This window comes from Pongo abelii, chromosome 5 (genome assembly GCF_028885655.2).
Source record: "Pongo abelii isolate AG06213 chromosome 5, NHGRI_mPonAbe1-v2.0_pri, whole genome shotgun sequence".
NCBI classification, from domain to species: domain Eukaryota; kingdom Metazoa; phylum Chordata; class Mammalia; order Primates; family Hominidae; genus Pongo; species Pongo abelii.
In genome coordinates, this window is record NC_071990.2 from 156,109,468 (window position 1) to 156,217,946 (window position 108,479).

General features: G+C 43.0%; 1 protein-coding gene across 5 annotated transcripts; it reads right to left on the minus strand.

The window, feature by feature from the left end:
• Nucleotides 1–1,103: 1,103 nt before the first annotated feature.
• CNKSR3 (CNKSR family member 3) lies at nt 1,104–106,425 on the minus strand. Of its 5 annotated transcripts, none has more exons than XM_009242392.4 (13): nt 105,657–106,425; nt 46,030–46,193; nt 38,002–38,204; nt 37,211–37,298; nt 29,128–29,169; nt 26,163–26,282; nt 23,818–23,877; nt 18,361–18,429; nt 17,953–18,099; nt 9,987–10,111; nt 6,636–6,844; nt 6,055–6,144; nt 1,104–2,464 (listed from the first exon to the last, which is right to left on the minus strand). In XM_009242392.4, exons 1-13 carry the CDS (start codon nt 105,706–105,708, stop codon nt 2,166–2,168), a joined length of 1,668 nt encoding a protein of 555 aa, XP_009240667.1. In that variant the 5' UTR covers nt 105,709–106,425; the 3' UTR covers nt 1,104–2,165. The 5 variants fall into 5 exon arrangements, with proteins under 5 accessions (XP_009240667.1, XP_054414321.2, XP_054414322.1 ...); XM_054558346.2 differs by lacking the exon at nt 105,657–106,425 and adding an exon at nt 105,463–105,612; XM_054558347.2 differs by having other exon boundaries at nt 2,174–2,376; nt 105,657–106,280.
• Between the last annotated feature and the right edge of the window lie 2,054 nt (nt 106,426–108,479).

Below are 108,479 nucleotides of genomic sequence, written 5' to 3' on the forward strand. Positions count from 1 at the left end.
TCTTTTTCTTTTTTTTTTGAGATAGAGTCTCCTTCTCTCACCCAGGCTGGAGTGCAGTGGCCTGATCTTGGCTCACTACAACCTCCACCTCCAGGGTTCAAGTGATTCTCCTGCCTCAGCCTCCCGAGTAGCTGGGACTGCAGGTCCCCACCACCATGCCAAGCTGATTTTTAGTAGAGACAGGGTTTCACCATGTTGGCCAGGCTGGTCTTGAACTCCTGACCCCCGATGATCCACCCACCTTGGCCTCCCAAAGTGCTGGAATTACAGGCATGGGCCACTGCACCAGGCCAAAATATCAGATCTTCATGGCAGTTGTCTTAGAGGTGGAGAGGAAAACAGCCAGACTGAGCCGGGTGTGGTGGCTCATGCCTGTAATCCCAGCACTTTGGGAGGCTGAGGCCGGTAGATCAGTTGAGGTCGGGAGTTTGAGACCAGCCTGGCCAACATGGTGAAACCCCGTCTCCACTAAAAATACAAAAATTAGCCAGGCATGGTGGCGGGCACCTATAATCCCAGCTACATGGGAGGCTGAGGCAGGAGAATCGCTTGAACCTGGAAGGTGGAGGTTGCAGTGAGCTGAGATTGCGCCACTGCACTCCAGCCTGGGTGACAGATTGAGACTCCATCTCAAAAACAAACAAAAACAAACAAACAAAAAACAGCCTGACTGAATTTAGTCACAGTAATAATACATGAGTGGTTGCTAGTTCCTTTAACCACACCAGAGGCATTTTAAAGGGAAGATGTTTCCTAACTCCAGTGATTTTCATGGGCTGAATTCCAGACAGTTCAGCAAACTCAACGATTCCAGTGATATGAGAAAGGGCATTTTGGAGTAGGGGATTTCAGCTCTGCCTAGGAAGATACCTCAGAAAATTCCCCTCGTGCAATTTCACTTTGCATATGCTTCTCCTGTTCTTCCATTTCTAATCCATAAAATCCCAAAATGCTTGGGAGAGTTTATTTTGATTTTTTTTTAACAATATTGCCCTGCTGGCAATAGCCAGGACAGTCACTTGCTAATCTGAAAATGCCTTGCACTTTCTTTTTCACTAGCTTCGTGTATGACGCAAAACAGAAACATTTCAATTACAGGTGACTAAGAGTAAGAAAAATATACAACTATATTTAAAATACTTAAATTAAAAAGATAGTACTTTTCCATTCTAACAAAATATCATACATTCAGTTTAAACAAGAGTTAATATCCAGACACACGTTTTCAAAATACCTGATGCTAGTTGAAAATTAGTGACCATGAGGCTTTCCACGATATTTCTAATTAGCAAACTGAGTACTATTTTGAAGAACTGTACACACCGTGCTGGAAGACAGACACTGAACAGGTCAAAATGCAAACTGATGTATCTTTCATTAACCTAAATCTTGTTGCTTCACTTTTCTAAATGATACTTTGGCTGTCAGCAAATCTTACAGCTTCTTTTCCCTTAAAGACAATAATATATAACAACAACCACCCACACAAATAAACATAAACTTCTTTGTGTGAAATAAGCCCTATCAAAATGTGTTCATGTGTTTCTGTACCAACTGATTTATACTGAGACTGTCATGAAAAGGTATCAAACAAGTGTAACAGGCCTACACTTAAACCTCTGCCTCAAAGGAGAAATCAGATACTTGCCATGTTATTGCAAAGTCAAAGCTGCTACACTTAAAATATGGTATATAGTTTAGAAAAATCAAATCAAAAATGTTTTCTCACTGGCTTTTTCAGATAAAGAAGTTGGACCACAAACCAACACATCTGTGTGAAAATAGCCACCAACTTTAGCTCCCCCAGCCCCTCAAAAAGGAATAATGCCACCAGTCCCTCACAGTGACCATAACGTCTCTGGCCAGGACTGTGATTTCTAGTGCGTGTCTTTACATTCTGTCTCTGGAAAAGCAAGACAAACAGGCTCTACCCATTTCCCTCCTTTTGTCTCCACAAGCCAGCACCTAAGATCCTCTGAATTTGTTCCCATCCAATCCTGCAAACTTCCAAGAAGGGCAGTAGATAACTTTTCAAAAAAAAAAAAAAAAAAAAAATTGCGTAAGGTCCCTACATAATACTGAGGCTGAAACGAGAAGAGGCTGTCCACTGCAAAAGCAAGGCACTTGGGGCAGGAGCCAGGCAGGTGGCCTGAGCAGGGTCCCTCTCAGTGAGTCAACAGTTTGAGGCGCGTAAACCAGCTGACCAGGAGGGACGGTTCTGTGGATGAGGACTTCGCAGCTGAGGAGCCAGATTTCTTTTTGGTCCCTTCTTCCTGGAATGGAATCGTGGCGCTGCTGTGGAGATCTGAGTTGATGTAGCACCTGCTTCCTCGGATGTAGTCCGCACCCCGGACCAGATGCCGCTCGGTCGTGGGTCTGGAGAACCGGTATGGGGGAGAGGAGCTCTCTTCGATGATCGGAGGAATCCGCTCGTTACTGAAATACCGGCAAAGGGCATCCTCCCCTGTTTCCAGACAAAGTCCATTAAGTCACAATCCCAGCCGGGCGTGGTGGCTCACACCTGTAATCTCTGCACTTTGGGAGGTCGAGGTGGGTGGATCACGAGGTCAAGAGATCTGGACCATCCTGGCCAATGTGGTGAAACCCTGTCTCTACTGAAAATACAAAAATTAGCTGGCGTGGTGGCGGGCGCCTGCAGTCCCAGCTACTCAGAGAATCATTTGAACCTGAGAGGCGGAGGTTACAGTGAGCCAAGATCGCGCCACTGCCCTCCAGCCTGGCGACAGAGCGAGACTCTGTCCCCTCCAAAAAAAAAAAAAAAAAACACAATCCCCTCTGCACAGTGCTCTTTGGAGGGCCCTCGGCCTGCCCAGACTTCTGCCACCACCCTGAATGTGGGCACCATACCTTTACTGCTCTCCTCCCTGGATTGGCCACAAGGTCCCACCTGTGGCTGGGCCCACCAATGGGTGCTCTGGAAGCAGAAATGGGAAAGGTCCCTCATATTTTAGGCTGCTTTGGGGCCTGAGAGGTAACACATGGGTCTCCTTTAGTGGGTGGGGATCAGAGACTGTAGTGCCCTGCGATGGCTCAACAAGAACTGTTTATGCATTGCTTAATGCAGGGCATTAAAGTCAGGCATTCAGGGACATTCCTGAACAAGGAGAAGAGTGATCCTGCCCTAACTGCCAGCAGACCCCCTGGGATGGGGGTGGAATGTTAAGAAACTGAATAGAAACTTAAAATACAGGACACTTTGGTAACATGTAGCATCCTTGTGAAGCAGAAATTCTACACCCCAAAATGTGCAAAGATCTATGGACATGGATGCTTACTGAAACATTTATTTTTATGCTTATTTTTATTTTTTGAGACAGGGTCTCACTGTCATTCAGGCTGGAGTGCAGTGGTGCCATCTCAGCTAGTTGCAGCCTCCATCTCCCAGGCTCAAGCGATCCTCCCACCTCAGCCTCCCAAGTAGCTGGGACTATAGGTGCGCACAACCACACCCAGCCAGTCTCGAAATCCTGAGATCAAGCAATCCACCTGCCTCAGCATCCCAAAGTGTTGGGATTATAGGCATGAGCCACCACACCTAATCTACTGAAACATTTAGAATTTGAAAAAAAAAAAAAACAACCTAAATTTCCAAGAGTGGCATGTTGAATAAACAGGCACTAGAGCCATAAGATGGCATACTAATACGGCTACATTCTTTTCAAATATGGTGTAGATAATATTCACTTTTACATAGTATTACTGAATATTTACTTCTCCCTTTTTTTTGAGAGGGAGTCTCGCTCTGTTGCCCAGGCTGGAGTACAATGGTGCAGTCTGGGCTCACTGAAACCTCTGCCTCCCAGGTTCAAGCGATTCTCCTGTCTCAGCCTCCCAAATAGCTGAGATTACAGGCGCCCACCACCACACCTGGCCAATTTTTGTATTTTTAGTAGAGATGGGGTTTCACCACGTTGGTTGGCCAGGCTGGTCTTGAACTGCTGACCTCGTGATCCGCCTGCCTTGGCCTCCCAAAGTGCTGGGATTACAGGTGTGAGCCACCGCACCTGGCCAACTTCTCCCATTTTGCACATTTTTCTAAGTATATAAATATAAATACAGGAACAACTGGAAATCACACAAAACATTCACAGTGATTATTTCTTAGGTCGGAAAAACAGATTCCAGCTGAGTTTTATTTTCTCATGCCTTCCACGTTTTTCAATGTACTTGCTTTGCTTTTGTAATGAAAGGGGAACAGTCACATCGAAAAAGTGCCCATTGTCAAAAAGCCACATGTTGTATAAGTCTATTTATATGAAATGTCCGGAACAGGCAAATCCACAAAGTAGATGAGTGCCTGTCAGGGGCTGAGGAAGGACGGACTTGGGAGTGACTGCTAAAAGGCACAAGCTTTCTTTTTGGAGTGACAAAAATGTTCTGGAATAGTAGCAACTGGTGTACAACTCTGTGAATATACTAAAACCCACCTGATTGTATATTTTAAAAAGCTGAATTTCATGCAATGAGTTATATCTCAATAAAACTGTTATTTTTTTTAAGTGGCTGTGTGTAGATGGATAACTTTATTCCAAAACAATCATGCAAGAAAAATACGGAAGGAGGAGTGGAGGGAACAAGTATTTTTCCATTTCCCAATTTCACATCCCATAACCCTGACACTTCATCTCTCCGTGTATAAAATAAATAAAAGGCTCAACCCAGGCTCAGAAGAACGGCAAGGAAGATGTTAACGTGTCTAAATCTAAACAAAGGACAGCCCTGCCACCTGCTGACTGCTCCATGGATACTCACGCATTAACTAAGGGGATCCTGAATGGTAGGTACCTAGGCATCTTTCCCTTTTTCACTTTAGCATAATACAGGTGATATGGGTACTTAGGTGACAAACTTTACCAAGTCCCTAGAAAGGGTCAGGGGTCAATCAATCCCTTTGGAAGGTTAGGCCTCCAGAATTTTTTCTTCTTCCTTTTACTATCTAAAGCCTATTGTACTTTAACTTTTCAACTGCCCTTTGTTTCAACAACTGCAAAAACAATGTTATAATGTTCTGCCAATGATGACAATCAAATGCAATCTGGCAATAAAATGAGAATGTTTTAAAACATTTCACTCAAGACCAGTATAATAACCAGTGACTTTGATTACAGGGTGAATTAAACACAAATTTCTTTTCAAATAGTAATTGCCTTCTAACATAAGAAGGACTTGGAAGAAAAAAAATCCATGTTTGTTCATCAGAAATCAAACAGACTCCAAAAATAAAAGTAACAAAATTTAGAATAAGATTGTTTAATGAAAGCTGGGCATGGTGGCACATGTCTGTAACACCAGCTATTCAGGAAGCTGAAGTGGGAGGATCACTTGAACCCAGGAGTTCAAGGCCAGCCTGGGCAACATAGTAAGACCCCATCTCAATTTTTAAAAATAAATTTTGAAAAAGATTGTTTAATGAATAATTTATTTATATTTATTTAAAAATTAGACTATTGGCTGGGTATGGTGGCACATCCCTGTAATTCCAGCACTTTGGGAGGCTGAGGCAGGAAGACCACTTACAGCTAGGAGTTTGAGACCAGCCTGGACAACATATTGAGACCCCGTCTCTACCAAAAAAAAAAAAAAATTAGCCAGCTGTGGTGGCGTGCACCTGTAGTCCCTGCTACTCATGAGGCTGAGGCGGGAGGATCACTTGAGTCCAGGAGCTCAAGGCTGTAGTGAGGTATGATCATGCCACTGCACTCCAGCCTGTGTAACAGAGCAAGACCCTGTCTCTAAAAAATAAATGAATACATAAAAATTAGATCATTGAAGTCTACAGCCTTTTTACAGCACTCAATGCTAATTAGGATATTTACAATCACTAACTAGGATTATGTAATTTTGCCATTCTAGAAATAAGTAGGATCTTAAAGATCTTCAGCAGTCCTAATTTTATAGATGAGAAAACAGGACTCAGAAAGGCCAAGTACTCAGTCTACTTACTATAACACATTTAGAAATAGAGGTGAAACCAGGGCCTGGGTCTGTTCACTCCCCATTTGCTGTTCCTTGGTTTGCTTGGATTAAACGTACCTTTCCTGCCATGACCTCGAGGTCTGGCAAAAGGGTCCACAATCCCCATCCAGTTCCCATCAGCAGGCATGGACAAAGGCCGCGGCTTGCCTTCAGAGGGACGAGAAAGAAGGTGACAAGTTTGATGAGTTCTGGAACTTTAGTGAATCCTTCCCTTTATTTATAACTTAGACCTCACAATATTGCACCCACTTCGACAGCAGCTATAACAAATTTTAAATTAAAAGTATTTTAAAGCACTGTATTTCCATAGCAGGCAACCAAGATAGAGGCACATTAAATTTGAGCCTATGAGTCTACAGAGCAAAGAAACTCCAAAGCTAAAACCCAGGCACTGAAAGTTAAAACTGTAACATGATCTCACCCAGTTGGGCTTTGATGCCAGGCAGAGTAATGACTCAACAAGGATCCGCTTGAGAGAGATGAATAAAGGTCTCATACTTAGAATTTCATTGAGGTTTATGTTTGCCTCAGATTACTCTTAAAGTCTGCCAAATTCATCCAACAGTTCCAACTAAGGCAGGGGGCGGGGAGGAGAAGTCAAGGCTGACAGCAGAACAAAACAAACACTCGAAACTTACCATAAGATGGTGTTTTCTCTCTCATTTTTGTGGGCAGAATGTTGGTTTCCACCGAGTACCCAGGCAACTGATCCGAGTCGGCAATGGTAAATCTTCGTCTCCGGCTTTCCTGGTCCAAGAAGGAATTCGGGGACTCTGAACCCTTAGGACCAGGCAATGGTTGTTTGCACTTACTGGACCCTCCATAAACAAAACTGCCGTTCTCATCCCTGGAAGATAATATGGACAATAATTAAGTTGTTTACAAAGATGTTCTCATACTGAAGAATTCCAGCAGTGCTGCTACCTCCGGCACACAGAAGATAATTTAAATTCTCCTTTTCCACTGGAGGAAAAGCGTTCCTTTTGTCAACCCCAGTTGCCGCTCAAATACATACAGATCCTATTAAATAAGCAAAATACCATGATGTGATGAAATAAGAATAAATGCAGGCCAGACACAGCGGCTCCCGCCTGTAATCCCAGCACTTTGAGAGGCCAAGGCAGGTGGATCACCTGAGGTCAGGAGTTCAAGACCAGCCTGACAAACAAGGTGAAACCCCATCTCTACTAAAAATACAAAAATTAGCCAGGTGTGGTGGCAGGAGCTACTTGGGAGGCCGAGACAGGAGAATTGCTTGAACCCAGGAGGCGGAGGTTACAGTGAGCTGAGATCATGCCACTGCACTCTAGCCTGGGCAATGGAGTGAGACTCCATCTCAAAAAAAAAAAAAGAAGAGTAAATGCAGGGTTTCTTTTTTTTATATCCAAACAAATATACCTTTGAAAAGACAGCTCTAGTTTTCCTGTGCTTCTGTGTGTAGCTGAATATCCTATTTACTACAGCAATCACACGTTAAGGTATGCTCTAGTGAACCATGTTGCTCATGCCAAGAGTCGGATCTTTGCCAAAATCCAGCAAAAAAGACTTGATGTATAATGAAGTTGTTAGATTTGAAAATCATGTCAAAAGATACAAAGGAACCTTTATAGTAACCAATGGAGGGTGATTCTTTTCTGAACCAAATACTACAAAAACCAGCAAAAGTTGGATCACCGATTCCATTCTAATTAAAGTGTAGGATTAATTTGAGTCCAAGTTACCAGCTGCTTAGTTTTTTTGCACTTGGTAAATTCCATTAGGCAAATCAGGACAAAAACTGCTAGACAATATACAGAATCAACTGAGTCCCAAAGCAATCTACTAATCAGCCATGTCTGTGTGTGGTATTCCCAAGTGGGATGGCACCTACCTACCCCTCCCACCCACAAATGTATCTCCTTCCATACCTTTAAACCGGGCATATAACTCCCCATTCACAAAGCTTTCATGACTCATGACTTGCTTCTCGGTAATCCATTTGCATTTTTCATTCCTCAGAAAATCCTTCATGAGTGGTGTGTGTGCACTCTCAAAAGCATCTTCCCAAGCAGTTTAATCCAGTTCTCCTTCTAGCCCCAGGTTCCTTTATCTCTCACTATGTACACAGCACCCCTTTTCTTGCCACTACGCCAGGAACCCAGACAAGAATATTCTGGATCAAGGGAGGGCGCCTTCCTCCAGTTTCTGATAGAACAATCCACACATTAGTAGTGGAATGTCATGCTCTCTATATGCAGAGGCAAAGACTACCTGTAACTTTAAACACACTTAAGATCCCACGAGCCAGAATGCCCCGATCACCTGAGGTACATTCTCTACACGCTATAATAAGTTCTGAGTAAGCCAAGACTCAAGGAAATGGAAAACAATGTTGAATCGCTGCACCCAATACAGAATAAATACAATGAAGCAAATACCTCAGCTTCAAATGAAAACCAACAAACAAAAAATTCTGATATAAAGTAAAATGTCACTGTAATAAAATCCAGCCTGAACTTTATGAAATATTGTAGCCTAATCATATATTTCTCAATATATGCTTGAAGTGTTGAATAAGACCCTGGCAGTTCTGTAGGGTCAAGGACCAAGTCTGTTTTGTGTCAGATGGTAACCCAGACCCAATACTCGGGAAAGATATGTGAATAAATGAGCCAGATTGTCTAGTTTTATCAACATATATAAATATGTGAGTTGATAAAAATAAGCCTAGATCACACCTAAATCATCCTGTACACTCTATATACCACCCTCATCATACCACACAGTATTTAAATTAGCCATGAAGAAAGCAACTATCTTTTTAAGAATTTATGGTACACACCACACACACACACACACACACACACACAAATATGAAATGTTCATACCTACACTCACATGGGTTTGGGTTTTTTTGTTTTTTGTTTTTTTGTTTTTGAGACTAGGTCTCACTCTGTTGTCCAGGCTGGAGTGCAGCGGTATAATCACGGTGTATTGTACTGCAGCCTCGACCTCCTGGGCTCCAGTGAGCCTACCACCTCAGCCTCCTGAGTAGCTAGGACCACACCTGAGTAGCTAGGGTGCACACAACCACACCCAGCTAATTTTTTAAATTTTTTGTAGAGATGGGGCCTCACTATATTCCCCAGGCTGGTCTTGAACTTCTGGGCTCAAGCAATCCTCCGAACTGGCCTTCCAAAGTGCTGGAAATATTGGCGTGAGACACCATACCTGGCCACATAGGTTTTTTTTCAAGTTCTATGAAGAACACATCTTTCTCAGCAAAATCAAGCTGCAACTCTCATTAATCTCACAGAAATACTTATTATCTACCCCCTCAAGATGAGTTTACCATGGAGTTAATGAAACTTAACCTGCAGGGCCCCCAACAGACCCTTCCAAGGCCCCAGGAGAGCACGTTTTCATTCATTTTTCAAAAGTAAGGTATTGCTATATCCTTTTCTTTGTTTCTTTTTTGAGACAGGGTCTCACTCTGTCACCCAGGCTGGATTGCAATGGCACAAACTCTGCTCACTGCAACCTCCACTTCCTAGACTCAAGCGATTTTCCTGCCTCAACCTCCTTAGTAGCTGGGACTACAGGTATCTGCCACCACACTCGGCTAATTTTTGTATTTTTTTGTAGAGATGAGGTTTTACCATGTTGCCCAGGCTGGTCTTGAACTCCTGAGCTCAAGTGATCTGCCCGCCTCAGCCACCCAAAGTGCTGGAATTACAGGTGTGAGCCACCACATCCGGCCAATACTGCCACATTCTTTTCTCAGAAGGGCCCTCCCCACTAAACTGTATAGCTTCAAGTCCCACAGAACCTAGATCTGTCCCTACACTCCTATAAAATAAGGCTGATCGTACTTTTAACGGCAGTTCAAGATTCAGCCCTGTCACACTGTGGTTCAGCAACTTCCTCTCTCAAGATCCTCTTTTCACACCACCATTTACAAATGACACCAACAGGAGACAAGCATACCATGACAATGGACAGCAACATACCGGGGAGAGTAGGGAACAGCTGGCGGAGGAGGAATATAAAGATCCAGGATGGCTGACTTCTCCTTCTTCAGTGAGGTATCCATAGTGCTTTCAGGGGACTGGGTTGTCGTGGGTGGAGGTGAGGTCTGAAACAGGAGTAACACAGCAATGCAAAGAGTGCAGATCAATTCACGGATGATTCTTGGTGTTCATTTCCCCTCCCCCAAACCAACACCAACCCCGTGTCTGAACAGGGGCTGAGGTCATTCATGTGTTTACAGATATTCGCAATATTTAACTTACATTCTTCTTTGAAACCTTAGAATGAGCTGAGGGATTTGAAAGACGATGTATAGTGGCAAGAAGCAGAGGCTTAGGAGCCAGGTGCCAGGGTTATGACTCTAGCTCTGAGCAAATCACTTAAACATCTGTGGCTTCCCTTTCCTCCTCTGTAAAGGAGTGATACAGATAATATCGCTTGCATAGAGCTGCAGTGAGAATTAGATGAGTTAGTTCATGAAAATTACTAGCAAGGCTGGGCACAGTGGTTCATGCCTGTTATCCCAGCACTTTGGGAGGCCAAGGTGGACAATGGATTGCTTGAGCTCGGGACTTCGAGACCAGCCTGGGCAACATGGCAAAAGCCAGTCCCTACAAAAAAATATAAAAATTAGCCAGGCGTGGTGGCACATGCCTGTAGTTCCAGCTACTTGGGATGATGAGATGGGAGGATTGCTTGAGCCCAGGAGGCAGAAGTTGCAGTGAACGAAGAGTGTACCACTGCACTCCAGCCTGGGTAATAGAGCGAGACTCTGTCTCAAAAAAAAAAAAAAAAAAAAACCAAGAAAGAAAAGAAAAGAAAAAGCAATCAGTAGCAGTGCTACTATTGACTAGGAGTATTGCTTGGAACTCTGGATGTGATCCTGGCTAAACTTACTAGCTGCTTTTTTTTTTTTTTTTTAAGATGGAGTCTCACTGTGTCTCCCAGGCTGGAGCACAGTGGCGCCATCTCGGCTCACTGCAACCTGTGCCTCCTGGGTTCAAGTGATTCTCCTACCTCAGCCTCCCAAGTAGCTGGGATTACAGGTGCTTGCCACCACACCCAGCTAATTTTTGTATTTTTAGTAGAGATGGCGTTTTGCCATGTTGGCCAGGCTGGTCTCAAACTCCTGACCACAGGTGATCCGCCCACCTCAGCCTCCCAAAGTGCTGGGATTACAGGTGTGAGCCACCACACTCACGCTCAGCCCTTATTAGCTGTTTATTGTTGAGCAAGTCACACAATGTCTCTGTGCCCCATCTATAAAATGAGAATAAATAGGGACAAGAATAGTACCAACATAGGGTGGCTGTGAGAATTAAGTAAGATAACACATGTGAACAACTTAGGACACTGCTTTCCCATAGAAAATACACAACCTTATACCGTTTATTTTAGTAGTATTTATACATATATGCATTCATATATACGAGTTAATCTTAATTTCAAATCCACATGGCTGAATTTGAACTATGATACTGGTCTCAAAGGACATGGTTTTTAATATCTCATGTGAGAAATTCAATCTTACCTTTCTACAATCTAACAATGACAACAATGATTTTTCTGGTTGGTAAAGAATGGCAAGGAAACCTTGGAGTCAAGGCAGGGAAATATTTGGTGAAGGCCAGTGAGACTGTGCCAAGCCCTGGACAGACATAAAAAGGTACCCTTAGGCCCAGCATGTGGGCACACACCTGTAATAATCCCAGCACTTTGGAAGGCTGAGGCAGGTAGATCACTTGAGCTCGAGAGTTCAAGATCAGCCTAGAGAAAATAATGAAGCCCCGTCTCTACCAAAAAAAAAAAAAACAAAAACAAAAAGCTACCCTTCAACCCTACCCAGCCTGGTTGTAATGGAAGAGATCTCTGAAGTGAAACTGTGACCTGATTCTAAGGATTGAAAGGACTGACTAGCCAGTGTGATGAAGCTAGACACGGCCGCCAGGAGATTCACAGAGGACAGCTCATTTTCAGGAGAGATACCAAGTCACAGGGGCAGGGACTGAGCTTTCAGTCTTCCAGAGTAGAACCCCCATATTTTAAACCGTGGCCATTAATACATAATCTATCAATTCTACTCAATTTGTAATTGATTGACATCTCAACATGTCAATTTTGGACCGTATCTGAAAACATGAGGCCAGGATACAGATTCTCCAAATCTTAGAAGCAAAAGTAAACTAGAACATTTCCACAAAATTGATGCTCCCTGAAAACACACACATTGATAATTACTTCTGTATCAGTAACTCTCATTTACCAGGAGTGTGGCATCAAAACAGAGTGGTGAATGCCTTTTCTATGACAGGACAACAGTAATGATGTTGAACAACTTAGAGCTCTCTTCTGGGAAGGGTGGGTGCCCAGGCACAAAGAATAATGAAGAATGGAACACAGAGAAACCCCCAGGGCTGGGGGCTGAGTCTACAGAGTACTTGTCTACCAGAGTTTATATTCTGAAAATATCCTGGGCACATCACAAGAACACTTGGTAGCTAAGCTATAAAATGGTGTCTGCATTTTGATGGTAATTATGTCCCTGCATCACAAGCAAAATTAGGAGTCTCTGTCTCTCACCAGCACCTCTTCCCCAAACTGCAGTTAGTGGGACTTGGCAGGAAAGTAGGCAAAACCAGAGAACATCGCAGTGCCCCTTCTTAAGTGAATTTCCAGAAGTCAAGGGACCAACGCTAGCCTGAACTTAAAAATTATTTTCACTCATGTTCTGAACATAACCATGTGAGTTTTCCTCTATTGCCTCAAACTCAATTATGCTCAAAATACCTAACATCTCTTCCTTCCAAATGGCCTCTTTTCTGACTTTCCGATTTTTGTCACCACGCAGGTTCCCTGTCACATTGGACACTTGCTTCTCCCTAGCCTTGCTGGCCTTTCTCACCCTTACCCCAAAACATTTTCGAATAGTCAACGCTATTAAAGAGAAGAGCATGGCTTGGAAAGATTGCATACCTTGACTAAGGGTCCCACAACAGCTAGTAAGTGGCGGAGCTGGGATCTGAACTCAAGTGGTTCAACTCAGAGGTCACATCCATAACCACTAGGCTGTGCTGCTTCCTGAGCCCTTCTGATGTGCTTCCCAGTGGCCTCCAGCATTCTTAGTCTTTCTTTCACTGAATCACCCGTCAACAGCCTTGCTCAGGACCACATCGCCCTGTATCTACCCTCATACAGCAGCCTCCCTTCTGGTGGTTCTTATGTTTAGATGTTATTATGGGCTGAACTGTGTCCCCTAAAATTCCTATGTTCAAATTCTCACCCCTAGTACCCAGAATGTGACTGTATTTGGAGACAGGGTCTTTAAAGAGGCGGTTAAGTTAAAATGGAGGTCATTAAAGTGGGCTCAATCTGACATGACTGGTGTCCCATAAGATTAAGACACAGACACATACGGAGGGAAGACCACACGAGGACAGAGGAAAAACACTACCATCTGCACACCAAGGAGAGGGTCCTCAGAATGAAGCCAACTCCACTGACACCTTGACTTTGAACTTCTACCACCCCATACGGCAGCCCCAGCAGAGTAACAGAAGTATTAATGTGAAAGCAGCTGTCAACCTGTCACCTGTGGGAGAAAGCCCACACTCCCCAGCCTGGCACTCCATAGCTGCCACTATAGTCTCATGCAACCAGTCCAACTTTATCTCCCACCCTCAGCTCCACAGAGTCTGAGCTACTCATTTCTTCTGGTAGAAGCTCTGAAGCCCACCTAGAGTCTCACTACCGCCACTACCACCCCCGGCTGCTGGGAAAGTCAGCTGCTAAAGCGCATAGCTGCCCCTTCTCGGAAGAATGGCCCTCAGCTGACAGAGCTGCCTCACCCGAGCAGGGCCATCAGAACCCAGAGCTGTGTGGCTCCACCAGGATGCTTCGTCCTGCATAGTAGGTCAAGGCTACGCTGCACCTGAGAGGCATCCTTGCTGCTTCCCCGTCATCATTCTGCCTTTCTCTCTCCCTTACCAGTTTTACTTGGAGCACATACCCGCAAAATTGCTCTCACAAGGATGTGCACCTAAGACGCTGCTCTAGGAAACCTTATCTAAGACACCGCCCTTCCCTGATGGTGGTCTATCTATGTTTTGCGGGCGAGTGTGTTTGAAGAATAGCATTAATCTCCTCTATGATACACGCTCCCATCCGCCAATGCAAATCCCACCTACCCTCCCAGGCTCCCACCTCACAGTCCACACCTCTCTCTCCTTCAGAATCCAACATTTATCTTATGCAAAAATTAGCGGGCAGATCAAGCATTTGACAGGCACTCCATCAATCACCTACGAGGAATTAGCACCTCTGTAATGTTAAGTATCATATTCTGAGAAATCTAAAAAAATCTAAGCAAGTTTAAATTTTACACTAACCAATGCAAACAGAAACAGCTGGAGTATAATCAATAGGCTCAGTTATGGACAATGATTTTTTGGCTCTGACTGAAAAGGCACAGGCAACAAAAGCAAAAACAGACAAGTGGGATTACATCAAATTAAAAAGCTTCTGCATAGCAAAGGAAATAATCCACAAGGCAAAGAGTCAACCTAGAAAGTATCTGCAAACCATACATCAGATAAGGGGTTAATATCCAAAGTATATAAGGAACTCAAAGAACTCAACAGCAAAAAATAACACAAAGAACCTGATTTAAAAATGGGTAAAGGACCTGAATTGACATTACTCTCTTGCTTTTTTTTTTTTTGTGGAGACAGGGTCTCATTCTGTCACTCAGGGTGGATGCGGTGGTACAATCAAGACTCACGGCAGCCTCCCAGTCTCAAGCAATCCCCCCACCTCAGCCTCTCAAGTAGCTGGGACTACAGGTATGTGCCACCACACCCAGCTAGTTGGTGTTAAAAAATAAAAATTGTTGTAGAGACAGGATCTTGCTTTGTTGCCCTGGCTGGTCTTGAACTCCTGGGCTCAAACGATCCTCCTGCCTTGGACTCTCAAAGCGCTACGATTACAGGCATGAGCCCCTGCAGCCAGCCCCGAATAGACATTTCTCAAAAGGAGATATACAAATGGCCAACAGAGATATGAAAAAATGTTCAGTGTCACTGATCATCAGGGAAATGCAAATCAAAGCCACAGTGAGATGACAGCTGGTACCTGTTGGAATGGCTACTATCGAAACACAAAAGGTAAGTGGTGATAAGGATGTGGAGATGTAGAAATCCTAGCACACAGCTGGTGGGAATGTAAATTAGCGGAGCCATTATGGAAAACACTATGGAGGTTTCCTGAAAAATTAAAAAGCAGCCTCACTACTGGATACACGTCTAAAGGAAATGAAATCAGTATGCTGAGGAGATATCTGCACCCTCCTGTTCACTGCAGCATTTTTCAAAACAGCCCAGCCACCAATAGATGAATGGAGAAGGAAAATGTGGTGTATATACACAAGGGAATGCTACTCACCCTTAAAAAAGAAGGAAATCCTGGCTGGGCGTGGTGGCTCACACCTGTAATCCTAGCACTTTGGGAGGCTAAGGCGGGTGGAACACCTGAGGTCAGGAGTTTGAGACCAGCCTGGCCAACACGGTGAAACTCTATCTCTACTAAAAATACAAAAATTAGCCGGGTGTAGTGGCAGGCACTTGTAATTTCAGCTACTCAGAGGAGACTGAAACAGGAGAATCGCTTGAACCCGGGAGGTGGAGGTTACAGTGAGCCGAGATCGCGGCACTGCACTCCAGCCTGGGCAACAAGAGTGAAACTCTGTCTCAAAACAAAACAAAACAAAAAAGAAGAAGAAAAGAAGGAAATCCTATCATGTGTGACAAGAGGGATGAACCTGGAGGACACTGTGTTAAGTGAAATAAGCCAGGCACAAATAGACAAATACCACATGATCTCACTTTTATGTGGAATCTAAAAAAAAGAAAAAAAAATCGAACTCTTAGAAGCAGAAGCAGAGAGTAGAATGGTGGCTGCCAGAGGTTAGAAGGAGGGAGAATGGGGAATCCTGGTCAAAGGGTACAAAATTTCAGTTAGCCAGGAAGAATAAGCTCAAGAGATCTATCGTATAGCATGGTAACTATAGTTAATAAAAATGCATTGCATGCTAGAAAACTGCTAAGTTGCTATAACACTTGTAGATTTTCAGTGTTCTTGCCACAAATAAATAAGTGTGTGAGGTAATAAACGTATTAATGAGCTTGATTTAGCCATTCCAAAATGTAAACATATTTTGAAACATTGTGTTGTACAATACAAATATATACAATTTGTATCTGTCAATTAAAAAGTGAATTTTAAAATATGTTCTGTTATTATTGATAAACTGATTGTAATTATGTTTCCCTCTTGCCCTACCTTTGTTACTGTGAGTTTTTGTTTGTTGGTTGGTTTTTGTTTTTGTTTAGAGACAGGATCTCACTCTGTCACCCAGGCTGAAGTGCAGTGGCGCGATCTCGGCTCCCTGAAACCTCTGCCTCCTGGGTTCAAGCAACTCTTCTGCCTCAGCCTCCAGAGTAGCTGGGATTACAGGCGCAGGCCACCACGCTCAACTACTTTTTGTATTTTTAGTAGGGTTTTTGCCATGTTGGCCAGGCTGGTCTCGAACTGCTAACCTCAAGTGATCCGCCCACCTCAGCTTTCCAAGATGCTGGGATTACAGGCGTGAGCCACCACACTCGGCCTCTGAGTTATTTATTTTTAACCTCTCCTCTGTGACACCTATAATGTTTCCAGTACCTTGTCTCACAAAGTTTCAAAATTGATGGTTTAAGACTACTGTTCTTCCATGGGAAGACATACAATAACATCAAAAATAGTTACAAATAAACCATAATCTCAATCTTATAAAAGGGCATTATAAGGTTATTGCTTTTCATTCTTGGTTTATGAAATAAACACTAAGGACCAATGGCATTACAAGGAGTGTGACCAGTGAGTGTGATCCACCCAGGTGTCAGCAATAAGAGGGTATATCGTTTGAAAAGAATTTAAATAAAACTCACTTAGTTTCTCTTCTATTACCAGCACAGATTGGCAATACTACATAATGTCTAAATAATGGTGTGATACTGTCCCCATGGGGTGGGCTGCACTCACCACCCCCAACCCTGCCTTGGTAAAGCACTGCTGAAGACTAAACCCCATGTGGTCCCTCCAGGATTAGTGTTCAAACTATATACAGTTATGTAGGTATGTGTTTGAAATGAGAGAGGAGAAGGACTAGAAGGAACTTTCTGCAATGATGGAAATATCCATAACCAACCGTCCGATATGGGAGTCACTAGCCATATGTGAATATTCTACAGCTGAAATGTAGCCAGCGATCCTGCAGAGATTAACTTTTAACGTCATTTCATTCTTTTTTTTTTTTTTTTTGGAGAACGGAGTCTCACTCTGTCGCCCAGGCTGGAGTGCAATGGTGCGATCTTGGCTCACTGCAAGCTCCGCTTCCCGGGTTCACTGCAAGCTCCACTTCCCGGGTTCACTGCAAGCTCCGCTTCCCGGGTTCACTGCAAGCTCCGCTTCCCGGGTTCACTGCAAGCTCCGCTTCGCGGGTTCACGCCATTCTCCCGCCTCAGCCTCCCCAGCAGCTGGGACTACAGGCGCACGCCACCACGCCCGGCTAATTTTTTGTACTTTTAGTAGAGACAGGGTTTCACCGTGTTAGCCAGGATGGTCTCGATCTCCTGACCTCGTGATCTGCCTGCCTCGGCTTCCCAAAGTGCTGGCATTACAGGCGTGAGCCACCACGCCTAGCCTCATTCTTTAAATAGTCATATATGGTTACTGGCTACTATACTGTTCCATGTAGATCTAGAATTTATATTTTCACATAGGCAGGATTATAGGATAATTACATACAAACTCCTGAAACCAATCAATCACCTTCAAATTTTAATCTCTTTTTGTTTGGAGACTAATGAGATACTCGACATTGTTGGATGGAGGTTTACAGTTAATCCCAGATACCTGTACAAGAGGTGGCTTCCACCGTAGGTTTTTCAGGGGAGCAGGAGTAAAGTTGAAAGACCCGGTGGGGCGCTTCTTAAGCAGTAACACAACTCCTGTGGGATTCTCTCTCAATTTCTTCACCAGATTTTTCAGCTGCCATCCCACCTTCAAAGAAAGCAAATGGGGAGGGAGGACTTGCTCATGAATAACGAAAAAACCGAACCTATGAATTTATCTCAAGGCAGTCAGGGTTGTGAGCAGATACACAGAAACAAAATAGGCAGGCATAAGTATGCTCATGTTAGCACAACCTAAAATAATGAAAAATAGGATATAAGTGGCAAATTTTAAAAATTTAAACAAAATGGTTTTAGACTTAATTAAAAGTTCTAAGGAGGAAAACTGAGTCCCAATAAACAAACTCACCACAGTTTGCTGATTAACTTGAATGACTTCGTCACCAGCATGAATCTTCTGAGATCTGTCTGCAGGAGACTGTACAGAAACAAAATAACCTGCCTTAATTCTTTTAAACCTTCTATTTCTTTCTGCTTTTATTTCTTCTTTCTTCTGTAGACAATTAGCAACTGAAATAACATTTTCTCAGGAAAAATAAAACAATGCACTTTATTCCCCTGAGACTACACAGTCTATAGGACCTTACACATGAATCCTGTGTTAATCCATTTTATTAGTGTCTGTTATAACTGATAATTTGTCTGTTAGAACAGCCAGGTTCATCTAATCTATTGGGAAGAGACTAGACATACTGTCTTTTGTTTTGTTTTGCTTTTAAGATGGAGTCTCACTCTGTCACCCATGCTGGAGGGCAATGGTGGATCTCAGCTCACTGCAACCTCCACTTCCTGGGTTCAAGCGGATCTCCCCCCTCAGCCTCCCGAGTAGCTGGGATTACAGGTGGCTGCCACCACGCCCAGCTAATTTTTTTAGTAGAGATGAGGTTTTACCATGTTGGCCAGGCTGGTCTCGAACTCCCCAATCTCAGGTGATCTGTCCACCTCGGCCTCCCAAAGTGCTGGGATTACAGGCACGAACCACTGCGCCCACCCTGGACATATTGTCAAAATGATTGGCTGATAAAAGCTATTCGTCCATCTAAAAAATTCTTACACATATCCTTATCAAAATTAATCTCATAAAAGCTGACCAACTGTTCAACATGGAAAATCATCTTTGTAACTCTGTCATCTCATTTCCTTATTAAAACTAAATGTTGTACTCATTCCATCTTCTTTTACATATTATTGCAATGCTGTTAAAATAGAAAGTTGGTGGCAACAGAAATTGCTTTAAAAAGAATGAATTTAGTTTTCTCTTCATTTTCAGATTACATTCAAAAACGAGTCTTCAGTGTCAAAACAAAATCCAGACTTTTTTCCTTCAAATAATGCCTGGTTATTAATTTACCATCACGGCAACAAAAATATATATAAAGGAACAGGCCGGGCGCAGTGCCTCATGCCTGTAATCCCAGCACTTTGGCAGGCCAAGGTGGGCGGATCATGAGGTCAGGAGATCGAGACCATCCTGGCTAACATGGTGAAACCCCGTCTCTACTAAAAATACAAAAAATTATCCAGGCATGGTGGCGGGCGCCTGTAGTCCCAGCTACTCAGGAGGCTGAGGCAGGAGAATGGTGTGAACCCGGGAGGCAGAGCTTGCAGTGAGCCAAGATCGCGCCACTGCACTCCAGCCTGGGCAACAGAGCAAGACTCCGTCTCAAAAAAAAAAAAAGGAAAAAAGAAAAAATATATATAAAGGGATATAATCCATTTGTCAAATATTTTGTGGTGTTCTTGTTCATATAAGCCACCTAGAACTCATGTTGAAGGTATCTCATATATGACTAAGAGAAGAAGAAAAGATAAACCTTGGATTTCAAATTCTAATCAAACATTATCTAGAATAGAGGATTTAATTTTCTAACTTACATTACTGACTGAATCTTCAAACAATTTCCAAATATCCAAAAAATAGCACCTTTGAACATGGGGAGAGGGACAGCAATGAGACCCAAGACACACTGGCTGAAGTTTCTCTAAATTGTTGTGACAGGCTCAATGGGAAATTAACAAGCAGCCCTAAACTGTAGAAATACTCCCTTTGATTTTATCTAGGTCTCATACAAGGCCCTGGTAACTTGACAGTTATTTGTGAAAACATTTAACCTGCTACCATACCCGGCAGTGCTCACCTGAGAGACCAGCCCATGTTCATCTCAAGTTTCTTTTTTTTGAGACAGTCTCACTCACGCTCAGTCGCCCAGGCTGGAGTACAGTGGTGTGATCTCAGCCCACTGTAACCTCTGCCTCCCAGGCTCAAGCCATTCTCCTGCCTCAACCTCCCGGGTAGTTGGGATTACAGGCACCCACCACCACGCCCGGCTAATTTTTGTATTTTTAGTAGAGACGTGGTTTCACCATGTTGGCCAGGCTGATCTTGAACTCTTGACCTCAGGTGAGCCACCCACCTTGGCCTCCCAAAGTGCTGAGATTACAAGTGTGAGCCACCGCACCCGGCCCATCTCAAGTTTCTTACATCACTTAAAAAATGAATTTATCTATGTTCCTTTTTGTCCTTGTGTGCCAGATGCTTAACCCACAGTTAAAGGCCTACTTTAGTAATTCTGATCCTAATCGGTCCAGTCCAGTTAATCTTCCTGGGCAAGGGATTCATTTAAGATAAGCTTCACTTTACAGAAGATAGCTCCAAGGCCAAGAAGTCCCTGTCTCTAGATGTGTAATCTTAAAAAACACACTCTGATGTCCTGAATTGACTTCCCTTCCTAAGGATCCTTTTGCATTCATTTCTCAAATGTCCAATCAAGTGATTAAGAGCTGTGTTTTCAGGAAGGGGAACATCACACACCGGGGACTGTTGTGGGGTGGGGGGAGGGGGAGGGATAGCATTAAGAGATATACCTAATGCTAAATGACAAGTTAATGGGTGCAGCACGCCAACATGGCACATGTATACATATGTAACAAACCTGCACGTTGTGCACACGTACCGTAAAACTTAAAGTATAATAATAACAAAATTTAAGAAAAAAATTAAAAAAAAAAAAAAAAAAAAGAGTTGTGTTTGGCAGAACACCGGTAAAGAGAGAGCTTGGTACCAAAATTCTGCCCAGGGCAGTAGCTCTTGCCTATCTTCACCATGAGGAGGACTACTGAAAAATGATGCTTGTGTTGGTTTGCTGCAGAAGGGTCATGACCTAGAGAAAAATGCACCCATTCTTCAGAGGCTAATCTAACTCCCACTGGATCTCAGGGGCGGAGGACAGAAGTATGGATGAGGTTGTGTCAAGACTCTTGTCAAGGTCTAAAATAACATCAAAAAAAGAAATAAGATAGAGAAACATCAGACACTGTTGGTCTGACTTTGAAATGATCCCAGCCTCTCAGGTAACCTTCAAAGAAATGGACTGAAGGCTTTGCTTCCTTCAGCCTCAAGCAAGCATTGCTTCAGCCTCAAGTCCAAGATTGAAGAATATGGACATAATTCACTTGTGAAAATGATGGGTGATTTTCATCCACTGCTACCCACCATACTAGGCTTCCATTTAAACATTCTGACAGTGAAGTCATAGCAACCTTAAGTGATAGCCAAAAACTGACCTGGAGCTGGCACTTTCTACTGCCATTCAAGTATATTAATACCCAACATTAAGAATAAAATATCCAGATTGAGCCTGGGAGAAGTGGGCTCTCACCTAACTTCCCATGCTTGTCTAGAAGACTTAGACTTACTTAGCCTAGTGTCTAGCACATTCCAGGTCCTCAATAAATGCAAATTGAATGACTAAAGGAATGAGTGACATTTTCAAGTGGATTACCAGATGGAAGAAGACAAGTTTTCTTTTTTGATCTCTAACAAGATGGTAGCCACCACTCCCTGAGATGACTTCCATACAGTCCTACATGGGAATACCAGGACAGACCCTGAGTCTGTCAGCCAGTGTTACAATTCTCGTAGGAATTCAGGGAATATATCATTAATGGCATATGACATTTCATTTAATTCAAAAGCAGCTTTGTTTAGTCTGTCATTGAACTCTTTTATTTATGTATTTATTTATTTATTTTTATTTTTATTATTTTTTTTTTTGAGATGGAGTCTTGCTCTGTCACCCAGGCTGGACTGTGCAGTGGTTCAATCTCGGCTCACTGCAGCCTCCCAGGTTCAAGCAATTCTCCTGCCTCAGCCTCCCGAGTAGCTGGGATTACAGATGCGCGCCACTACGCCCAGCTAATATTTTGTATTTTTAGTAGAGACGGGGTTTCACCGTGTTAGCCAGGATGGTCTCGATCTCCTGACCTCGTGATCCGCCCACCTCAGCCTCCCAAAGTGCTGGGATTACAGGCATGAGCCACCACGCCCGGCCCGAATTCTTTTCTTTAAAAAGGGGGCTGGTGCAAGAGGAAGGAAGTACTATGCCTTCCGGTAGTAATTCTGTAGTGCTCCAGATCCAAGATGGAAATTGCTTCAAGAAGACCCAATAAAGTTGGAAAACACACTGGTCTGGTTAAGACAGACAATGTAATCATCAAATTGCTAGACTGCAAAACTTCAACTCTAAAAACTGAAATGACATTCACCATGTTTCTCATCTATACAAACAGATATGACTGTGTTCTTATCACGGCTGAGCTGCAACGTACTGAGTCTCGATCAAGGATGAAGGAAGAATCGTGTGTTGCATCTTGTGTCTTTCCTTCCGCACCATCCCCAGCCTAAAAGCAGAGCTTCCTGTGCTGTTATTGTCTAGGAGGTGACATGGTATAAAAACTCCTAGTGACTCTCAGGGCTTCCTCGCTGCAGCTCAACAGAGAATCCTGAAAGACACTACCATTTCCTACCCATTCATCTGCTAGAACCATGCAATGTATTTATAATTCATTGACTGCCTTAAGCAGTATCATTTTCTCACTACAAACATCAAGTGCTTATCACAGACACTCAAAGATCATGCCGTTTTCCTTTATCAAAAGATCTAGCAGCTGAAGTTGAAAATTAGACACATATTTCTACCAAACAGATTAGAAAAGCAGCTACTAAAATTTCCCCTAATTTTAGGAATTATCTCCTCCTGTCTTAGCTGATTAAATAGGTTAATTCCCCCAAATACATGCTTCTTTTACACAGACCCAGGGAAGCTATTCAAACATTTTTAGTTTCATATCAATGTCTTTCAAAAGCAAGCCATATTGTAGGCTGCAAGAAGAAAGCATTCAACTAGCTCTACTTCTCACAAATTCAAAATGTTTGAGGGGCTGAAGACAACCCTACACACAGCAGAATTTCCAGAAGGAAGTACACAGTGTACAGAAGTACCTCACAGTAGAAACAGACCTGCTTTTCCTATTCAAGGGGTGGGGAGAGAGGACTAAATTTCAATATCATGCCAAATATTATGAAACACAACTATAAAAATATGTTGTAAAAAATCCTGAAATAGCTGCTTTGGAGACATAAAAATTCCATTAAATCAAAAAAATTATATTTTATACACATGGCCACCAATCCCAGTTCTTATAAGAGTGACTCTCAAAAACAAAAAGATCATTGCTTTTGTATTTATGGCTTTACACTTGCAGGGTGCAAAAGGAATAATTAACACAAAAGTAGGGGTAAAAACTGGGCAAAGTATATGAACAAGAGCAATAAAGGACAATTTAAATAATAAATTGACAACAGCTGGTGACAAACAGTACTCTATCAACAGAAATAAACAAAGCAGGTACCCATGCTCTCACAATAATCAAACAGCATGCACACGTTTAAATTCAAAGTATAGAGACTGTGGCTCAAATTTGTTTAAACACACAACAGCTTTACACTTAATGAATACACACTTACATTTTCTGTGGTTCCAGTAATCACGTGTAACCCATCATAGGTTGATTTGATGTACATGCCCTGGAGTGAATCACAAATAGATTAACTCATTACTCCAACGTTTAGAGACATAGCCCCAAGTGAGACTGAAACTTATAAAACATTAACAACAGTCCCTTCAGAACAATACTCATTTTTCAGCCTCCTGAAACATCGAGAAACAAGATCCAAAGGGTGGTGAAGGGGAGCTAAGCAAACTGAAATACTGGTGAAAGAAATAAAACATGTGATCTCTTTGATAATATAATCTGTGTACCAGGCACACAGAATTATGCCACAACTCCGAGGATGTGGGAGTTTTCTTAGACCTACAGAATGGGTGAATGAGTGAGGCACTTCGAACAACAACTGTTCTATTATGTTGATGATGAGACAGGGTCTTGCTATGTTGCCTAGACTGGAGTGTAGTGATGCAAACACAGCTCACTGTAACCTTGAACTCTTGGGCTCAAGTGATCCTCTCACCTCAACCTCCCCAAGTAGCCAGGACTACAGGTGTGTGCTACCACACCCAGTTAATTATTTTATATTTTTAATAGAGAAAGGATCTCACTATGTTACCCGGGCTGGTTTCAAACTCCTGGGCTCAAGTGATCCTCCCACCTCGGCCTCCCAAAGTGCTGGGATTATAGGTGTAAGCCACCACACCCAGCCAAAGAACAGTTCTTTCTTGACCATTTCTTTGTCTAGGGACACAATATATTCATTTAAATTTGGTAACAGAAATAACCTCGAGGGACTATTAAAGCTACTAATAATCCAGACAAAGATATATGAACAAAGATTGTTAAATAACAAAGCATAGGTAGCAAATGAGTAACAGACATCCCTCCTTTTAAGGGAAATGTAAAGATGAATGAATATTCTCTCTCCTAAGAGGCCTGAGAGGCAAACTCAGATGCCAGTGCCTCACTGAGTGATACACCGAATGTATAATTGAGGAATTATTTCTGCAGTTAGATTTACCAGGTGTACATTTTTTTTAATTAAACTGTTACAAGATGGGCAAAGAGAGCAAAAAGTAGACCGGGCAAAAAGTAGTTGCTCACGCTGGTATCTATGCTGTAATAATGTGTACCCTCCTCAGAAATTATGTTGCACCCAGCCTGCTCATCAACCTACGCTAATCTATGATGACAGTCCCATCAAACACCAGCGCCTTCAGGTTCTCCTGATTCCTCTCCTATCCTGTTACTTTCACTCGCAGATTATATCAGCTTCTCCTCTACACATGGTACTCCCCCTCCCAGGGCACTGCTTGTATAACTTTACCATCTGAAATGACAACTCCATTTCTGCCTACTCAGGGCATTTATCTGCTTAAATATTTGACTATAAACCTACCTCCACAGGAAGTCCTCCCTGTTTAAATTTAATCTGATATAATCCATCATTTGCTTTGAAGCCAAGCAGTACCAATATGCAAATTTCTGCTAAGAATGTGGGCCTGTTAACAACTGGTTGATTTTTGTTTTTTCTATCTAAGAGCAGAGACTGCCTTAATAGCTCCCGACAGCTACCTATACATTAGATACTTCTCCCCCTCCACCTTCTCCTCCTCCTCCTCCTCCTCAACATCATCAATACCAGCAACAGTAGCTGCAGCCACATTAATGCACATGAACTATGTGCTTGGTGCCTGGCACTTGGCATTCATAATCTAATACAATACTTTCAACAACCCTATGAGGAAACTGACATGTAAAGAGGTTAAGTCCCTCAAGAGCCGTGATTTAAACCCAGCTCTCGCTGACTCAAAGCCTCTAAGCTAATTAATGGGCTTCACAGCTTCTTCACGAAAATTTCAGCAAATTAATCTCATAAGATGCATGCTAGGTACTAGGAGATCACTTGTATGTAGTCCCACAGCCTGTTATGATATAGCTCATATATTACTTATGAAATATTTCTAAACCCTTCTTAAGAATCACCGCCTTCAGCCAGTCTCTTCTCACAGTCATCCTAAATGCTAATACTTTCAGAGCAGATGTTGTTTTTGTACCCAGAGACCATCTTTCCTTTGTGTAAATGTTTTATATTTCCTTGCATTGCTAAGTCCCAAAAATAAAGTGTTATCTTCAAAATATGAGTATACAGTTTTTAAATTGTATTTATTTTTATACTTTGAAGATAGAAAACACATCAACAGGATTCAAGATAGCACATTCCTAACTACATAATGGAAGGCGGTCTAAATTAATTCTACTTTTCAGAATTATAGTGAAAGCAATAAGGAATTTTTTTAAAAATTCAGTAAATGATGATGTACGTTATCTGAAAATAAAACAAGTGTTATTAGAACTTACCAGGCCTTCCCCAGGTTTAATGTTTGGTAAGTGAACTTCCTCCAGACATGCACACTGGCTCATCACAGGATCTGTGGTAGATCGGATTGTTTTGTCACAGATGCCATTTAAAACCTTGACCTAGAATTGGAGAAGCAAATAGGAAAGTTCAATCATTAACCAATTTTATCTCAAGCTGATTTTTAGAGAAATGCATTTCACCTATAATCGTTAGTTCTGGTTGGCAATCATTTTGATAATTCTGCTCAATGAATGCATGGCATTTAGACTCCATGTTTACCATCTGTGGGAATAGTGCCACTATTTCAGCTTTGTTTAGAAAAGGCAGCTTTTATATTAGCTCCTTTATGACCACTGAAGAGCACAGGCCAGGCAGAAATCCCCTTTCAGCAATGAAGTCGAATCATCTCTCCCCAGCCACCTACCTGACTTTTCAATGATTGCTCACAGTCTCTGAACACCAAATATTGACAAGATAAAAAAAAAAATTGTTTTGAGCCTAAACCATTTTTTTAATGGACTTTACTTTTTTAAGCTGTTTCAGGTTTATATAAAAAAAATTGAGCAAAAAGTCCATTGAGTTCCCATAAGTCCCCTCCACCACCACCCTCCATTCCCAGCTTCCTCTATTATTAACATCTTGTACTAGTGTGGTGCATTTGTTACAAATGATGAACTAGGCCGGGCACAGTGGCTCATGCCTGTAATCCCAGCACTTTGGGAGGCTGAGGTGGGTGGATCACCTGAAGTCAGGAGTTCAAGACCAGCCTGGCCAATATGGCAAAATCCCATCTCTACTAAAAATACAAAAATTAGATGGGTATGATGGCGGATGCCTGTAACCCCAGCTACTCAGGAGGCTGAGGCTGCAGAATTGCTTGAACCTCGGAGGCAGAGGTTGCAGTGAGCCGAGTTGCACCACTGCACTCTAGCCTGGGTAACAGAGCGAGACTCTGTCAAAAAAAAAAAAAAAAAAACCCCACCAAAAACAAATTATGAACTAATATTGAGACATTATCAACTAACATCTATAATTTATATTAGGGTTCACTTTTTGTGGTGTACATTCTATGAGTTCTGACAAATGCCTAATGTCACGTATCCATCATTACAGTATCATATAGGATAGTTTCAATGTCCTAAATATCCCCTGTATGCAACCTAATTATCCAGCACCCCATCCCTCACCATGAACCCCTGGCAAACATAGATCTTTTTACTGTCCCTGTGGTTTTGATTTTCTAGAAAATCAAATAGTCAGAATTATGCAGCATGTAGCCTTTTCAGACTGCCTTATTTCAATTAACAACATGCTTGTAAGTTTCCTCCATCTTTTCATGACTTGATAGCTTATTTCTTTTTTATTGCTGAATAATATTCTATTTTATAGATGTACAACAGTTTGTTTATCCATTCATCTATTGAGAGACATTAAGGTTGCTTCCAACTTTTTTGGCAATTTTGAGTAAAGCTGCTATAAACATCCTGTGCACATTTTTTTGATGTAAATTTTCAACTCCTTTGGGTAAATATGTAGGAGCACAACTGTTGGATCATATGGTAAGAATATATTTAGTTTTGTAAGAAACTTCCAAACTGTCCACCAAACTGCCTGCACCATTTTGCATTTCCACCAGCAATTAATGAGCATTCCTGTTGCTCCACATCCTCAGCAGCATTTGGTGTTGTCAGTGTTTCGTATTTTAGCCTATATAATAGGTATATAGTGGTATCTCATTGTTGTTTTAATTTACAATTCCCTAATTACAAATGACATTGAACATCTTTTCATAGGCTTATTTGCCATTTGTATATATTCTTTGATGAAGTGCCTGTTCAGATCTTTTGCCTCCTTTTTAATTGGGTTGTTTGTCTTCTTATTCTTGTTTTTTGTATATTTTGTTCTTGTTCTTTGTATATTTTGGATACAAGTCCATTATCTGATAGGTGTTTTGAAAATATATATCCTCCCAAAATGCTATGTGTGCATTTCACATCGCAGTTTTTAATTTTAATGAAGTCTACCTTATCAATTTTTCTTTCATGAATTATGCTTTTGGTGTTCTATCTGAAAACTCATTGCAAAACTGACAGTCACCCAAATTTTCCCCTATGTTATCTTTTAGATGGTTTATAGTTTTGCATTTTACATTTAGGTCTATCGTCTTTTTAGTGATCACTCACATTCTTTGAATGCCAAACACTGACAAGGTAAAACTAAAGAGACAATGAGAGGATCCCTATTAAGTGGTCTCCTTGTAGAAGTCACAGTGGCTACGTGTGGTATTTCCCCAATCAGACTCATCTAACCTTTCAAAATTAAACAACCAAAGAAATCAGGAAATTCCAAAGAGTGATTTTTCTTTCCAAGGGGGAGAATCCAAGAAGTGATACTTTTTACATTCCTCCAATTTGTTTGGCCTCCCTATTTATGGAAAATATATTTATAGCAGTTTCATTGCTAAATTCCTCAACATCAGTAGGAGGAAGGCCTTATCAAAAGAGCACAGGCTGGTGTATGTCAAAAGGAGGAAGTGATGATGAATAGTTACAAAATGCTCCTTAAACAGTTACAGCACAACCCCCCTCCATCATAAGGTTTTTGCCAAGAATTTTTTTCTTAAATCAAAATGGTCGTAAAGTGAAATTTGCATATCAGTTCAATCCTGACTAGCAGGCTAGCTAGAAACGTATATATAACTGTATCCTAATAAAATGTTCAGAAAAAAATAATAATAAAACAGAGACTTAATGTAGTTAATTTAAGCACAGGAATTTTCACAGTAGTTGGTCTTGTTAAACAACTTTTATGCTTTCCCTTCCACCTAAATTTAAAAACTCATGTCCCAAAAGCCAATATTTCAAAGTATCTCCTGAAGTAATTAGCCACAGTGCATTTACTTAATGTGATTCCCACTGCCTTTGGAAAAGGAATTTTACAATAACTTTTAGAATGTATACTTACCACAGTTAAAACTTTATCCTCCATTTCCGCTACAAAGCAGTCCTAAAGAAGGGGATGGAGAAAATGAACACTAAGTACAAGAGTCAAAAACATTCAGAACTGTTGGCTTAGCTTTCTAGACATCTTCTGCAGCTCAAGACGGTCCCTGACACATCCCTCAGCCTGCACAGTCCTGTGGGACTGGGATGGGAATGAGAGGGCAGAGTGGGAACAGAGCTGACGTTTGCACCTTCCGAAGGTCCCGCTCTCCTCTGACCTAAGGAGTTCTCATCCAAGGAACCCATTTGGCCAATTACTTAATTTGAAAACTTACAAAAATAATTGAACTGAAATCCACCTACTCTCCAGACTGTCCAGAGAGTAGTAGGTCAGAAGTCCAAGTCAAGAAACCTGACGATGGCTCCCAATGTGCCCCCAGGAACAGACAGCAGTGGGCCAACAAGCTGGCAGTCTTTAGCTCTGGGCCTGCCTATAAGAATAGCTTTCAAATAAGGGCTTGAGTAAACTCAGCCACAAAAGTTTATTTTAAGCACCACTGAGATTAAATCAGATATTTCAGTCCTTGATAGATGAAAAGGGTTCAACAAAACATTCATTAACACACTGCCAAAAAAGTGGTCTTGAGGTATGCTATTGATGACATGAAATAAAGGGCTGGAATGCAAAGCATTATTTATTCAGCTTAAGAACAAAAGGCTTGGAACACTGTATGAACTGGGTTAGCTGATTATAGGAATCACCATTGTCCTGTCTAAAAGCTGCCAAAGTGAAATTGCCAATGTGAAACTTTCACAGTTAACCTTCTAGAACTCATCTGTAGCAAAGGATTTCAACCTATACTGCAGAATGCATGCAGAAAAAGAAAATCAATACAACTAGATTCTATAGAGTTTATTCAGCACTATTAACTATAATCCCAAGTTAGGACAATCTTAACGATAATGCTAATTCTTTTATGTACATGACAAAATGTTAATCAACTGTGTTGGAATTGTCAGGTGAAGATTTTTCACATCAATCAAAAAGTCATTTTTAGGTCATTTTTTACTACTTCTGAAGGAGGAAGATGCCTACCAGTTTCTACTCTATATGATTTAATAATCAGACGTTTATTGTCTTCTTACATTTGTTTAAATTTTTTCTACTAGATAAAAATGTAGGCAACAATAATAATGACTGCTCCTAAAATTTATACTGACTCTCAGGAAAAGAGCAGCCTAGAGAGAAAAGACTTTAAAAAAATAAATTTAGAAATGTATTTTTACATGTGTGAATTTGATATTATCTTAAACTACAGAAGCCGCTTCTGTAAATAGGAATAATTATAGCTCCAAATGTGCCTTTCCAATTCTATCTTGTAGATAAAACTAAACTGTCAACTACCATTATGGCTCATCCCCTATTAATACTGTCTGGCAGACTTGTTAAACACATTTCAACCTTAGAAACACAGTATACATATGTGATTGTGTGCTAGAAATAAAACTAATACTTTGTCTTTGTGTCTATAATCTTTCACTACAAATTCCTTTTTTTTTAGACAAGGTCTCACTCTCTAACCCAAGTGGGAATGCAATGGTGCGACCTCAGCTCACTGGCAGCCTTGACCTCCTGGGCTCAAGTGATCCTCCCGCCTCAGCCTCCCAAGCAACTGGGACCACAGGTGCAAGCCACCATGCCTGGCTAATTTTTGTATTCTTTGTAGAGACGGGGTTTCACCATGTTGCCCAGGCTGATCTTGAATTCCTAGACTCAAGCCATCCACCTGCCTCAGCCTCCCAAAATGCTAGGATTACAGGCATTGGTCACCACACCCGGCCCACAAATCTCTAAATTAATACAAGCACTGTCACTTCAGGGAGACCATCACCTAGAGGCAGAGAGCAACTCTCAATACACCAGAGCCCAAGAACAAAGTAGACTTCTGACTGCAAGGTTCCTACAACTTGATTCCTTGAGGGATCCAAGAGGCCACCAAGAATATCGGTTCCCTGCAGTGGTGACTGCGGTGGTGATGGAGCCAGCAGCACAAGGAGCTTCCCGCCTCCCAAATTGTTCCAGTTGGCGTGTGAAAGGACTCCCTCTCACCTCCCGCCACTGTGAACGTGGTTCCCACACCCATTCCTGCCGAGAGGAAGCAGCTGCAGTCATGACTTCCCATTGTTTTTTGGCATGAAGGCAATGGAATGGAAAAATGAGCGCTGAAACCAAGTCACCGACCCTCACAGGCTGGACAGTGAGCTGAGCTTCTCACAGCCCTGGGTCACCTGACAGCAGAGGCCCAGCCTGGGTGGCACTCAGCACCCCCCTGCCTCTCCTCCTATTCTGCCTTCTCAGGAACTGAGCAGTCTTGTGCAGTAGGTTTAACTTCTCTGAGCTTTAGTTTCCTTCTTTCTAAAATGGGGTGATAACAAAGCCTACCTCTGAGATCTGCTGAGAATTCGGTGTGATGACACACATCAAGCGTGGATGCACACCTGCTGAGAATTCGGTGTGATGGCACACGTCAAGCGTGGATGCACACCTGCTGAGAATTCGGTGTGATGACATGCGTCAAGTGTGGATATACACCTGAGACACAGTCAGCACTCAGCAGCAGTCTTTTCCTCTTCTGCTTCCATGGCTTGCTTTGTTTACATGTATGTGACACAGGGTCTCGCTCTGTCACCCAGGCCGCAGTGCAGTGGCACAAACATTGCTCACTGTAGCCTCCACTTCCCAAGCTCAAGCAATCCTCCCACCTCAGCCTCCCAAGTAGCTGGGACTACAGGCACAAACCACCATGCTTGGCTAACTTTTTAATTTTTTTTTTTAATATAGAGGTCTCACTATATTGCCCAGGCAGGTCTCAAGCAATCCTCCCGACTTGGCCTCCCAAAGTGCTGCCTGGCAGGCTTGTTTTCTTTCCATTCAGTTTTCTCAGGGACAAATATTGCTCATTTTCCTAATTCTTTTTTGTTGTTGTTGTTAAGATAGTATCTTGTTATGTTGCCCAGGCTGGACTCAAACTCCTGTGCTCAAGAGATCTTCCCATCTCAGCCTCTAGTAGCTGGGCCTCCAGGTGTGCACCAACACATCTGGCGTCATTTTCCTATTTCTTTCCAGACTGAAACTCAGCACCTGCCAGTGCCATTGTGTCTCTCTTGCCGTCTCTATTTCAGTTTTCATGGCATCACGACATGAGGAGACTCACTGGAAATACAGATCTCGATCCCTTCCCACCTTGGGGTCCTTCATCTCAAATTACAGCCTCAACACTGAACGGGAAGATCTATCCTTGTACTTGGTATAGGACTACAGCTGAAGATGCACCTTGAGTCAGAGCTGGCACAGACCCAGGCAGAGGGACAGCACCAGGCCCAGGAGTATGAGGCCCTGCTGAACATCAAGGTCAAGCTGGAGGCTGAGATCGCCTCCTACCGCCGCTTGCTGGAAGATGGCGAGGACTTTAATCTTGGTGATGCCTTGGACAGCAGCAACTCCATGCAAGCCATCCAAAAGACCACCACCCGCCGGAGAGTGGATGGCAAAGTGGTGTCTGAGACCAATGACACCAAAGTTCTGTGGCATTAAGCCAGCAGAAGCAGGGTACCCTTTGGGGAGCAGGAGGCCAATAAAAAGTTCAGAGTTCAAAAAAAAAAAAAAAAAGAAATGAAGAAATTTCTTAAAAGAAATGTGCGGTTTCCTTGCAGGAGAAAAAGAAGCAGCAATATGTATCCTTCAAATTAGAGGACTCATAAATCATTATTGGAAGGAAGGATGCAGAGATGGACGGAAGGAAGGATGTCACCACAAGAAGAAGGGGGATGGCAAGATGTACAAGAGAGACGGAACAAGCAAATGTCTCTTCACAGACAGGGACACCAAGAATGAAGGCTCAGGCAGAACATGTTCTTTGTCACTGGAAAGAGATAGAACTTTTATTCCACCAACTCCCCAGTTAAAAGGAATAAATGGCAAAGACAGATGTCTTCCCAAAGAGTCAACAGATCTTCTGTCAAGCAGTTGCAAGAGAATGTGAAGTCCCCTGGCATGTTCAATCCCGTTGCTACCATCGCAACGCACATGGGGTAAGCCACACTCAACTCATTCATCAAGTTTGTAATTTCTAATTTGTGTGTATCTGAGCGCACAGATGCACAAACATCACCATTTGCCAAAGCACCTATGTTTGGTGTTTTTTTTTTTGTTTTTTGTTTTTAAGACGGAGTTTCGCTCTTTCATCCAGGCTGGAGTGAAGTGGTGCGATCTTGGCTGACTGCAACCTCCGCCTCCCAGGTTCAAGTGATTCTCCTGCCTTAGCCTCCCAAGTAGCTGGGATATATAGGTGCCCGCCACCATGCCCCGGGTAATTTTTGTATTTTTAATACAGATGGGGTTTTGCCATGTTTGCCAGACTAGTCTCGAACTCCTGACCTCAGGTGATCTACCCGCCCTGGCCTCCCAAAGTTCAGGGATTATAGGTGTGAGTCACCATGCCCAGCTATGTTCTTCAATTACTACAGAACATGTGCTTGTCAAGAGCACTTGTCAAGAAACATATTTTTCAATATAAGTTCAGAAAATGATATCCTGATACATATTTACATACCAGTCTTACTCCTTCAAAACTGTTCAAATTTAAAATAAAAAAATACCAGAGAATAAGGGCAGTATATTTGTCCAGTTCTTCTCTTTAAACTATCAAATTTGATTCCAGAAAACAAGTACAAGGCAAGATTTTTGTATTTTCTACCACGGTCTGCTCCTTCTGAAGCAGGCACTGTGCTTTTCACATGTTATATATCAATCTCCTGACCTCGTGATCCGCCCGTCTCGGCCTCCCAAAGTTCTGGGATTACAGGCATGAGCCACCACACCTGGCCCACATGTTACATCTCATTTAATCTTCATAACAATCTTTTGGAGTAGGTTTTTTTTTAACTATTTTATATTATTTGTCTGTACCTAATTTTACATAAATGTGGTCATATACATGATTTTTGTAAATAAAATGTTTTGTTCTCTTTTTTTGCCTTGGCTCCTACATTCCCTCCCTCTCTCCCTCTGCCAGAGTAAACACAACTTTTTTTTCCAAATTATCCACTGTATTTACATATTACTTTGTATACAAGTTTGTATAAGATGTATGTTTTATATACACACACACACACATACACACACACACAAACACACACACACGCATGCATTTTAGGTATTTATGGTAACCATTTATCTTCATACCACACTTTTTTTTTTGCCTTTTTTCTTTTTTAACTCAACATTAACTTGCAGAAATCCCACCAAATTATCTGGTAAGGTAAATATTTGTATTCCCATTTTGCAAATGAGAAAATTAAGGTTCAAAAATTATAAGTGACTTGTCCAAGGCCCCAGGGTTAATTAATGGTAGAGGTAGGATTTGAACCTATGGCTGTCTCTCTGTGAAGAATATGCTCTTAACCACTAGACTAACCTCCCTCAGTGAGCACCACAGGAAAAAGAGAAACAGAAAGTGAACGCGGAAACAAACAAAACTAACACCTCTTGTGTCCCTTGAGTTCTGATAAAAGTCAAATTCTCAGCAGCCTATCTGTCCAAAGCATTATTTCATTCATATAACACACATTTAAGAAATCACCATTCATCATATCCCAGGCATTCTTAGGTTCCAATAAGCCAGGCAGGCGCAATGAAGACGCCCACAGGTACCTTTCTGATGTGACCAGATCAGGACGTGTACCTCCTATGGGAAGATTTTTTTTTTTAATAATCAGTTCATAATGATCGACCCCTCTCTACAATTACCAGGAAAAGTAGCACTTGCGATGATGCATAAGCCCATCCCATCGACAAGCATAGACTTCTCCTGGCTGAATTACTCAAGTGTCACCTTCTCAAGGAGGCGACTCTAGGCACATATCTCAAACTGTACTCCCCTCACTCCTTCCTGTGCACCTTTCCTCCCTAGCATTGCTCTACCTTTATATAACCACATATATTCATATATAAAAGTTTGCTTATCTATCCATTTTCTCTCTCCCAGAGACTATGCTCCAGAAGGTCAGGGACTTTTTATCTGTTTATTCACTCTGGTATCCCAGGGCAGCAGACACAGAGTAAGTAAGTGCTAAATAAAAATGTATTGAAAGAAGTGTCCAAATACCTCAGAAGCCAACATCAACTTGCTCAGGCAGAAGTTCACCCTGTGAAACAAATATGACTCCCTCTGCCTTCGCTTTCATCCCTTTCTCTCCTCTCCCTACATTGCAGTGGGGACAGCCTGAATCAGCCACACAGTTGAGGACCCTTCACAATAAAACACAAATGTACCAACAAGCAAAACTTTCCCATTTGCTAATCACAATATTTAACTCTTTCATTTAATTGATGGCTAGTAAACTCTGTTAAAAATCAAAACAGGGCCAGGTGCAGTGGCTTATGCCTGTAATCTCAGTGCTTTGGGAGGTAGAGGCAGGAGAATTACTTGAGGCCAGGAGTTTGAGACCAGCCTGGGCAACATAGCAAGACCCTGTCTCTACAAAAAAATTAAAAATTAGCTGGGCATGGCAGCATGCACCTGTAGTCCCAGCTATCCAGGAGGCTAAAGTGGAAGGATTGCTTGAGCAAGGAGGTCGAGGCTGCGGTGAGCCATGATTACAGCCCTGCACTTCAACCTAAGCAACAGAGTGAGACCCTGTCTCTTAAAAATAAAACAAAATCAAAACATGAGGAAAATATTATGGGAAGAGGGAAGCAAGGGAGAAAAAGGACACTCAAGGTAGGTATCAGGGAAATGCCTTCAACCACAAATGCCATGCCTTCATGGCTGTATGACTAAAGCATCACAACGGGTATCAGACTCTTTTTTGTCAAAATTACTTTATGTATCATAAAAAGGAGCAAAAACTCCGAAGCTACTTTACTTGCTCTGAGCACCTTTCTAAGATCATGACCCCAAAAATCCATGTGCCTTGAGAACAATGCCTGCTCAGGACTACAGCAAACAACTGCCACGTGCAGAGACAAAGTTCACAATTCACATTCCAGAAACAACCAGAAAATGCACGGCTTTTCAGAGTTGCATCTCTGTTATGGCATGGTCAGGACAGAAGGGAGGATGCTCTTTATGTTTTGCCAAATCAGCAGTAGAAACAAATGTGGAAACACAGAATTTTAGAACCAAGTGGGACGTGAAAAAACAACAAGTTCTTCCTTATATTTCATAGCCTCAATTCAATTAAAAAATACTTTACAAGCATCTGCTGCATGCCAAGTAACAGGACAGAAGGTAGTCCTAAGAGCTGACGGTCCAAGAAGAAATTTTTTTTTAAATTAAGATCACAGAAGCTCAATCAGTTACAGACTGGCTAATGTAAAACTTCCTGAGCCTTTACTAAGATACCTAGGTCTGGGCAACGAGCCATGAGTGAAATTGACAGGTGTCACTTGCAGTCCAGAACATCAGTCAGTGTGAGGACCTTCATGGTTTTTACCCCTCTGCCTTGGGGACAGGCAACACGACATATTGGTGATTCTGTCAACCTATGTCCTATATACATCTTGAAACGAGGAAAGTCGGAGGTGATTGCCCCCTACCCCTGACCCATTTGGATGTAAATAATCAAGGAATAAACTGCTAAGGTTTGAGGTTTGGGGGCTGTTTGTTACTGTACCACAACCTAGCCCATCCTGACTGGCAAATCCAACAACAAGAGGCCAAAATGAAAAGAAAATTAAGAAGCAGATATAGTAAAGTACTCAGAACAAAGACTATCACGCAACTTAGTTACTCCAGAATTTTCATTAAAAAAAAATTAAGTGCTCTAACATTTTAGGGGAAGTACAGGAACTATTAGTTCAACTATTTTAAAACACACAAAAAGAGGTAATCTTTAATTCGAAGGCCACTGGTCAGTTTTCAGAGAAACCATCTTTACAATGGATCTAATTTAAAGCCTTTCATCTCTTCCCAGTTCTGATGGGAAAAAAACTGATGTGGGGAGAGGAGAGTGGTACTTGATACCTGCATGAAAATCCTTTCAAGAAGAGGAAAAGCAAAAAAAAAAAAAAAAATAGAAAGTGAAAATGACATACTACTGACCTTCTGGACTGTAGTGGTCAGGTCCAAGCAAAGCTGGATAATTTTGTTCTTCGTGACTGAGAAATCAGTGATCCCTGTAAACGGAGCCCTAGAAGGTAACAACAATCCTCTTACAAAGGGGTAGGGAGAATCCACTGGGATCCCACTGCATGGTGATAAGCATAGCTACCCCCATGGGCTACTCTAAATTCCTTTTTTGTTTTGTTTTGTTTTGTCTGAGACTGTGTCTCGCTCTGTCGCCCAGGCTAGAGTGCAGTGGGATGATCTTGGCTCACTGCAATCTACACCTCCCAGGTTGAAGCAACTCTCCTGCCTCAGCCTCCCGAGTAGCTGGGATTACAGGCATGTGCCACCAAGCCCGGCTAAATTTTGTATTAAATTAGTTTTTATTTAACTGCTTTCTCTCAAGTGACACATAAAATAGGAATCTGAATAGAAAGAGAGAAGGAATAGATTTAAAAAAAAAATGACAGTTAACATCCCTTCTGAAGTCAACTAACAGCTTTCATACCAATCAAATCCTCAACCATTAATGTTTAATCTCAGTAAAACACAACCTTTTGCACAGTTTCACTCTTCTCTAAGCTGAGGTTAATTTGTTCCTGCTATTAACCTTTTAAGTAACTGGCAAAGGAATCCTAAAATCTACCACTGATCGAGGACTCCTGAAGAGCCGGTAAAAATGATATGAAAAGAACAATGGTTCCTTTTCCTAAGACAAAGTACAGCTTCCGTGCAGCTTGGACTCTATCTACTCTTGTAGGGCAGTAAAAGGCACATCTCCAACTTACCGGTCCAGCCACGCCAGCAGGGCCTTGGCAGCGCCGATGAGCTCCACCACGGAGGTCAGGAACTCATTGGGGGCCTTGCGGGAGGTGTTGCCATCGTAAGCGGGACTTTTCCGCCGGCTACTTATGTAATTCTGTAAATTGTGGGAAGATGCTCTCAGTTTCAGAACCAAGTTCTTCATATTATCGGTTTCGAGGCCATAATTCTGTGGAAAATAAAATCAAAGAGAAAAATTCAAAACAATGAACAATATTCAGCAGGGCGCGGTGGCTCATGCCTGTAATCCCAGCACTTTGGGAGGCCGAGGCGGGTGGATCACGAGGTCAGGAGATAGAGACCATCCTGGCTAACACGGTGAAACCCCATCTCTACCAAAAACACAAAAAATTAGCCGGGCGTGGTGGCGGGCGCCTGTAGTCCCAACTACTCTGGAGGCTGAGGCAGGAGAATGGCATGAACCCAGGAGGCGGAGCTTGCAGTGAGCCGAGATGGCGCCACTGCACTCCAGCCTGGGCGACAGAGCGAGACTCCGTCTCAAAATAAAAACAAAACAATAAACAAACACACACCAATATTCAAACTCTCTGATAACTCAAAAGCCCAGTTAGTCACTTCAAAAACTCTTACAACAACCACAAAACCCCATGTGATCTATCTCCAGCCCACTTCACTCATCCCAGCCATACCAGCCTTCTCTCTGCTCCTTCCACAGCCACCCGGGCCTCAGGGACTTTGTTCTTGATAGTTCCTCTTCCCCAAATGCGCCTCCTACAAATATTGTCGTGGACAGCTCATTATTTTTTTTTTTTTTTTTTTTTTTTTTTGAGACGGAGTCTCAATGTGTCGCCCAGGCTGGAGTACAGTGGCGCCATCTCGGCTCACTGCAACCTCTTCTTCCTAGGTTCACGAGTTCAAGCGATTCTCCTGCCTCAGCCTCCTGAATAGCTGGGATTACAGGCACGCACCACCACGCCGGGCTAATTTTTGTATTTTTAGTAGAGACGGGATTTCACCGTATTGCCCAGGCTGGTCTCGAACTTGTGAGCTCAGGCAATCTGCCCCCCATCAGCCTCCCAAAGTACTGGGATTACAGGCATGAGCCACCGTGCCCGGCCGACAGCTCATTCCTATCACTCAGCTGCTGGCCCATATGTCCCCTCCCCTGCAAGGCTTCCCTGACCACTTAATCTAGAACAAGGTTTCTCAGCCTCAGCCCTACTGACATTTGGGGCCAGATAACGCTTGTGGGGTGGGGGTCCCCATGTCTTATAGGATATTTATCAGCATCCCTGCTCTCTACCCATCAGATGGCAGTAGCACCTCCTCCCGCAGTGTGACAACCAAAAATGTCTCCCAACATCGCCCTGTGTCCCCTGGTGGCAGAATCGCCCCTTTGATTCACTCTGTAGCCCATCTCCCACTTCTGCCCCATCTGAAACACTGTGTTTGCGGCCTTCTTCCTCCACTGGGATGTGAGGGCTGCAGAAGCAGGGCTCTGTGAGTATGCCCACTACGGGATTTCCAGCACAGCGGACAATCGTATAGTCATGGAATGCATGGATTTCCACCAGGCGAGACACTCACACACACAAAAACCACAGCAGCACTAACTAAACACCAATTCACTAAGCGTGATCTCCTGAGCTTGAAGATGTGGCTCCTGTCTGTACTCCCAGCTACTCAAGAGGCTGAGGTAGGAGGATTGCCTGAGCCCAGGAGGTCGAGGCTGCAGTGTGCTGTGATGGTGCCACTGTACTCCAGCCTGGGTGACAGAGAGAGACCCTATCTCAATCAATCAATAAAATTAATTTCTTGCTCTTGTGCTTCTAACCTGTGTTCTTTTTGAACAATGTTCAGCTTACGTGGGTGCTTCAAAAAAATCAATTTCATGAGGTAATACTGTCCTAGACTCCCTTTCAGAGAAAAGAGCCAATCCCAGGAAACAACACATAAATCTGCAACATTAGAGGTGGGGGTATAAATTTCTGTATTCAGTTGCCTCTGTATGTCCTAAATTGTTTTATCATTTTTTAAAAAACATGACGATATTTCTTGAGATACATTATGCCGTCTCAATAGCATCCCAAGGCAAGAATCTGGTACTATTTAAAAACTGAAACTAACAGAATACTTAACATTATTGAACACTTTATGCCAGGAACTGGACTCAGTGTTTGACATGTATTAACTCAGGAAAACAGCCCGTGAAGGTAGAAACGTCTTTATCTCTAATTTACCGGTAAGGAAACTGGCATGAAAACAGTGAATAAATTCTCCAAAGTTACAAAGCTCATCAGCGGTAGTGCTGGGCTTCTGACCAAGGCAATCTGCATCTAGGGCACAAGCTTTTGATTACTCTGCTGTGTATGTCCCCTTCCACACAACCTGCCCAAAAAAGGGCCACGTGGTAAGACAAATGACAAGACCGACATTAGACAAGGATAAGGAAAACTGTCCAGTGATCCCTGGATCCAGCACAAGTTGACTAGCTATTCAGCTTCTCAAAATTCTACTCATCCCCTCTGATGTGGAGAAACTTTTTTTTTTTTTTTTTTTTTGAAACGGAGTTTCACTCTGTCGCCAGGCTGGAGTGCAGTGGCGTGATTTCGGCTTACTGCAACCTCTGACTCCCTGGTTCAAGCAATTCTCCTGCCTCAGCCTCCCAAGTAGCTGGGATTACAGGCAAGTGCCACCATGCTCAGTTAATTTTTGAATTTTTTAGTAGAGATGGGGTTTCATCATGTTGGCCAGGGTGGTCTCGATCTCCTGACCTCATGATCCGCCCACCTCGGCCTCCCAAAGTGCTGGGATTACAGGCATGAACCACTGCACCTGGCTGTGGAGAAACTTCTTTCAGCTGGCTTTGGCCATGTGGGCCAGGGAGAGGCAAGTCACGTGTCAAAATCAAGATACATAAAGCATAAATATACTTGGAAGTAGGTAAGAAACTTTTTTTTTTTTTGCAAGATGAACAATGGGAAGTTAAAAACAACAACAAAAGGCTTTGACTTTAACAAAACAATTCTAATTTTAAATAGATTTTACTTGAAGTTTAAATTTATGTTACCTCCTAGTAAAACAAAAAATAATATCTAAAAAATTAGAAATTTTGAAAGAAGCAAAAAGCTGAAAATTTTCTCTTCCAAGCTTTTGAAAAAAAACTGAATTTCCAAATATAAATGAACATTCTATATTAGCAGTATTTTTCTATCTAAATGTGATATTCATTTTTTATGTTATTTTCTAGAGACTAAAATATAATATTGTCCTTCAATAGAGAGACAAAAATAAGATGGATTTGCATCATAGCTTTTTAAATTCAAAGAATCAAAGACTCACAATTGAATGGCTAGAGAGGCCACAAGACAGAGCTTGTTTTGAAGGACTTGTAACTATGATTAAAGGGAAAGGTCCCCTCATTCAGTCAGTTACTCAGCTGCCAACTTACATGAAGAGTTTTGAACTAAAAGCAGGAAAGTCAGCTTTCAATAATCAATGTCACCATAAATTACTTGGAACTTTTATTACCATATACATAACGTTTACTTATTGAACTCAAAGAGGATTAAGTGCATTTTACTGTTGCAAGAAACTTTAAACTTCAATCTTCTAAAAACATACCACTTTTAACACTGAAATAAAGGGGTAGAGTGGCTTCTTATAACTGGTTCTCATTTTCCACTCAGTTTGCTCTTTTTTTCCCCAAAACAAATAATGGACCTAGAAAGATGAATAAACATAGCTAGAATAGAATTTTTAAAAGAAGGAAGGAGGAGAAGAAGAAAGGAAAGTTCCTTCCCTTCGACCCCATTCCACATTAAAGAGAAAACAAGAAACTGATTATAGTAGCTCTACAGAACCTCTACTGTAGAAGCATAATCAGGAAAGGATTATTGACTTAAGTGCCCCACAAAGAAAGACCAAAAATAAGTAATTTCTCAGACCAGATTAATTATTTTCACCAGTCTTTTCCCCAAAACTTGTCTCCTTAAGAAACTGCTTTGAGATAAGGCATCAAAAAGATACAAATTAAGTAACACAATGAGTTTCTGAAAATCTGTTCACCTACTAAAACCCTTCCACTGAGATCTCACTTCCTAGGGTTCACCATCCGGGATCCTTTCCTGATCTGGCTAGAGAAACCATACACTAAATGGGAGAAAAGGAAAGCAAAAAGAGTCTTAAAATTATACACATTTAGCTAAGGACAAACCTTACACAACTTCTCTACCATCTTCTCCATTCCTACTAGCTCTGTTCGTGATCTAACATGTGATTAAGGTGTGCCAGAGACAAAAAATCAAAGCCATCTTATTGACTTGGGTCAATTAAGAGACAACCTAAGAAATATAGTTCACAGTTTTCCTAAGGCATTTTTAAATAAGCTCGTAAGATCAAGTTAAATACAATTTGCCAGCAAAAATTCCTGTTCCTGCATTTCTTCTCTTAAAAAAGATAACATGTTTAAATGATTTGCTGTGGGTAAATAATAAACAACAAATAATCTCAGAGGTATACCAGTGCACATAAGCACTCTAGGCCCATAGATTCATGACAGGTACTTCATTTAACCCCAAATCTAGGTAGCATCATTTAACACATGTATCAATTCCAACTCTGTTCACTTCCCAACCTCCTTCAACCTTCAAAACACAGCTGCCCATGCCTTGGTGTTCAGTAAACTCGGGCCTCACTGACTTGGCAAAGAACACAGGTTATAGTCATACTTATCCTTTTTTTTTTTTTTTTTTTTTTTGAGATGGTGTCTCTCTCTGTCGCCCAGGCTAGAGCACAGTGGCATGATGATCTCGGCTCACTGCAAGCTCCACCTCCTGGGTTCACGCCATTCTCCTGCCTCAGCCTCCCAAGTGGCTGGGACTACAGGCGCCCGCCACCACGCCCAGCTAATTTTTTGTATTTTTAGTAAAAACGGGGTTTCACCATGTTAGCCAGGGTGGTCTTGATATCCTGACCTCGTGATCCGCCTGCCTCGGCCTCCCAAAGTGCTGGGATTACAGGCATGATGGGATTACAGGCGTAAGCCACCTCGCCCGGCCACAGTCATACTTATCCTTATTGGCTATTCTTACTGGTTATTCTCAATCACACCTTCTCGACCAGTACTGGCCAACAGAACTCTATGCAAAGATGAAAATGTTCTTTATCTGTGCTGTCCAACATTGTAGCCACTAGCCACATGGAGCTTCTGAGCACTTGAAGTGTTGCTAGTACAACCGAGGAACTGAATTTTATTTTATTTTAGTTGATTTTCATTTAGACAGTCACATTGGGTAACAGCTATCCTACTGAAAAGAGCAGCTCTATAATCGGTCTCAGGTACCCTCTACCCAGAGAGAGGAAGAAAAATTGGGTACAGATTCTAATTCAATCTTGGAAAGTGGTCCTGGTCTCATCATATAATACAAATCACTCTCCTAAGCCACGACTGCCAGCCAAAGTCAATGTTCACAAAGGATGGTTTCTCTCACTGCTCTCTAACCACGACCAGCTAATTTGTGAGCCACTGCTCACCAGTTTTGGAATCTTCATTAATAGTTGTTTCCTATTTTAGGTTCCTGTCCATCTGTCTGCCCCTCTCTTTGCATTGATACTTTCCAGTGGTTTTGTTTCTTCCCGTCCCCCTTCCTTACTTTTAATTATATTCATTTCCTGTCTATCATAAAATCAACATCCACTAAACTAAGTTTACATAGAAACCTCTTTTATAACACCAAGGCCAACTGCATTTACACATTAACTGCCTGGAGATAGTCTGTTCAAAGCATCACCAATCTATATATCCAAAGATCTATATGCTATAAATGGATTAAAAAGATAGTATAATTAGTATATGAATTATAATAAGAATATTCAAAAAGGAGATTATATCAAGACTAAAGATATTTTAGTAAAACTCACTAAAATAATCCACACTCTTTTGTGAACCCCTAAGTGACCCCACTGTCCAATGCAGTCGCTGGCACAGAGCAGGTCCAGAATGAGTCTGAGGTCAAAGCTTGGTCTGCAAAGGAAATTAGAAGGAAATTGTAGGAGATAAAACACAGCTTTAGGTTCTGGCATTTGTCCAGCTTTGTTCATTTTAGCCTAATGCTCTAAGAGGTAGAGAAGAGGAAAAAGCAAAGAGAAAGCCCAGAGGCGGCTGTTATGGTTATCATCCCACCTGATGCACGTGATGCGTCTCTAGCTGACCCTTCCTGCCTCTCTTACTTTGGATTTCCAAGTAAATTTACCTGTCCTCAAAGTATTACTGCAAAGTGAAAGAGACAATTTGCAAAACATCAAGCAGAAAAGACGGAAAAGCCATGTTCCCAGAAAGTATAATAAAAGTAAACTCAAATACGTTTGTACAAAAAAAAAAAAAAGAAAATACAGTTTCGGTAATAAACAGGATGCTTAAATGTCTGGGCAGTGCAAAACACTTACACAATAGTACACAGCCACATCTAAGGTGAGCGTTACTGTACAGATGGGAAAAACAGACACCACCATTTCCCCGAGGACACAGAGGGAGTAGCATGTAGCAGAGCCAGGATTAGAATGCAAATTCCTGCTTCCCAGACTCGTGCTCAGACTACTTGGCCAGAGCATCTCCCAGGCGGCAGCTCATTTATCAACTACAAATAATTTCCCCATTACTTTCCTAAACAAGAGCAGCACATCTCAGAGCAGAAGACAAGGCTCTGTCCATTTTAAGAAGAAGAATACACACAATGCAGCAAGTGTTATATAATCAACAGTACGCAGACCAGCGACGGCAAAATCATCAGCAGCACATTCTTTCCCACCATTCTCAGTGATGTAATTGTATATACCCCTGGCTGGGGTTCAGGGCATTACTAACCCAGCCTGAATGCTGTCGAGTTTGTCCAAATCCTGACAGTTAAGTAAACCGCATCTTTAGCCTGGCACCGAGACAGGCAGACTTGAATCCCACCCACACTAACCAATTTATAAACAAAATGTCCTTACAGGTGTTCTTGGCCCACACCTAACAAAGCTACCCATGTGATTCTAGTGTCAGGACCCAGCAGGATTTTACTCATTCATGTTAAAGCCAAAACCCATCATCTACAAAATGTAATGAAGGCCACATTTTTTTCCCATTTTATAGGTCATGTCAAGTGCAAATATCAGTTATTTAAATATCACAAATATCTGTGAAACTCAACCGCTTTTTATAGTAACAAAACCAGACATGAAAATCAGAATCTATTTCTCACCTCAATTTAGAAGATGACATTTTCTTTTCTTTTTTGTGACAGGTTCTCACTCTGTCACCCAGGCTGGAGTGCAGTGGTGCGATCTCTGCTCACTGCAGCCTCCACCTCCCAGGCTCAGGTGATTCTCTGACCTCAGCCTCCTGAATATCTGCGACTATAGGTGCATGCTAGCCACACCTGGCTAACTTTTGGTATTTCTAATAGAGACAGGGTTTTGCTACGTTGCCCAGGCTGGTCTCAAACTTTTGGACTCAAGCAATCCACCCGCCTCGGCCTCCCAGAGTGCTGGGATTATAGGCATGAGCCACTGTGCCTGGCCAGAAGGTGACATTTTCATTCAGGAGTATTTCCATCATTTTTTCCTTATAAAAGAAAATTAGACTAATACAGAGATTTTCTGAAAAAGACGAACTCTTTCTGTAAAGGACAAGTTAATAAATATTTTAGGCTTTGGGGGAACCATGTGGTCCCGTTACAACCACTCAATTCTGTCACTGTAGCAAGAAAGCAGTCACAAACACGTAAGTGAGTGGACATGGTTGTGTTCCTATAAAACTTTATTTACAAAAATAGATAGTGGGCCAGATTTAACTTGCAGGCCATAGTTTGCCAACCCTTAATGTAGAAAATAACTTATTTTTCCCCTTCCTATAGTATCTTCAGCTCATGTTTTATTTCAATGGAGCATTAAGGAAACAGTGATATGCTAAATCACAAACAATGAGGGCTTAAGAGAACAAGGCTCTAAAGAACGTCATCATGGTACAGACCGTCTTTTCCTGAACTAACCAGTGCACAGAGAAGGTCCACAGCCTCCAACACAAGCTCCTGGTGTCCGATCCGTGTGACCCCCAGCTCCTCCAGATCCTGATGGGAAATCTGCAGCAGCTGCTCGCCATTGATCTTCTCTCGTTCAAACTTGTGGACATATTGTTGCAGGCAGTCATCCAACCCTGCCAAAAACAAACAGAAGTCCCATTATTGTCATTTTGTTCCTTTACCCCCCGCAAACTGCCCACATGTCACATCAATCTCAGCAATCACCAATTATGATGCCACTATCTGGTTATCTATGTGAAGCCTATTGCACCTGATGGGCACTTTTGCATGACATCTCAAACAGGTTTTCAAGGGCAGCTTAACATTCTCAAGTGATCCAACAGAATTTTATGATAGTTACCTTCTCATTCCCTGTAAACTAAAGGAATAAACACCAAACCCCTGTTGACTTCAAACACTAATTATCTAGACCAGACATGTTGTCTGTTTGCTAAGCAACCCTTCTTTTGGGACATCATCCCTCCCATCCCACGTAATCCCAAGGAGCTTGCCAGTCAAGACGCTTTGCCACAGTGGGTGGCACATGGCCAGGTCTCCCATAGTGCTCTATACACCAGCCAGTCATAGGTTTAGGGATAGACATGTGACTCAAGCAGAACAAATCAAAATCTTCCTTGATATGTGATATATGGACACAAGAACTGAGAAGCTCTTTCTTACTTTCCAATCAGAAGTCAAAAGATAAACCTTGGCAATGCTGGCAGTCATTTTTCTCATCAGTTTTCTGAGAATAAATCCATTTGAGAAAGAGAGAGAGAAAATGCCCCAATAATATCCTATATGCCGCTGGATCTAACCTTGCTTAATAAAGATACTTCTAGCCCTAGAATATTTCACTTAAGTTTAAATAAGTTTTCTTTTTAGATTAAGCTTGTTTGTGTCGAATCTCTATCCCTTGCAACTGAAAAAGTCCTGATAAATACAGACTCTAAAAGAGACCGGTACCAGCAGTAGTACCATATAGTAAGGCATGGTAAATGGGTTCGCTTACGGGAATTTTTCCAGGTCAAACACTATGGCCAAAAGTACCATATTTTAATGCTTGTATATAATGACTAAAACGAGTAAGCCAAATAGAACTTGAGAATTCTTATTCCTGTACAGAGAACTTGTTTTAATAGTTTTACTGGAATAACATTTTACCCTGAATCAACTGATCTATTCAAGCCTAATAATAAAAGTCACCTTAGTGTTTTAAAAGACCCGAGTTATATAAACTCAATCCCAACACAGAGAGTGAATACTCAATTTAATGGGAAAAGTATGTAGAAAGCATGCTGCTGCCCCCTCCCCACCAAACGCACACACACACACATGCGCATATGCACATATGTACACACACGCACACACATGCACACACATGCACACGCACAGATGCACGCACACATTATATTTCATTTAACCCTCACATTCATTTAACCCTCACATTGAACCTGTGTCATGTGGCTATTTCTCTGAGCTAGAAAAGGCCCAGCACTTACTTTTTGTAATACTAAAGTCTATGGATATTAAAATCTGATGTGTGAGGCTAAACACATCTCCGCCCTACAAATGTTCACCATTTGCCTCCTAATAAGATACAGGAAGAGAAGTAGTTTTCTGTTAACCATTTGGGGCTATCAAATATAGGAAGAGGAAGTAATAAAAAAATCTATGGTAACCATTTGGAACCCAACTCATCCTCCCCGAAATGACATCTGTCTAGCCCAGGGGCTAGACATTACACAGCAAGTGAGGCTGGGGATATTGATATAAAACCAGCTCTGCTCCGACAGCCTTGAGCTACAGGTGGCCTTCGTGGCATGCGAGTCAGGCAGGCAGTGGAGGCCAAGCAAGTCGGCAGGTGTTGAGACCGACACCCTACCTGGGCTGCAAATGCAACCTCAGCACCAGGACACTCAGAGTCAATCGTCTGCAGGGGAGGCAGTATCTATCTGTAGCAGGCAACCATGACAAGGGACAAGATTGAAGGACAGCCTCCTAACTATTTTGTTGATGAAAGAATTAAGGCTCAAGGAGGATACATAACCTGTCCACAGTCATACAGCTGGTAAGATGCCAAGAGAAGGGCTGATGCACACATCATCAGGGGTCTGTTGGACACAGCCTCACTCTTCTGCATTTTCTCGTAAACACGAGATTATAACCCAGGATTATAAGAATTCTTCTCCAACAACTTCTTAAATCAGCAGTAAGGTCTAATTACAAGACAGTTATTAAAATAGAATTACAGAATCTTAGAGGCACTTAAAAGGCATTTCAGATCTCACTGAGTACAAAAAATCGAGAAAGCACAGACAAAACAGAAATTACTGTGAAGTTTACCCAGAATCATTTAGCCAGTTCTAAGCCTGATCATGATCTTCTCCTCTCTCTCGGGACGCTGTCTTCCCTAGCCTACTTTTAAGCTTTAAAAAGAATTTTTTGTTTTAATTCATCATACAAGCTTAGGACAACTATGTTATACATTTAAAGCCTGTTATGGCTAAACTGTGTCCCCACAAAATTCATATGTTACAGTCCCTGGAATGTATTTGGAGAGAGAATCCTTAAAGAAGGAATTAAGTTCAAATGACATCGTTAAGGTAGGCTCAATCCATATGACTCGTGTCCTTATTAGAAGAGGAGATTACAACACAGACACACACAGAAGATACGTGAAGACACGGAAAAGATGGTCATTGTAAACCAAGGAGAGAGGCCTCAGAAGAAACCTACCCTGCTGACACCTTGATCTCAGACTTCTAGCCTCCAAAATGGTGATGAGATAAATTTCTGTTGTTCCAGCCTCCCAGTCTATGGAAATTTGTTATGGCAGCCCAAGCAACATAATACAAATATAATAACATTTCCCTTCATATTAATCCATACGTGATGGACTCTCTTAAACAAGGCCCAGTGACCAATAGAACAGGTGATGTTTACTGTGCTAAACAAGCTCACTGCTCATAATACAAAGCATTAACACTGAGAGATTCACATTCGTTTTCATGTACAGAATAAATCAGTCCATTAAAACTAAAGTGAAAAAGTATATTGGATGTTCCTTAAGCTTCATTCCTGAATGCTAAGGAGAAATAAAGATGAGGCCAGAACATTTCTCTTTGAATGAACCGAAAAATTCACAGAAGGAGTAGGATTTCAGAAGTAGCTTTACAACAGTTAGGAAATGTCTAGAGCACTGAAAAGGTTGAGATGGGAGGAATGGTGAGGGTTATCTAGACAGCGTGCAGGCAACAAATGATTAGAGATTGAGAATTAAAGAATACAGAGCATTTCTCTGAGAAACTAACCAGAATCTCCTTGAGGATTATGAAAGAATATAAGCATTGTAACCTCAAAAAATCACAAGTTCCCTGAGATGTAGAATTATCAAGCAGAAAAATCACGTTACTACCCATATAAGAATAGAATGTATTGTAGCCTGACGACTTTGTCCTCAAGGCACACATATATTGAATATGCTAGGTTTTAAATAGTGTCGCCCCCCAGAGTTTTATTATTCCAATACATTATGACCTATTGTTCGGCAGTCCTATTGTTTAGAATACAATTAAACATTTATAAACAGCTAAATTAAACTATTACGCAGTCCCACAAAGGAGGGAAAAGCCTCAATTTCTAGTAAACTGATCTAATAGTCTTAGAATTTGCAATAAACCATATTCTTTTACTTATTTGTCAGATGGATCTATCTGCCAGTTTCTTGCTTCAAGCAATTTACAGAAAGTCTAGCAGGACCAAGAGAAACACATAATTCAGTAACATTAGATTAAACACATTCCATTTATACAAATTAAACACGTAATTAAATGTGAAGGAAAAAGAGAAGAAATTCTCACAGAAAGGGGGCTGCAGGGCCCAGACCTACTCTACTGTCACGAAATCTGGCCGCATATAATCCTAAACCTTCAAGGAAATCCCAAATGCAAGATGAAAACACACACACACACACACACACACACACACACACACACACACACACACGGATAAGAGCCTGCAATCCAATACCAGTCTCCCTTCTTACTGACTGGGTAACCTGGGGCAAGTTACTCAGCTGTCTCATTTGTAAAACGAGAATACTAATACTATCCACTACATAGAACTGTAATGAAAATTTAATGTTAATGTTTATAAAGAACTTAAAACACCATGGAACACATAGTAAATACTCTGTAAATTTAGTTAAATTTTAAAATGTGATATTCAGGTCCTCAATTTTCTAAATGTTTAGAATAAAAGTTGCTGGCTGGGCATGCTGGCTTACTCCTATAATCCTAGCACTTTGGGAGGCCAAGGCAAAAGGACTGCTTGAGGCCAGAAGTTTGAGACCAGCCTGGACAACATAGCAAGATCCCATCTCTATTAACAGAAAAAATTTGTTGTTTGTTTGTTTGTTTGAGACAGGGTCTCACTGCAGCACTGCGGCACAATCACAGCTCGCTGCAGCCTTGAACACCTGGGTTCAAGTGATGCTCCTGCCTTAGCCTCCCAAGTAGCTGGGACTACAGGTGTGTGCCACCACACCCAACTAATTTTTTATTTTTTTGTAGAAACGAGGTCTCCCTATGTTGCCCAGGCTGGTCTTGAACTCCTGGGCTCAAGCTATTCTCCTGCCTTAGCCTCCCAAAGTGCTAGGATTACAAGTGTGAGCCACTATACCTGGCAGAAAAAATAATAATAGTAATAAAATTTTTGAAAGAGAATAAAAATTGCTAAAGAGACACAGAAACTCCCAAATGCTTAGGTGGCTATGTTATTACCTTTCCCAGAAAGTGTTCCCAAATGTGAGAGCCTGCAATCATCATTGGTTTCACCTAAAAAATTTTTATGATTTATATCAGAACATAAGCACCACAAAAGCAGTGACTTTGGCCGGGCACAGTGGCTCACATCTGTAATTCCAGCACTTTGGGAGGCCAAGGTGGGCAGATCGCCTGAGGTCGCGAGTTCAAGACCAGCCTGGCCAGCATGGTGAAACCCCATCTCTACTAAAAATACAAAAAAAAAAAAATTATCCAGGCGTGGTGGCAGGCACCTGTAATCCCAGCTACTCGGGAAGCTGAGGCAGGCAAATCACTTTAACCTGGGAGGCAGAGGTTTCAGTGAGCCAAGATCATGCCATTACACTCCAGCCTCCATCTCAAAAAACCAAAAAAAAAAAAAAGTAATGATTTTGTTTTGTTCACTACTTCCTCCACTGGTGTGGAGAACATTGCTGGTGTTCAATAAATATTTGTAAAATAAACACATGAGGCAAGAAGAAAGACAAAGAGCTCCACATAAATATTAATATCACAGCAATGCACAGAAGTCATCTGCTTTTATTTTCTTTCTTTCCTTTTCTTTTTCAGACAGGGTTTCACTCTTGTCAATTCTCCTGCCTCAGCCTCCGAAGTAGCTGGGATTATAGGCACCCACCAACACGCCCAGCTAATTTTTGTATTTTTAGTAGAGACAGGGTTTCACCATGTTGGCCAGGCTGGTCTCGAACTCCTGACCTCAAGCAATCCACCTGCCTCGACCTCCCAAAGTGCCAGGATTATAGGCATGAGCCACCATGCCTGGCCTGCTTTTATTTTCTTATACAAATAAGCAACTAAAGATAAACTATTGATTGTGATATCAGTTACAGATATTTGCCGCACATTTCAACATTTCAAGATTAAAGGAGGTCATTTCTACACAAAGAGAAATATCATAAACAAAATAAAACTCCAAGCCTCTCAGTATCAGTCTTTGACAAGATACCTGCCTTGTACTAAGAATTTTTATTAATTAATTAATCTCCCCTAAGTGTAGAAAGGATTATATACATGAAGACTAAGAAGTTAGAGTAAATGCCCCAATGCAAAAAAAACAAACAAACAAAAAACAAAAACAACAAAAAACTATGGCTACTCTCATTTTCTGTAAAAGAGTAAAATCAGATAATGAACTAGGTCCCAGAAAGCAAATGGTCATCATGACTTCAGTGGAAAGTGTCCCACAGACCACACCTTCTGTGGCTTTGCTTCCAGCTTAGCAAGCTCAAGTTGGCAGAAGCTACAATTCTTCAAATACAGGAGCCCAGAGTGGTTCTTCCAGCGTTTTGCATTGAGTACTTTCACCTGAGTTGGGTTTTGTGCTTTCAGGTTGTTTTTTGTTTTCTGGGTTTTTGTTTTGTTTTTTAATGATTAAATTCAGAAATCAGTTTAGCTAAAGCTTGTAGACTCTCATCTCACTCAAGACTTTTAAGAATCACAAGTGACATGTGCCAGGCGCAGTGGCTCACGTCTGTGATCCCAGCACTTTGGGAGGCCAAGGAGGGTGGATCACTGGAGGTCAGGAGTTCGAGACGAGCCTGGCCAACATGGTGAAACACTGTCTCTACTAAAAATACAAAAAAAAAAAAAAAATAGCTGGACTTGATGGTGGGCCCCTGTATTCTCAGCTACTCGGGATGCTGAGGCAGGAGAACCAGCCGAACCTGGGAGATGGAGGTTGCAGTGAGCCAAGATCATGCCATTGCACTCCAGCCTAGGTGACAAGAATGAAACTCTGTCTCAAAGAAAAAAAAAAAAAAGGGACATGTGATGCAAAAATTTGCTCCAATAGGATTTTGGTAGACTATGTTCTTCCACGAGGAGAATCATCACAGACTCACACAAATTCAATTTAATTCAACAAACTTTAGGAAGCAACTACTACATGTAAGATACTCTCTACTGGGAATTGACCTCCACTACAAAGGAGACGGGGTTCAGGGGTAGGTCAGCTTATTATTATCTGAACCAGAGGGAAGGAAACAGGATTTGGGGGGTACATTTACACCTGACCACAATATTCTCAGAATTCCCAATACTTTGAAAAACATTACATGGTAAAGACCTGACATCAAAGTTCCTTGGCCTTCCCGACTTACTGACACCACTGTCCAGTATATTATAACTTCCCCCAAACATGACATGTTGCTAAGAACAAAAAGACAGTTTTCAAACAGAAGCGTGACATGTTTTGGCTTCTATGTGAGCATAGTATGATTAACGGAGTGAGCAAGACTGATGTCAGGGCACGCCAAAGCCAGAAAGGTGGTCTACTGGTAGGCCTCCAAGTGCCCTTTTGTGAGATGAGTCACCCAATTACATTACTTGGAAATGCCTTTCTTCTGTCACTCATTTTGTTGATGTCTGTAGGCCTTAATTTTCAGGACTAGTTGATAAAGAGTTGACTTAAATATAGCAATTTGAGGTTATTCAATAATACTATGTTTGAAACCCAGGAGTGGGCCGGATGCAGTGGCTCACACCTGTAATTCCAGCACTTTGGGAGGCCAAGGTGGGTGGATCACCTGAGGTCAGGAGTTTGAGACCAGCCTGGCCAACACAGTAAAACCCTGTCTCTACTAAAAATGCAAACAGCCGGGCGTGGTGGCCTGTAATCCCAGCTACAGGCGTTCTCTGCATTCTGTTCTGTCAGTTGTCTCTGCAGAGTATCCCGTCACCATGTCCCCTTCTGCTCGTGGTCACTGTCACAGCTGAACTTATGTCTTCCCTGGATTTCTGCAGTAACCTAGAAAGTGGCAGCCATGCTCACTCTCTTCTTCCTCTTAATTCATCCTCTATCATTCCATCTGAGCAAAACCATCCTGTCCTTAATGGATGCCAGTCCATTAGCTCAACACAGCATCTCAAGCCCTTTAGGACCCATCCTCTTCCAAACCTCCCTGCAGTCCCATCATGCTGTAACTCACCCTACTGGTGAGGACACAGTAAGCACACCTGTTCTGCTGAGTTTCTCCAAAAGTAACAAAAATGTCACTCACAGGTTGGCAAAAACAGCACCCAGGCCAAATCCTGCCAGCTGCCTGTTTCTGCAAACAAAGTCTGAATGGAACACGGCCATGACTCCTTGGTTTACAGACTGCCTCTGGCTGCTTTTGTACTACAATGGCAGAGCTAAATAGCTGTGATAGAGACCTTATGGCTCTCCCACAGAGCCTAAAATATTTACTACCTGGCCCAGGTTTACAGGCCCTTGGTATAACTGACAGCAGCGATGAGTACAGAGTGATGATGACCTCTGCCGACCAGAAAAATAGACTCCACCAGTCTAGTCTGGAATTAAGGGAATGTGAGTTTTTCTTTTTTTGTTGTATTTTTTAAGGAATCGTTTCATACAGTTACACTCAATTTAAAAGCATAGAAAATGTTACCTCCCCTCCCCTAATGAAAGACCTGAATGTTTTAGGAGTTTTCTTACAACTTTTGAGCCACTTTATTATTTTCTTTTTGTCAGTTCTCTTGAGGCATAATTTACAGACATTAAAAGTCACCAATTTCCAGGGTACAACTCAGTGAGCTTTGACAAATAGGCAGTCATTCAACCACACTACAATCATGATAGAAACATTCCTACAACCCCCCAAAAAAGTTCCCTCGGGCCCCTTTGCTGCCCACTCCCTCCCCACAGCCCCATCCCCAGCTGCCACTAATCTGATTTCTACCTAAATGAGCCCAATTTCTCCTCCTGGCTGTACTCCCTGTCCTGCCCCAGTAACACTGGCTAACTCACTTAGTTCTGGTTCTCAGGCTTCCCATCAGTGGATTAGCAGGCTTCCATTAGAACTGACACCCACGCACACTACTAATTGCAGCTCTGATTTTATCAGTCATCCTTCGAGGTTTGTGGTTAAATTTAATTTGAAGAACGGGGACCATGATGAAACATAATGTCTGAAAACTGGATTGGAAAGCTGCAGTGTTTCTTTCAGGTCTAAAGATCCATAGTTCCAACATATGTCTGAGCTACTCAGAAGTTACCTTTACTTACAAGAGCAGAGTATGAAAAAGGAAATAAGCTGCCCGAAACTTAAGACCTAAATATCCTCAAAGCTACAAAAGAAAGAAAAAGAAAGAAAGAAGAAAGAGAAAGAAGGAAGAAAGAAATAAAGAGAAAGAAGAAAAAGAGAGAGAAAGAAAGACAGACAAGCAAATGAATGAACTTGGTCTTGAGAAAAACCATATAAAGATGATGCATGTAAGTCGGGTTTTGACCCTGATCAGAGCTGTGAGCTGGGACTGCTGCTCCCTTGGAAGCAGGGACCACGTGAAATCCAAACACATAATAAAGATCCAGCCACCAAGAACCCTGGGAAGCCCAATTTAGAACCAGCAAAGTTCTTTCACTTTGTTTCTGAAATGGAATGACTGATTTTGAGGACAAGGGACACCCCACTGGCCATTTTTTGGGGTACCAAGCCCAAAGAACAGTAATGCAGAAGAGAAAATAAAAGTTTAGACTCTTACCCATTTGGGAAAAGCTGATCTACACATTGCTGAAGAGCTACCAAATAGGTAGTAATGAACCCACAGCTTCAATTTCTTACAAAAGGCAAAAACAGGTGGAATGGAAGGACAGTCAACCCTAAAGCGCTTTCTTGTTCCCAAAGCAAACTCAAGTTTCCTGTTAGTAACCAATGTCCTCTAAGACTTAGGTCACCCTGAAGACATCGGAAGACATAACCAAAGAACAACCACACTTTGAGTTTCACGACATAAGTAGAAGGCATATTATTTAAACAAAATTTGGAACTAGCAAACACATCCATGCCAGGATAATTTAAGAAAGTAAAAATAGAAGGAATACCTTAGCTCAAGGATTCAAGTTAACCAGCAAACAACAGTCAGATGGGCTGCCCTCATTTGAGGTTTCTGAATGGGTAAGTAATGTGTCCCAGCTGAAAACTTTAACCAGGAACCTCTGGCTCTCAAGCTGTAGGGCTCCCAAGCCTACGCTGCCCCAACCCCAACAGATTCTGTACAACTTCTGACCACTGTGAAATGGACCCAGCCTGCCCCCACCCCCTCCTGGGACCCTGAGCTGCTGAACAAAGTCTAGCCACGGAGGGAGAAGTGCCCAGAGCAAGGACAGGCGAAAGAACAGAAGTTGGTATTATCTGAAAGCATTTTTGGAGGGAGGAGTTTATGCTGATCTAAATCACAAAAAAAGAACCGACATGCAAATCTTAAGTCAAGTGAAGAGATCATCAGAATTCAGAATATAATGGCAGCCCTCAATACTCTCCTTTGAGTCCTCCTTCCTTGCTCCTCCCTCAAAAAACAATGTATGAGGAGCTTGAAAGATAATACTGAGGGCAGAGAAGAAACACAACATTGACTTATATGTTTGAAGGTGTGTGTGCGCGTGCATGTGTGTGTATAAGCATATACCTATATCTCACAGCAGACATTAAAAATGCAAAATGAGAGATTCTAAAGGCAAAAACCCAACTGTGGGGATGAACACAAAACCTACGCAATACTCTGGTAAACATGTACTTTCCAAGGTTGTTTGTTGTAATTCAGTAACCAAACCATTGTATCCAATTTTGTAACAGACCTTGGACCAAACAAGGGGAGGGGAGGGGAAGAGAGAAGCCACATGTGAAACAGAAGAAAGGAATGCATTTTACCCAGAAAGCTGTACTTTTTGCCTCCTCTAGTGCAGCCTACTTTGCCAAAACTGTAAATTCGATTTGGTCTAAAAACCAAACACTGGCAAAACTATCCTCAGTTCATGCTTACGCTGAATGAAGGATAGAATTAACTAGCTCCCCTGCCACACAGCAAGTTTATGTTTTTAGCATTGAGGAGAACCAGCTCCGCACAGAGACATGAAGTGGCTGCAACAGCTGCACCCATTGCTTGAGTGTCAAGTTGGGCAAGTTCTACGGTATGGAGGTGAACACATCCATCACTTCTGCTCCACCTGAGCCGTCAGGATTTCCATGGAAAAACCATTCAGCCAAGCCTCTCCCAACACTGCCATCATCATTTCGAAGTGCGTGGTCCAAACAGCCAGGTCTTGCATTAAATTAAAACCCTGCATGAATAGGGGGCGGCTTGATTTACAAAGTTTCCACCCACACAGTGGCTTACGGATCCCTGCAGTGACCCCACGGAGGGTGCTGGCCAGGTTATCATCATCTCCAGTTTATTGATAAGGAAAGCAAATCCCAAAGACTATCAGGAAAAAGGCAAAGCTAAGACAGAACCCGGACCTCAACTGGGCACCTAGATCCTTGTGGGGTCTGAGGTGGTCAATGAAGAAATAAGTGGAGGGGAAGACAATTAAGTACGTTAATGTGCAGACTCTATTACTGAGTACTTACTATGTTTTTAGCACCACGGGATGCATTGTGGAAATGGCATAATTTATAGTTGCTGTTCAAGTAGCTGAAGATTAAACAATTGTAAAACAAGCAAGAAGAAGCTCTACACCAACTATACAGGCCAGGAGAAACAGTATGGCCTGTGGAGCCAGAAGGCCTGGATTCAGCTCTACCACTTCCCAGCTGTGTGACCTTGTGCAAATTACTTAACCTCTCTGTGCCTCACTTTTCTCATCTACAAAATGGAGAGGACAGCAGTCCCTATACCTCATGGGATTAACTGGATGATTAAATGTGTTAAAATGTGTAAATGAGTTAATATTCTTAAAGCACTTACAAAAATTGCCAGGTACATAGTAAGCACTATTATTTAAAAAATAAAAGAAACTGGGGCTCAGCTTATAAGTAACTGGCCTAAAGTCACACAACCAATAATAGGCAGAGTCAGGATTTAAAGCCATTTCCCAGAATTGTGAAAGGAGAGCATGAACCCAGCATGGGCTTGCGAGATTTGGAGATTTGATGGCAGGAATCTGAAATTATCCCCAACCGATGCCTTTTACTTCCTGAAGTGGCAGGAGTTGGAGGCAGGAGGGGGTGCTCCAATACAAGGAGGCTGGAAAAGGGCCGAAACAGCTGGGGACAGCCGCCTGGGACAATGGAGCAGGTTTGCCAGGCAGCATTAAAGTCTTTCTAAAATGTTTTAATAGCAGCTTTATTGAGACATAATGCATATACCATATAATTCGCCTATTAAAGTAACAATTCAGTGGGTTTTAGAATATCCACAGAGCTGTGCAACCCTAACCACAATCAATTTTAGAATTTTTAACAACCCCCCACCAAAGAAAATTCTGTACCCATTAGAAGTCCCTCCCCCCAAAATTATATAATAACATTGTATAATTTCCCCCCATCCTGTCAGTATTCTTTCAGGTGAACCTGTCTGACCCTCAACCCTGAGCAACTACTAATCTACTTTCTGTCGGTATGGATTTGCCTGGATGTTTCACATAATGGATCCTGCACATTTCACATAAACAGAATCATACAGTATGTGGTTTTGTGTGATTGGCTTCTTTCACTTAGTATCATGTTTTTGAGGTTCCTTAAAGTCTTCTTAACACACAACTTCAATGCCCTCCCTTCCTCCAAGCTCTGCTGGCTTTCCACTGCACTGGGGATAAAATCTACAGCCAAAAAGGTCCAGTGTGATCTTCCTGAAGGCATCTCCCGCCACATTCTCCCCTAACCACTATGCTGGATGCTGGCCAAGCACCTCGGGCTCCTATCGCGAGGCCTTTCCCTGTGAGGTCCCATCTACCTAGAATGGCTCAGTCTCAGCTCCCTTCACATCTGCAGGGAGGCTTCAGCTGACCACGGTATATGAAGGAGCCCAGCATTCTGTTATTCGCCGTGCCCTCCACAAGCCTTTCCAAACCTGTGACTGTTTATGTGTTCGTTATGCTGCAGTGAGCTCCCTGCCTCCCGCCAGAGAGGGCCAGGACCATGCATGGCCGCATTATTTACCATTTCGCCACCTGCATTGCCCAGCACAGAGGCGGCACTTTGGGATTGGTTGAATGAAAAAGAAAAAAAGGAAGGAAAAGTCCAGCTGAGGTTGAAGACTGCAGTTTGGAGACGCATAAATCAATAAAGTTGTATAATTTCCCCCCACCCTGTCAGTGTTCTTTCGGGTGAACCTGTCTAACCCTCATCTTCTCACCTTTTTTTTTTTTTTTTTTTTTTTTTTGAGACAGAGTCTCGCTCTGTCGCCCAGACTGGAGTGCAATGGCACGATCTCGGCTCACTGCAAGCTCCACCTCCCGGGTTCACGCCATTCTCCTGCCTCAGCCTCCCGAGTAGCTGGGAATACAGGCGCCCGCCACCACGCCCGGCTAATTTTTTGTATTTTTAGTAGAGATGGGGTTTCACCGTGTTAGCCAGGATGGTCTCGAGATACCTCCTGACCTTGTGATCCGCCCGCCTCAGCCTCCCAAAGTGCTGGGATTACAGGCGGGAGCCACCGTGTCTGGCTTCACCTTTCTTTCATATATACACATCACCAAATATTTATTATGCAACCCACTGGCACATGGGCTGGGGGTATTCACCGTGGGAAGTGAGAAAAAGAAGATCCCAATCCTGCAGCCTGCAGTACGGCAGGGGAAGAATCCTTCGAGTTCTTCAACACAAAATTCCCACAAGTTTGCTATGCTCGCAGCTTCATGGGATGCCAGCCCTGGTTACCAGAATGACTTAACCGAAGCTTTCTCTTGTTCTCCAGAAAACCCAGTTTTCACTACACTCTAGGGGCCAAGACAACATTCCCCAGATCCTATGCTGCTTGATATGAATCTCTAGGGTCCTCTCATCTTACAGAGTCACCTTTTTGCTGTGCTGAGGGAAGAGTATCTAGGCCTATGGCTCTGGCTCTCATGAGCTAAGTGACCTCAATCAGATCACTTGGCTTCTTCACTGCAGTGTAAAATGCAGGGGCTGGGAAGGTGACCCTGTGGTTCCCACTGGCCCTGCGTTGCTATGATTCTGTACCTCTTAAGGTGCTATGTTTTTTCCCATCTTCAAACTAATCAGGCACCACCTTCATGCCAAACCCCCGATAAGAGAAAGTCCTCTAATAGCAAAGCCAGCTCCCATCAATAGGGCAGGAATTGGCACTATTTGTGTACAGTTAACTGACATGTGCAAAAGTAGTGTTTCTGAGGTTAATACATGATAAGATCATACAAGGCCAGAATTAGAGAAGAACTGTAAAGCACTGTTATACTTCTTGGTTGTGTTTCATGTTTAATAAAACAGTTGTGTGCATCGTGCATCTGATATACAGAAAACCAGATCCTGGGTTGGCTCAGCTGGGACTGACTGTTAGGGTAGAGGGTGAAAGCCTCCCTGTGATCACTGCACATTGTCACAGCAGGGACAGCAGTGCCCCCTCTGCTGTCCTTCTCACAGAGGGCAAGAGCAGGCAATGCCACTGAGGTTCTCAAAAGGAAAAAAATTCTACTCTCGGAAACATTCACACTAACATACAACTCACATCGTGGATTTAAGAAGCACGCTAAAGAAAGTCAAAGGCCTGGGCCGGGCGCAGTGACTCAGGCCTGTAATCCCAGCACTTTGGGAGGCCGAGGCCAGCGGATCATGAGGTCAGGAGATTGAGACCATCCTGGCCAACATGGTGAAACCCCATCTCTACTAAAATACAAAAAATTAGCCATGCGTGGTGGTGCTCGCCTGTAATCCCAGCTACTCAGGAGGCTGAGGCAGGGGAATCGCTTGAACCCAGGAGGTGGACGTTGCAGTGAGCTGAGATTGCACCACTGCACTCCAGCCTGGCGACAGAGCAAGACTCTGTCTCAGAAAAAAAAAAAAAAGGAAAAAGAAAAAAGAAAAAAAGAAAGTCAAAGGCCTTAGTGAGCCATAAAGCCCAGGCCACCAGTGTGCTCTCAAGAGGGACGTCATGGCACGGGAGGGAGAGAGCAGGGGAAAACTTCAAAGTGGTCTGTGGGCGCAGCACTGTGGCTCACACCTGTAATCCCAGCACTTTGGGAAGCCAAGGCAGGTGGATCAATAGGTCAGGAGTTCGAGACCAGCCTGGCCAACATGGCGAAACCCCGTCTCTACTAAAGATACAAAAAATTAGCCGAGCATGGTGGCAGGCACCTGTAATCCCAGCTACTCGGGAGGCTGAGGCAGGAGAATCGCTTGAACCTGGGAGGCGGAGGTTGCAGTGAGCCGAGATCGTGCCATTGCATTCCAGCCTGGGCGACTGGGCAAGATTCCATCTCAAAAAAAAAAAAAAAAAAAAAAAAAAAAGTGGTCTGTGTTTGGTGAATAAATACAAGAGTTTCCATCTTCAGATCTGCAAAATTGACAGCTTAAATAAAATTCTAAAGTCTTTAATGCAAAATACAATAGGGTCGATCTATCTTACCAAATATTATGGTTAAGAAGAACTCAAATTTCCTCTAATATTCAAAAGACTCTACTAAAATTTGGGAAAGTGCACATATAAAATTACACGTATAATTACAGAAAACAGGTAAATGTCACTTTCTGCATGGCAGGTACTTTCTAAGACTTAATATATATATATAACCCCTTAAGTCTCTTAGCATCCCCTCATATGCGTACTATAACTGTACCACCTGGAGCTGAGGAACTGAGGCACCCAGAGGGAGGTGACTTGCTCACAGCCTCGCCGAGCCTGGCTCACACCAGGGGACTCACATTCTCACTGCCAGATGCTACCCCCATCCTCCAACACAGAAACGTTCACCGATGTCTCCTTTAGCTGATCTCTGGAAAGTACAGTTTTATATAACAGGAAATTATACACATCATTTAAGCTAACTTAGCTTACTGTCTGTGACTGCCATCAGAAATGTTCATGGCCATGTAGATATAAATGGCTCTCCCACCTGGATGGGTCAGACGAGAAAATACTTTTAACTTAAAGACATTATCAGAAGCCAGTATGTGATGAGTTGGGTAGCCCAAGTTTCTAAATAACACTCAAAAATACAGGTGAGGGGGATTCTGTATATTCTTTTCAGGAAATCTGGATGGAATTCTCTTCTAGTGCTTTCATGTTTGAATGTATCTCTAGAAACTGGCCCTCCAGGCCAGTAGTGACCTAAGCAGCCATATGCAATTAACTGCCTCCAAAGGATGAAACACTTGTGGAATTCACAAACTCTCTACCTATATGTTCCAAATTTATTTTGAAAAAACTTTAGAAAATGGCAAGTTATCCCTTGCTGGGACCAAATAACAATATGGTACTTTAGGCTGTGTACTTCAAGTTTTCTGTGTGCCATTCACATTTCAGAAATAGACAAAAGCAGGGAGAGAGAAACAGTACTACAGAAAGAGAAAATGTCAAGTAGTTGTCAGCACAGGTCACCATGTACTTGTATATCCTAAGGGCTCCAGAAACAAAATACCTGTCTAGTGGCTTGTAAGCAGAGAAAGGCCAGTTTCCTCGGCTCATGTATGGACTTGTGTTTCACCACAAAAACAAAAACAAAGGAAGCGCCTGCCCCCACGGAAACACACACAAGCATGAGCAGCAATACTGGCAAAATTCTGGAAATATTGTAAACCCTGAGGGTTCACACTCCCAGAGTCCAGGACCCAGCCTTGGCCCTTATGGAAACAACTAGGTAATCCCTTAAAGAAAACATGTTGGGGATGGGGGAATGTGGGGAGGGGAAGGATGGGTGAAAAAAGACCTTCTGAGCTGTTGTCCTCCAATTGCTTTTTTGGTTTTTGTTTTGTTTTTGAGACAGGGTCTAGCTCTGTCACCCAGGCTAGAGTGCAGAGGCGCAATCATGGCTCACTGCAGCCTCCACCTCCCAGGCTCAAATGATCCTCCTGCCTCATCCTCCCGAGTAGCTGGGACTACAGGTGCACACCATCATGCCCAGCTAATTTTTTTGTATTTTTTTTTTATAGAGACAGGGTCTCGATATGTTGTCCAGGCTTGCTCAAACTCCTGGGCTCAAGTGATCCACCCACCTCAGCCTCCCAAAGTGCTGGGATTACAGGAGTGAGCCCGGCCCACCTGTATTTTTTTATGGAAGAGAAGAAAATGTGGGAGTACCACTCCAAGGAAGAGAGCTAAGCAAAGAGAAAACAAACAGGACAGGCAGGCAGGAGGCAGCAAAGAGGGAGGCAAAACTTTGGGGAAGAGGAAAAGCAGATTAGATGGCCACTGTTTCCAGTTGGAGACCTCAAATGGCCTCCACAGCCATTCCCAAGAGTAGTCTTTAAGTAAAAACAACAGCTACTGAAACCTTTCCCATGGAACCACCGACCGCATCCTCCCCAGATACCCGCCGGGAGTAGAGATACTTTAATCACCTCCATCCCTCATGGCCTGTTTCTTGTTTCGGAGAGGCACAGCGCTGCCAACAACATAAAAGCTTTCTGCTTGGGAGTCCTAAAAGAATGACACTTTCCCCAAAACAAAGAATTTATTCCATCTAAACCAACTTTATTTAGCCAGGACATACAACAACTAGATGCTACTACTATGTAACACTCCCCCATGGAGGGCTTACAGATGCCTTCAGGGGTTCTCACAGTACACACTGTCAACAGGTGGTCCTGAAGAGCACCAACAACTGGAGACACCATCTTCTGCTTACGATCGTCACAGCTGTTCAGTGACTTAAGCAAGAAGCATAGGTCATATTCCTAAGAGGTAACTCCTTGAAGTGATTTTGCACAAGGCTTATGCCTTGATGGGAAAATCACACATTAGAATGACAGTCTTCTATTGAAAAATAAGTATTTAATTTCAAGTTTATTTTCATAATATTTTACTTATATACATATACTATATAAGTATGTAAAGTATGTGGTTAGACCCATTATAAGTATATATATATCATTTTTGTTTGTTTGTTTTGAGATGGAGGCTCGCTCTTGTCGCCCAGGCTGGAGTACAATGGCGCAACCTCGGCTCACTGCAACCTCCGCCTCCTGGGTTCAAGCGATTCTCCTGCCTCAGCCTCCTGAGTAGCTGGGATTACAGGCACCTACTACCATGCCTGGCTAATTTTTGTACTTTTAGTAGAAACAGAGTTTTGCCATTTTGACCAGGCTGGTCTCCAACTCCTGACCTCAGGTGATTTGCCTGCCTCAGCCTCCCAAAGTGCTGGGATTACAGGCATGAGCCACCATGCCTAGGCTTTTTTTTTTTTTTTTTTTTTTTTTTTGAGACAGGGTCTTACTCTGTCGCCCAGGCTGGAGTGCAGTGGCTCGATCTTGGCTCACTGCAGCCTCCACCTCTCGGGTTCAAGTGACTGTCCTGCCTCAGCCCCCTCCCAAGCAGCCAGGATTACAGGCAGGCACCACCACACCCAGTTAATTTTTGTATTTTTAGTAGAAATGAGGTTTCATCATGTTGGCCAGGCTGGTCCTGAACTCTTGGCCTCAAGCAATCCACCCTCCTTGATCTCCCAAAGTGCTGAGATCACAGGCATGAGCCACTGCACCCAGCCCATATATATTTTATACACACACACACACACACCATGACCATCTAACCTAAAAAAGTCCACCTTGTATCTCAGTCACTTCTATCATACTGCCTTTTAAATTTTTTCCTTCTGAAGACAACACTTTTTGAAATTACTGACTCTATTAGGATAATGGCTTCCTGTCTGTCACCTCCTCTAAAACATCTGCACCGTAGAACTAGGGATCTCATCTGTCTTATTACCTGCAGTATCTCCTGCTCCTAGAACAGATTCTTGCTGATAGGAGGCACTTAGTAAATAACTACTGAATGAATGAAGAACGAACGCCTCCCCACACACCAAAGCAACAGGAAGCCATTACGGAAAAATTCAAATAGAGCAGACACAGAGTCAGACAACTTGGGCTTAAGAGCCGGCTTGACTTCTTAATTTCCTATATGTGTAGAGAAGTTGCTTAATCCCTAGACCTCAGTTTCCTCAGCTTTAAACTAAGATAGGGTGGGCATGGTGGCTCATGCCTGTAATCCCAGCACTTTGGGAGGCTAAAGTGGGAGGATCGCTTGAGCCCAGGACTTAGAGGCTGCAGTGAGCTAAGATTGTGCCACTGCACTGCAGCCTGGCCAACAGAGCAAGGCCTCATCTCTGAATAAATAAATAAAGTAAGAAAATACAAAGTACTGTGTTTGACAGTTCTTTGCAAATTAAAGAGTACTTTATTATTGCTGTTCATGACATCTTGAGTCAATATTTATAGTGGCATCAAAGAAAAAATTCATTAGCATAAATCCTTAAATAAGCGAGTTAATCTGGCAAGAGAGAACTTTCTCATCTTCAACCCCATTTTGCAACTGATTGGCTACCTCTCAAGTGTGTGACAGTTTGTTTACAAATAATAGTAGAAAGGAAGTATAAAGACCAGGGTTCAGGTCCCTACTCTACCACCCAACTTTAAGCCCTCCTCCCCCATCATCATCACATATGAATAATAAATAAATGAATAATCCAGAGATCTCAGAGTGCTACTGTGAAGATAAAAACCTAATATTACACTTTGTCCAGCCAGTTGGAGCTTGCTAATGTCAGCCTACAATAGGATTTTGGCACCAAAGGCTACATAGGCACCATTAGGAAAAGCACCATCCTATTAAACAATGGGACGATGACACCAGTCCCATTCCATCGGCAACGCTAGACACCTCCACAAAAAGCCTTCTATCACCAGTCATGTGTTCTTTTGCTACCAGATCTTTCTTATTAAGATGTAATTCACATACCATAAAATTTGATCTTTTAAAGTGTACAATTCAGTGGATTTTAGTATTTTCACAAGGTTATGCAATAATCACCACTATCTACAGCTGACCCTTGAACTAACTTGGGGTTAGGTGTGCCAACCCCCCTCATAGTAAAAAATCCATGTGTAACATTTGACTTTCCCAAAACTTAACTGCTAATAGCCTACTGTTGACCAGAAGTTTTACAGATAACATAAAGTCTGTTAACACACAGATTTATATCTACATATATTTTATGCATTCATGACATACCTATCTTTTTCTTAATTTTTTTTGATATTTTGAGACTACAGAGTTTTTTCAAATTATTGCAAATCTCCAAAAAATTTTCCAATATGTTTACTGAAAAAAAAAATCTACTTATAAGTGGACCTGTGAAGTTCAAACCTACATTGTTCAAGGGTCAACTGTAATTTGAGAACATTTCCATCACCCCAAAAAGAAACACCCTACCCATGAGCCATCATTCTTTATTTCCTATTCTCCCAACCCCTGTAATCAAGAATCTACTTTCTTTCCTTTTTTTTTTTTTTTGAGGGTCTCACTCCATCGCCCAGGCTGGAGTGCAGTGGTGCAATCTCAGCTGACTGCAACCTCTGTCTCTCAGGTTCAAGCAATCCTCCCACCTTCAGCCTCCCAAGTAGCTGGGACTATAGACGCAAGCCACCATGCCCAGCTAATTTTTGTATTTGTAGAGACGGGATTTCACCACGTTGTCCAGGCTGGTCTCAAATTCCTAAGTTCAGGAAATCCACCTGCCTTGGCCTCCCAAAGTGCTGAGAACGAATCTACCTTTTATTTCTATGATTTGTCTGTTCTGAACATTTCATATAAGTCATTTCATACAATATGCAACCTTTTATCTTTGTCTTATTTCACATATCATCAGGTGATCAAGGTTTATCTATGTTGCAGCCTGCACCAGTACTTCAGTCCTCTTCATGGCTGACTAATATTCCATTGTACAGATATACCACATTTTTATCCATTCATCCGTTGATGGACACTTGGGTTTGTTTCCTGTTTTTGGCTATTATAAATAATGTTGCTATGAACTTCATGTATAGGTTTTTAGGTGAACATACGTTCTCAGTTCTCTTGAGGATAGACCTAGGAGTGGAACTGTTGAGTCATGTGGTAACTCTTGAACATTTTGAGGAACTGCCAAACTGTTTCCCAGAGAAGCTGCACCATGTTACATTCCTGCCAGCAATTTATGAAGGTTCCTCTTCACATCTTCACCAACACTAGTTATCATCCATCGTTTTTAGTATAGCCATAATAGTGGGTAAGAAGTAGTATATTATTATGTTATCACATTTTGACATCCAAATTTTAAGTAGGTCCTCAGAAACAGAAACTAAATACCAGACAGTGGAAGAAAAAATATCCACATTACGCCAAGGCAGTATTCCCAAACTTCAGTCATTCAAGTACTACCCTCACGATTTTACCAAATCTGAGTGTCATTTCTACTATTATTTACTTAACAAATCAATTCATTTTTAATTTTATAAGAATCTTTAAGTCACTGCTATAAATATGTGTCACTTGCCATAAATAGAAATATCATGAATACACACTTTGGGAGGCTGAGGCAGGCAGATCACTTAAGGTCAAGAGTTCGAGATGAGCCTGGCCAACGTGGTGAAACCCCATCTCTACTAAAAATGTAAAAAGTAGCCAGGCATGGTGGCACAGAGGCATGCAATCCTAGCTACTCGGGAGTCTGAGGCAGGAGAATTGCTTGAATGCAGGAGGCGGAGGTTGCAGTGAGCCAAGTTCGCATCACTGCACTCCAGCCAGGGCAACAAAGCAAGACTTTCTCTCAATAAATAAATAAATAAATAAATAAATAAATAACATGAATATAAATATGAAAGCAAAGCAAAGTTAGCTAGATGGAACTGTCTCCCAGGACCTGCTTCTTCATGTTAAAAGAAAAATTTGCAAATAAAAGGTGCTGGAAAAATGACAGCTACAGAGAGAATCTTCCCTTGACCTCATCAAACAGACTGGACAGCAAGGTGCTGGAACCATCAGTGACACGGTAGTTCCCTGTCACGTTTGTGTCTCTTACAACGTAATCTCTTTACTATCCCAGGCGCCTCACTTTGAGAGACCCTGCCATAACGCTTCAGGAGATGCCAGTCCTGAAAGAGAAGTCCAGTTCCGTAGTGGCCATCGTACTGGGGATTTTGATAGACAATTCTCTACATAGCCCATTACACTTGGCTGAGGGTGTCCCTACTTTATGGTAACAAACCTTGTTCAGCAAATTTCCAATAAGTCTGCCCATTCTCTAGCTGCAAGCACCTGGCTTTTCAAGTTTCAACAAAAACAACTTTCAGAGCAAATATACGTAATACAAATTAAAATAAAGAGCACCTGCCCTGGGCAGGCAAGCCCAGACAGCGCTATCCATAATGTGACAAAGTGCCTGGATGGGCTTTACTGACAGAACTGGCCCCAAGTATAATTTAAAAAAAAACACACACACAATGCACCAGTTGTGCTTAAATACAATTCAGCCTCCCTCACCCAGCCCAACACACGTACTATTTATAGTGAGATAAAAGCAGCCAGTGACAGCATATTTGGATGCCTCCAGATTTTAAGAATAATTATCATCTGTCATCATCCAAGCTTAATAAAATACTAAATAGTATATTGCATTAAAAGAAAAGGAGTGATGATTAAATCTGAAGGTATTCCACTGCCTCTGTACCTGGGTACTCCTCCTGGGCCCTCAGATCTCTGCTCACACGTCCTTTTCACTGGGAATACTTCCTTGGTGCTCAACTCTAAATCCCCCTTATTTCGTATCTTGGGATACCTTTCATTTCCCTTCCTAGCACATCTCGCTATGTAGTTTACTCTATGGATGGCTGATGTCTGTCTCCCAACAACAAAGCCCCATGAAAACAAAAACCAGGACTGTTTTGGTCCACATCATGCCACCAACAGCTACAACAGTTCTTGAGACAGAGGAGATATTCAAGAATTATTTGCTGAATGGATGAGTTCAGAGGATGTCAAAATTGTATAAATTTTTTTTATTTTATAAGGTCTGGCCATGTTTAGAACTACCACTAAGAGTACATCTTTAAAAGGCAAAAAAAAAAAAAAAACAAACAAACGAAACAACAACAACAACAAAAATGTATAGGGCAGGACTCTACAACTTTCTGGAGTTCCCTGTGAACTGACTACAACCCAGGCTATCCCATACAATAGGAACCTCCTTTCTTCTAAACGAAGTGAGGTATTGAGTCTATCAATGAGCTTTTATGGAGGGCCTGCTGGTCAGTGGAGGGAAGTTGGTGATGAGGGAAGGAAGAAGGCAAAGAAACTAAAATGGACTGAGTGCTTACCATGATACACATATTCCTCCTTCAGTCCCCAAAGAACCCTCCATGATCACCATGGTACATCTTAGGCTTGTAAAATGTAGTAACTTGCTCAAAGTCACACAGCTAATCTATGGTCAAACAGGAACAAGTATCTAGTTCATTATGAGCTGAAGACATTAGACAAGTGCCAGAGAGCACACACACGTTGAAAGGGGCCAGAAAAGAATGGACAAAGTTAGATGATAGAGCCGGTGGGGCTATTGTTAGTTTACCATTTTCTATGCGTTAGGCATAAGACTAAAGCATTGACTTGCAAAATTTGATATGTTCATCATACAAGCTCCAGGAGGTGGGCACAATGATTATCGCCATTTTTTTAGGGTGAAACTGTAGCTTAAAAGAGTGACCTGGAAAGTGGTTGAAATCTGAAGCCCAAGCTGTCTGAGTTCACATTCAGAGCACTGAACCCTGCTTCCACCTCCTGCCACGATGCTGGGGGAGAATGGCATAAACAAGGTACAGAAAAGGAAATGAGGACGTTGTACAGCACATGCATTTAGGGAGTGTCTACTCTACAGGGTAACGAGTAGAAGTGAACAACAGAGCCCCACTCTTCTAGAGCATCTGGAAGACAGTGAAGTCAGAGTGGGTCTGACGTATAGGGTCTGGAGTCAGGTCGCCTGGATTCAAACACTGACTAGCTGTGCAACTTAGACAATCACTTAATTTTCCCATGCTCAGTTCTCTCCACTATTTTTTTTTTTTCTTTTTGAGGCAGAGTTTTGGTCTGTCACCAGGCTGGAGTGCAGTGGCATGATCTCAGCTCACTGCAACCTCCGACTCCCTGGTTCAAGCGATTCTCCTGCCTCAGCCTCTCAAGTAGCTGGGATTACAGGCATGTGCCACCACACCCAACTAATTTTTGTATTTTTAGTAGAGACGGGGTTTCACCATGTTGGCCAGGATGGTCTCGATCTCCTGACCTTGTGATCCGTCCACCTCGGCCTCCCAAAGTGCTGGGATTACAGGCGTGAGTCACTGTGAATGGCAATAGTTATCATACCTACCTCATGGGGTTATTAAAAAAAAATGGGCCAGCTGGGAGCAGTGGCTCACACCTGCAATCCCAGCACTTTGGGAGGCTGAGGTGAGCAGATCATGAGGTCAGGAGATCAACACCATCCTGGCTAACATGGTGAAATCCCATCTCTACTAAAAAACATAAAAAATTAGCTAGGCATGGTGGCACATGCCTGTAGTCCCAGCTACTCGGGAGGCTGAGGCAGGGGAATCGCTTGAACCCGGGAGGCGGAGGTTGCAGTAAGCTGAGATCGCGCCACTGCACTCCAGCCCGGGTGACAAAGCGAGACTCCGTCTCAAAAAAAAAAGGGCGGGGGGGGGAGGCCAATATAAAGTCCTTCAACATACCCAGCACACATCAATATTAGCTATTATTGTTCTTGGAACTAATGGAAAACAAAAACAAAGTTAGATGGGAAAGATATGGCCAAAGTAAAGGACCGTGGAAGGATTGAGTTCAGCAGGGTCTGAAGAATGTGCAAGATAGACGGGGACTTGCTAAAGTCAGAGATGCCCTCGGGAAGGCGGCTGGGCCATCTAGATGTGGGGTGATGTGCCCTTGGCACAGCCGTAGACTATAGTGTCACGGGAGAAAGAAATAGACAGGATGAGATGATGGACTACAACATCACATGAAAGGCAAAAACTAGCCAAAGAGGGTGCCAAGGGTTTGGACCAGGTTCAAACTCTACACTAGACAGAAAATGTGGCACAAAAGAGAGAGGAGATGTGTGGGAAGAAGATGAGGTCATGCCTTTCCTCCTGTGCCTGCTGACTTGACAGTGGTTGTGAGTGAGTCAGAAAGCTGGGCAGAGACTGTGGGCCTCAGGAGGCTCCAGACCAGGGCCCTGTGGAAGGGCTGGCCCAAGGAAACTACCCTTTACTGAGCATATACTATGTTTACATTGTTCATGGTTAAATCTAAGTCTTGTTTTTTCCTTCTGAAAAGTCTACAAGATCACTCCTGATCTCCCTTGTACACATGAGGAAGCTGATGGAGAGGGACTGGGGACATTGCTGAAGATGACACAGCTAAAAAGTGGTAGAACTGGTCTTGAGGTCCAGGCCCATCCAACTCCAGAACCCATTGTCTTCCCACTGGGAGGCTCAGCCAGAGAAGCCAGGAGGTAGAACAAGTTCTGCTAAGAAGCCAGCACCTCAGAGTTACAACACACACCTGGCCCTTCTCCACCTCGCCCCTCCTGGCCACCATCTCTCCCTTTGGCCGCCCTTCCCTCCCCTTCGCCAACCCAGCACTGTGCTCATTAGACAAGACCCAGCAATAATCCACCCTCATCCATGAAGTTTTCACGCCCCCTCCCCGGTGGAAATGGTTACCTCTTCCGTCTGCTGCAGCCCTTGCTGTCCTCCCTACCCACCTGGCATGTATAGACAAGCTTCAACTCAGGTGTGGTGTTCTGGCCACCTTATGCCACCCGCTGACAGATGGGGCTGATTCTGCTATTGTGCATTTCCCAGGGCCTCTTGCTCCCTCTCAGCTCCATCCAAGTCCCCCTGAAAGCTGCACTCTCAGTCAAATGTCAGTCTTCTGGGGACAGGAGGACTCCCCAGCCCTAGGCCTTCCTGGGGCTGAGCTACCCTGCTGCACCTCTGATAAATTCCAAGTACTGTGGCTAGATCTGCTCCACTACGTCCTCCTCCAAACTAGAATTTAAGTTTCTAGAAAGAAGTCATTTCCCTGTGCTATTTGTAGTGCCTTACACGTGGCAGACGACCAATAAATAAGCACCATTGTCAAAGATGATGAAAAAAACCTTTAGTACAGTAACACCTCACTTCACACACCTTGGAACCAAAAGGCAAGCCAGGGGGCCTCTAGGCAAACAGTGTAAGAAGGCTTGGGGGTGTTGTTTTTACCCTGCAAACCCAGCAGTGATGCCAGTAAAGTAATAATATCATTTTTTTTTTCAGATATGGATGGTTCAGTGTTAGAAAGACTTGAAAAAACAAAATGAGTCCTCCTTCTTTGAAATGTTAAAGATATGATAAAACCTATGCGGTCAAGTACATTCGCTTGACTTAAGGCCTTCTAAGACAGACCTTCAGGCCGAGCGCGATGGCTCACACCTGTAATCCCAGCATTTTGGGAGGCCGAGGCGGGTGGATCACCCGAGGTCAGGAGTTCAAGACCAGCCTGGCCAACATGGTGAGACCCTGTCTCTACTAAAAACACAAAAATTAGCTGGGTGTGGTGGCAGGCGCCTGTACCCAGCTACTCGGGAGGCTGAGGCAGGAGAATCACTCAAACCCAGGAGGCAGAGGTTGCAGTGAGCCAAAATCGTGCCATTGCACTCTAGCCTGGGCAACAAGAGTGAAACTACATCTCAAAAAAAAAAAAAAAAAAAAAAAAGACAGACCTTCACCCAAGGCCTGTTTGTTCTCATTTTAGAAAGCAGAAAAGTTCTTTTGTTTCCCAGCCTTCAAGCGAGACAAGTTTAGTAAATCCAAAAGAGGAGCCAGTGTGTATGTTACTTGGAGCATCGGTTACCTAAAAGCCAAGGACAGTAACTTAGAAAACATGGCATTCTGGGGTCACTCGGCAAAATAGTCATACGAGTATCGATAGGCCCTATCACTATAGTAACAACACACTTCAGTGATTCTGAATAATTCATTCTTTCATAAGCAAGGAATGAAGAAATCATTAACTCATGTTGAATGCACTCTGTAAGCCCCAAAAATTAAAAATTTATTTTAGAAAGATTTCCATCCAAAACTACAGGGAAAAATTTAAACTATCCAGGTCTTAAAAATATCCAGGTTTAAAGACCTTAAACCAGGTCTTAAGGTTCAGTTATCAGGAAAATCCCTATATATGAAACAGTTCATTCCCTCATGGGCCCAGCAAACAGAATGAGACATCATATCAATTCTCAGAAGAACTGCAGAATGTCTACTCTCTTATCTTCTTTTAACTTTGCAAACAGCCCAACTATGAAATGCACATGGCTGTGAGGTCAGGCTGTCCTGAAGCCAATTTAAGAACCTAATAAAACCTATTTTTACATAAAGAACCCACTTTATTTCAAAGCATTTCAAAAAAAGACGATTCCTTCAGATTTTTCAATCACTGAACTATCAAAAATGATGGTAACATAACATCATGACTTTTATTGGAATACCTGGGCAGCTCTCAGCTTTGCAGAGTGAAAAAAAAATATTCTGAGCTTCTTTGTAATTTTTATTTTTATTATTTATTTATTTATTTTTGAGCAGAGTCACCCAGGCTGGAGAGCAGTGGTACAATCTTGACTCACTGCAACCTCTGCCTCCCACGTTTAAGCAATTCTCCTGTCTCAGCCTCCTGAGTAGCTATGACTATAGGCGCACACCACCAAGCCCAGCTATATTTTTTTTTTTTTTTTTTTTTTGTATTTTTAGTAGAGATGGGGTTTCACCATATTGGTCAGGCTGGTCTCGAACTCCTGACCTCAGGTGATCCACCTGCCTCAGCCTCCCAAAGTGCTGGGATTACAGAAGTGAGCCACAGCACCCAGCTGCTTCTCTGTAATTTCTAGTAGTTTCAAAATGTCACTGATGGAATGACATTGATACTAGCTATTGGTAATTAACTAGGCCAGCAAAGCTTGGGCCCACACAACGTAGCCTAAAGAGCAGGACCGCTAATGGACTCCCTTCCACTCAATGTGCATGGAGGCCCTCCCTAAATACTTGTCATCAGCTCCTCTGCCATCCACACTGTTCTTCAAACACCCAAATGCACTCATGTGACTCCCTGATTTAGACCCTCAGTGATCCTCCCATCATTCACGATGAAGATGAGTCCAAATCCCCTAAGATCACTCACCACCAGGCACCAGAGGAGCCATCACAGAAGTCCCCGCTCTGCTGGGGCTTCCATCCTTATGACGGAAGACAGGCAGTGAACACACAAACCCAGAACAGGGCAGGCGGTTAAGTGCCTGGAAGAAGGCTAAGGCAGGCACCGGGGCTGCAGAATGGCACTCATCCAAGAAGGCCTCTCAAGACAGGTGAGTACAGCCTGAATGACATGACCATATGACAAGCAAAGGCCTCCCAAAGCTGGCCCAAGTCCTGCTGGCCAAGCTCCTCCTCCGCCCGTCCTCCTCTTGCAACCTGCACTCCAAACTCGGGAGCTGGGATTCCTTCTCCTAACACACCTCACTGCTTCCACACTCCATGCATTTGCATTTGCTTTTCTTCTGCCTACAACATCACCCACACAACTATCTGGTCTGGCCAACTCCTCCTGATCCTCCAAGGCTCCCCAGAAGCTTCTCCTCCTTTTTGAGGCCTTCTCTGGACACCAACCATGCACCAGCTTCCTCACCAGCAAGATCCATCACTTCTCCCTTCTGCCCCTCTGGACCGCACCGTGTTTATTCATGTGTCTGACGCCTGAGCAAAATGGAGCTCCTTAAGGTCCCGGAGCTGTGACACTCATCTCCATAGCTGCAGCCCCAGGTCCTTCAAGACAGCCGCGCCTCGAGGGCCTCCGTTAATAAAGGAATGAAAGGCACATTCTCTTTTTACAATGCCATCTTTGAAAAGGTCTGCCCATGAAGAAAGCACAAACAAATGCTTTTTTATTTAAAACTCCCTTTATAAAAATCACTCTCCTTTTTTCCTGAAACCTGCATGTTTTAAAAGTCCTTTTGGGTTCTTCCCCCTGTAAAACTACCTTGATACCTAGCCATGTGTCACGGCACATGAAGCAACTATAACACTGCAGTTGGAAAAACATTATGCTGTGAAGGAAGAAACTCTATCTGCCAAGACACCAAAAGGCTTGCTACAGATATCATGAGGATGTCATGCTGTACACAATGAAAGCAGCTTGGACACCCCTTTATAGCCTGTGATCATTTTCACAAACATTTCCTAAATTCTACATAGTAAAACTTTCTTTCCAAGGAGGACAAATTGTTTAAAAAGGGGGAGGAACATACGCTTTTCTGGTTTTGTTTTTCTGTAGTTAAACTCTGAGCTTTAAAAACACAGCCTATACCTCCCCATACTTAGGACACCCAAACAGAAAGTCAGTTGGAGGAAAAAAGTGGCCAGGACTCAAGACAAATGGCTCCCAATAAAGGAGATGGATTCAGAGAAAAAAAAAAATTATTCTTTCAGTGCAGATTCCACTACTGTTACTTGAGTTTCCATTCTGTTTTCAATGTGGGGCAAATAAAATTGTAGAAGTGAGAGCCTCCCATGTCGGTGGAAGGGAGTTGGATTCAGAATCAGGTTCTAACTGCAGAAACACCAGCCAGATCTCATAAAGACCAGCCCAAGCCACGCTGACAGCTGGCCCTCCTCAAGCCTAAACTACAGCTCCAAAACTGAAGACCCCCTAAAAATAACAAAGAAAGAGAATTCAGCTGCTCCATCCGAACTCAAGCACAAAAGAAAGAGGGGGGAAAAATCGTTTCCATATTTCACATAAACACAGATCTCACTGCGACAGCTAGGAATGCATGAGTCAACCAAGGACTGACAATAATTACTGCACACATCGAGCCCCCCACTACAATTCAAGACGAGACTGTGCAACACAGAACGAAAACTATGGATGTCTCTATTGGGAAATGTTTGTGCTTACATATTTGAAGATGGCTTTTTTTAAAAAAAGTAAAGTGTCATTTTACGTGAGCTTTTAACTTTGTTGTTGTTGTTGTTCCAGAGAAAGCACCTGGAAGAGACTTTAAAATTTAAAACTTGTCCCAAAGTCATGTGACATTTTATTCTTGCAACTTACTGTAACTGTACACTGTGAGTTTCTCCCAGCCCCCAGACTCCCTCACACGGTGGTTAAGATTAGTTCTGCCCCTGAACAGACTGGGGGTTTAACTGTACTGCAGTGGCCACTGTGGGGCAGGAAAAGAGGCAAATAAATCACAGAATGGCTGTAATTCCAGAAGAACAATTTTGGGGGAAGTAAACTTTCTCGTTGTTGGCTGTCAGGAACGGAAAGTTATCTATGGTGTACAGTGTTGAGAACCAGGCACCAGATGTCTGGTGCTGGGGCCGTCTCATTTCATGAAAAGGAATGTTTTCTTTTAAATGTCTAAATAACAAGTACCATTTCCTGAGCCTTTCTGTATTCCACAACATGAGCTGGGCACTCTCTCCTGGTGTTTCATTAACGCTCATAACAACCACGTGATGTATTATTATGCCCATTTTGCAGATGTGAAAGCAAGCTCTGAAGGGCTAAATGCTCAAGGTCATACTACCATTGAGTGCTAGAGTGAGGATTCAACACGGGTTATTTTACTTTGCCCCAGACTGGCTCTGCTTTCTCTCTACAGCAGGTGGGGCACCTGTTCTGGCATGTGACTTCCCCAGGCAGGTAAAGCCTGTGAGTGCGGCGGAGTCTCATGAGCAGGACGGATACAGGAAAACAAAGCTGTCTCCCTGACTCATTCTCCATGCGATTAAATTAGTCAATGCTTACTACATGGATGAACGCAGAATTTAAATCTAGTGTCTGAAGAGCCTTTATTAACCATCATGGGAGCATGTCCCTGGTTGTCCACTGTCAAAGAAGTCACACTACTGAACTATAAACATCAATTTTACATCCAACAGAAGATATACCACGTTCTTGACCTCCTTATAATCCCATAAAGCCCAGTTTCCTTGAAAGCCAGATTAAAACAGTTCACCGAGCATGTGCCACCATATCTCGCAATTACGATTTCTTTTAAAGCCAGGCGTGATCCCATATCTTTAAGAAATTTATTTGATAGTGATCTTATGCTTATTTATTTGATAGCAGTCTTATGCTTATTTGATAGCAGTCAGTTCTAATTTATTTGATAGCAGTCTTATGCATATTTGATATTTATTTTGCTTATTTATTTATTTATGCTTATTTGATATTTATTTGATAGCAGTCTTATGCTTATTTGATATTTATTTATTTACTTATTTATGCTTATTTGATATTTATTTTATTTGATAGCAGTCTTATGCTTATTTGATATTTATTTACTTATTTATGCTTATTTGATATTTATTTTATTTGATAGCAGTCTTATGCTTATTTGATATTTTGCTTATGTATTTATTTGCTTATTTATTTGTGCTTGTTTGATATTTATCTATTTTATTTATAGCAGTCTTATGCTTATTTGATAGCAGTCAGTTCTAATACAGTTTCTAAGTCACTGAGCATGAAAGTCCATCTCTCCTCGAGAAGTTCCCTCTTTTAGGTAGCAACTGGCAGTGTGAAATATAAGAGACCTGATGCCTTCAAGAGTAGATGAGGAAAACAGGCACATGCTGCCCTGTCTCCCTGAGAATGACATCATCCTTTTATGCTGTATGATTTTGTGCATGTCTGTGTTTTGTTCTTTTTAAAGGAGACCTGATGACCAGGTTCTGGTCACCTTCAGAGCACTGAAGAAAATGAGTGACAGCAGGTGGCTGTCACATTATCAGGCCAAGAAGGCATCTTCCTCTTTTTCTAAATAACATGAGCCAAGGTAATAATGACAGCATTCCAAGAACATCTTCTACTCCCGGGACAACTGCCACGGCACTAAAGGGAGTAACCAAAACACCAAGTCCCATCAGTGGGTTTGCTAGGGTGGCAAGCTCTAATGCACAGTACAGTTCTACCAATCTGTCATCAAGTGCTTTCCAACGACGTCATCAGCCCATGACTGTAACAAAATAATTATCTGCCCCATGACCCCTTCCAAAGGGTTCTCCCTTATTAATTGTGTCCTACTTCTCGGCACTAAAATTCAAAGAAGTTACCTTGCCCTTTGGGTCAACCTTACCAACTTTCTCTAATAGGCTTTGTAAAATTATGAAACAAATTTTGGAGAAAGATACAAGTCCCACATTCTCCCCATGCCTAAGAGATCTCAAAGATTGTTTATCAGGCCACCTCCCACTTTAATATAAGCCTGGCCTTAAAAGAAGACTAAATGTTTGTTTTAAGCAGAACTGGTGCCGCAGTAATAAAACTTTCAGGGCAGGAGATCAGTTCTCCCTTGTTAGACTGACCCAAGATATTTTGCCAGGTGCAAGCCAGCCTGCCACAAAACATCCGAAATCCACCATCCAGTCCCAAAGTGGGTGGGCCATGACACCTTTCTGTTCCCAAGAGGCACTTAGATTTTTAGATTAATTTTTAGATTAATAAAGTTAATTAAGTTTGACTGCATAAGCACTACTTCTAAAAATTTGAGGTTTATCTAAACATAGTGATGCAGAGAAATCGTTAAGACAGTATTAAATGTAAAAAGAAACAGATTCAAACTGTGCAGAAATCCATTTACAAAAAGACAACGATTATGTGTAAATAAGAATAAACATGTATGCAAATGTCTAGGAAGGGTTCCAGAAGGTGCTGACCCCCAACTCTGGGAAAGAAGAAGGGTATAGCATAAAGGGGACTATCTTTTCCAACCTATCTAGAGTTCTGTTGTTTAAATTTTTTTTTTTACAAGAAAAGTGTTTCTGTATTATTTGACAGATAAAAATAAAATCTACAGACAACGGAAAGATAATGGGGGGAAGGGTGAATATATGAAAGTAAATCACATTCCATAGCTCCTGAATGTTTAATCAGAGATGATTTTCCACTAATATTCCTGATGACCAATTTGCTCCATGAGGATGCATTTCTGCCGCCACGTTAGAAGCAGCTGTTTCCTATCATTCATTATCTGTTTCCTCCAAGGCCACGAAAACTGAAAGGCAGTTCTGTCTGGTTCCAGAAGCTGAACATGCAAAGCGGCATCCACACCTTTACCCCAGTGGCATCCTGGACGAAGAACAGGAAGTCTCCAAACAGAGCCTGCTGTCTTGCTATTTCTGAGTCTAACCAAAGCATTCTCTCTAACCCTTCCTCCTGATCACACCTAAGCCACTGAGCCTCTAGGTATCCAATAATCCACACTAGTCATGGCCTGTTCTTCGTCACGCCAGCCATCATATGCAGACATTTAACGTTCTTTAACCTGTAAGAAAACAGGAGATCACTGATGCACTCTCGGCAGCCTCTTTCCATTCTGAATCAGGCTGGAGAAGAGGAACAGTGCGAGTACACCTAGTGATTGCTACAACTTGACAGCATGCCACGCACAACCAACTTCACTGCCCAGCACTACCAATGGGCAGAATCCTCTTAGTTTTCTAAATCACTTCACCTAGAAGTCCCCTACCCTCACCCCTCATCTGGCTGGCACTTATCCTCTAAAACCATCCTCAAGCAACTGTCTTTAAAAAAAAAAAGAAACAAAACAAAAAACACTTTACTGCTTTTTGTGGAGCATGGCCAACTCCTAGGCAGGACACAGAGTCAGCCTTATTATGTTTTATTTTTAAAATACTTTATTGCTCCTTGTGGAGCACCAACAACTCTCTAACTCACTCAATCACTCTCTCTCTTTCTCTCTCTCTCTTTCTCATTCATTTGTGCTCCTCTGAACAGCTCCTAGACCTGTAAGTACATCTGAATGCATCAGATCATGTTGTGTAATAAATAGTGCTGACATTTCTCCTGCTAGACTGAGTGCTCCTCACCAGTGGATCCTCCAAACTCAACAGTGAGTCTAGTCTATCACACAGAAGGTTAATAAGGCTTCTTGATTGGGACTGTACTACAGAACAGGAAAAATGCTAGGTTGTGCCACGTTATTGCTGGTGGATGGGACCTACAAAGCCATAGGTTTTATGGGATTTGGGGAAAGGGGGCCAATCAGGGCAAGGTGGGAAAATAGTATAATCACAAACCTTCTGAACTGGGAGTCTAGAGACTTTGGTTCTGGTCTAGGTCCTGCCACTTAAATCTCTGGGCCACAATGTCATTAATGACAAAATAACTTATTCACACAAAAGAATACAATATTTGGACTGAATGATCGAAGGTCATTATCAACCCTCAAAATTAGAGTTAATGATGGAAGAAAAAACATGGAATCCATAGTGCTGAAACCACAGTCCTAGGAAAAATGCCTGCTCTTGTTACATAACCAACAGAAGTCAAGAAACATCTCAATATGCCTAATACGGAGGCTGTCGTCCAGTTCACCAACGTGAACAGGATTTGCATCTGAGCACTGCCTCATACCCAGTATTTGTTCACTATAAGGATACTCCTGGCCGGGCCCGGTGGCTCACACCTGTAATCCCAACACTTTGGAAGGCCGAGGCGGGTGGATCACGAGGTCAGGAGTTCGAGACCAGCCTGACCAACATGGTGAAACCCCATCTCTACTAAATACAAAAATTAGCCGGGCATGGTGGTGTGTGCCTGTAATCCCAGCTACTCAGGAGGCTGAGGCAGAAGAATCGCTGGAACCCAGGAGGTAGAGGTTGCAGTGAGCTAAGATCGCGTCATTGCACTTCAGCCTGGGCAACAGAGCAAGACTCAAAAAAAAAAAAAAAAAAGATACTCCTTGTCTCTATCATCTCAAACCTAAATATGACTATCCCCTCCCCGCCCCCCCGCCAAAGAAAATGAATAAATACTTGAAAATAAAAATCAATTGTTACCATCTGGAGGGAGGCAAAGCTTCTTTGAGAGTTTAACCAGCACAGGAACACTGATGGCCCACGCTGGGTCTTAAGGCTTGAAAGCTTGAATAGCCACACAGGTCTGGTAGCTGCTACTGACCTCCCTGTCTCAGGCCTTTGGAGAGGTGGTTTTGAGCTTCATTCATCATCATTGCTTTCTCAGACAGCAAGACTGCCAATTCCACTGAAGGCAGAGCTGCCAATTAGCTCGGATTTTAACTTCTCTTTATGGGAATTTTTGGTGGATTTTTTCAACTTTTAAGTTCAATGTATAAGTTTGAAAACTGACACCATCTAAAATATGATGTACATGAATCATTAATTATGAATCACATCTCCCTACACAGAGTTCCAAACCTATAATGTTTGGGAGGAGGAGGATTGGTCTAGGTATCTTACAAATATCTTTTGAAAAGTACTACTCAACACACAAAAATTAGACAAATATTAACTTGGAAACTGATCTAGAAGAAATTATATGTGTTTCTAAAGGGTTGGAAAGGGGCTTCTTTGGCGCATACAGATTTTTCCAGTTTTAAAAGAACTTTTCTACATTAATCACTTACTAAAGCTCTGTTCCGGAAACAGGAGAACACTGAATAAAATATAGAAACAGTTTTTTCCCCTGGCTCAAAGATGCCTTACAAAAAGTCTCCTTCATCTATAAAAAGGCAAATCAGGTCAACTTTTAAGTTTTTTATTTAACACCCTGCATTTCCCAAAATGCATCAGGTATGAGTCCTGCTCACCATAAGCCCAAATCTGTTCTTAACAATAACAGCGTGATTCACGTCACTCCAGGTTACTCCCTGCAAGGCGCCTCTTTGACACGGTAGGCATCATTCTTTCTCCTCTTTGCACAGGCAATCTAAAAGTCCCTTGAGAAGTTTGAGACTTTCTGTGATTTGGAAACTGAGGAAGCAACTCTGGTGACTAAGGAACAGGGGTAATCACCCTTCTGACGGTTGCTTCTGTAAGATCTGCTCCTATAAGTTACTCCCAACAGTGCTTATAGGAGCAGATCTTTCCAAATAACTTCTTGGCTCCCAAGAAGAACCGGGCTGGTTTCCTTAATTGGGCTTGGCGCGACAGGACACCTTCCATCTGGGGCTGTTCTGCCAGGACAATAACTCACTGGCATACACACTACATCGTAGACACACCCATGTATTACTGCCACACCCACCAGTTATCAAAAGCAGCAGTAAAGCAGGAAATGTAGTAATTGGGCATTAACTGTGATAAAACAAGAGATATGGCCTTGAAGAGTGTGCCTTTGTGGATGCCTCCCCTCGGCCATGTAATGCCTACTCTACACGTCAATATCACCAGCCCTCAGGTCTCTTTATGCTAGTAGAAGAACTGAGGAAAGACATTTAAGAACTCATTTACCATCACCCCTCCACAGCATGACATTTAAAAAGGTACAACTGTCTTCTCTTTTCTCTCTCTTTTTTTTTTTTTTTTTTTTTTTTTTTACACGGAGTCTCACTCTGTCTCCCAGGCCGGAGTGCAGTAGTGCGATCTCGGCTCATGGCAGCCTCCGCCTCCTGGCTTCCAGTGATTTCTCCTGCCTCGGCCCCTGGGTAGCTGGGATTACAGGCACAGGCCACCACTCCCAGCTAATTTATATTTTACTTTATTTTATTTTATTTTATGAGATGGAGTCTTGCACTGTCACCTAGGCTGGAGTGCAATGGCACAATCTTGGCTCACTACAACCTCCCCCTCCTGGGTTCCAGAGATTCTCCTGCCTCAGCCTCCCAAGTAGCTGGGATTACAGGCGCACACCACCACACCCAGCTAATCTTTTGTATTTTTAGTAGAGATGGGGTTTCACTATATTGGCCAGACTGGTCTCAAACTCCTGACCTCAGGTGATCAGCTTGCCTCAGCCTCCCAAAGTGCTAGGATTACAGGTGTGAGCCACTACACCTGGACATCTTTTCTTTTTTAAAAATATTTTTTAATTAAAAATTTTTACTTTTTTAAGTTAAAATAGAGACAAGGATCCCACTTTGTTGCCCAGGCTGGTCTCAAACTCATGGGTTCAAGCAGTCCTCCCACCTCAGCCTCCCAAAGTGTTGGGATTACAGGCATGAGCCACTGTGCCCAGCCTTCTCCTCTTTTTTTGCGGGGGGTGGGGGGGGTTCAAGCGATTCTCCTGCCTCAGCCTCCTGAGTAGCTAGGACTACAGGCGCGTGCCACCACACCCAGCTAATTTTTGTATTTTTAGTTTAACACCATTTCACATTTAACACACTGCATAAAGGATGTGGGATCCAGTTTTCTCTTTACCATTCCTCTCACGAATGGGCAGTTTACTATTTATAAAAGGCAGAGTATCCTTGTTTGATTTGAGATTGAAACTACCCTGTTGGAAGATGTGAATTTTTTTTCCAGGATATGCCTGAGTTCTATGCAACAAAAGTAGCACCTAGTGCTTTATTAAGCACTTAAAATATGGCTGATATTATGATAAATGCTTCAGTCACATTATCTCATTTAGCCCTGAAAACAAATCCTGAAAGTTTAGTGACAGCATGATTCCAAGTTTAAAGATGAGCTAGTTGACTAAACAATGTACATAAATTGGCCAACATCAGGCAACCATGAGAGGCAGTAAAGGATCCAAACTGGGGCAGCTCCTGAACAGCCCTGGTTCTCCAGTACTGTGTCACCCTGCAGCAGCCACCACGTTTCAGAATGAGAAACGGCCCACCCACAAACACACGGATTTATCCGGCCCCAACAGAGACAGGAAGAGACTGTGAATGAATGGATACATGAATACATTTTCTCTCCAGGCAAAATCCCAAAAAGTAAAACAATTATTGTCTATTGCAGGCAATTAACTACAGGCAGGTGCTCCCACCTTTACCCAAAACAGACACGCTGAAGCCAGAGCCATGGTTTTTATACGCTGATTCCAACTTTGTTGGACAAAGAGACTTTAGGGTTTTACCTTCTTCCCTGTCGAATATTTACCAAAGACCTTTATTGCCAGGGCCCTAATTTGAACAAACAGATGCCATCCTTGACCATCTCAAGGACAAATGTTAACACTACTATCACTTGACTTCGAGGTGAAAATAATCATTTTTAAAAGAGAAAAAAGAATGTTAACTACATGAAACAAAAAACAAACCAAACAACTCTAATCTTTACATCTTATCAACAGTATGTCACTTTCACTGTAACTTTAGATCTGTAAAGCGCAAACAAAACCAGCAATAACAACGATAAGATCTCAACTATGCAATCTTTTATAAGAAAAGTAAGGTAGTCTTATAATGTTTTTATAATGTTATAGTTACATAATTACCACCAAAGATGATAATTACCAACCTTAACCCACAAAATTGCTGTGAGATCTTCTGATGACAATTAAGTCATTATAACAGATTGATTTCACATCATTTACCACTCCCAGGAAGTCTAACACAGTTCCAATTAACAAGGCAGATTCCTCTTAGATTTCTTCCTGAATTCCTAAGGTTGCTTACGGACATTTGTACTTTTTTATTTCTTTGTTATTAGGTACTCTTAGGAAATGTTCCTTTTCTCCTTAATTCATGAGATCATGACTTTAGGAGATGGAATTTCTACAGCATGACTGGAACATTACATATCAAGTTAAAGTTCATTTTAAAATCTGAAAATATGAAAAAGATACTAATACATATGCTATCTTAAGGAAATATTTTTTCAATATTCATTCTAGGGATGGATCTTTTTAAAAGATAAAAGAAGAGAAATAAGAACACCCTCAGGATGTGAAAACGAGTGATACCAAAAAAAAGTTACAAAACAGAATTTCAAATCGCTAAAATATACAGATGAGGATGCTAAATTCAAAGTTAAAGTAACAGCTATCCATGTCCTCCAAGAGATCATATACTCAGAAATCATGACTGGGGTCGGGGGTGACAGGAGCAGAAAAATTGGGACTGTTTTCTAAAAAGGTAACTATTAAAAACTTAAAATGTACCTTGTTAAATTACTTTCAAATCACATTCCACTGAATTCTAACTTTGGACTGTTGAAAATGGAAGCTTTCCCAGAACTGAGTGTACGTTTAACCCCAGGAATGATGCGACAACCTCAACCACATGAACAATCTGGAAAACGACACAAAGGGGAGGGCGAGTGGCCACACACTTCAGAGGTGGGGTTTTGTGAGTTTTGGGGTTTTTTTTAATTCTGCCTAATCAATTCCCATTCGTTTCAAGTATAACCTGTGTGTTCTTACAGGGTTCAGGAACTCAGAAATAAATACCCACATGGCTGCTTCTGGATCTGGTACAACAAATATATGATTCCCCTGGGCCTGTGTCTGAGATGCTCATTGTATGTATTTTCAAGATTTCAGTGTAAAGTCACCCTATTGCTGCTGGGCACGATGACTCACGCCTGTAATTCCAGCACTTTGGGAGGCCAAGGTGGGCAGATCACTTGAGGTCAGGAGTTCAAGACTAGTCTAGGTAACACGGTGAAACCACATCTCAACTAAAAATACAAAAATTAGCCTGGCGTGGTGGCGCACACCTGTAGTCCCAGCTACTTGGGAGGCTGAGGCACAAGAATCACTTGAACCCGGAAGGTGGAGGTTGCAGTAAGTCGAGATCCCACCACCGCACTCCAGTCTGGGTAACTGAATGAGAGTCCATCTCAAAACAAACAAACAAACAAAAGTCACTCTATTGTATATTAGCATATGGGTATAAATACTAATAAATACTAGGTACGGTGAAATCGGGGGATGAGGAGTGTTGTGTTGGAAATACTGGATTATATTGTTTATCTTACATGTACCCTTCTTTGGGGGCGTGGGGTTGGGGAATCCTAACCCTCAGATGATTGATATTTCTAACCACTTCCAGAGAAAAAATTCCAACCAATGCTATGCTTTGGCTTATCCCACTAGAGTGAAGTCTCTGAACATATAAAGACTAAATTACATACTAAGCTACAAACAATTCCTAATCGTTCATCAGCAATGGACAGTAGATCACAGGTGATAACACAGAAAACACCCACAGCTCAAGGTGTGACCTCTGGGGAACACTCCCCTCCAAACTTCCGCCCTCTGGGCTCCTCTGCCTTCCCCCGCCCCAGTCTCCCTCCTCTCCATTCATCAGGCCTCCCCTTTCCTCTCCCACTCCCTGTCAGCCCAAACTCCCATCTCTTTTTTTAGCTTAGGTCAATGTGTTAGTAGTTCCTTCTTTCTTTAATGAAGAGTTGTTAATGTTTTCTTATGCTTAAAGTCAGCTCAGTTTTACATTTCACGGATCAAAGGAAATAAATACCCAGTAAGTCAAGTTCCTTTTTGCACAGAGCCTTTCAGTGACATTTCCCCTGGAGATCCAGGAGCTTCCCCTACAGTAGGGTGACTGGGCCACTCCAGGTCTAAAACCTAGTTACTGCTACATCCCATTAAAGAGAGGACAGTGCCTGCCTGATAGAATTCTGAATCAAATAATGAGCCCTAAAAAATAAATACACATGTATGCATATTTATATGTATGTATCTAAGTATATATATCATATGTATATGTGTATTGTGTGTGTATATATGTATACAATATATCTAATATGTATAATGTATCTATTATGTGTGTGCACACACAATACATATATACAAATACACACACAGTTCCTCCACAAAGGAAGGCCACGAAAAGATCTTCATTCTTTCCTTGGATCCCACCTGCTTGGAGACTTACAGAGGGGCTTGGTGATCTAACACCCCACTCCCGACTCTCCAGCCTCATCTATTTCCATTCACCTCACAACAGATCCACCACATCAGCTTCTTTCAGTGGCTGACAAATGTCAAAATGCCATGCTTTTGCCTCCCAGTTTTCTGCCAAGAACATTCTCCTGCCCTAGACCTAGCTACCTCCTGCTCATCCTACAGGTCTCTATTTATTTTATTTTAATTTTTTTTTTTTTTTTTAGATGGAGTTTTTCTCTTGTTGCCCAGGCTGGAGTGCAATGGCATGATCTTGGCTCACTGCAGCCTCTCCTCCTGGGTTCAAGTGATTCTCCTGACTCAGCCTCCCGAGTAGCTGGGATTACAAGTGCCCGCCACCATGCCCGGCTAATTTTGTATTTTTAGTAGAGATGAGGTTTCTCCATGTTGGTCAGGCTGGTCTTGAACTCCAGACCTCGGGTGACCCACCTGCCTCGGTCTCCCAAAGTGCTGGGATTACAGGTGTGAGCCACCACACCCGGCCCAGGTCTAAATTTAAATGTCTCTTCCTCCAGGAAGCCTTCTCTTGCGGCACCCATTCGTAACTGCGTGAGATACTCCTCCCTCTGCACTTCTATGATGGCCTGTAGCCTAAATGCCTGTTGATTTGTCTGTATTCCACTTAATTGAAGGCACCAAACAAAGAGGGCCCCTGTCTTATTCACTGCACCTAGAGAAGAACTTGACAAACGGTAGGTACTCAATAAACAGCTGGTGAATTCTACTTCAAGTTGATTGGCTTCTCTCCAGTTGCACCAGTTTTCCTGCTAACAAATGCCTTCCACCTAGGGTCTGTACCAGACGTGACATATATATGATTTCACGGCATTCTGAATGTTTCAGATAAATCTTGAAAGATATAAAGGAAGTCATTAGTAACAAGGAATTCTTCCAAGGTTTTGGATCTGTCCGTAACAAATCTTTTCTACTTACATAGGTAAGTTATAGAATAACACCAAACTCAGAGAGAGAGCTATTTACTCATTTCCTGATCGTCATTTCCAAAACAATGTGAAAAAAAAAAGAAGAGATAATTTCTGCTGAATAACTCTTCTCTGTAGAAGCCACCAGTACATAATCATTCACTAAATGAATGGCATTGTTAGTATTAAAATAAGGGATTGTACAATCTACAGTGTCCTGTTACCCAGTTCAGGGAGGGCATAACATGTCCCCATTTATCAGATATCTAGTTACCAAACAGCTGATTACAGATTTTAAAGGAATTAAAATAAAACGCATTCAGCATGAATGTCAGCCTGAGAATACAAAGAGCTGTGTGCATTGAGGGAGGTGCTTCACGAGTGGGTGGTTTCTTAGGACATGGATTCCTCTCCTCCTGTTTGTTCTTGGATTTACTCATCAGCTGTGTGTCCCACCAACCCACCAAAACCATCCTGTCAAGTTCACCAACCTGTACACAGCTAACTAGATACAATAGTCAATTCTCAGTCATCCTCTCGCTGACCTCACAGCAGTGTTTGCCCCAGTTGATCACTACCTCGTTCTGGGAACACCTCCTTTGCTTGCCTCTGGCCATCACTCTCTCCTATGTCCTCTTCCTACTTACTGGCAGCAACTTCACTGCAATCCTTGCTGGTTGCTCAGCTCCCAGATTTCTAAAGGCTGCGATGCCCTAGATTCCTTTCCTTGTCTCCCTACTCTCACTCACTTGGTGAGGTCATCCAGTCTCAAAGATTTAATACCATCTGCACCCCAACGGCCAGCAAATTTGTCTCCAGTATCAACCTTTCTGATTAATCCCAACACATATATCCCACCATCTCCCTCACTTGCTGGGTGAATGGGCACTGCAAAATTAAAAGCCAGATCTTCCCAGCACTTTGCGAGGCTGAGATGGGCGGATCACTTGATGAGGTCAGGAGTTTGGGACCAGCCTGGCCAACATGGTGCAACCCCATCTCTACTAAAAATACAAAAATTAGCCTGGCGTGATGGTGCATGCCTGTAATCCCAGCTACTAGGGTGGCTGAGGCAGGAGAATCTCTTGAACCCAGGAGACGGTGACTGCAGTGAGCAGAGATTGTGCCACTGCACTCCAGCCTGGGTGACAGAGTAGGACTCTGTCTCAAAAACAAAACAAAACAAAACAAAAAAACAGATCTTTCCTTAACCTGCTTCTCCCACCTCTCAGGAGATGGCAACTCTATCCTTCCAATTCCTCGGACCAAACACTTCAAGGGTATCCTCTCACACTCAAGTTCAATCTCTCAGTAAATCCTACTGGCCTTTCAGAATACCCGGAACCTGGCCACCTCTCAGTCTCTTTCATGTGACTATTGCCATGGCATCTGAACTGGTTCCCGGATGCCACCCTTGCACAGCCACCATTATCATTTTTAAATGTAAATCTGATAATACTTCTTGGCTCAAAGTCCCCCAATAGCTCCCCAAAACACTGACTATAAGCCAAAGTACTGATCAGGTCTCTAGGGCTCCACACCCTCGGCTTCGCCTTGGTCACGATGCCTCAGGAACACTGGCCGTCTCAGGACACATGCGCTCGCTGTTCCCTTTGTCAAGAACATTCTTCCCCCATTAGCCACATTACTCTGTGAAATCGTTCCCTGGTCACCCTAGTTAAAATTGCATCCCCACTCCTCCAAATCCACCTGTTGCCCTTCCCAATGGCATCTATCACATTCACGTGCTATGAATTTTACAATCATCTTTCTACCCTACCAGAATATCAGAAGATAGGAACTGCTGTCTCTTTCATTCATTGCCACATCCTCAGCTCTCAGAACAGTGCATGGCACACAGCAGGCACTCAATAGATGTGTTTAATGAATGCACAGTGAATAGCAACCTTCTCCAGCCTTAGTGGAGGTGCCAATTAACTGGGCACTTCAGTTAACAGGCAATGGGTGAGGGGAGTTGGAGTTAGCGTTAGCCTGTATTCATCCATTCTCACACTGTTATAAAAAAGTACCCGAGACTGGGTAATTTATAGAGAAAGTTTAGTTGACTCATAGTTCTGCAGGCTGTACAGGAGGCATGGCTGGGAGGCCTCAGGAAACTGACAATCATGTTGGAAGGCGAAGGGGAGGCAGGCACACATGGCAGCAGTAGGGAGAGAGCACCAAAGGGAAAGTGATACACTGTGAAATCAATCAGATCTCGTGAGAACTCACTCACTATCACGAGAACACCTGGGGGACATCTGCCCCCATGATCCAGTCACCTCCCACCAGGTCCCTCCTCCAGCACTAAGGATCACAGCTCGAGATGAGATTTGAGTGGGGACACAGAGCCAAACCACATCACAGCCCCTAATGTGTTCCAGTGACACTGAACTCCACTGAAAGCTTCACTTCCAGAGCTAGCTAGGATTAATAAGACAAGTGGCATCATTTCAGAATACCAGGTAAATTAGTATATCAGTCCGTTCTCACACTGCTATGACAACATACCTGAGACCAGGTAATTTATAAAGGAAAGAGGTTTAATTGATTCGCAGTTTCACATGGCTGGGGAGGCCTCAGGAAACTTACAATTATGGTGGATGAGGAAGCAAACACGTCCTTCTTCACATTATGTCAAGAAGGAGAAGAATAAGAGGCAAGTGAAGGGGGACGCCCCTTATAAAACCATCAGATCTCATGAGAACTCACTCACTCTCATGAGAATAGCATAGGGGAAACTGCCCCCATGATTCAATAACCTCTCGCCAAGGCCCTCCTATGACACGTGGGGATTATGGGAACTACAACTCAAGATGAGATTTGGTTGGGGACACAGCCAAACTGTATCAATGGGGTTTGTCTTAATTTTAAAATCAGACATGAGAAATTAGCAAGTTTTAATAGAACTGTCAAGGAAACAGAACACGGAGGAAGATAAATATAAGAAAAATAATTTATAAGAAAAACAATCTATCATTTTACAGCTAATCCTATTAAGTAAAGGATTTATTAACCTAACCCGAGAGAAGGCATAGAAGAAATCACCTCTACTTCTAAGGGCTTGTTGGGCCAATGATGAATAAGAAAACAGGCCACCCTTCCACCCTCTGCCACCCTCTTCCTTCAGCACCAAAACTTGAAGAGCCCTACACACCCCCGTTCCTCCCCTGTCAGTATTCTATTCACCCTCTTGCCTTGGCAAACCTAAGGAGGCACAAGTCCCAGGGAAGTGGCTCACCCACCCAAACACCAACTGCAGCCAGTTATGTTAGCCAGAACTGCTTATCTCACCAAGCACTGGCCAAGACTTCAGGGATTATGCCAAGATGCATTTTGCATTGATCAGCACTGATTTTAGATCTCCATTGACATGCTGTCCTGTAGGTCTCTAATCCTCTGATTTTATTTTGTAGTTGATGACTTAGGCTGCACTGTACAGAAATAATTCTGGGTGTCATATTCATGTACATTGCATCATTTCACACTCAAGCTTGAGGACCTGAATTTCAACTAACACTGCCCTATTCTAACACATTTCGTGTGCCAGGCTGCATGGTATTTGCACCTCATTACAACATGACACAATTAGAATGCTGTAATAAGAGAGGGCACTGCATTTTCTTAAATGTTTGAATCATGGAAGTATCTTTGTTGCTATCAAGGAAGATGTATCATCTACAACTAGACCAGCTTTTGAGATTGGTATCTGTAAATTGTGCTCACTCTTAAACCCATGTAGCAGCTCCTTCCCAGAATTCAACACTTTTTTCTTTTTTTTTTTTAAGAGAGAGAGATAGCTTTTGGGCTTTTCTGTCACCCAAACTGTAGTGCAGTGGTGTGATCATAGCTCACTGTAGCCTCGAACTCCTAGGCTCAAACAATCCTCCTGCCTCAACCTCTCAAGTAACTGGGACTATAGGTGTGCACAACCACACCCACTCATTTTTAAATTCTTTTTTTTTTTTTTTTTGTAGAGACAGGCTCTCACTATGTTGTCCAGGCTGGTTTTAAACTCCTGGCCTCAAGCCATCCTCCTGCCTCAGCCTCTCAAAGTGCTGGGATTACAGGCATGAGCCACTGTGCCCGGCCTCAACACATTTCTAATGATATGGCCACACTAAGTCACTGAGGCACAAAACCTGGACTTAAAGTTCTCCCTCTCAACACTCCCACGTGTATTCAGACCCTGCCAGGGCACAGAGTACTCCTGTGTGGCGCCTCTCTCTGCATCCTTCCACCACCTTTCAGTTCTGAGGCCTCTGCTTGAGTTCAGGCCCTTTCAACTCTCACCAGGAGACAGGCCCAACAGCCACCTCCTCAATCCACCCCATTGCCATGGCTCTGTCATCAAGATACCATCTTTCAAAGCTCTGTATTATATCTCTATTATCTAGTGAATTCAGAACAAACTCCCTAAAAGTCAGTGTTGCCCAAAGTGTGATTCACAGACCACCCCAAAAGACTTACCTGGCCACCTGTTAGACATGCAGCCATCACTATACATGATGTTACCAGAATTTCTGGGAGTTAAAGCCAAGAACTGTTTCATCCTGACTAGTGACTCTGATGTCCACTAACAGCTAAGTACCCACACCCTAAATCTTGCATTCAAAAGACATGGCTAGACACACCTGGCTATGATGGACTAACATCTATCAAGCCAACCCCGACAAAACTAAAAAAAATAAAGACGAACTGGCTGTTTGAAGGTAACAGAGAACAGCTAAGGCAACCAGGACTTGAGGGGTCACAACCCTAGAAAGACATGAAAGTGAATCCAACCTTCTCTCTCCCACATTTCCCTTTAAGGCTTTTCTGGTTCCACAGCAGCCCAGAGGAGAGGCCAGGCAGGAAGCAGCCAGGGCTCTGAGTACAGGAGAAGCACCATCTGATTGCTTTAATAAGAGCAAACAAGAGAATAAAGCCATCTTTCATTCTATCCTCTATAACCAACGTGGGCATTTTGATGTATTTCCTTCTAGTCTTTTTTAAATATACAGTTGTATAATCTCAGAATTTTAACGTATTGAGAGCATTAGAACCTAAAAACATGAAGGGACTACCCAAAGGTCAAATAGTCCCCATTAAATATATTTTAAAATCCACCTTGTCCCATTTACAAGAGTCCAATCATATATTAAAAAGAGAAAAGAAGTAGATACACTATTCTCTAGAATTTTGAGTGGTAAGATTACAGGTTAAAATTAAGTAGATCGATGTGATTCATAATGCTAATGATGTAAATGTTTTTCCCTCATCCTCAAAACCTTTTATCAAGCCAAACTTACCTACCTAAGCGCCTCTAGGGGAGAGGTCAGGCTCTAATGCCTCTTGATTCAAACCCTATTTGCTATCTACGCAAGCTCAGACACATCAGGGTTTAGTTTCCTTAACTCTAAGATGAAGATGATAAAAGCACCCGATATCAAATAAGCATTGTGAAGGCGAAATGAGATAATGCATGGGAAGCCTTAGCAAGAGCCTGGCCCTTAAAGAATCGTGATAAAGGCCGGGTGCGGTGGCTCACTCCTGCAATCCCGGCACTTTGGGAGGCTGAGGCAGGAGGATTGTTTTGAGCTCAGGAATTTGAAACCAGCCTGGGAAACGGAAACATAACGAGACCTCGTTTCTACTAAAGTTCAAAAAAAAAAAAAAATTAGCCGGGTGTGGTGATGCATGCCTGTGGTTCCTGCTACTTAGGAAGCTGAGGCGGGAGGATCTCTTGAGCTCCGGAGGTCAAAGCTGTAGTGAGCCCTGATTATGCCATTGCACTCCAGCCTGGGTGACAGAGGAAGACCCTGCCTCAAAAACAAGAGAGAGAGAGAGAGAGAGAAATGCTATACATGTCAGCTGCTCACTGCTGCCTCCCTACTAAATTGCCAGCTTCCGGACACGGATTTCATTTACACCTAACTCACCTGCCTGTCCCTAGCATAAAGCAGAGTAATTGGTACAAAAAAGGAAATTTGTACTTTTTTGGTTTTGGCTTTTAGAAAGGGAGCTAATGGTTGAAATAAAAATCTAATGAAGGTTTATCAAAATGTCATCCACAATAAATATGTATGGTATGTTTATCTGTATATGTGTGTATATATACACTTATGTATCTATATAGCCTGTATACTTACAACGCAAACTAAAAGGCTACAATATTCTCCTGTGTTTAAGAAGTTTTGTAAATTGTGTTTTGGGGTGAGTGCTATTCTGGATTAAGAACTGAAGCTAGTGCGTTTCTTGTTTGTTTCATTTCCCGATGCAGAGCACCTTGAAGATGGAAAGAACCTTGAGTCAACAGATAACTTATTAATTTACGCAGGACCCCACTAACCAGCACGGAGATCGGGGGCACACTCCCTATTTTAGGTGATACGTGAAAACTTTCTGTGCAAACACAAACAGCTCCCGTCAGAGGCCAACATTATATAGCCACTATGGGGAGGTAAATTCAACCAAGAGAAGCCAAATTTCTGTTTTTACCCTGAAGAGTAACTATTCAGTGGTTTGCTGAGTACATCAGGGCATGAGTGTTTCTGGCTAAATACTACCTGCATGGAATTACATGTTGCAATTTTAGGAATAACGGAATTAGGTAAATAGGAAAAACAAATCATACATTTAAAAAGTTTACTGAATAGCTGATTAATTACTATGTAGCCAATTTTATTCGCATCTTACAGGTGCATTTCTCACTGGACAACTAACACCTGACCATGGCTGTCCACAGAGGAAATTGCAAACTGGTCCATAGATATGTTTTGTTTGGTCTATGTCAAAAAAAAAAGCTATAGACAATTTTGTGAACACTGGGAAATGTCACATAGAAACCCAGATTTACAGCTTCATTTGACAAGAACAAAAAAAATGACAAAAATCAGAAGCTCTGGAAACTTCACATCCACAATCAGTAGAAACCAGACAACACATGGCTTTGGGTTTGCCACAGTCTCCACCACTCCCTACTGTCACATGCCCCCACACTGCAACTTCTGACATTGCCTCCTGGCCCCTGTAGGCAGCCGTGTTTGCAATTCCTGTTACAAGTCTCAGTGTGATTCCTGTTACAAGTCTCAGGGCCATTCCTGGTCTTTGGTGTTCACTTCTGCAGTGTCTTTTTTATTCTGGACTCTCATGGGTTTTGCCAAAAGTACAGGTTCAAATTCCATCTACACTGATTCAACACTCACAACGCTCACCTACTAAGACAAAAGAGCTTTGCGCTTTGAAATGCAACATGTTTGTGACTCAGTAGTGCTCTTTTCTGATTTTTCTTTCCCTCACTTCTCATCTCCATGCTTTGTTCAAAGGCAAAACCTGAGTGCTAAGTGAGGAAGCTCAACTATCTTCTCACAATGGAGGGGAGGGGGTTACATTCTGCTCCCCTATTCGAATCAGGTCTGGAAATTCCACATGAAAGCTAAACAGGTCCTTTTGGACCCATGAAACATGCCCCTCCTGTGTGTTCCTGGGCTAAGCACTCACAGGGACACAACGGAAGGATGCCCTGGGCCTGGGGTTTAGCAGGTGGCTAAGAGCCCAAGGGGATACGAGCTTTAACTCTTCCCTGCCTATTCCGCAGAAAGGACGCTTACAAGCCAAGGTGTATTACTCATCCACTCACCACTGTCCTTACTGGAAACACTGTCTTTCTTAATGAGTCATTATGTATTAGCAAAAAACTGTGGACAGGCATTATGAGGAAGAGTCTGGCTTATGTCACCTCTTTCCATAGAGTCCACGTGAGTGGTGTAGACCCGATTCTCCCGTTTTAGCCTGTACCAGAATTCCCTGAGGAGTCTGTTAGCTTCCTGGATCCCACCCCCAGAGTTTCTGATTCCGCAGGTCTGGGGTGGGGCCCAGGAATTTACATGTCTATGTTCCCAGGTGAGGCTGGTGTTGAAGAAGTGAGTTCAAGAACAATGGTGACAGGATGTTGAGACGCACCGCATGTATGTGCCTGGGAAAGGGTCTCTTGAAAAGCTTGGTTTAAACACTCATTAAGTTTCTCTATTCCATGGTGCCAATCTCTGCTGGGTTTTTTTTATGTGGGGGGTTCTTTTGGTAGACACAGGGTCTCACTATGTTGCCCAAGTTGATCTCGAACTCCTGGGCTCAAGCCATCCTCCTGCCTCAGCCTCCCAAAGTGCTGGGATTATAGGCGTGAGCCACTATGCCCGGCCTGTCCATCTCTGATTTGATCCAAGTAAGAATGAAAAATTTCTCCAGCTCCAGGAAGGGTTTTTCTTTAATCGGCTTTATGTAAAATTCTTCAAGTTGGCCTAGGGGTGCTTAGAATCAAACCACTTCAAACCGTGTGTCTCCAGGCATCTTACTAGCAAAGAGTATTTATGTTTTTTTAAATACTTATTAGTAACAATTTAAGGCTTTAGTGTACAGAGTCGTTTCCTAAATGCCACCCACAGTTGTGTCATCTGCTCATGGTTAGTTTAAGACTCCAGTTGGAATCTCTGTTAAGATGGTGCTGACAACTTTAACAGGTGTTACATGAAGTCTGATCCACCCTACATATTAAGCTAGTTTTCCTCTATTTCAAAGATCATATTCCAACTAGTACTTTGACTTGATTCTCCTGAAGACAATGTAATATAAAATTACTGCGAGAACATGCAAAATTGTTCAATTAATGCATATGTAAGTAAAATTAGAAACACACACAGACACGCACACACACATCCACTCCCAAACCCAAAGCACTGAATTTCCCCTCTCCGCAAATCTCTGAAAATAGGAAATAGAATGCTTCCTTTCACTAAAAGGTTATCCTCAGGAAAGCATGATTCAGATTATCATAATCGCCGCCTTTTCTGATAGAAAGCACGTAGGGGTTTTCCTCTGATGGAGCTGACAGACTGTCTCCTTTTGGGGGACTCACAGCTGGGTGTGAGCAAGGGGTTAAGGCTTCCAGGTTATTCTATTATCAGCCTCTCTCCTTAAGTTCCCTCTCCCACTCCTTCCCCTCTATGGAGAAGTGATATATTATGTGTTTAAAACTATGCCCAGCTCTCGTTGAAAATTTCTCAAAATACCATCTATTCCACCAAAAGTATGGGAGCTATAGTTTCTAAAGCAAAAATTAGGATAGTCTTTGAGTAGAGCAAAATATTTTAAGTCAGATATACCAGTTTCTTTACTCAAATACTTTAAAAGTTTTCACATAGAAAGCTTTCTAATTTCTACATCTTATTGATTCGCATTCTAAGGAACTTCTTTGCTTTAATAAACACAGCCGCATTTGCCCTTCTGATCCCAGGTTTAAAAATGTTCAATCAGCCATTTGATGTCAAAGAAAACAAAGTAGGCTAAGTCCAATTTCACAAAAACCCTATTCATAGATGAATAAACAGCTTCAGAAACTGTAGCCCCAGCAAAAAGTGCCAGAAAATAACAATGATGTGAACAAGGCAAAAAGACAGAGAGCGCTCTCTATTCTAAATGACCATCATACACGGCCAGAGAGGACCCGGGGGAGAGGAGAGCATCTACCTTAGCCCTGGCAGGAGGGGAAAGAATGAGCAGACATCCCAACTTCAAATATAATGTTTACATTACTGAGATTGGAAGCTGTCAATGACCCAACTGTAACTAGAACTTGGCTTCACAAAGGCTGGAACCACCAACACCTGAATCCAAGACACCATCGCCTCCAGAATACTGCAGTGCCTTCCAGCTGGATTTCCTGAATTCATTTCTGCTCAAAAACCCTGACTGATCTTTCAACACACAGATCAAATACTGTCACTCTCTGCTTTCCACCATAACTATTAAAAAATAAAAATAAAAAATTGCACCTCCCTGACCACGACTTGGAAGACCCTACATGATCTGGCCTCTGTGTGTGTCTCTCTCACCCGCTTTTCACCCACCACCCCCACCCTCGCTCTCAAGACCGCAGCACAGCTTCCTTTTCTCAAACTCTCCAAGCCCGTTCGCACCTCAGGGCCTTTGCATGAGTTATTCCCTCTCCTACAATGCCCTTCTCCCTAATTTTCTGATGGCTGGTTCCTTCCTACCATTCATGCCTAAATGTCACCTCTGAAAGGCTTCTCTGATGACTTCATCCAAAGGAGTCCCCCACCCAGTCCCTCTCCTTCACCTCTCTGCTTTATTTTCTGATTTATGCTTATCATTAGAAATTTTCTTATTCATCTGTTTTGTGGTTGGTGGTGGCGTTTGTCACCCACACATCTACCACACTAAAGCAGGGACTATGGATTCCCAGCACTTAGAACAATACCTAAAACTGAGAAGGTTCCCCTAAGAACAGGGCGAAAGCGTCCAAGGAAACAATGAGAAGACGGAAGATGGACTTGATTTAACTTACCTCCTGTATAACGACAAAAGGGTGAATGGAATTGTCATAAATTATTAATAAGCACATGAAGGGTGACCATCAGCCACAACAATATTAAACATTTAAATAAAAATACCCCAATTACACCACCAGTTAACTTGAGTTATTACTGATCATGAATAATAAGTGGGTGAACACATACGCCATATGTTATGCAAGGGGCTTTCCCTGTATTTCCGCTTTTAATTCCACACAGATGCCATACCTTATGCAAAGGGCTTTCCCTATATTTCTTCTTATTATTTATTTATTTATTTTTTTTGAGATGGAGTTTTGCTCTTGTCGCCCAGGTTGGAGTGCAGTGGCACGATCTCAGCTCACTGCAACCTCTGCCTCCCGGGTTCAAGAGATTCTCCTGCCTCAGTCTCCTGAGTAGCTGGGATTACAGGTGCCCAACACCATGCCCGGCTAATTTTTTTTTTTTTTTTTTTTTTTAGTAGAGATGAGGTTTCACCATGTTGGCCAGGCTGGTCTCAAACTCCTGACCTCAGGTGATCCACCCACCTCGGCCTCCCAAATTGCTGGGATTACAGGCGTGAGCCACCACACCCGGCCTCCCACACTTGTTGGTTAAGAAGGAAGTAGAAGGCACCACCTGGATGGAGAAGGAACCAGGGACGGGACAGGACCACAGAAGAGAAGCCTGTGAAGCCTGGTCCCAGCTCCTCACCTCTGGATCTTGGACAACTGATTTCACTTCCAAAAGCCTCCTCCATGCTGCTCATCTGCAGTGGAAACTGCCTTCCTGTGCATCTCCAGGCTTCAGAAGAGTCAAATGAGAACAAATGCAGAAGTGCCCTGCAGAGCTCATGAAAATAACATCTGATTTTTTCACTTAAAGCCTACATAATGGGTAAGCCAGTGATGACATGCCAGAAATAGCATAAATGAGAGGAAAGAGAGAAAGCAAGGCAAGAACGCTCAGGTCTGGGAGCTGGAAGACAACACGCTGAGTGAAAAGAGAGGCAGTGACACAGGCATGGGGACACAGACGGGAGGGCCCCTCTCGGTTCCTCACAATAAGGGGAATGCACAAAGGAGCCGGAGCAAGAGTTGTCACTTGTCAGTCTCCATGGATAAAGGATGGAGATACCCCAGTCTCAGCGCAACTAATATATTTGTGCCAAGTTTTTAGAACTGCCATGGTTATTTATTCCTGAAATGACATTTGGTGTCATTTCCCATCAACAATAAAATCTTCACCAAAAGTCAGTTAAGTGTGGTAAACCCCGTGTGGTCACCAACTATAGGATGGTGTGACTAGCCAAAAGCCCATCTCATCCTCCTAGGTCCTACTGAGGATCCTGAGAACAAACTTCAACCACAGTGACAACTGACCACCCCACAACTCCCTTCTTACTACTTGTGTTAAAGATTTTTTTTAAAAGGGGGCCAGGGGATGGTCTGAGCATGGTGGCTCCCATCTGTAATTCCAACACTTTGGGAGACCGAGCCGGGAGGATCACTGCAGACCAGGAGGTCCAGACCAGCCTGGGCAATACCACAAGACCCATCTCTACCAAGATTTTTTTTTTAATTAGCCAGGTGTGGTGGCATGTGCTTGTGGTCCCAGCTACTTGGGAGGATGACATAGGACGACCACTCAAGCCTCAAGCCCTAGAGTTTGAGGCTAAAATGAGCTATGATCGTGCCACTGCTTTCTAGCCTGGGCAACAGAGAAAGACCCTGCCTCTTATTTAAAAAAACAAAAAAACAAAAAGGCTGTTTTAAGAACTCTTCAAGGAATAAGGAAGAAATCTCAAGGGAAATGTCTCATTTATTTTGCTAAGAATTGCCTGATGCTGTTGCTAGGTGGTGCTTATAAATATAAGCACACACCGTAAGACTGGTTTTTTACTTCAATTAGTGGCAAAGTCAAGCCTTCTCAAATTAAGTATCATCATTCCAGAATGTAAATGAAACAGCTGGAGTACATACCAGACCAGATAGCCCAATACTACAATAGCAGGACTCCAGCAAAGTTTGAAAACACATTTACAGCTATGTGCTAGAACAGTGCTTCTCTAATTGTGATGGGTGCATGAATCACCAGGGGATCTTATTAAAATGCAGATTCTGATTCAGCAGGCCCAAGCTTCTGCATCTCTAACAAGCTCCCAGGTGATGCTGAAGTTGCTGGTCACAGACCAGGTGCCAGACAGGGGCCAACAGTTGACAGCAAAAGCCATCCTATGCCATGCTCACTGCAAGCCCAGGTACTGTTTTTTAAAAGTGAGGAAATATGGCTCAAACTAATTTACCCAAGGAAAGTTCATGATATTTGCAAGAGGCATTTATCACTCCGCTAATCAAGAACCTTCCTGATCATCTGCAAGTTCTGCCCCGGATCCTCTGACCAGCTGGTAAACAGCAGAGAAATCTCTTTGACACTGACAGGTGCCCCTGGATGATAAGAATACACCTTATGAAAGACTTGACTGCTCAGAGAGAACAGTTTGTGTCCTGGAGCTATAGGAAAAAGGAAAAGAGAAAGCAATAAAAACAAGGAGTACAAATTTATGGAGAGCTTACATAAGATCACACAGTCAAAGGCAGAACTGGGATACAAACTGAGTCCAGCTCCAGAGCCCATGCTCTGAACCACTCAGCTCCACCCCCTGATACAAGTAATCAAAGTGACAAAGTGATGGAGTACAGGAGAGCCCCAAAGAGACCACCACTATTAATTAGGAGACCCTGAGCAAATTCTCTCTCTCTGCTTCAGTTTCTTTAATATGGGCTGGAAATTATTCATACACCTCACTGGGTTTTCTAAGGATGAAATGAAAGAGGCTGGAGAGGCGCAATGTCTCACATTTGTAATCCCAGCACTCTGGGAGGCCGAGGTGGGAGGATCACTTGAGCTCAGGACAAGATCAGCCTGGGAAACAGAATGAGACTCCATCTCTGTATTAAAAAATAATAAGTAAAGAATTTTTATAATGAGAGAGCCTAAATAAAGAACTTAGAACAGCGTCTGCCAAGATAATAAATGCATCAATCAATGTTTTTCTGTTATTATGAGAATTTTATCACTGGAGTGCAGGAGAGAGAATGGAACCAAGGAGAGGGGGGAATGAAGAGCTTTTCTGAACTATGGCCAAATGGTAGACCTACGGCTGCTAAAAGAAAAAGGCCTCCCTTTCCCAGGGACCACAGAGGCTAAAAGAAAAGGTATAACCTAAACTGGAATCAAGGTAACAGAAAGAACTGCCTCTGTCTGGACGGTGGCAGGAAGGGCCTAACAGTGCAAGGTAGTACACTGCAGTTGACCTGTGATGTATTAGATCTCTATAGTTAACTTGGAAATTCCAGCCTTTCCACGACCAAATAGTGAAGCACCTTAAGACTGCTATGCGTCATAAACAAACAGACATGACAGGGAAAGAGCAGGGCCCGTGGCTTAGACCTTGAGCAAGAAAGCCCCCTTTTCTCTTGGTTGGTGATGGGGACTGCTACCAACACTAGCAGCACCAGAAGCTGGCCAGAGAGACCTCTCTTCTGGGTTTTAGAGATGTGCTGGGTTTTAGAGATGTGCTGACTCAACCACACAATTTTTTTATTATTATTATTATTATTTTTTTGAGACAGAGTCTCACTCTGTTGCCTAGGCTGGAGTGCAGTGGCACGATCTCGGCTCACTGCAACCTCCGCCTCCCGGGTTCATGCCATTCTCCTGCCTCAGCCTCCTGAGTAGCTGGGACTACAGGTGCCCACCACCACGCCCGGCTAATTTTTTTTGTATTTTTTAGTAGAGACGGGGTTTCACCATGTTAGTTAGGATGGTCTCAATCTCCTGACCTTGTGATCCGCCCACCTCGGCCTCCCAAAGTGCTGGGATTACAGGCGTGAGCCACCGCACCCGGCCAACTATACAATTATTGAGAGCCTACCCACTCTAGGCTGATCAACAGCCAAGGCTAGGACAGTTCTGCTGGGACAACCAGTCCCACTTCTTCCTCGTCGAAGGCACTCCCCAGTGGCCTTAAAGCAGAAAAACGACTTGTGGTAGCTGCATTTGACAATGAAATTTCTCATATTTAAATCAAGCTTAGAGAAAAGGACCTCATATAAGTTCAGATTTTGACCTAAGAAGATCGAACAGGAATGAAGATATAATGCTATTTTTAAAACAGGGCTGGATATAAGTGAGGAATGTGGCACACGTCTACTCTGAGAACTGAGCTATGAACATCAGTGCATGTAAATCCCTGTTGCCTGCCTACCAATTTCTATTCTCCCCTTTTTCCTTTCTGACCAAACTCCAAGTTTTTTTCAGGGCCACAATGTACCAAACTTAAAAAAAAGGAAGGAAGGGAAAAAGCAAAAAAAGGAAGAATAAATGAAAAGGAAAAGAAAAGAAAAGAGTGGAAAGAGGAGGAAAGGGGAGGAAGGAAGGAAGGAAGGGAGGGAGGGAGGGAGGGAGGGAGGGAGGGAGGGAAGAGAAAGAAGAAACAAAAGAAGGAAAAAGAAAGAAATTACAGCAACCAGCGTTCCCTGCTGCATGAGGTGGCCATGTGACATTTCTGGCACCTGAGATGTAAACCAGGTCACCTGACAGTTTTTCAAAGAACTCTTTAAAGGGGAAGACTTGGCTGCTACCTGTCTTCTGTCTTCCATGAGTCTCCCTTCTGCCTGGAATAGGAAGACAATCATGCAGGAGCCGCCACCTTGCACTGAAGCATTAAGTATGAAAATGAACACCATGTGCCAGGCCATACCCTACGCCATGTGCTACGAATGGCTGAACAAGATGGCAGCGCCGTGGAACCCCCTGATTTGGTTAACCCACTGGGTTTTCTGTTATGTGCGGCTAACCCTACATGTTGTAAAAGATCATTTGCTTTGCAAAGGCCTTTACTGAATTGACTGGCAAGGCGCCATGAACTAGGAATTAATTTGACTTACAAATAACTTTCTGATATGAACTAAAGATAGAGAATAACACAGACATATACTGGATGAGTCTCCTCCGCTACCATATGCTATTCAGACTGAATCCTGAAGTTCTATTCACAAATGTAAAGATTCTCAGTGTGGTCTAGGTGTGGCTTTGGGAAGAAACTCCTGAGAAAATAAAGTGGAGTGAAGCCAAACCACCTGCTCTGCTGGGTGACATCGGTCAAGCTCTGTGTGACTCAGTTTCCTCAACTGCAAAATGGAAATAACTGTTCCTACCTCAAAGGTGGTTGTGCCTATTAAATGAGCTGATAGTTGTACAATGCTTAGACATGTGCCTGACACACTGCTTAATAATTACTGAGGATCCACTAACATTATGGTAGGTGACAGTGTAGCTAAACATTAATAATAAAAGCCAGACAAATTAATTCATTCTGTAGACAGCAACTTCTTTCCTAAGGCACACATCTGTCAAATAACAAGGAGGTGAGATCCAGCTGTCGACTGTGGCCAGGTTTAGACAGTTTTAAATCTAAGGCCTTCTGTGGGTCTCATAATCGCCCTACCCAGATTCATGCAATACCAAGAGTAGCAAAGTCTACATGAAGAGCTGCTTATCAGTAGCATGTATTTATAAAATAAAGGTTGGGTAAAGAGATTAGCAAAGAGCACTAAAAATAGTCCTATAAGCAAACAAGCTTTTGTAAGTCGACAGTTCATTAAAAAGTCAATACTTGAGCAACATTATTATGAGAAATATTCAAGTAATGGGTCATGCAACTTGGAAGATTGCAGCCTCTTATCATCTTAGCCATCTTTTTTAGATTTGAACACAGAAAGTATTCAGGTCTTTCTACTAGGCTGTATTTCAGGGTCCAAAAGGGCACAGGCATTTTGTATAACGTAGCCAAGTGCCAACCACAGGTATGTAACCTAGTAAGTATCGTAGGTATTGAGCCAGCCATAGATTTCTTTCAGGTCAGGAGAAAACTTTTCCTAGATGAAAGTAACTGTTAACTCACAACGTGAAGGCAACTGGATAACAAAAACACGTTTTAATCTACTTTCCCTTTTAAATACTCAACAAACATAACAGGATGTGATTTTACACTTCTTTTCCAATCCCAAGAGGGACAAAAAAAAAAAAAAAAAAACAGACACAAATCTTGAGGGTGTGAAGATCTCACTCCATAATCTTCCTGTGTGCCTGTTACCATTTTTCTGATTGTACATTATCAACTAAGCTGGCAGAGGCTCAGAAAAGCCAGGGTGATAAGATGTAACCCTTTCTTTCCGCTACAGCAGAACTGTCCAATAGAAATATAATGGAAGCCACAAATGTGAGCCCTGTGTAATTTTAGATTTTCTAGGGGACATATGTAAGAAGGTAAAAATAGGTGAAGTTTATTTTAGTAATATATTTTATTTAACCTAACATATCAAAATACTATCATTTCCACATGTAATAAAAAGTATTAAGATATTTCATGTTCTTTTTTTCATACCAAGTCTTCAAGTGCCATGTGTATTTTAGACTTATTGCACATTGCAATTCTAACCAGCCACATTTCAAGGGCTGCAGAGCCACAAGTGGTACTGGTTACTAAGTTGGACAGAGCGGCTCTAGAAGTCAACAGTAGCTGAAATTTGCAGTGTCTCAAGTTGGCTCTATGAGGGACATACAGATAAAATAGATATCAACTCAGTTTCAGCAAGTTGCCAGCCTAGGGAATTTGGTAGCATCTTGAACGGAGGAACACACCTCATTTCAAGCTAGCGTGGGCATGGATGGCTTTTAAGCTCATGCTTCCTACCAAGTACTGGCAATGCCACTTACTCTTTACCCAGGGAAACCTAGTCACCAATGCAAAAGCATGTGTTGTTTTTAGCTTCATTTGATATAGGAGTCCAGGAAATTCTGCTCACTTGACAAACCCGTTCTCAAGGAGTTCTCCCAGAGGAGCAGGAAATGGCCAGACATACCCACTGACACACCCCACACACCTCGGACATCCTATTCCACGTGGTCTATGTGTAAGTCACAGGCGTGAGAAATGAGATGTAGCGGTGATCAGTTTTCATTACGCTACAGCCATGGGTGGGACGGTTTGAAAGATGACCTGGTCTTACCAGTATTACCTACCTCACAGGCTTAATGTGATGACAAAGGACAATAACAGAGAGAGCTCTTAGCAAACTGTAAAGCGCTATACAATTCTAGTTATTACTGAGAAAGAACACCATTCCTCACCTGGAAGAGCAGATAGAAAAACAAATAGTAACTTAAAACAGAGATGCCGTTGGGGGTGGGGGGAAACCATGAAAATACAGATTGTTCTTGGTGGACTTTGTTCTCTTGAGAGTACAGAAAAGAGTTGAGTAAACTCTAGTACCTTTCCCTCGAAATCGTGGGAGACACTGAAAAGTAAGCGAGCCAGCTAGGAGGACAAGCTTCTACCTCTGCTCATTCCCCCCACCCCCACCGCCCCAGCCCCACTGCCTTCCTCATCCCAAATATTGTATGAATCAACACAGTGGTTCCAAACAATTAGATTTCTTCTTCCCAGTGCTTACATGCGGCCTGAAAATGCAGCGCCACCGGGGATACTGGCGCCTCCCGGAGCAAAAGTCACTGCCTCCCGGGAACTCCTGGCTCGAGGTTTCTCTCTGGCGCAAATGCCACGGTGTTGGCTTTTGCGCGGCCCTCTCGCCTTCTCCAACAAAAACAGACAGGCTCGGCGACCCGCCGGAGTCTCCCTCTACCTGTCCGACTGCCCTGTCACGCCTGCGGACGGCTCTGGGCAGGAGGCATGGACGAGGTCCGGCGGGAGTCACCCACACAAAGGCGCCTTGTGCCTCTGCACTCGGGCCCCCGGGGAGAGCGCCCCCCGGCCCGACTGCCGAGTCCCGAGATCGGCATCCCCAGCCCTCAACCGCCACAAAAAGGCCACCCCTACTCCCTAATTTAAAGATAGGGCTCCCCTCGGCTTGCCACAATCCGCACCCCGGAAAGGAAGAGCTCGGGGCAGGTACAAGAGATAGGAGCGCACAGGCCACTCGGCAGAAGTTTGCATTGTCACCGGGCTGTGCCCTCACCGCTTCTCGCCGGGAGGAAGGGCCAAGTACCCCCTTCCCCAGCTCTCCGTCCGCCCCATCCCCGAGACTGGAGGACTCCGGACCCCCCCAAGGCCCGCGCACCTCTAGTCCAGTCCACCACTTGTTTGGGGCTCCACTTGGTCACGGGTTCCATGGTAAACCGCTTCGCCTCTCGCTGGGCTGGAGAGTCGGAAATAAAGTGCTGCTGCCTGCGCTCCGGTGCCCCTTCCCGGGAGGGCGCGCCCGCGGCTGCTCCCCTGCGCCCGAGCGACTCCGTCAAGGCTGCATGGCCGCGGTCAGCGGGTCGTCCCAGCGCGACTCCGCCAGGGGAGCCCGGCCCTCTCCCTCCAGCTGCCACAGTCCAGCTGCAGCTCCTCCTTCCCCCGCCGCCGCCGGGATCCCGGGCACAGCTGCTGCTCCCAAGCGACGGCAGCTGCAGGCACGCCGGGCTGCGACCCCAGACCCCTGGCCTCAGCTCGGCACAGGAGCCTCCCGGCCCGGGACCACTTCCTCGGGTCTCCCGAGGCGCGATAGGCTCTCCCTCGGCCGGTCTTCTCGCCTGCTGGCTCTCCGGGGTCCCCGCTCCGCGTGCGCTGGCGTCCCGGAGCCTTCCCGGCGCAGGTCCCACCTCCTGCGCCGCCCTCCCGTGCCGCCCTGGCAGGGCCCAGCGCAGAGCGTGCGCGCTCGGGTTGCAAAGTTTCAGCTCCGGTTGCTGCAAACCGAATAAAAGAGAGGGCGGGGCCGAGGGGGCCAGGGAAACTCTTGGGAGGGGGCGGGTCCGCCCGAAGCGGCCGACTCCGGTTACTTTCCCTCTCTAAGCGGGTCCCGCTCACACCCGAAGCGTCCCGGGCCCCGCTTTCCTTTTCAACGGGCGGGTTGTAGATCGCGCGCGCACCCTGGAGAGCACACCCTGGCTTGTGTGAGGCCCTGGCCCTGTGGGTAGCAGAACACTGTCTCGCTGTGAGCAACAATACACTAAAAAACAAAAGAAAAGAAAAGAAAAAAAGTAAGATCTGCATGTTCTGCTCATTTTAAATGCTTTATATCGTAATACTACTCTGCCATTAAGCCGTCATTTTAGGTTTCTTAAAGTAGAACAATTTTTTTTTTTTAGATGGAGCCTCGCTTTGTCGCCCAGGCTGGAGTGCAGTGGCGCGATCTCAGCTCACTGCAGCCTCTGCCTCCCAGGTTCCAGCGATTCTCCCGCCTCAGCCTCCCGAGTAGCTGGGATTACAGGCACGTGCCACCACGCCCGGCTAATTTTTGTATTTTTAGTAGAGACAGGGTTTCACCATGTTGGCCAGACTGGCCTCGAAATCCTGACCTCAGGTGATCTGCCCGCCTCGGCCTCCCGAAGTGCTGGGATTACAGGCCTGAGCCACCGCGCCAGGCCAGAACAATTTTATTTCATTTATATGTTGACTGAAATCGTAACGATGTTACTTTTTTAATGCTATTGCTATGAAATTTCAACTTTGCCACTAAAATTAGATTGATGGCTTTTAGCGTTATATTTTGCTATATTATAATTTCATATTTGCAAAGTGAGCTAATGCTCCTTGGGATTAGTCATTAACAGTGAGAGGAACGTTGTTAGCCAAGAAAAAAAAAATAGCTCGTGCACAATTTCAGCGCCTGGCAGGGGAGGGCCCTTCCACATTCATGGATTCCAGCTGGGGCCAGAGTTAATTCTAAACTGGGGGAAAATCTAATTTGAATGCCTGCCTCTCCTTCAAGTTCTCCCTGCATCCTAACCGCCCCCCCCCCCACCCCTGCCACCCATCTCCACTACCCCTCCCCTCACCCCCCAACACCCCACCCCAACCCCCCACCCCCGCCCCGCCCAGCAACCTCTACCTCCCACTCTTTTTGGCACTGAATGATTATTACTTTCAATTACGGTTATTTATTTACACCTTCCTCTTGGAGACTATTAACCCCTTGAGGGCAGAACCTACTTGATCTCATATAGAGTTTTCTCTCCTCCCTTTCTTCCTACCACCTAACTTGTAACACCCAGCACGGGACCAAAGGCAAGGTTGGTATTTATTCATTCAGTAAATATCCAGGAATGTTTCCTATGTGCCAGCCACTGTATTCATTCAGTATTTGTTGAATTCGTGTGATATGTGCTACTTACACAGTCTGTCTGGACGCACATGTGGAAAAATGGCTAGCAGGCAGCCTAGCATCTGATGAACTGGAGCATCCAAGCAAAAGAAACATTTTAAAAAAGCAAAACATCAGACCCACCTCCCATTCAACTCCCCTAGAGGACTGGGCAACACAGAGACACACAACTATCAAATATAGTGATTTTTTTTCATCTAGCGAAAGTGACTGGCAGACCACGCAAGTTGGCAAAGGCAATGACAAAATTCCTGATAGAGTAGTTGTCCTTTAAAATAAAAAAAACGACCTTTAAACTTAACGACATCCAGCATTAACCATCTTTACAGCAGTCAGCAGGGAGAAGGACCTTGACACTGGTTCACTGGAAAAGGTAACCAACCTGATGCACACCTTTTGTTTCAGCAGTCACTGCCTGTTGTGTGATTTCTGATTATGATTAGGGTGACCACATAGCTTACCTCCAAATCAAAATACTCTTGAGCATGAAAGAAGCGACTATCAAGAATTACATTGGAATAACATGAATAAACGGTTATTCATATGGTTTATTGGGCCATACGGTCCCCACAATTATAAAGAAAGGTCAAATATTAATGATTTTGCCATGGAATTTTACTTGATGTTTTCACGTCTTCAGATTCATTGGCAGTAGTCTTTACCAGAAGAGCTAAAACACTAAAATTCTGCGAGTCAAGCAAGAGTTTGCAAAACATCCCACGGAGCCAACACATTATCTATACTTGGTACATAAATACAGCATAGCTAAAGAGGAAGGCCACGCTAAGACCTCTA

What these genes read in the sequence shown, in the direction of transcription:
- CNKSR3 (XM_054558346.2), bottom strand. Translation starts at nt 105,532, where the DNA reads ATGCAAACTTCTGCCGAGTGGCCTGTGCGCTCCTATCTCTTGTACCTG. An exon ending in CCGAGCTCTTCCTTTCCGGG is followed by an intron (nt 46,194 to 105,462) that starts GTGCGGATTGTG and finishes TGTTTTTGGCAG; the next exon opens with GGTTGGATGACTGCCTGCAA. An exon ending in TCGAGGTCATGGCAGGAAAG is followed by an intron (nt 2,465 to 6,054) that starts GTACGTTTAATC and finishes GTCTGGAAACAG; the next exon opens with GGGAGGATGCCCTTTGCCGG.